Raw genomic sequence first — 141,844 nt, 5'->3', positions numbered from 1 at the left:
TTCGCCTTCCCTTAGGCCTCTTAGATAGCTAGCGTAACTATATATATCTTTACCCGACTATACTATAGCCCCTTTACCCGTAACATTTACTTACCTTATAAGGTCTTTTATTACCTCTAGGATATCCTTTAAGCTTAGGGATAGAGATCTCCCTCTTAGTAGTAATAATTATCTCTTTATAATCGAGGTACTTCCTCTATTAACTTTGTCCTTTTTAATAGTATACTTAGCTCTAGAGAGGTATAGGTATTCTCTAATTATATAGTTACTATTATAGAGATAGTAGATAACCTTACTCTAGAAACCTCTCCCGGTAAATATTACTACTCCCTTAGATAGAACCTCTAGCCTCGATTTATATTAGTCAAAAACAATATTTATATAATAGTCCTAGCTTCACTAGGATAGTATTCTTAGTTTTAAGATATACCTTAGGTAGGGCTTAAATTAGGTACTTTAGCTTCCTTATAGGCTCTCTATAGTAGGCCTCTACTAGATTAACTTTAGTAATCCTTCTAATAAGATTACTAAGATAGACCTAGGCCTATCTAATAGTTATACTATCTATTATTTTGAAGTTAATTAGTTCTTAAATAACTACTATTATATATATAGTATAAACCTTACTATACTTTACCTTTATCTTAAGCTAGATCTCTCTAGCCTATCTTATCTATAATACTTTATCTTAGTTATCTTAAAAAAGGTAGATAAAGATCTTATATCTTACCTTTATATTAGCCTTTCTCCTAGCCTAGAAGCTAAGGAGCGGAGACGTACGGTATACGCTCGTAACTATAGTAGAGAGACCGACACTCCTATAGAACGTAGCCTAGGCGGTCGAGGTACTAAATATAAAGAGCGTAATACTAGTCGCGCTAGTATACTAGACCCTTATATACGGTATCTAAGTCGATACCTTCCTAGTAGATACTAGCCCGGTAGCGATAGGAGCGGTAATCGCGAAGGATAACTAGGCTACTATCCTAGGCCTCGTTATTACCCGGGCGTACTAGATAAAGAAGCCGGAACGAATAGAGCGGAAATACTCGTCGCTTATAATTACGTTTAAGTATAACGGCTAGAGGGCCTAAGCCGTAGAGAAGGGACTAGTCCTCGCTTACTCGTACTACTACGTAGAGAAGTATAACTATACCTATATAGTAACTTAGTACTTCCGGTACTAGGGATTCGGGTATCCTATAAAATACTACCGACGGGAGACCTAGTATAGCTACTACGCGATAGCGTATAATACCCGCGACTACCCCTAACCCGAGATAAGTAAGTACGCTAACTACGGTAGAGGCTATAAGGCGTAGATATATAGGTATAGAGTAAAGAGGTAGGCGGCGGAGTAGGCGGTAGGAGCGCGCCTAGGCGTACGATAGGTAGGAGAAATAGCGACCGTACTATACCGACCGAGGGTCGATACCGACGGTTTCTAGCTAGTTATAGAAGGGGGTAAGAAGAGGCGACCGAACGGCGATAGACGCCTAGTATACGGAGTAGGTTAACTAGCGCTTACCGACCCCCGGGCTTAGGCCCCTAGATAGACGCACCTTAATACGACGATATTCCGCCCTTATAGAGGAAACGTACCCCTACTAGTAGCCCCGGTAGCGGTAGCGGCCCCGCGATAAGATAGCGAGGGCGGGGACGGCGATACCTAATTAGGAAGGTAGAACGGAGAACTATAGCTAATATAATAGTCTAACTATAAGAAATACGCTTACCTAGCTAACTATCGTATAGTATAACGCTAATAAGAGTAAGAATAAGGCCTAGAAGCCGCTACTTAGCCTCCTATACCCTAGCCGATACTACGTAGTCGCTATCTAGGAATAGTAGACGAACGGGAAGACGATACTCGGAGACCCGAGATACTACCTCGTAGTCCCTAAAGGTAACTAGCCGGTAGCGCGGGTCTACTTCTACGTAAGTAAAGAAATCGCGATAATAACGTAGACGACTTATACCTACTCTAGCGACGTAGCTTCGCTACGGCTCCGCCTTACCGACGGTAAAATAGTAGCTATCTATTACGCCTATAACTAGTACTCTATACCGGGCTCGATAGAAGACGATAGCTAGTCGGCTACCCTCTACTAGCTAAAGGAGCCCTCTAAGAGGACGCCGATATATATATCCTAGTCGGTAACCTTAACCTCTACTACCCGAGATAGGGAGGGGATAGCGTACTCTCGGCCTATAACGCCGCTAATATACTTATCGGCCTAATAGAAGTATCCGGCCTTAACCTAGTACTCCTAGTAGGTATAGTTACGTACTAATAGTAAAATACGACCTAGATACTTAACCTAACCTTCGCGACCTAATAGTTAGCCTAGCGGATAGTCTTCTATAATACGGACCTAGAACTCGATACCGGCTACCTAGACTACCTAGCTATCCGTACGACGTTTAATATAGTATACCTATAAGCGCTACTAGCCCTCGAACCGCGGCCCTAGTAGAAGTATATAGACTAGAAGGAGGTTAATAAGGCCCTAAAGGAACGAATAACGGCCCTCCTACCGCCGGTACCCCTCTACTTAGAGGCGGAACTCGACGCGGTAGTAGAGAACCTATAGTAGTATATCGCGGGAGTAATCCGGGATAGGATTCCCTAAGCCCGACCCTCTAAGTACGCGTCGCTAGCCTAGTTATAGGAATATATAGACGTAGTACGCTCTATAGTAGCGGCGAGGAGCTAGTAGAAGGAGACGAAATAGGACGCTATATACGCCTAATACCGCCTATTAGATAATAAGAAGGGTAGAATTATCCGCTACTAGGGTAATATTACGTAGCGCGACGCCGTTAGAGAAGCTATAGGAGACTAGAGTAAGGTCTAGAAGCTCGCTAAGTAGGCGCGTACGAGAAAGCCGGGGACGCCGCCGCTACTACTATAATTCCCGCCTATCTATAATAGATAAGAGATCCTCTAGGAAACCTAGTAAGGTAGAGCCGACGTATTAGTAGAAGCGTTCTTCTCTCCTCCGGTTACGGCTCGGCTTAACGATATCGAGGGCTTCGTATACCTAGTAGAGCTCGAGACTAGCTAAGAGGTAATAGAGGCGGAGGTACTAATAGTACTAAAAGTAGTACTACTAGATAAGGCCCCTAGACCGGATAAGATCCTAAACCGGTTCCTTAAATACTACCGCTAGACGCTCGCCCCGTATCTCGCGGGGCTATTTAAGATATACCTCCGGTAGTCCTACGTACCGACCCCTTTCCGGTACTCGAATATAGTCGTCCTCCGTAAGGAGGGTAAGGCTAGATACGACGTCGGGAAGGCCTACCGCCCGATAGCCCTACTAAGTACGATCGGGAAGGCGCTAGAGCGTATCGCGGCCGACCGTATCTCTAAGCTAGCCGAGGAGTACTAGTTCCTCCCGGCCGAGTAGATAGGAGCCCGGCTAGGGCGGTCTACTACGACGGCCCTAGAACTCGTTACGGAGTAGGTCTATATAATATAGGTAAATGACAAATCTATCTATCTATCTATCTATATACGTAGACGACTACCTATTCGTTACTATATCTAAGGGATAGAAAAGACCTACTTAGAGGCGTGACACGATGATAGCGATCGTAGGAAACGACTAGGAACAGGAGAGTAACGAGTGGAAGGAGGTCTGCAGGAAGGCAGAAACAATGGCAATGGCAGGAGATGGCGAGCACCCAGAAAGAGCACTTAAGGGGATGATTTTGGAGCTCCTTGGAGGGCTAAAGGCACTAAGGAGCCAAACAGGACAGATCATTAACAGGACAGTAGCAGCAGCAGCAAAGAAGAGGACACAGGAAGGCCAGAAACTAAGCCAACCAACCTGGGCAGCAGTTGCATCCCAAAACCCTCCCCCCCCCCAGAAAACAGCTATTAAGGTCTACATTTCCGACTAGCAAGAGCAGAAAGAGATTGAGGGCCTGTCAGGCAAGGAGATCATACAGAAGATTGGGATACAAGGCATCATTAGAGCCAGGGAAGAGAAGGGAGGTGTCCTTAAGCTGTTCACAGCACAGGAGTAAGACAGGAAGAGGCTAGAGACACAGAAGGAGTGGACAGTCAAACTAGGCAAGACGGCTAAGGTCTCACACCAACAAAATATGGTTATTGCCTATGGGACGACCACAAAGTTTGACATTGAAGGAGACCTTAAGAGGCTGCAGGACCAGAACCAGGCTGTATGCCCAGGGCTATAGATCACAAAAGCAGCATAGGTCAACAGAAAGACAAAGGACACAAAGAGAGAGTCTTCTCTAGTGCTCTAGATAGGCACTATAGAACAGGCAAACACCGTGCTTGACAAGGGCATCTTCTGGGAATGCGAAAGAATGGACACAGAAATCCATAGAAGCACCCACAGACTACTGCAATGCTTCAAGTGCCAACAGTATGGTCATATCTCTACTAGATGCCCAAGCCAAAAGGACACTTGTTCCCACTGTGCTGGTAGCCACAAAGTACAGAATTGCACAGCCCCAAAGAGTGAAGCCAGATGTGCATGCTGTGGAAAGAAACACCCTTCCTGGTCCCAAGACTGCACAGCTAGGATTGAGGCAAAGAGGAGGGCAAGAGAAGCCAGGATCAACACCCCTATCAGATTCCAGACAGGGACAATCACCCAAGAACCCCTAAGGACTGTCTACAACCCTCTGAAAAGAGGCAGAACAGAAGAGACCACACAGGCCCAAGGCCACCCTGCTATGGGTAGACCAAAATCAATTGTGGTTGCAGGAAGAGACCCGTCACAAAGCAGGCTCAACCTTACCACAATCCCAAATAGCAGCCAGCAGCAGGAAGCACGAGAAGACCAGCAGGAGACCAGCATGGATGAGTCATGATTAAGACACCTAATCTTACCACTATCCAGTACAACGTCAACAAAAGCCAGCACAAGGTCCAGAGAAGCTTTCTCCAAGCACTGGACCCAAAGAAACACCTAGTTATTGCAGTCCAGGAACCTTGGATCAACAGCAAATCTAACAGACCATCTACTGCTAACGACCCAAGGTATCACACACTCCTAGCCAAACAAGGCACCCCTAGAACATGCATGTACATCAGCAAAGAGATGGCAACAGACAGCTGGGAACAAATCCAACAGGAAGGGGGAGACATCACCTCAGTCAGACTCAACACCAACCAAGGCAGCATCCACATCCACAGTGTATACAACCCACCCCCCAGCTCCAGAAGCAGCACCCAGCTGGGCACCCTACAACAGCTGCCAGACATCCTGCAGAGTGACTCCCAACACATCGTGCTGGGAGACTTCAACTTGCACCATCCTACATGGGGATCAGACTTTGCACCTGCCCATCACTTCCTAGCTAACAGACTCCTCTCCACTACCCAAAGCAACAACATGCACCTAGTTACCCCAAAGGGCCTAACTACCTGGTCACAGAGAGCAAGCTCAAACACCATTGACCTGTGCTTTGCATCACATGACCTGCAGCAGAAGGTCACCAGATGCTGGGTTAACCAGGACTTGGAGTCCTCATCAGATCACCTCCCAATTCAGGTGGAGTTTGAAACACAGACACAGCAGGAAGGAGACCTAGAACCTCAGCTGGCCTGGAAGGCAGCCAACTGGGAACAGATCAGACAAGACCTGGAACAGAAGCTAGCTGGACTAGAGACCAGGAGACTGGAAACAGCCTTAGACATAGACCAAGCAGTGGCAGAACTGGTTAGAACAATGCAGGAAACTGCGGCAGCCCACACCAGAGAAAAGAAACAGTCACTGTACCAGAAGCCATTCTGGACAAAGGAATGCTCAGAGAAGGTCAAGGCAGCCAGGCAGGCCAGGAGAGCCCTTACCCAGAGCCACTCCCAGGAAGCATGGGACAGATACAACCAGGCAACCAGAGACAAGAAGGCCCAGATCAAGAGGGACAAGATGCTGGAGTGGAGGTCAACAGTTGGATCCATTACCCAGAATCCTGAGAAGATGTGGAAACTAGCAAAGTGGGCAAGACAACCCACACAGGACAGAAACATGCTGCCCCAGTTTCCAAACATTGAAGACCAGGAAGGAGTAATCCAACACACTCTCCCAGGAAAGGCACAGGCATTGGGGAAACATTTCTTTGGCACACAGGTAGAAGCTGACCTGCAGGATCTGGAGGGCAGTGTGCATCCAACACCACTAGAGCAATCCTGCACAGTGGGAGAGGGAGAGATCAAGAGCATCATTAAGACACTCTCAGGAAACAAGGCCCCGGGACCAGATGGGATTCCAAACTTGTTCATCAAGACATGCAAGGACCAGATCTCCCCTGCACTGTCAAACATCTTTTCACAGTGCATGGCCCAAGGACACTGCCCTAAACACTTCAAGGAGTCACTGACTGTGGTCTTGAGAAAACCACAGAAAGAGGACTACACAAAGCTAAAGGCATACAGACCTATTGCCTTGCTCAACACACTAGGCAAACTCCTGGAAAAGATCATAGCAGAAAGGCTGACAAACCTAGCTGAAGAACATGGAATCCTTCCTGAAGAACAGATGGGAGGCAGGAAACAAAGATCAACACTAACAGCTGTGGAACTTATCACAGAGCAGATCAAGACCCTATGGCACTTTCGGAACAACAAAGCAGCCACACTCCTCTCACTAGACATATCAGGAGCCTTTGACAATGTCTCACACCAGAAGCTGATCCACATCCTGAAACAGAAGGCTATCCCCAACTGGACAGTCCAGTTTATCCAGTCCTTCCTCCGAGGCAGAACCACAAGACTAAGACTGGGCAGATACAAATCTGACAGCATGCCTACAGAGACAGGAATCCCACAGGGATCAACAATGTCTCCAATCCTGTTTCTCCTCTTTATGGCAGACCTGCCAGCAAAGCTAAACTCCAGAAACACATCAGCCTCAGGGTTTGTAGATGACACAAACATCCTAGCCTGGTCAGACAGCACAGAAGAGAACTGCAGAATCTTGCAGAAGAAACACAAGGAATGTGAGGAATGGGCCAGGAAACATGGAGCCAGATTTGCCCCAGAGAAGTATCAACTCATCCACTTCAGTAGAGCCAGAAACAGACACAATATGCAAGCCCCAATCACTATTCAGGGACACACAACAGAACCCTCAAGTGAATTAAGGGTGCTAGGAATATGGATGGATCCAAAGCTTAGCTGGGGACCACAGGTCAAGAAAGCACAGGCAAGAGCAGACAACAACAGGCAATCAATTGACAGGCTTACAGCCTCCACATAGGGAGCCACATTTGCGAAAGCAAAGGTTATGTACAAGGCCATTGTGAAGCCAGCCATGCTATATAGAGCCCAGATCTGGTCAGCCCAAGACAAGATCCCAAAGAGAATTGCAGATCCCATCAGCAGAGCCCAAGCCTCCTGTCTGAAAAAGGTGCTTGGAGCATACAAGTCAACTCCAACAAGGGTGGTCGAAATGGAGTCTGGCTCCCCACCAGCCAAGCTCTACCTTCAAGGGTTGAGATACCAGTATGCAGGAAAGACGTCTGCATACCCAGCCCAGCTAGTAATCCAGAAGGCAGTCAACAAAATCAGGAGCCAGTGCACAAGAAGACACAGGCAAGCAAGACCCAATCCAGCCCCACAGAAGCAGCAGGACCTGCAGAAGTTCAAAGAACTAACAGAACAGCTGCACCTAGCCCAGCAGGAACAGGACAGAAGGGCTCAAGGGAGAGGATCAGCAGCCAGCCAAGGGAAGAAGTAACAGTCTCTAGCTGAAAGGATGGCAGGACTCCTCTGGAAGACTGAATGGACAAGAACCCCACAGAGGCCAGGAACCCCAAAGGCACTCCAACAGTTTGGTAGCCACAACTACCTACTGTACTCAGACCTGACCAGGTCAGAAGCAAGCATAGCAATACAAATCCGCTCTGAACACATCGGAGTCAGGGCATACCTGCATCAGAGAAAAGTCCCAGGTATCGAAGACAAGAGTTGCCCATGCGGCTACCTGTCCCAGAATGTCGAACATAGACTTCTGGTCTGCAAAGAATGGAGTACAGGGAGAGGTGAATGGAGGGCAAGGGCAAGGAACAGAAACTTCCAAGCCATGATCAGCAATAAGGGAGACCTCCAGAGAATTACAAGGTGGATCATCCACCAAGGATTTTTGGAGCAGTTCTCTCTTACTAGGGAAACAGAGAGATGGATTGAGGAGAGAAAGAAGGAGGAGGAGAGCAGGAAGAGGGGGACAACTCTAGGGTTGCAGACAAGGTAGTCAGAGGCTAACCACTATGACACTAGTGCACCCTAATGGAAGGAAAACTGAGAACTCATGGCAAGGAAGCTATTAGAGAAGGAGAGGAGGTTTTTACCTAGGAATAGGTTTCCTACCTTATGCAGTAACATATATAGACATAAACCCGCATGGGCCGGAGGGCACCACAACGGGTAAATGAATCATCTATCTATCTATCTAATACGCCATCTCTCTACTCCCTCTCTATTACCCTATTAAACAACCTTCCTCTTTCTACTACGCCTTTCTAAACCCGTAATGACGCTCTAAGACGTAATGACACCTATTATAAACCCTATCTCGTCGAAGTTATAGGTGTCCTAGTTAAGGATGCTATACTTCTCCTTTATATTACGTATAAGTAAGAACTACATCTCGATTACGTCTAGATCTTCTATTAGGGCTCGCTAACGATCGTATCTACGTGTTATATAAACCTTTAGCTCACGATGCCGCCTAATAAACCTGTCTGCCTAATTAAGACTAGCGGGCTTAAGACCCTTCTCTTATAGTAATAAATTGGCTATTACTCGTATACTAGCCTTTAATAGCGGGAAACCTCTAAGATCTAGCTCGAGTATATACTTAAGTATCACCCTCTCTTCTAGCTCTATAAGCTTCTTCGAATTAGGCTCGTAGTCACTACGAGGAGGTCGTCTATTCAATTAATACCCTAGTATAGTTCGAGACGCGTCGTATACCTTTATAGCAAGTCGATTCGTGATTGTCGCGTCGCGTTTCGTGGCCTAGATAGCTAAGGTCAGTTTGGCCTCGTTTGAAGACAATATACGCTATAATAGTGGTTATATAGCTATATCTATAGAAGTGGTACAGTTCTTAGCAAAAGTGGCCCGCTCGGTAGTATAGCCCGCTCGGTAGTAAAGCACGTTATATTACTCTACTACTCTTTGATAAATTTAACGACTTTAAGTACTAAGATTATCGTAATTCGAATGGTGTCCTAGTATCTATTACCTGACTTTACCTACCTAGCGTTACGTCCTCTGGTCGCTATAGTAATACGTTTCGTAGGATTAAGGTCAGGATGTTCCTATACGTTAACGTCTATATCACTTTTTTAGAACTACCGCCACACAAGGAAAGCGTGAACATCAAACTTGTATAACGTGTTGCTTTTTGCTATTGCTATCGACCGAAGCTTAGATCGTCGAGATCGTCTTCTCCGGATCCATTGACATCACAGGGTCATTTGGGTTAACCGAAAGCTTCCTTGACACAGCGTTCTCCTCGGCATCATTAAGCGTGTATTCCTCCTTGTCGATATGTCGGAACAAGACATAAAAGACGACAGTCAGGATAGCACCAGCAATAGCGACACCACCAAAATCCCAAGTGAGGTAAGGATCGCGAATGACTGAAGAGCAGGCCAAGCCGATGGCGTATGCGACTCCGGTGTTGAACAAGTTCATGGCCGAGACCAAGCCTCTCATGTTAGCCGGTGCGCGGGAGTACGCGATACCGTAAGCTGGGACGTTGACGAGAATCTCAGAGATACCGCCGAGGCCGTATGGTATAGCCATCCACCAAATGGTAATAGGAGCAACGCCAGTGCCGACAGTGTAGGTACGTGTCGTATAGTAGTATCTTAGTAACTACGTATAGTCTAGTATAGCGGTAATTAAGTTTCTTTAATAGGCGCTTAGTACGCTAGTTACGTATACTAAGGTGTACTAGGTCTCCGACTTCGTACCGTAGTATAATCGTTCTATACTTATTAGTATATTTAGCTTACGATGCTTATACTATTACTATAGAGTCTCGTAGCTTATGCCTAAGGTCTGTTATATGTTATACGAATACATTTATAGACTCTACGTCTAATCGCTATTTGTACGGAAGTAGTTATATAGGGAGATTGAGTTTAGTATCTATATAACGTAGGTTCTTACTAATGTTCGCTATAAAAGGACTTACGCTAGTCGTTTCGGAGACGTAGTCGTTTGTAGTAAACTCTATAAGTAGGAGCTAATCTAGCTAGTTATCCTAAGCGTAACTAGTGAACGTACGTAGGTACTATTCTATTATCTTATTAGTATTCTCGCTTTGACTATTAGTCTTAGGGTGATAGCCGGTTAAGATCTTACGCTTAATTTATAGTAACTCGTAGAGGCGTCCCTAGAAGGCTAATACCTATTAAGGACTACAATCCGACGTAATTGTCTTTAGTAGACTATGTCGGGAGAAGATATACTTTACGTAGATATATACGATATACTCCGCTATTATTTCTAATACTAGAATATAATGCCGCTCCTTACCTAAACGGTCTATAACTATAAGTACGTTCTTATAGTACTGACTATCTACCGTGTACTTAGCCCTTAGTAGTTCGATAACGAAGTCTAAGGTAACGTCGTCCTACGTATCGAATAGGACTAGTAGTAGAGCAAGTAGTCTATATTAAGGTTCGTTAATACTACGGCTATTACGGTATATACGGTATACTCGTACGAAAGATCTAATAAACCGTATTATTCGTAGCTATATATAGTAACGTAATACTAACCGGCTCGTAGTTATCTTACCGGGGTGTCCTATAGTAGGTATATCGTAGAAGGCCTTAACGATACGTATACGTACAGTATTTCCCTTATCTTTAGTAGGTAGGATAAAGAGACTTTAACCGCTATGTCTGTTCTTAATATAGATCATCCTATCGACTAGTATCGCGTACTTGTCGTTAATCTTGTTCTTTCGTAGTAATTTAATAGGTTCGCCTACTACTAACTAGGTCGTAGCTTCGATTATATCGTCCTGTTCGTATAGCTTACTAATGTCGGCTAATAGCGCTTCGTCTATTACTACTCCTTCGACTTCGGATACGCTTAGCCGTAGGATTTAGCTAGCGCTAATAGATAAGAAGTGTTCTAGTTTAAGTAGTACACGATCTCACTATACGTACCGCGGATCTGATTTGTTATATAGAATCGCGTCCTATAAACGTCTAGTAAGGCTGTCTAGTTTAGCTCCTTAAACACCTAGACGATACATAATCTTGAAGAAGAATTATAAGAGGAACTCGGCCTATCTTGCTTGTTGTCTATTTAGTTACTTAGAAGTTATAAAGTATTCGAGGTTCTTATAGTCGCTATATACTAGTACTAGGTAGCCGCTTAGATTAGTGAAGTTCTTAAAGTCTAGTTCGTCGATATTGCTAGCTATAAGTTCGGGCTTCTACTCTTTAAATGCTTTAACGATAGTAAGTAGTTCCTTGTTATAAATGTCGTAATTATACTCCTACGGGCTTATCTTCTTAGACAGGTATACGATTGGCCTTAGGATGTTGTTCTTATTGTATTACGATAGGACCGTAGCCGTAAGAAAGTTACTCGTATCCGTTTTAAGTACTATTCTACGTCCTAGGATAAACATCGCTAATATAGTGCCTTTAGTATCGGTAAAAGCTTGCTTTAGTCCGTCGAATGCCTTCTAACATTCCTTTGTCTATTACTAAGGGCAGTTCTTCTTAGTCAGCTTTACTATAGGTAATACTATCTTGCTATAGTCCTTAATAAAGCGCCGATAGAACCCGGAGAACCTATTAAACGTAAGGACATCTTTTAAATTTGCTAGTGTTCCCTATTCCCTTATAGCTTATACCTTAGCTAGGTCTATTAAGACTCCGTCCTTACCGATAATAAGGCCTAGGTATTTAGTAGATTAGGTATAAAACTTGTATTTAGTGATATCGAGTTATAGGCCGGCTTTACTATATTTACGAAGTACCTTCTTGACATACTCTATATACTCCTTAAGAGTATCGCTAAAGATGAGTATATTATCTAGGTATACCGACGCAAAGTCATTAAGGAACTCTCGTAGTATATCGTTTATATAAGACTAGAAAGTACTAGGGGCATTATATAACCCGAATGGTATTACTAGGCATTCAAACTGTCTATATCGTGTTATAAATATAGTTAGCCATTCGGAGCCCTCTACTATTCTAATACGATTGAAAGCGGTAATGACATCTAGCTTAGTAAAGTACTTCTTACTAGCAATACGATTAAGTATGTCTTATATTAAGGGTATAGGATATCTAGACTTAATCGTGCGTTCGTTAACTTGTCTATAGTTAATATAGACTCTTAATCCACCTCCTAGTTTCTTAATAATAAGTACGGGTAATGAAGTATCTGCTCTACCTTCGTATCTACGAACGCCCTTCTAGGCTAACTACTCTTAGACCTAGTACGCGATGACTTCGTCCTCCTAGTTTAATATCCGGTAGGGCCTACTAAAAGGCGGTGTAGTTCCTAGCTTTAGCTTGATCTCGTAGTTAATACTAGGCCTATATAGTAGAAGCTCCTTCGTATCTTGTTTAGAGAAGCAATATACGAATTCGTGATATATAGGGAGAAGGTGGTCCTTTAGATCGATAGTCTCCTCCTTCTTACGTATAGATTTGTCTATATCGGCTTATATATACATCTTATAGGCAGAGAGAGTCGGACTAACGCGTTACGCTACTAGTACGAACGCCGCTATATATATATCAAGTCGCTCGATAGTCTTGTTATTAGAGAGCATCCTATAGCCGGTATTAGGTAAGTATATTGCTATATTAATTAACCTCGCATAATATAAAGCAGGCCACTGCCCCTAGGACTAAGGGAGTTCTACCTTATTTAATCTAGACAGCTTAAAGCTCTCCTCACCCTGTTTCTTCAGCTCTAAACGCCGCGGAGGTGCCTAGCTACATTAGGCAACTCCTAGGTAATAGTAGCCTAGGCTACGGTACTAATGGCGCCTACGGCCCTATAGGCGAAGCCCCCCTAAGACAACTAGTAGTAACTTATAGAGGACGTAAAAAGTATAGAAACTAACGATTAGCTCCCTTACCGGTCTCTATAGGTAATGATCACTTAGCTACGTACGGCGCTTATACTGTCGTATTACCGAGGGCAATAAGAAATAAGGACGACGTCCTAGGCGATTAGTAAGGCCACCCGGAATTAACACCCCTATAGCTAGGTATCGGTCGCGGTATCGATACTAGGCCCCCGTCTAACGTACGATGTAGTTACGATCCGTATTGTAGCAAAGGAAGACTAGGCCGAAGTTACGAAGCTATCGAATAAGGAGCTCGCCTAACGAATTAACTAACTAGGGGTAGTCGTAGTGAACTAATAGTCTAACGGTACTCTATAGATCTATACTAGCTCTACTACTACTAGGAGGCACCTAGAGGCATAGCTATAGTAGGCATCTAAGGTTACGGCATTAGCGAAGGTCTTAACGAAACAATTTACGATCCTAGTCTACGACATGCCTAAGGAGTTTGACCTAACTAACTAGGGTCACCTACGCGCTCTCTAAGAGGACAACCCGGTCACTCTTAACTCTCTAATCTAGAAGGCGACTTAGCTCTATAGGAAATGGCTAGAAGGCAAGAAGGCCTCGGCGCTAATAGTATAGCTATAAGACGCGAAAGCGGCGGATCTAGCGATAGAACAAGGCCTAGTCTAGCAATATAGCCTCAAGATAGTAGAAAAGCACTCCTTATCCTTTCGTGTCCTCTAATGCTTCAAATGCTAACAGTATAGACACCAAACCTATACGTATACAAATAAGTAGGCCTGCTCGAACTATATAGGAGACTATATGTCTAGGGACTATATATCGACTACGAGACGGTACGCGAACTGTCCGGGGCACTACCTATCGTATAGTACGGAATGCCTATAGCGGAAACTAGCGAAAAACAAGGCAATCACAAACAGAACCGTCGCCCTAAGATTCTACGGCGACCGTAAGGCTAGCCTACACCGGAACTAACTAGCGGCGGTCGGGTATAAGCGCCCTAGGGCCGAGAACGATATAAAGGATGCGTAACCTAGGGCGTACGGGAGGCCACGTGCTCTACTAGCTACGGCGAGGGAATCTAACTAGGCCCGGCTCCCCTTTAGTATATAGCCGATAGGCGTAGACTAGGACGTATAGGGTAGTAGGACATAGGACGATATAGAGGAAATGATTGTCGATGCCGATAACTAGCCTCGACACGCTTAGCATTATCTAGTATAACGTTAACTATAGTAAGGATATAGTCTAGAACCATTTCCTATACGAGGCGGACCCGCGCGTCTACTACGTCCTTATAATCTAGGAGCTATAGACTAACCCGTACTATAAGAGACTAACGACCTATAAGTCACTAGGCTATACGACATGCCTACGAGGCGACGGCAGACCCCGTACGTGCTTCTATATTAGTAAGGACATACTAGAATCCGACTAGGAGGTAGTGTACTACGTAGACGAAGAAGGCGGGGGCGATATTACCTCGGTCTACGTAGGTAGCACCTAGATATACAACCTATATATACAACCGCTAGCCTCGAGGTCTAGCCGCGACCTAGGGGTCTATAGACACCTAGATAGTGCGCTTAAGAGACAAGGGTGCCACATCGTAGTAGGAGACTTCAATATATACTACCCTTCCTAGGAAAGCCTTATATAGCCGCACCCTATAGCCGACGAAGTACTCGACTTGATAGCGAGTAACGTAATTGCCCTTAATACCCCGAAGGACCTAGGCACCTAGAAGAGAGGGGGACTCTAAGGCACGATCGACCTCTCCTAGATCTTAGATAGCTACTACTACACGGTAACCTACTATAGGATCGAACATAAACTCGAGGCGTCGTTAGACCACATACTAGTCAGGACCTCTATTACGACATAGATATAACGTATACTAGCGAGAACCCCTAAGCTAAACTAGGGAAAGGCCTACTAGGCCAATATCTAGGCGTACCTTAATGACTCTAAGAGGCTAGTCTAGATCGCGTAGTAGCAATATAACAGTAAAGACGAGATAGACGAAGTAGTCTAGGGGTTGATAGACGAAATAAGAAAAGCGACCTTACTTTACGTTCCGCTTGCCTAACTAACGATATAGTCTAAACTATACTAGACGCCGGAGTGCACTACGGTAGTAAGAGAAGCAAGGAGAGCCCGCCGGGTATAGACGAGCAGCTATAGCGAGGAGGCCTAGAACGTATATAGAGAGGCATACTAATAGAAGAAAGCTATAATACGAAGGGAGAAAGTAGTCGGCTAGAGGGCTATAGTAGAAGAAATCGCCGGCAAGCTAGAGAGGATATAAAAGCTAGCGAAATAGGCCCGACAGGACCCTATATAGGGCCCCTCCTTCTCTATCCTAGCGCTACAATCGCCTAGTAGCCCGGTTAGCGACCCCGAGGCCAAGGCGCGTCTACTAGCTAGTAAGTTCTTCCCGCTCCTAGTCGAGGCTGATCTAAGCGATATAAACAGCTCTACTCCCCTAGCCCCTAGCATCGCGGTCTAATAGGAGGTGTCCGAGGGAGAAGTTACCGCTATACTAAGGAAGTTGCCGGCGAAGAAAGCCCCGGGGCCGGATAGGATCCCAAACGAGCTACTAAAGAAGTGTAGAGATCAACTAGCCCTAGTAATTATAGCGATCTTTAACGCCTGCCTATAGACCGGATACTACCCGATAGCTTTTAAATAATCGACGACAGTGGTCCTACGTAAGCCGTAGAAGGAAGACTATACGTAGGTGAAGTCGTACCGCCTAATTGCGCTCCTTAACACTCTTAGGAAGGCGCTTAAGAAGCTAGTTATAACGAGACTCTCCGAGGCGGTAGAGGAACACTCCCTACTCCCGGACACCTAGATAGGTACGCGCCTATAGCGATCGACGCTATCCGCGATAGAACTTATTACCTCTTAGGTAAAGGCTATCTAGTATAAGAATAGGGACAAGGTGGCTTCCTTACTTAGCCTAGACATATCGGGAGCCTTCGACTACGTGTTATACCCGCGGCTACTCTATATCCTAAGGTCGAAAGGACTCCCTAAGTAGCTTGTTAACTTCGTACGGTCCTACCTCTAAAACCGTAGTACGTCGATCCTAGTCGGCTAGTATAGAAGCCTATTTCAAGCAGTCTATACTAGAATCCCGTAAGGCTTAACGCTAGTACCTATTCTGTTCCTCTTCTTTATAGCGACGCTGCTCCTAGCCCTAGAATCCTAGAACACCGCTACGAGCGGCTTCGTAGACGACATAAATATCCTAGCGTAGTCTTCCTCGACTAAGGAGAACTATAGGCTACTAGAAGAGAAGCATAAGATCTACGAGGACTAGGCTAGGAGGCACGGGGCTCGGTTTGCCCTAGAAAAGTACAATCTAATACACTTTACGCGCCGGCTACGGTTCTATAATATATAAGCTTCTATCTAGATATAGGGGCACACGACTAACCCGGTAAATTAGCTTAGGATCCTCGGACTATAGGTAGACCCGGCGCTACGGTAGAGGAAGTATATATAGGTAATATTACGGAAAGCTAAATAGAATCTAGCATTATACTAGAGGCTTACTACGTCTATATAGGGGGCGGACTTCCGGTAGTTACGACTTCTATATACGGCTATTATACGGCCGGTCCTTACCTATAGTAGCCAAGTGTAGTCCTTAGGCGAGAGGGCCTGCCTATCGAAGGGACTCGTCGCGCCGCTAGCGAAGATCTAAAACTAATGCCTAAGGAAGGTCACCGGGGCATATAAGTCGATACTAACGAGGATACTTAAGTACGAGACCGCTATACCGCCGATCGACCTATATATCTAGGGACTACGGACCTCCTACTTAGGTAAGTCGGTATAGTACCTAGTATAGAAGGTCATCGCTAGTGTAGTCGTAAGGGCCCGCGAATTAGTACTAGCGTATAGGGGCATTCGACCCGGAAACGAGCCGAACTACCGGGTAAGGGACGAATAGCTAGTAATATAATAGGAAGGTAAGAAATCGTTTATAGAGCAACTATAGAAAGAGAGGTGGAACAACTAGGTTATAGGGTATAGTAGACGCCCTTAGCTAGCGGGACAACCTAAGGAATAGTTAGCTACAAAATCCGCGGTCAAGCACCCCCCGAAGCTTATCTACTACCGCCTTACGAGGGCATAGAGTAGCATAGTAACCTAACTACGAAGCGAACACATCGGCCTCTAGGGGTACCTATTATAGAGGAAGGTTCTAGGATACACGAATACTAGCTGCCCCTACGGCTATCGCTCCTAGAACGTACGGTACGTACTCCTCGTCTGTCCGAGGTGGTCGCTAGGAAGGGGGGAGTAGATAGTAAAGGCGAGGAACCGGACGATTAGGGCACTTCTTAATAACGCTAAGGACCTACGGCGTATTACGAACTAGATACTAGAGAAGGGCTGGCTAGAACAGTACCGCCTAGTAGGAGTAGTATAGGAAGAGAGGACACGACGTAGCGCGACGAGACCGGCTAGGAGCGGGGGCTAACGGGGTAGTGACATAGACTACGTACGTTTAGAGGGAAAGCTAATCTAGATAAGGAGAAGTTAGGGGCGGGAAGGGTTTTCACCTATTCGGGTTTCCCTTTATACATAACAATAGATATATACCTATATAGGCCGGATAGGGTCCTAGAACAGGGGAATGACAAATCTATCTATCTATATTGCTATATTACGTATATTACGGGCCTTATAGCGTAGGTAGTAAGTGGATCTATAGTACGTATATCGCTAGGTTACTATAGCTCGTTATTATTAAAGATGAACATTATATATACCTCTACTCCTTTCCGCCTTACTATCTTCTTAATTGCCTCCGCGCTAACTTCCTAGATGTTGACATCCGGTAGTATCGGCGTAGCTAGATTCTTTTCGAATAGTAGTTTAGCGGTTCGCGGGCGTTCCTTTATAATTATGTTAGAGGTTATAGTCTAGACAAAATCTCTATCGTCGTCTTCTTCGATAGTGGCTTAATACGCTAGTCGGGTTCTTAGGTCAGGTTCGAAGGTCTGCTTAGTAATTACCGGTTCCTACTTGTCGTTAATACTCTATACCTAGACTAGCTCGCTATCCTATAGGTAATACTCCTTATAGTGCTCCGAGTCGAGGGTTATAGTACCTAACGCAAAGTGGATACCTAGCTAGTGTTTATTATACTAGGGCCTGCCTAGTACGATATTATACTCTAGATGTGTAACCTAGAAGGTTCTGGTCTCCTTATAACTATTGCCGAGTATAAGTTCTAGGCTTATACGGTATTCTATTATTTCCGCGGCTATCGAGCCGTTTACTAACCTAAGGGCTAGTAGGTTATTAAGCTTAATCAAGGGCAGATTATGTTTTTACGTATAGGAGAAGTCGACATACTTAGAATTAGTACCGTTATTAAGGAAAGTAAATGCATTTTGCCTATTAGCTATCCCTAGTATTACGAGGTATAAGCCGATAATAGGGTTGTATTCTATTTCTACTATCCTAAGAATATATAATAATAGCTTAAGCCCTTCGGGTGGCTTTACTAGTAGTACCTCTTCGTTATGTCTTATATTCTCCTTTTTATGTCTACTAGTTATTACGCTTAAGTAGTAGACTAGGCATTTTCCGCCGGTCGTATAATAGTAGTACCGCTAGCGTTAGTACCTAGACGTACTAGTATCTCGTACTTAAACAGCTCGTAAGTACGCTACTATAGGCGGTGACCGGGCTTACGACACTTCTTATAGAGGCTCTTATATATATAGCGAGTGTTCTTAGCTTCGTCTATAGTCTTACTAAGGCTACTCTTAAATAGTTTAGGTCGGGTAGACTAAGCCTTACGGGTCGGCTTATTAGAGCCTAAACCTACTAGCTTGTCGTCCTTATTATCCTTATTACCGTCCTTCTTATCGTTCTTTAGCTTCTCGGAGCGTAGGTAGAGAGCGTCGAGGATCCTAAAGTCCTTATCTACCTAATAGAGATTATCGATTATTTCTTATAACGATTCGGGACGGAAGTTAAGATACTTATTAAGATAGCGGACAGTTAGCTTACGTTATAGGTTGTCTATCGCATCTTTACCCTTAAGGCCTAGGATGTTAGCATTCTAGCGCTACTTAGGGAAGAAGGTCTAGAAGCTGTCCTTATTGTCTATCTTAAGGTTACTTAGGCGATTACGAGCCCTACTAATTAGGTTACGGTCTCCGTATCGCTTAGTAAGTTCCTTAATAAGGTCGTTAATACCCTTATACGTCTTCTTACTACTAGTTAGGCTACCCGAGATAGTAGGGATCTTTAGTCTAACTAGTTCCTAAGCATTACCTAGTAAGGCTAGTAAGTCGTATACGAACTTAAGTACTACCTTCTTGTCGCGAAAGACCGTATAGTCGATAATAGTCTCTAACTCGGAGAAGAACTTCTCGAGGGAGGGTCTAGATAGCTTACTATCGATAGTACCGACGAACTTCTCTAGCTTATCTACACTACGCTAAGTCTTAAAGGGCTGGCTAAGGTCTAGATCGTACTTAACTAGAGACTCGAAGTCGTAGACTAGCTTCTTCTTCTTAGAAGAGCGGCGATAAGCACGAGTATCGCTATCCGACTCGGAGTCCTTCTCTAACTCCTTAGATAATAGATCGGAGTCGTTACTATTATCCTTACGTATAGACTTCTTAGCCTTCTTTCTAGTAGTACGGCGAGCTACCTTATCCTCCTCGTCCTTATTACTAGCTCTATCATCATCCTTATTATTATCCTTAGATAGGGTTCGGCCGTTCTATAGGGCACGACGCTATAATATAGCGCGAGATAGTAAGGATCGTACTTAAGAGAGGCCTCGGCGGTCTTCGAGTTACTTCTTAAGATCATCTACCTAAGTCTACTACGACTTGTTAAGATGCTTAATGTCGTTCTAGTAGGTTTAAGCTTCTGTCTTATACGTATCGAGATCGAATTCGACGGTCTTAATCTTCGAGTTATTATTAGACAACTACTAAAGTGCCTCCTTAGCTTACTTCTTTAGGGTGTCGTTCTTCGCGGTAAGTGTACTAATCTCTACGGACATTACTATATTCGATAATACCTTAGGTCGGGCCTTTAGGTTATCGAGTTCCTTAACTAGGGTATCGTATTTATTACATATCTATTAGTCTTAACTCTTCTATCTCCTAAGCTCTTACCCTACTTTACCTAACTACTCGTAGAGGATAGTCGCTATCTATATTACGTTCCTATACTCTTACTCGGCGCGTCGTAGGATAAAGTAGATAGCTACGGCGGTCTCGGGCTCTACTAGGAGCTTGACGAGCTAGTCGATATCGAGTTAAAGGAGGTCGTTCGTAGGAATTCGGAGGGTTTTTGCGACTTATTATATATCCTCGCCCTTACCTTCCTCGGTCGCGCCGTCGTCGTCGTAGTCGACTACCGCTATAGTAACGCCGTTCTCGTATTAGATCTCGTCGTCGTTTAGAAGGTCGTATAAGTTGAACTTACTAGGTAGGTTAGTAACTAGGCGCTATAAGTTCTCGAGTTTCTACTATATAGCGTCGTCGGTAGTCTACTACTACTCTTACGTTTGTCCTTAAGTCTATATATTGAATATAGACTCGCGCTATACTACTAGTCGTATAGCTAGTAGCGAGCCTCGCTATCCTTAGGGTCGTACTATATTAGGTACTACTTAGCCTATAGTAGTCTCTTAGACCAAGTCGCGCGTTTTTTTTGTCGTACGCCGTAATCTCTTATTACTGTTATTATTAATAATCTACGCTCTTATAGATCCCGTCGTAGCTCTTCTACGGATATAGAGACCTAGCTAAGTATAACGGTTTATAGTCGTATTGATATAAAGTAGCTAGGTACGTAGGAAAGAGAAGCGCGAGGTACGCCGAGGCTATATATAAGCCGAGGTGCTACGCTAGTGCGCACGGTCACGTGACCTACGTACTAGCTAGACATTCGCTAGGCCTAGGGCCGTAATAAAAACCGGGGTAACAAACTTCTAGTATATAATAAATATAGCGAACGGGATATAAGCGGCGGCGAGGATAGTAATATAGACTAGCCTACTCTAATAGTTCTAAATAGCGAATAAGATAGTAGTAAGGGCGGGAGAGTTAGCCTAGGAGGAAGAACTCTAGGAAGCCTACAAGGGCGTCCGGCCTACTAATTCGGGAAGGCGCCGACAATAGTACTAACGACCCCGCGAGAGAGTAGACTATAGCCCGCGGCGACCCCGACCGCGATAGTAGCTATAAAGGGAGGGCTAACCTAGAGCGACTAACGAGTTAGCGGTTTAGCGACTAGAGCTCCGCCTAACGGGCGACCGGCTAATAGTAGGCGAGTCGGTTAGCTACTTATACTTTCTCTTAGTACTAGGTAGATTAGTACTCCGGGGTAGCTAACCGCTTAAGAGCTTACCGCTTCTAGTATAACGGATAGACCGAGAAGTAATAGAGAGAACTTACTAACCCCCGAAGAGGGTTTTACTCCGTACGACGGTTTTCCCCTCTCCCTTCCTTAATAGCCCCTAGCCTTATAGACTATTTAGGAGCTAGATAGGCATTATAAATTGATTATTATTATTATTTTTAGATAGGCATTATTATTATTATTATTATTATTATTATTATTATTATTATTATTATTATTATTATTATTATTATTATTATTATTATTATTATTATTATTATTATTATTATTATTATTATTATTATTATTATTATTATTATTATTATTATTATTATTATTATTATTATTATTATTATTATTATTATTATTATTATTATTATTATTATTATTATTATAACGTAAAGTACTAGTAAGCTAAGAACACTAGTAAGCTAGGAAGTTTGTCTTAGTATAGCTAACTCGTATTCTTTATCAATCGTTTTCACTACTATTAAATAGAGAACTAGTGAACTTAATACTCTTATCCGATTCAGAATTGTTCTCTTTATCTCCCTAGTATATTCGTACGTTATAGCTAGTCCGACTATAGTTACTATACTACTATCTACTTAGCTAGCCCTCTTTCGTACCCTCTGACCTACGACTCTTCTTTGACTATTCTATAGTCTTTAACGAATCGACGACTACTTATAACGAGCCAACTCTATACTCTAAGACCCCGCCGTACTAGAGACGCTTTTGTTTACGAGATCGGCGCTTTATAAGAGTCTTAACTTGTCGTTTAAGCTTAGAGTTACGAGCTCTAAGAAGCGCATTCTCTTATAGTATTACTTCGCCGCCTTTTATAAGCTAAGAGAAGCTATTATAAGCTGTTTTAGAGTTACTTACTATAGCGTCGTATATAAGCTTAGATTACGATATAAACTCCTTCGAATTGCTCGGAGTTTAAGACTACTATAATGTCGTCTAAGGCGGGGGTTGTCCTAGCGGGGTCCGTAGGCGTATATTAAGGCAATTAAGTACTACTTACGTATTAATAGGAACTAACCCTATAGCCTTAAAGGCCTTCTTATAGTTTGACGCGGTAAACACGTCGAAAAACGCGTCTTTAAACGCCGGAAGTAAGGTTTCTTTATTAATATAGAAGACGCGCTAACGCGCTAAGTCCCGTACGCGTTATAAGTACTTTAGCTTTAACGGCGTAAAACAAACCACGTTAAGAGGCTATAGGATATACGACGAATACGCCGGTATATAGAGCGTAAGGACCTTATAGTCTAGATAGTAGTCCTTAAAACCCTAGTTTAAATAGCTCTTATAGCCGTCTAAAATAAACAACCTATAGCTACCTATAGAACGCGCCTCTATATACGCGTTAAAGTGCTTTAACTACTCGAGGCTAAGTACGTTGTTTATCTATCTATTCTCGGAGACCGTAAGCTTCTAATTCCGCGGTATATCTACCTCTTCGTACTATACTAAAATATAGACGCGCCCTTTATAGATAATATAGGGCGGGGTCGAGTAGCTAGCGGTATAGATACTCTAAATGACTATAACCTACTCTCTATTACTAGGCTAAGTAGCCGTAGGGCGAGAGCGTCGTTCTAAGCTAGTAACGACTTTTATAGAGCTAATTACGTCTATTTAAAAGCCCGTCTTATCGAAGTTATAGATATCCTCGTTATTTACGCTATACTTAGTAATCGTCTCTTATATAAGCTTGAACTAGGCGCTTATAACTTCTAGATCTTCCTAGAGTATTCCCTAACGGTCCTTCGCTCGGTTAAAGGCCGTTTTAAGCTCGGTAGAGCCCGAAACGAACCTCTCTACCTAGTTCTTACTTACCGGATCCGCGTCGCGTTTACCGAGTAGCTTGTCCGCTATATCTACTACCTCGCTAAGGGTAAGCGTAACTCCTTACGAATCGAAGTCGAGGATATATTAAATAATTGTCTATTCTTTAGTAAATATAAGTTTGTACTAGATAAGGCGAGTATCGACGCGAGGAGTGATTCCGTAGTACCGGCTAGTTAGCGTCGAACAAGGTACGTAATATACTATAGCTACGCGTAGGAGACTCGGAAATGAGCCCTAATAATAGGTAGAGAGGGTAAGAGTAATTCTGCCTTCTTTATTAGACGATTATATATTGTATTATTAAGACATAGTACGATAATCAAGAAGTTGGTCGTGCTAAGACAAAATTCTCAGCTCACTAATGTTCCTAGCTTACTAGTACTTTACGTTATTACTATATATTAATACTATTATAAAATCTTACGGTAATATATAGGTCTTCTAAAATAGACGGCTATATTGACACCTGCGTAAAGTAGACGTACATTACGTGTTAAGCGTACTGTAATTAAAAAAAAGAAGCGAGGTCCCCTACAGAATGTTTTAATGTTTCTATTTCGAGTTGTTGCACAGAAGTCTCTAACGGTCGTCCGTACAAAGCATCACCGCACGTCACTCATGCCGCCTCTTCTTTTGGTGCGACACTTTTCTCTTCGACATCCGCGGGCTTCCATGTGATAACTATGATCATCGCATGTTTCATATCTTGATGGCTACTATCGCCTTTACGTTGGCATTCGTTTTGAATCTCGTTCCCGGTTGAAAGCTTCTCGCTTACAACCCCGGAGTTCGCCGTCAACATGGAGTTGACACAGGCCCCCAACCCCAACAGCTGGCATGCCAAACTGGTCGTCAAGCTCGGCAAGAAAATCAGGTCCGATAAACATTACAGTGAAGCAAAGGTGCAGGAGAAGCGCCGGAAGGAGACTGCCAAACTCCAGAAGAAGAATCGCCGCCCGGCCACCACAGCAGCTCCGGAAGTCAATGAACTTGGAGAAAGGCAGTATTCAGTCTTCACCGACAGCGCAACCTTGGCATCGTTGAGGAGGAAACGTGATGATGGCGATATGCTGCATCGCTTGGCTCACCACGACTCCTTCGATTCCCTGCTCGATAGGCCGCACATGCTGGAACAACTTCGGGACCCATACTTTGACTCGACAACACAAAAACGGATTGTACGGCCGCGCTCGGATGTCCACGAAAGGCGAGTCGAGGCTGTGCCGGATGAGCTCTGGAAGCGGATTGCATCCTTTGCCAGCCCGACGGAAGCGGCCAACCTCACTCTATCCACGAAGACACTGTACAGAAAACTTGGCTTCGCACCCTTAGATGCCCTCAATCTACCAGCGAATAAGCACTACAAGAATGCTTTCCTATACCAGTTCGATAATCTGTACCCAGGCCACCTTTTATGCTTCCAATGCTGCAAGTATCACAAACGCATAAACCCCGGACAAGAACAACTCAAAATTGAGTTCGTTAAGTTTCCTGTCTTCAACTGTCCAAAAGTCAAGAGCTCAGTCCTACCTCGAATGCGAATAGCTCATGGCCGCGAGCTACCTTACTCTTTCATACAACTAGCGACCCGCCACGCACGATATCACTGGAGCTACGGCGTCAGTCACGACACTCTGTCCCGACGCTGGAAGTGCAAGGATAGCACATGGACCCACCGGACGCGGTACATGATTCACGATGGACGTTTACTGATGCGCGTTGTGTCGCAAGCGTATGCACCGCCAGCTAGGAATTTGACGGAAACCGCAGAACGCCACATTCTCTATGACCGAGAAGAATACACACCCTTCTTCTCAGTTTGCGCACACTGGAAAGATGGAGATCTTATGAAGATCTGTAAATGCATGATGTCGCATGTTCCCGCGCCACCCCAGTCGTATCGAAAGCAAATGGACGAGCGCGGTCTACACTTATCCAAAGCCCTAGCGAACCCCGAATTCATCGTCCGCGGCTGCGACGAATGTCGACCTGCACGACGATGTCCAGAATGTCCAACGGAATATCTGGTCGAGATTCGCATGATCGAAGACACGAAAGATGTGGCGTGCCCATTCAAGCATAATATCGTAGTCACTAGATGGAGCGATCTTGGTGATGGAAGTAGTCCGTTCACGAGTCCGGAGTATACTGCTATCAATGGCATTGATGTGGGGCATGAGGGTACTGGGAAGTTTGATAGTTTCAGCAACATCGGGAGGCGGGCTGTGGGAGGGATCTTTGAGAGTAATGTTAGTGGTGCTATACCGGGACGAAGATTGGTTAGTCTCAATCCGAAGAATAAGAGGTTGGGCGAGGAGGGGCATGGATGGTATTGAGCGGATGGGCATGACGTTGAATGTGTTTGCATCCTCGATTGAAGGACGGTATAGGTCAGGATATCGCTTTCTTGTACGATCATTCAATGCTTGTCGATAGGCATCTTCCTCGATGCTTATCCTGCAGCAGTGTCCACAACACAGCAGGATATCAGTCGACTTGCCAAAAGATACGGCCTCCTTTGAATGGACAACGTCGCCGACACGAATCAGGATCACGAAATCACGTTTGCAAGAACTTTTCGTCTCTTACGACATTGGCAAGCAAGGAACTGTGCCAAACTTCACAGCACCCCATCATCCATCCCATGGCGACTGTACTGGCCAAAGATTCCTGGCATACCTTACAGCCGCACATCAATGTGTGTACCGAAAGCGAAGTTCTGGCTGGTGGCAAAAAGAACAGCTGCCCCAAGCACAATGGTTATCACCATGGCCGCCCGACAGGTTTGAAGGGTTCCTTCTGTCCCTCAAGGGCCTCGCGATTTTCAGCATAAGCTTGTCTGCCCTGCCACTGCACCATTATGCCCAGAACAGCTGTTGAGGGTCCAGAGTTACGAGGCATCATATATCACCTCACCAGGCTCGTCCTATTGGCAATCGAAGGCTGAAGAATAGCAAAAAGAACAGCTACTCTGAGCACGATGGCATTGCTTGACACAAGCACCAGAACCACACGGATATGACCCGTGCAGTCTTCGCCTTCGAGTCGGAATATACCATGATGAGAACATACGCCACACCACCTCGCCATCGTGACTCAGGTAGCTGTCGTGGGATGTCGGTCCTGACAAATATATAAGACTTCTAGCAATGCTTCAAGGAGCCACATAAGTCTATCAGCAAAGCAAAAAGAACAGCTGCTCCGAGCACAAGAGCCTCACGGAGTAGCAGAACACCATGAAGACGCTATATCATCAGTCCTCTTCCGTTTCTTCACGAGGGTGATAGGGCAATCATTTGCGCCTTACCACTCCGCCATTGAGCTCAGAGCAGCTGTCGGAAGAACATCCATTGGCAATGCTCATAATGCTTCACAATCTGATCTCTACGGGGGGAAAGACGGTCCTGCAGAAATGCAAAAAGAACAACCAATCCACGCTCGATGGCCACCGCAACACCTCAGCCTTCTACTACGACGTACAGTTGTAGAGTATGCTGGCCATCTCACGGGTGATGTGCTGGGACATATTCACCTAGACCACGTCGCCATCGAGCTTAGAGCAGATGTCGAAAGGCCGTCTGCTCGCATCATATATCAGAATTACCCAGGTACAATTCACGAAAGCAGTATGTCCCGCAACAGAGCAAAAATGACAGCCGTCCTGAGCTCAATTCTTTGTGATAAGAACGAATTACCACAAAAATACGTGATAGAGGAGTCTAATGTCCATAGATATGTTGTCTAGACAGATTCTTTTAGACCACCTCGCCACTGAGTCCCGGGTACCTTTGTCAGGCGATGGGTCTTGCACAATGTATTCGACTGCTCACACTACCCTCGCAGAAAACACATGTCTCATAGCAGCGCACAAAGAACACCCACCCTGAGCTGGATGACTGTGACGAAGGTCAGAAAGACGCGATAACCATTGGTATCGTGCAGCCTTACCATATCTCAGCACATGCTCGTTCAGGCGCGTCTGCCTGGACCATTCAGCCACCTAGCCCAGGGCAGCTGTCGGAAGACCGTCCACGCAAGCGTTATATGACACTCCACGAAGCTGTACTTTCGTGAGCTTCAGTGCCTTTGTCACTATCGTCCAGTCCATGCCGTACTGCCATAGTCGGGAACAGTGGTGGTTGGGCATGCCCTTGCGCCAGCGACGATTGTTTTGCTTTTTGCCCTTAGATCTACCTTACCTTTGCACCGACTCCATCCTCTCTGGAAACGATGTGACTCCTTCCGTATGGGCCAGGTTGTGCTTCTTTCGTTTTCTTCTCACCTTTTCTTCACGCGTGACTCGACCCAAACCACGCCTTCCACACATGATACTGTGTATATATCTCAATTCAATCTTCATACCTCTCAGACAACCACCGTTGGCGCAACGGTAAGGTGGACATCATTCGTCTTTACTCAACGTTGGTCGCAGTCTGAGCATGTGAATGAACACATGCTTGAGCCTCGATGGCGGTGACGCCTTTGCGCCAGCGGCGGTTGTTTTATTTTCGTTTGCCTCTTCAAAAGACCAGGAGCGATCACGCTCATGATGATTGAGCCTGGAGATCGTGAATTCTTTTCATTGTAACAATGCAATGGATCTATTCCCTTCTTCGTATCTATCCTTGCGGACCATATCCAATGCCATCCGTCATACCGCCGATTAAGCAGCATGTATCAACTCTAATCACAGCACAGCGCTCTCAGCACCCCATTCGATATCCACTACGCCTCCCATCTCCCTGCGCCTCTGCTCCACCATCCAAACGCACATCTAACTTACGTGCTGCGGATGTCTACTCCGCCAGCACCATCCGCAGCATACTCAAGAATTGCGGATTCATCTTATGCAACTCCGTAATCTCCGGCTTGACGGGCTCGCCAGCCGTGCGTTTGAGCACATCCTGTCTTCGCTGCCGCCGTTTCCTCTCGGCAGCGATGGGGTCTGCATCATCTTCATCGTCCTCTTCTTCCGAGTCGAAGTCTTCGTCGTCTTCCATGTTGAGGTCCTGAAGATCTATAGGGTTCAAGCCGAAGTCGCCTGGCTTGAATGTCGATGCCAGCCCACCCATCACATCAGCATTCTCGTTACCTCCGGACGCCATCTTTTGCCGTGTCTTGTCGGAGTGCCAGCGTTTTCGGGCAGTCTGCCACTTGATGAGGCTGTTGATCTCTTTTAGTGCCTTGTCCTTATCGATCTGCTTTATCTCCAGCGCGCCAGCGAAGAGGGCGTTCATATCCAGCTTGCCACCCTTCGGACCGTTGCGGAGGAAGTCGAGGATCCCTTCTATCCAGGCCATGAGTTTGTCGAAAAGGCCATTGTCGTGTTTGTGCACTTCGTGGATGAACTTATACAGATCTTCTTCATGTCGTTCACATAAGTCGATAAAACTCTGGACAGTCTGGTTAGGGTCAGCGCTGACGTCCTGTCGTTGTGCTTTCTCGATAGTCTGGATGGCGTCGTCGGCGAAGCGGGCGAAGTCTGTGACGCTGTTGTAGACGTTGGCACTCTTGTAGACCCGGACGAGGGGCTCGTAGAAGATCTGGAAGAGGTCGCGGAAGAGGCGGAGGGTGTTGGATTCTTCGACCAGTTCTAACATCATTTGCTTGTCTCTTCGGCGGGTGTGCAATTTGAGAAGCTGCTTGAGGCGAGCAAAGAGCTCGGCCCCTTGTCGCATTTCTTCGTCGACGTTCTCCACGGCGTTGTCCCAGGCCACGTATGCGTTGAAGACCCTCTCGATCTGCTTTGATGATAATTGAGGCTCGATCTCGTCGCTCTGCAAAACCTTGACCAGCAGATCGACCTGCTCTTCTCTTGCTTGTGTCCGTACGTTGTCCCTCACATCCTCGATGCCTTCGATGTAGTTCTTGATCTTGTCACAGAGTGCAGGCTCGTCGATCTTCACTGTCAGTGAGTCAATGGAGCGCTGTAAGCTGCGGATTCCGTCGCCCAAAGCGAGGCCGAATATTCGTTGCAGTAATGACTTGGCACCAAGTGGTTGGGCCATGAAGAGGTCGAGCACGCTTGACATGACTGCCGCTGGGTTCGTGAAGCGAATCACCTGCTTCAGTGCCGAATAAGGCACAAGTCCGTGTATCCGCTTCGCTTGTGCAAACAGCTCTGGCGAGTTGTCTTCTGCCAGGAACAGATGATATGTCGTGGCCGCGACTTCGATTCGAAGCCACTCAGCAAACTTCCTAAACTCCGGGTTCAGGTCATCGATCTTCTCTTTCTGCTTGATCTCAGCGAACAAGTTGCGAAGACCATTGGCCTCCACGACACTGCGTCTGAACTTCTCCATGTGCACGTCAAGATCCCTGGCACGTTGTCTTGCGATCTCAAAGAACTGTCTTTGCTCTTCTAGACGCTTGCTGTCCATATGCTTCCTCTTGTCGATGTCGGCCCGCTCTTCATCGTTGAGCGTGATCGGCTGCGCTGTTAAGAAGTCGTACATTGATTTCGAGTTGGCTATCGCTTCGTTTTGTAGGAAGTTGCGTAGGAATGCTCGAAGAGAAACTCGTTGATCTTCGCGATGAAGGACAGTGTCTTGAGGACATGCTGTTCGAAGTGGTGATTGAGACGCTTTGTCTGCGCTCGAGTCCATACTAGCGCGAGGCGAGGCTGAGGGTGCCGCCAGCGACGCTTTCGACGCATTCCTACCATGTCTGGTGCTGGTACTGCCTCCGCCTGTCCAAGAGGAGAGATACGATCTGAAGCCTCCGCCGCTGCCGTTACTCTCGCTTGCTTCTGCCGTCGTTGGTGTACCAGTGCCTGTGGTTGACATGGATGAGACACTATCCGAGTCGTCGTCGTCGTCCTTGCCACTATACAATGACTGTGCTTTGTTCTTCTTCGGTAACGGCGGTAGGACCTTACCAGGGAGCTCGAGTCTCAGCTTCTTGTGCATGCGGGCAAACTCTCCAAATCGTCTCGCAACATATCTTTCTGGCTCGTCCCTGCGCTTGACTCGGAGAAGGAACTCGGCATGTTTATGCTGCCTGACATGGCGCTTGACACTGACAAGCCTGACTCCAGCAACATTGATGTCCCAGCCATTGATCTCATGCCCTTCTGGCACATTGACCACCAGACCCTCCTCGTTCGGCCCACTCTCGACCACTTCCATCTCGGAAAAGCGGATCCTCTCTTCATAGCCAGATGCAGTCGGTATGCCGGACACCATCATCAGTTCTACCAGCTTGTTCGCCTTCTGCGCCAGCTTTGCTCTTTTGGTCTGCTCCAAGCGATCCTCAGCAGAACTTATGTGCTTGTTCGCGAAGCTTTCCAAGAAGGCCTGCAGCTTATCCTGCCAAAACTCCTTCTCCTTCGCCTGGTTGAGGAAGGGGAAGTTGCGTACATGGTGGACGAAGATGTATCGTAGAAGTGGCAGCTCCGAGTGCTCTGGCGCGACCTCTCCTCGGTCTGAGCGAAAAGGCGCACCGAAGCGCTGGAGGGCGGTGGGATGTGATAGCTCGCTGACTTCCCATTGTGTCTGGGCGGAGATGAGTTCGCGCTTGAGGTAGTGCTCTTGCTTGCCCGTCAAGAGGGAGCCTGGCGGGGGCACTGAGGCGGTCGAGGTCATGGTGCCTTGTGTGGGTGAGCGCAGTAGCCTTGTCCGTCGTGCTTGCGCCGCTGCTGCTTGCTCGTCCTGTGTCTCAGGCGCATCGACGAATGCCTGGCTCTCTACCGTCTTCGACCTCGTGACAAAGGGCGTCGGGGCGACTGGGGCCGTGGCTTCCTCCTTGGGCCCGCCGTTGAGCTGTGTGGCCATTGGCAGGAGAAGGTGCTCGACAGTCATGATGCAGGAACGAACGTCCTGTACAGGTGCAGTCACGGAGGAGCGGAGTGGGAAGAGCGAGGACAAGGGCCGAAGGCGAAGTCGTGCGTTGATGTGACAACAAACACATTTCTACCAAACAACGCGCGGCTTTGGCCTTTGCCATCACGTCTGCTGCACAGCTCCTCCGGAACTTGACAAGCTGGAGTCCTCATGCACGCGCTTGTCTCATCCACCACCCAACGCAGGCCACGCAGCTGCCACTGGGTGACGTAGCGCTGGCTCTGCGTCGTTTAGTAGCGCCAACAACCAGTGAAACTGATCGTCTTGTGAGCGACGAGCTCCATCTCACCCACCGTCACCAGCCCACCATCGGGCCCGACCGCGGAAAGCTTGAACCACCGCCCTGCCAAGCATATGGCACCAACAGACATCGTCATGTGACGTTCTTATCCGAGCACACCGCCGGCTTGGCGCTCAGCTTTGTATTTAGAGTTTTCTCAGGTAGCTTTTCTGTATCTCAGATTCACACTCGCTAAGGTTCTTATATCTAGTAGCTTCCCTTCCTTTTAGCCTTTCTATTAGGTTAAATCAGCCTATAAGTGAATCTCCTAAGCTATAAGTCTCTAACTTACGCCTCAGTCGGACCTTAGTACTAAAGCTAAGCGAGGTAACCTTACTAACCTTATCTTAGCTCCTATAAACGGGGCGGGCTACTTAAACCTTTAGTATAGAGGACACTAACTAACACCCTAATTAAGGCGGTTATTACCTACTAGATCAGTAAGGTTTCGCTACTTATCTAGTCGGAGAGGGCCTAGCCTATAGTCGCGCCCTAGGCAATAACTACGCGGCTTAGCCTACTAGCCTAAACAATACCTTTAGGGCCACTTAGGCTATACCCCTAGCTACTCGGTCGTACCGCCGCCCTAACCGCGATAGCGACGCGGAGATAGATAGGGCGGACTACCTAGACGAAGATAACTTCGGCCTATATAACGAGCTAGCTAGTAGAGGTAAGGCGCCTAGGATAGGGGATCCCTCTATTCTAAAGTCTAACGCCTAGAACAACAAGTACCTTAACTAGATATCGTCTATTAGAGCCTAGATTAGCCTAAATAAGAAATAGATTGTCAAACGATGCCTTTCCGACTTAGAGAAACTAGAGCTTATTAGTAGCTTTATCGGTAGCAACTTTAACTAGTTATAGTTTAAAGCTATTAAAGAAACGCGCCTAAAGCCCCCTCCTAGGCACGGCGATTTCGACGATATAATCACGTAGATCTCTAACTTTATAGTCGACCTAGACTATTAGGAGCAGATCTAGCGTAAGTAGGAGACTACCCGTTAAACTAGGAGTATTAGGACCTTTATTAGGTCGCTTAGGCTAACTAGGAGCGGTATAACTCCCCTACTAGATAACTTTACCTACCTACGCAAGTTTTTAGCCGGCCTAAAGCCTAATATACTAGCTGAACTAGACAATCGTAACTTCCGAGCAACTAATACGAATATCCGCGTCTACTTCTAGTAGGCTATTATAGCCGACTAGCGACTCTATCTTAGCCGCGGAAGAGACTAGAAGCTAGCCGTAATAATATTAGCCGTCGAGAAGTTCGTAGACGGGGACACTAAAGCTTTTATAGCTCTCTAGAGCGACTTAGGTAGCTCGGCGCGTAGTAGAGGCCGCGGTAGAGGGCGCGGCGGACGTAGACGCGGGCGGGGCAATTATAGAGGCCCCTCCGGGCGCTTAGACAAATACTATAACTATAGTAAGACAGGCCACTTTACGCGCGACTACTCTAAGCTAAAAAAAATAGAGCCTAAGACGTCTTAATTAAGGTAGACGTACTTAGGATTATTAGACGCCTCTATACCCCTACCTAGAGAATCCTACTAGGATAGGACGACCCTAGCTACTAAGGGTAAGGCTTAGTAGATATAAGTAGAAGAGGATAGAGTATTATCTTTATCTAAAGAACCCGAGTCGGAGACTAAAGAGGAGGTCGACTATACGATAGAGAGGCTAATAGCGATAGGCGGAGGGCTCTTTACTATCGATACCCGCCTAGGACCTAATTAGGTTCGGGCTAAGGTTACCCTAGACTACGTAGCCTCTAAAGTATACCTCTTAGCCTAAGAATCGAAGTAACTCCCTCGATCGCTTTTTAGGGACTTGCCGCTAGTAAGGATCGTCCTCCTAAACGGTAAGGAGATCATTTCTACTTAGGGTGTTCTTCTACTATATTAGATTAGTACCTAGTAGGACATAGTCCCCGCTAGAGTTATCGATATAGAAGGATTTGACCTTATCCTAGGCCTTAAGTAGTTCTAGGAAGTCAACCCTAACGTAAACTAGTAGTCTAGCTCTACTAGACTACGGGACCGGCGTAGCCGGTACTATACGATTAGGTCGTACTCTAAGGTGTTCGACCTAAAGGACGATAAAGGCGAGCTAGAAATGTTTAACTCTATATATTTAGTAGACTTCGCTATACGATACGAAGGACCCTAGCTCTTCTACTCGCTTAGGTAACTCCCCGACGATGCCCTAGTTAATATTAACTTCGAGGAACACAGCTTAGATAAGGTATACGAACGCCTTATAGCTATAGTAGGGGACCTAGACGATAAGTCTTAGCTACCGTAGGTAGGTAACTAGGTCTTCTAGACGTTAGTTAATCTCTTCCTAGAGATCTAGAGAGCTTAGCTCCCGGCTAGACTCCTACGGAAGAGAGCTTTCGACTATACTATCCCTACTAGTAACGCTCGACCTATTAACTAGCCCGTATACTATCTAAACCCTAGTTAGCTTTAAGAATAGGCTCGCTAGATCTAGATACTCCTTAATCGCGGACTAATTAAGGTCTTGTCCTTACCCTAGGGATCCCTAGTCCTCTTTATCCCTAAGCTAGACGGCTAGTAGCGTGTATATATCGACTATCGCGGCCTAAACGCCGTAACTACTAAAAACGGCTTCCCCCTCCTACGTATCTAGGAGTGCCTAGACACGGTCGCGAAGGCTAAATACTTAAGTAAACTAGACCTAGTCTTAGGGTACTAGTAGCTACTAATCGACTTAGCCGATACGTATAAGACTACGTTTAATACTAGGGATAGGAAGTACGAGTTCCTCGTTATGCCCTTTAGGCTAACAAACGCCCTAGCCTCGTTTTAGTCTATAATAAACGAGATCCTAAGAGATCTACTTTAGAAGAAGGTCGTCGTATACCTCGACGACATCCTAGTCTTCTTAGACTCTAAGGAATAGCACGAAAAAGACCTAAAGGAGGTCTTCGACCGCCTAAAAAAAGCTAAACTATTCTACTCCCCTAAGAAGTACGACATTAGAGTCAAGTTAGTTACCTTCTACGGGTATTAGATCAAAAAGAATTCGATTAGGCTACTATAAGACAAGATCGACGCGATTAATAGTTAGCCTACGCCTACTAATATATAGTAGATTAGGTAGTTCCTTAGCCTCGTAGGCTACTACCGCCGCTTTATTAAGGGCTTCGCGAAACTCGTAGTACCCCTCTTAGATCTTCTTAAGGAAAGCGACGAGTCCCTTAGGCGGAAAAAGCGTCGCCTAGTACGATAGAACGCCTAGTACGTATACGCTTTTAAGAGCCTAAAGCTCGCGCTAACCTTAGGGCCTATACTAATCCCGCCTAACCCTAAGAAGCCCTTTACGATCAAGACTAATATATCTAAATAGGCTATAGGCGCTACTCTCTATCAAATAGGAGCTAATAACTAGCTACACCCTAGAGCCTTCTCTAGAAGGAAGCTTTAGGGAGCCGAGCTAAATTACCTAGTTTACGAAAAGGAGGGCCTAGTAATTAAGGAAGCCCTCCGAACCTAGGATAACTACGTAGAAAATAGCTATACGGTTACGATCCTAACCGATTACTAGTCGCTTAGGTACCTTAATAGTACTAAGGGCTAGAGTAAGAGGATCGTACGATAGGCTAAAGAGTTTTAGTAATATAACTTAGATATTAAATATCGTAAGGGAGAAGAGGCGATCGTTCCCGATACGCTCTCCCGTCGGCCTAACTTTATCGGAGAAGGACCTACTAACCTAGCTTAGCCGGTTAAGCAACTCGTAGCTATAAGATTTAAAGCTAACAAGACCGACTTGTTCCCTAAACTAATAAGGTAGTTCAAGTTAACGGAATAGATACTAACTTACGGTCCCTACCTCGAGAGCTTAATTAAGGTACGAGAAGAGGAATTCGAGCTACTCCTACCGATCGACGAGTCTAAGGAACCTAGATTAGGCTTTATTCTTCTAGACGATAAGGGAATAGCGCCTTTCCTCGTACTAACCTAGCGTCTTAATCTAGTAAACTACGTATACTAGCGATACGGACACTTTACGGCGCCCGGGCTAATAGGTTAGCTCGAGATAAGAGCCTAGTAGCCTAGTATAAGAAAGGACGTACGAGAGTCTATCGAATCCTACCCTAGATACTAGCTAACGTAGAAAAAGAAGCCTAATAAGCCTAAAATACGCGAGCCGCGGTTTCACTAGGTTAATAATAAGCTTAGGCCCTTTAAGAGATAGGCAATTAATATCGTAGGGCCTTTACCGAAGAGTCTACTAGGAAACGAGTATATTATTACGGCGATAGATTACGCTACGGGTTAGCTAGTCGCTTAGGCCGTTCCGCGTACGGATACTAAAGCGACTATAGTATTCCTATACGAGAGAATCTATTAGGACTACGGGCTACCCCGTAAGCTCCTCTTAGACAATAGTAAGAACTTCCTAAGTAGGGTTATAAGCTACCTAATAAAGTAGTTTAAGGCTAATTATCGTCTAGTATCCCTATATTATCCTATAACGAATAGGAAGGTAGAAAACCTAAACGGTATACTAGGATCAATACTAACGAAGCTATATATTAGTAACGATATTAGGCTATAGGATACCTTCCTACCTAAAGCGATCTACTATACTAGATACCGCTAGTATATAATAACCTACCTTAGCCCCTTCTACCTTATATATAGCTAACACCTACGAATCCTAGAACACGAGAACGAGCTACGAGCTAAGAATGTTTTAGTTAACGACTATAGGAAGCGTATCGTCCGCGTCCGCTATACGCGTTAGCTCGTAAATAAAAGACTACTTTCTTAAGCTTAGACTAGGAACCTAATAAGTCTAAAGTTGCTTCCGCCGGAGGTATAGCTAAGACGTAAAGTCGGAGAATAGGTCTTACTAATAAACCTAGATCCGTATAAGCTAGAACCTAAGTACTTTAGACTCTATAAGATCCGTAAAGCGAGCTTCCTAGGGACGTATACACTTTAGACCCCTACGGGTAGGATTCTAAGGCATCTCGTCTATAGGAACAGGCTTGTATTAGCCGTATATAAGGATCTAGCTAAATGCTAGGATCGGTATCTAGCTAGGAGACTTCTAGATAGGTCCGGTATTTTAGAAGATAAGCTAGAACTTAAGGAAGTTCTAGGTACTAAATAAGACACAAGTCTTGATCTAAAGGACCTTTTAACTATACCGGAGGCTAAGTAGTTAAAGAAATAAGTTAAACTCTAGACTACGAAAGAACGTAGCTAACCTTACGTAGGAGCGCGAGGGTTCTTAGTAGGAGAGGAAGGTTAAAGAAGAGAAGCTGACTTACTAGAGTAAGTTTAGCGAGACCTAAGAGTTACTAAGAATGCTTAGAGGAAAAGAAGCGAGTAAAAGACTTTAGCTAAAGTACTTAGGTCTTAAAGGCGATCTGATTAGATTAAGTTAAGAAGAGTAGGCGAGGAGTAAGATTAGGTATATCCCTACTACTTAAGAAGGACACTTAGGAAGATCGTTAGCCTCTATAACAAGAAAGTCCTTAGGAAGCTATCCCTACCCTAGCTAAACCCGCTAAGGTCCCGTAGGAGATGCCGGTTAGGGAGATTAAAGTGTTTAGCTCGACGCTCTATTCCTAGGCCGACAAAAAAGAGTTAGCCCTACCTTAGGGAACATTACTTAGATTAAGCGTAGCGGACGAAGTTATAGCTAAACCTATTAAATAGGTACGAGTTACGTAGTAGTAGAAGACGGCGGATTACACGAAAGACAAAGAAGGACCTAATAGGATAGCGTGTATCTATATATAGTATTGCCGGTATTAGTGTAGGTAGATACTAGGTGTCCGGATGTTTGCTAGCCTATAGGCTAGTAAACCCTAGTCACGTGATCTAGTTATATAACACACCTACACCTACATACTTGTCCTATAGCCTATATGTTCTTAATACTCCTACTTAGGCTACATAGTCTCCTACAATCCCTTTACGTAAGCTAGAGCTGCCTTATAAAGTTTTAGAACTACTAGCTATTAAGGGGCTTTATTAACCTATTAGTAGCTATGTCCTTTATATAGTAGTAGTTCACTACAATCTTCTTCTACTACTAGAGATGTCTAACATAGTTATATATAACATTAATATGCTTTGACCTTTTATATATATAGGCATCTTTAATAAGTGTTAAAGCGGCTTAGTTATCACCTATAAGCTTGACTAGCCTTAGCTCGTCAACAGTGCCCTTACTTACCCTTATACTCGGCTAGAAAGAGCTCTTTCCTACTAGTTCTAGGCAGCCCATTTCCCTAAGGATAGCAGCAAGAAATTATGACTGCTTTACGGCTACGTTTATAGCTATAAACTCAGCTTCTATTATTAATGTTATAATAGACTTCTACTTTCTACTTATCTAGGACATATGTGATCTATAAAGGAACTATACGTATCCTAGAATTGAGACTCTATCCACTTTGTCTATAGCGTAGTTAGAGTCCGAGTATCCCTAGAGATTGCCCCCTCCCTTTCTATATATAAGACCTAGGTCTAGGTACGACCGTAGGTATCGGGAGAGCTTCTTTAAAGCCTTTATATACTACTATAAGGGATCAGTAACATAGAAGCTAATTCTTCTAAGGGGGAATGCTAAGTCTAGCCTTGTTATTGTTATTAGCTATATCTAGGTACTATTATAGCTCTAGTAATCCTGTTTGTTACACCTCTTATCTATAGGTGCCGTAGGCACTAAATGCTCGTAGCTCTCTATAGGTAAGTAGGTTAGCGTAGCCTTCTCTCTAGCTATGTTTATCTTAGCTAAGTTAGCGTAGACATAGTGTCCTTAATTAAGCTTTAAAGTGCCTTAGGACCTGTCTCTTATAATCCTTATTCTAAGGATCTTCGTAGGTTTACTAAGATCTTTACTCTTAAACACTTTTCTAAGCTTAGCCTTAAACTACTAAACATCTAATAGCTCCGGAGCTACAATAGGTATGTCATCTATATAGGTAAGGACTATAAGGTCTCTATCCGTATAGATAAGTAGGTATAGATCTACCTAGGACTAGGTAAATCTAATCTTCTCTAGCTTCGTAACATAGAGCTTGTTCTAGTCTCTAGCTACTTGCTTAAGCCTATAAAGGCTTCGTAGGACCTTAAACACTATATTTAGAGGTGCTTTAACTCCTAGGGGTAGGATTATATAGATGTCTTTAAGGAGGCTGCTTTAGGTAAAAGCATTATTCATATCTACTAGGTGCATCTCGAGATCTCTCTTATACACTACTACTATAAATACTCGGAGAGTATTATATCTAATAGTAGGTGTAAAGGTCTCTTCGAAGTCAACCCTATATTTCTATAAAAGCCCTCTTATAACTAGTCTTGCCTTGAACTTCTTAATAGCTCTACTAATTATTCTTTTTATATTAAAGACCTACCTAGAAGTAATTAGATTCATACTCTTTAGCGGTACAACTACTTCCTAGGTGTTGTTACTTACTAAGGCAATAAGTTCGTTCTCGATTACCTCTCTTTATATATATCCCTATTCGGGATCTCCTACGGCTACCTTATAGGACTTTGGGATTAGTACTTCCTGCTAATAGGCTATAGCCTACCTAATAGTAGCAAATATATATTCTTCTACGTCGTTTAGAATCTCCTCTACCTAGCTTATTGTAGGGTCTAGATAGAACATCTAGGCGATAAGAGCCTTATAGTATTTAGCCTTATACTCTTTAGAGTTATTATCTCCGTCCCCCCTTAACCTCTTGTTACCTATAACCTAAGGTGGCGCTAGGTGTTTAGATAGGTCGAACTTAACGACATCTTCTTTTTCTTTTATTAGAGTACCCTAATCTCTAAACTTCTAGTATTCCCTAATGTCCTTTAGGGGAGGGGGATGTTATATAGATAGCGGTTGCTATAGTATTAATGACTCGGGTAGGTTCTATATAGATCCACCGTTATCGGCCTTCGACAGTGTTAAAACCGCCTTAATATTTTCTCCTAGCCTTCGTAACGGTGTCTCTAATAATCCCCTATCGGGAAATTTCGCCCTAAAGGGCTTCCTCCTAATAGGATTACGCTATAGCGCTCGACTCGGCTAGTTAGTAAAGGTGATACCAAGATCTATATCTCCCCCCTTCTTATTCTTAAACTAGTCGACGTGACTATACGCTTTTATAGCTTTTATAACGGGATCCTAGAACAGCTATTGTTTTGTAGTGTTTTCTAAGTAGCCTATAAACACGGCTTCTTTTCCTCGGTTTATTAACTTGTCTCTCCTTAAGCCTTGAGGTTAGGCTCTTAGGTCTATATAGACTATAGCTTTACATCCCTAGACGTAGAAATGGTCGACTAATGGTACTTAGCTAGTAAAGGCTTCTTCTAGTAAAAGAGCAATACTATTAATAATCGGACTATTAGGCAGTCTATTTCTAATTACAGTCTGTGCTTATAAAGCTTCTAGCTAGAACTTAACTAGCATACTAGAGTCTTTAAGTATAGCCCGGACTATATTCTTAGAGGCTTAAATTAACCTTTCTACAGGTCTATTCTAAAGAGAGTTATAGGCATCAGTTGTGTCTATCTAAGTGCTAAACTCCTTCTCTTACTCTTTTAGTAAGGCGAGAATTTCCTTTATACTATTACTACGGATCGTAGATAGAAAGCACCTTAACTACCGTTCTACCTAGACCTTCTAATCCCGTAGGGCTGTAGGAGCGTCGCTCCTAGCCTTCAAAGGGATTACCTACTTCTTCCTAGAGAAGTTGTCTATAATCTCAAGCCAATATTTGTATCCTAGCCTAGAGACTACGCCCTGAAAAGGCCTATAGATGTTAATAGAGATGAGGGCCAGCCTCTCCCCTTTCCTCTCTATAGTAGGTCCTTTAAACTTCCTTATATTTACAAGGGAGCAGACCTTATAATTCTGGTATTTAGAAGGAATAGGAATAGGATCTTTCTTATTAGTGACTCTATATAGGTTTCTTAGTAGTCCCTTGCTAAGGTGTATATATCTTCTATACTATAGCTCCTACTGATCTTCGGACTTAGTATTAGCTATAGCGGTACCGTCACGTTCTTAAGAGAGTATACTAGTATACTATAGCTTAAGAATTTCCGAGATCGAGTAGATAAACGGTACTCCTCCTCGAAGTTTAGTCTAGACAACGGGTTTACTAGATAAGGATTTTAGAGTGAAACTAGGTAGTTAGACAGCAAACTATTAGCTAAACTAATTCCACAAAACAAGACTAACTCTAAGGCTAGGAACAAACAGGACATTTTCTAAGACAATTTGCTTTCTAGAAGGACTACCTATTACTACACTTCCTATATATGTAGCTTATAGATAGCCACCCCTAACCTCTAACCTTGATCTACTTCCTCTTTTAAAGAGGCTTTAGTGTCCTAAATAGTGAATCTTGGTCAGTTATATATAATGATACACAAGAGTTAAGTAACTACTCGGACGAGGGGTACTTGCCTTTAGCTTCTATAGTAGAATAGGCAACCTCATTAACATCATTATCTTCTAATAGTATCTTAGAGTCTAATGCGTCTTCCTAGGTTATATAGGCCCTTATAGGCTTCTTACTAGAGGAGGCCTTTAGCTTACGGCTCTCCTTTATCTGCTTTATAAGGTCCGTTATTACCTTAAGGTGATTACGAAGGTTTAGTAATAATGACCTCCTACGAGGTAGTAACGGTTATCTCTTAGTAGGGTAGGTAACCCTAGCTAGTTTGTCCTTGTTCCTAATAGCCAACTAAGCTATAGAAAGGTGTAGGCACTTGCTTATAAAATAGTTACTACCGTAGAGATAGTACGTAAGCTTGCTCTAGAAACCCTTCTTAGCGAACATAGCTATCCCTTAATAAATTATTGATTCTTGCTTCTCCCTAAGAATTGTAAGAATGTCTTATAGTAAGAGATTCACCTAGGCATTAATTGTATCGCGAATTGAGCTAAATAAGTCTAGTAGAGCTACTAAGAGTTGCTAGATCTTTCTGTCCTTAGTCTTGATGTCTTAGAACTAAGGCGAGATTGAAATAGCCCTCCTTATAATTGAGCTAAGCTCCTACTAGGCGTCATCTATTGACTGGTCCTCTATTATTACGAAATTGGTATATTACTAAAGCAAACTTCTTCTAGTAGCGAGAAGTCTTCTCTTATATTTAGCTTTAGCCTATTCCTATAACTCCTTCGTATACCGGATCTCGTATATTATCTCTTAGTTATCTATCGACAGACAGATATACATCTTATATAGGGCCGTTATATTGTGCCGTCTATACGATGCCTTCCTTATCGCTTAATCTAAAGGAAGGGATGACTCCGATAATAGTGTCGCTATAGATAGGGTTGTAGCGGGAATGTCCGTAATAGTGTCTTCGAGGACCTAGTCAACCTACTTTAATACTAGGTATATTCTTATTAGCTTGAACTATGTTTCGTAGTTCTCTCTTATTAGAAGAGGTACTACTCTCTTTCTTATAAACCTAGTCTCGTTCTCTATTTTTTGTAAGTTAAGGGACAGGTTGGCTACCCTTAGGTAAAAGGATGTATTCGGTCGTACGCGATCGGATCGAAATAGGATAAACCGAACGCGAGGTTAATAGCGGAGAGGATAGCTATCCGCCGGGAAGAGGAGGAAAGTCGGTCGGTAAGGATTATGTTAGTACTAAGACACTATAGCGTAACTCTCTTAGTAGAGGGGGTTTCTAAGACACTACGGCTCTCTTAGAATAAACAGTTAGTCGATACGAACACGATGTCCGGAGAGCGACTCTTCTTAGTAAGCTCGCCTACTTGTCTAAGGTATTAGTATAGGCTCCCTAACTCGGAGTCTAATAGTACCTTACTAGGCTCTTTTACGTCTTATATACACCTATAGTACGGCTATAGCTTTCTATATAAGGCGGGTACGGCCTCTAGTCTACCTTCCTTTTGTTCTAAAGAGGAATAACTCTAATACGACTTTATCGAGGGTGAAATACCGAGTTGCTAACCCGGGCTTATAACCTATTAAATAGGTACGAGTTACGTAGTAGTAGAAGACGGCGGATTATACGAAAGACGAAGAAGGACCTAATAGGATAGCGTGTATCTATATATAGTATCGCCGGTATTAGTATAGGTAGATACTAGATGTCCGGATATTTGCTAGCCTATAGGCTAGTAAACCCTAGTCACGTAATCTAGTTACATAACACACCTATACCTATATACTTGTCCTACGGCCTATATATTCTTGATAGAACCTAAAGCGACTAATAGCCTTTTAGATATAGATATACCGGACTTAGTAGACCCGGAGGTTAGATAAGCTAACCTATCGTAGTAGCTACTTTAAGAAGCCGAGGTAGTAGCTAAGACCGCTCGCCTAAAGGGACTAAGGTAGCGGATAATAAAGAAGAAACTATAGGAGTAAGCCTAGTTACCGAAGCGGCGCTAAGGGAGTTAGGTCGTAAGAATTATTAATTAGGGTTATTAGTCTATAGTACTCTTAAGTTAGGTTACTCGGCTACCTATCGCTCGTATAAAACAAGAATGTTAAGATGTAGCATCTTAAAGGGAGTTAATAATTAGGAAGTGATCTAGTAGCCTAAGGTATCTACGATAACTTAGCTTATAGGGAGATACCTTCTCTCCCCTTTAGCTTAGATAGACATCTAATATAATTTACACATTAGTTCCTAATATATTGCTATATACTCGTACTATTAGTTAGTTAAAGATTGATCTCTTACTCTACTCCGCTACTATCTACCCGTACCTATTTAATAAAGAACGTAGTACTAAATTATAAAGTAGCCTCGGGCTTATTATTATCTAGGCTCTTAGAGCCTTACTTCTAACCTAGGAACCGGAAATTACTAGGTACTACCTCTAGATACTCTCTATTATTATCCTCTATTATTAGTATAGGCGAACGAGCTAAGGAGCTAGATAGAACTATAGCCCCTCTCGGCCTCTCGGTAATCGAGCCGAATCGTAAAGTACGTCTAGTCGCGATTAACCGCCTAAACCGCTTAGCTACTAGAAGAATAGGAGGACTAGCTATACGACCGTAGACCGTAGGCGAGGTTACGTCCGCCTCGCCTTTACCCTTAGAGTCTTCTAGGAGAGGCGTCTATACCGGAATCTCGCGGAGCTACCTAACGTAGTCGGAGATATCGCTTAGACCCTCCTACGGCTCGTTACGGTCTAGGGTATAGCGCGGCGATATCTACCGAGGGCTACGCCGAGTCCTAGGAGCCGACTTCTTTTTAGCTAAGGCCGCGGGCTTCTTACTAGCTAAAGATATAGGCTTCTTACTAGGAGGCTTCCTAGGTACCTTAGGTATACTAGCGGACTTACTAGGCTTAGTTAGTAATACGAATAAGCCGTCGTCCTCCTTATCTAAGGTGTTCTCCTCCTAGCTAGGTCTATTCGTATTAGTCTCGGCGTTCTCGTAAATAAAGGCGCGGACGTAAGCTAAGTTAGCCTTTAACGCGGCCTTTAGGCAGCTAGCGGCGTCGCGGGTAGTATAAGGCTTACAACTAACCTAGAAGACTAGACTATATATAGCTAGGGTCGGGGCGTTAATCTAAGCTAGATTACGATACTTAAACTTAGTATTCTAGAACTAAGTAGACTCCGTGACCTAAGTAATATCGTAGGCCTAGGAAAGATTAGAGAAGTTAGCTACCTTACTAGGGGTGACTAGGCGCTTAGAGTCCTTTAACCGGGAAGACCGCTTAGTATAGCTAAACTTAGTACGAGACCGGCTACGGTCGTAGGTAGAGTACTTACTAGTCTAGAAACAATTAGTATAGCCGCCGCGCTTGATAAAGGTAAAGTCGCCTATAGTATTAGGCTTAGGATCCTCCTAGTCGTATTTCTCTAGCTTACTACTCGGTAGGCTAAGTTACTAGTACTTAGTAAAGGTTCCTAGCGGACGCTCGGTATCGCCCTTAGAACGGTAGCTTTGTACGTATCGCGTAGATCTAGAGCGGCCGCTATAGTAGCTAAAGACGATCGCCGCTAGCCTAGTTTATATAGTATATAGTCTAAAAGCGATAGGCTACCTTAGAATACCGCCCTTAGGGACCTCTTCGAAGACGTCGAAGTCGGAGTCTAACGCGGCTACTAGCTTTAGAACGCCGCTAAACTAGAAGCGGCTATAGCGCGAAGGGAGTATATAAATTATCTTAAAGAATCTAGATCCTCCGTCGATCCTTAGATACTAGCGCGCAAAACGGGCTAACTATAGCGCGATCTAATTATCTAGCTTAATAACGTCGCGAGAGAACTAGACTTTAAACTAGAAGGCGTAGAGCCGAGTCTACTAACCGGCTAACTATCCGGTAGGTATACCCGGAAGGCGCGTCTTAGTACAAACGGGAAGCCGCGGGAAGTTATTAGATACGGCCGAAGTATAGGTAACGGTAAGGGCGTCTATCTAAGCTATTAACTCCTTGCCTTAAGGAGAGCGCGGGACAGGAGCTATAGTAAGCTATAAGGAAGAAAGGAGTCTAAAACACGTTAGTATTACTACGTTAACGCCGATACCGCGGCGCGGCTTATATACCTTAATCTAATTAAGAATAAGTTAGCTAAGGCTAAAGAAGGTTAAGGAAGAAGCTACCGAAGGGCGAAGAGGTTGTTAAAGACTTAGTAAGCTTAAAGGTTAATATTTGTAGTCAGATTGATTTTGAATAAGAGCGTACTTTTATACTTACGTTCTATACGAGCTACCTAATACTACGAGCTTCTAACGATATAGGAAGGCGCGAATACGCGTAAGAAGCTCGCGGCGAGGTCATCTAACGGGGTTAGTAAGCTCGTAGTAAGCTTAGGTAGTAGAGTTAAGCCTCGTAAGGCAGTTATATATACGGAGTAAAGTAAGCTAAAGGGTCGTAGGCTAGGAAGCTACGACGAAGGAAGCTAAAGCTTTAGGATCTCTTTTGTTATCGATTCAAGTATATAGGCGATCAGGCTGGCCGCCTCAGGCTGACACAGGTGTGTCAGGGTCTAGTAGGGGAGGATGTGACGTTCTTATCCGAACACACCGCCGGCTTGGCGCTCAGCTTTGTATTTAGAGTTTTCTCAGGTAGCTTTTCTGTATCTCAGATTCACACTCGCCAAGGTTCTCACAGTCACTCATGCCACAGACATCAACATGCCCGCCGAGGAAGTCACCAAGCTTCTCCAGGACAGCATTCATCGACAAATTCGTCAGTGCAATGTGACCCCGGCACGGCAGGAAGCCTTATGCTTAAAAGTGTCTTGGACATTGTCTACTCTGCGCCCTCGCCCAAACAGCGTTTCCACCGCTACCTTGACCATCTGGACCAACAGATAGGGCTTTCATGTTGAGCGCCATCCCTGTTTGGCTACTACTGCCGACTGCATACCAAACAATCCTTCAGCGCCGTCGTTCATGTCCGGATAGCATGGATTTTGACCATTTGAACTTATAGTATGACGAATGCTTGATAGATCAAATGTCCGTTACCCGGCACGTCCGAGTGTACAGATTGCACATGCAGAGCCATCATGACAGTGAACGTGTGCTGTTGTGTTGGAGTGCTAGAGCATTCACTTACCAAGTCACGAACTTAGCTCCGTCAGCAGACATCTCGACACTTGTTGAACCATGCACATCCATCCTTCGACTCGACCATCAACCACTGACCTCTCGACTCTTCCATCTGTTAGCAAACACGAGCAACCTCAACGTGCGCCATGGCCAGCCCCAAGGTCCAAGTTCCTGCAGAGCCGACTCGGGAGCAGCAGTACGTACGATCCCTGATAGCGCAGCTATCACAACCAGACACGGAGGATATGATCACCGAGTTACTCGAGACGAGCGCGTTGAGCAATGACATCCATCCCATCTTCGCTCGCTCGCAGTGGGATGATCTGTCGCATCTCGACTTGCTGCGTATCGCGCCAGCGCTTGTTCTCGCATCCCGGATGTTGACGAGCTTCCGCGCTGTTCACTTCTGGCATGCACTCCTACGTGGTCCCAGGCGAACCGTTAGCTACGGAGGTGGTGAGATTCGACAGCGTTTCGACCTGATGCATGACCCCGCGACATCACTACCCCCAAGTGAAGCAGACTTGGTCCTCGAGATGCTGGCCGGCATGGCTCGCAAGATCAGGATGTCGTTCAAGGAGCAGAAAAGCTCGCACGGATATTGCACTCTGCTTAAGCGCTTGTGGTCGCCAAACGATAAGCCAATGCTAGGCATCGTCGTGGCCCTTGAACAGCTGAAGCTTCTAGAGCTTGCCGATAAACCATGGTTCTTCCTGCTGGCGCGATGGATACATCTCGCGATTACTCTAGTTCATGAGGTTGCCCATGCTGTCAGTGCGGAGTACTACGGATGGAGGGGAGAGGGGTACTTCGGTGACAACAAGTTCATCGAGATGGGCGAAGCCTTCGTAGAGTGGCTTATCGGCGGTGATCTCGAGGCTGATGATGAGGCCCAGGTTACATCCATGGCGATGACGGAAGTCGGCACAAGTGGACGCTCCAGAGGATACAAGAGTTGCGGCACATCAGCTTCGCATGTCGAAAGAATGCCACCAAGCATACACCACTGGCTTGTTGGAGCAGCTTACGCCTGGAAACTGTTCCTGCAGAAGTTTTGGCTGGAAGAAATGCCATCATCAGCGGGTATGGCTTTGCAGCCTGCGAGGTTTGGCTGTGGTTGTGCTCGATGCCCAGAGGTCACGGACGATCAGCTATGGAGGTGGCACAGAGAGGAAAGAGCCTGCGTCGTCGCCACATGGCCTTTATGTCCCGAGATAGATCAGGTTTGTGTGAGGAGATAGCAGGTACGCAGATGTCGGAGGCGATGTCGTTGACGATGGTGGGCTGCGCTCGATGATCGAACCCATGTTGCCAAGTGTGTATCTCGACGTAGATACGGCGTTATCAATCGGGGCTGGAGATGGAGCGGAGAATGTTCTTTGTCTTATAGAGCAAGGTGATGTCGGGAAGAGATGGAAGATTTTAGAGTTTCATGCAAGTCAACGCGTGTTCCTGTTTCCTGCTTTCTTGGTTCCACAAAGCATGCACCCACATGTACACTATGCCGTCATATCGACACCTGTCTTTAAGCCTCATGAGCATGGCAAGGAGAGGTGTGAACAGCGTCTGTGGCGTGTACGTGCTGGAACCTGAGTGAGGGCGACGACAGACAGTCTTGGGAACCCAGGATCATCAAAAACACATGACGAATCGACATCACTCGCCGGAGACCAGTTAGCAGTAGGCATTGTGCCCGAACTTACCTCTCACTGTGGACCGCTAGCACGATCCACCACTGCAATGCCTCCCAAGGAGGCAGGACCTCCAAGCCGAGCCGAGCTCTTGCAAGCAGTGGCAGCATCGCAAAAAGTCGCACAAGCCCAGGAGTACGCAACGAGCCTGCGAGAGAAGGCAGCAACGCTTTCCAACCCGTCAGAAAGAGAGCGACTGGTGGAAGAGGCGTACGCACGCGAGGTCGAAGCACATGGCGAACGGAGCAAGATCGCAAGACGACTGCAAAGCGGTACATGGCAAGGAGGAGCGGCTGGAGGAGGCATAGGGCTGGGCACCGGTCTTGGATTGGGAACTCTTGTAGGGACGCTCCTCTCCGGCGTCTTGTCGATACCAACCGCCGGCCTGGGCATCTTAATTGGAGCCGGAGTTGGAGCGATTCATGGCCCATGGATCAAAGTCGGTGGGAAGGACAAGAAATGGCAAGACGCAACGCCAGAAGAGGTCGTTGCCTACTATGAGGAGCAGAATGCACAGAACCAGAGCACCGCGGAACAGGCTCTGACATATGAGCAGCCCATCGGACCGGTGATGAAGAAGAAGCCTCGAAAGCTGGAAGTGAGATCGCAAGCGAATGCCGCCGTGGGCGCCCCAGTAGATGCTGAAGATACGATTTCGACCGGTACGCCACGCAGGCCGAAGAAGTTGCAACTCCGGTCTCAGTCGCAGGTCGATTCGCTGGCAGCAATGCAGCGGGAAATGGGCAAAGAGAATGTCGATGCCGTGCAGGAGCCGAAAGACGGCTGAGCACTTTCTGATGCCGAATCATGCAATCCGAACAACCGACTTGGCTCACGCTGGTTCGCAAATGTGAATGCTCACCTGCTGCATCAAGATCAAGTGAAGTGTTGTCACTTGGAGGTCGCGCCCTGCAACTCGCAGGTCAGAACCTACAACACCAACCTGAAAGCCGTCAGATCGCCGGTCGTGTGACTACAGCACGTTCATCGACTGGGACGAGCCTGAGCCTCAAACACCACCTGAGCCACGATGGTAGATTCTCCAAGCAAGCTGGGGCTGCCGGGCGGCCAGGCTGCTGCGAGTTGGAAGCCTGTAGAGAGCGTCTGCGCAAATCTGACATAATTTGCACCCTCAGCCATGCGACCGGCGTTAAGGTGTGCTGCATCTGCACGCCTGCATGCCGCTATAGGGCAGCCTGATATGCGACTTTTCAAAATTGCTCGATACCATCGTCTTTGCCACAGAGGGCGCTTTGCTTCCGCTTGGTGCTGTCCCAAGACCAGCCAGCGGTACACGCCCAACTGTTCCACACATTTAACGCTTCGAATCTTGAGAGAATCCAACGAACCAGTGATGTTATACTGGATTTCCACAACTCACGTGCTTACTGATACAATGCAGGGTACATGTATCTATTTACAGTCCGGCTCTCCACCCTTCAGCTTCGGCACCGACACCCCGACCACAACCACGAACTCTTCTCACGACTCTTCATCACTCACAACTCACACGCGTCAGCTTGTCCGTTGTCCGAAAGGTAAGACGTCACGTCCAGCCTCATTGACCTCACAACGTCCTGAATCGAAACATGGTTGATGCATATTGGACCTCTGAATAGATGGCTGGTGTCTGGGTAGGTCAGCAAGTATCTGCAATGACCACTGAGGTACATTCTTGACGGTTTGTGAATCTGTTTCTGTTCTTTCCAACGCTCTCATCTCACTGGTCTTGCCTTTCCTCTTCGACATTATCGACACCAGTCTTCGACGCAGCATCAACAACAGCGGCAAGAGGCATTAATTGCCACACGATCAATTGCCTGAACAGCTGGCGACCTGCGCAGCATGCCAGCCCTCAAGACTGGGCTCGCGCTTCTGGCACTAGCGACATCAACATATGCACAGTACTTCGGAGGATACACAAGCGGCAGCGACAATCCCTATTCGAGCAGCAGCAGCAGCAGCGACACCAATGGCGATGGGAGCAGCACTTTTGGCGGACAATCGAGCGGTAGCTTTGGTGGCTTTGGAGGGTTTGGCCAGTACAACAAGACTGTCACAGCACATGCTGTTCTGGCAGCGCTTGCATTCGGTAAGCGATCACGTCTGGAATTCGAGCTGGCACAATGCTGATCATGGCAAAGGTTTCTTCTTTCCAGTAGGCGGCATCGTAATCCGCCTCGCCTCCTTCCGCGGTCTCTGGCTCGTCCATGGCCTCTTCCAGATCTTCGCATACCTCCTCTACATTGCTGGAGCAGGCATTGGATTATGGGTAAGAAAGCATTCCACCTTCGATCTTCCACCTCTAATCACTTCGAACCAGATGATCTCAGCCCGCCGCCAGCTCCTCCACGACCCCCACCCCATAATCGGCATTATACTCCTCGTCCTGATCTTCTTCCAACCATTCCTCGGCTTCCTTCACCACTTCATGTTCAAGAAACACTCCCGCCGCGTAGTCTGGTCATACGGACACATCTGGCTCGGTCGGATCATCATCACATTAGGCATCATTAACGGCGGTCTTGGGCTAAGGCTAGCAAGACGAGCGCCCGTTGCGCCACCGAGTAGAGGGGCGATCATTGGGTATAGTGTTGTGGCGGGGTTGATTTGGTTGGTCTATGTTGTTTCTGCGATTGTTGGGGAGAGGAAGAGGGGCAGGGTGGTGATGGTCAGGGAGACGGAGGGGCATGGGAAGGAGTATGAGAGTAGTCGCAGTCGGGAGCATAGTAGGGAGCAGTATGCGTAGGTGAGGAGGGAGGGCGTGTATGATAGCATGCTAGAAGATCAAGGCACACGCTAAGGTGGCACAGGACATAGAATGGATGCTAATGTAACGCTACTGTACCGGATCAGATGCGAGGCGGGAGCAGAATCATGCGCCAAGGGTTCTCTTCTGTGCCACACAATCACGTTGACTGCAGCACCAACGATGGTCTTACAATACGGCAATGCCGTTGTTCTCGTTCAAGGCAATCTTCCCGTTCCTGCCAGCTTCGGCAGTCTCGGCAAGTGTGGGGCTCGAAGCTCAACTTGCACGGTGCACCAACCTCTCCATGTCTTCGACAATACGATGCACAAGACACTATTGTCAATGTGAAGATGCGAATATGGCACAATAGGTCGGCGCCATTGAGATGCGAGCTATTGTTGTACTTCTAGATATCTTCCTTCGCTCTTGCTGCAACTTCTGGTCCACTCTTGCCATCTCATACCACCTTGCTTCCACCACAACCATCGACAGCATACGACGTTGAAAAGAAGACAAAATGGCATCAAACACCACTCAGACAGCTGCTGGCAGCACCTTGACGGTGGAAATCAAACAGATGATTGCAGACGGCCTTGACGACATTGGAAATGGTGAGTTCATGTCAACAACTTCTGATCAACGAACCATCTACTGACAGCATGCAGGATACAACAGTCTTGAAGAGCGCTTCCATGCCCTTGAGAAGAGAACCGGTCGCCCAGACGTTCCACAAACCATCTGCCAACGCTTGATCACACTTGAATCACGAATGTTGTCATACGAGAGACAAGCCCGGGATGCCGTCGACCAGTTCAAGGACGATGTTAATCAGATCACATCCATCAAGGATCGCATCAAGACGGCGCAGACAGATATCAGCGACCATACGTCCAGTATTGCCAACCTCTCCAAGAGCTTCCACGATGCCAATGCTCAGAACAGGAAATCGGCAGCTGAGACCAACACAACACTGGAGAGACTCATCAACCGCGTCAACGAGCTTGAACGCAAGAATCAATATTCAGCAAATGAGGCCGGTATCCCACCCTTCACGTCGGGTCAGGATCTAGCTGAGGCGCTACTTACGCGTCTGAGAGGTGGTGATGTCCTGGAGCCCGACACGATGGCTCAGCTCAAGACAGCCATCGGTAGCAGCAAGACTCGCGACGCGCCACCGACCCGCCTGCCAGACACGCCTCCCACCGATCTAGAACCCCCTGCGCAGATCAAGAAGCCTTCCGCGAAGCGCAAGCGCCCTGCCGAGCAAGAAGCGTCTCCGCCAGCGAAGCGCGCCAAGACTCCTGCGAAAGACGTCGCAGCCGTACCATCGAGCAGCACCCCAGCCAAGAGGAGCCAGCCTGATCCACCTCAGTCAGCGAAGCGCTCCAAATCACCCGCAAAGGAAGTCGCTGCCGTACCATCGAGCAGCGCGCCCGTCAAGAAAAGCCAGCCTGCTCCAGCTCGTCAGCCGAGAGCATCGCCACGCCGCCAGAAGACGCTTTCCGCTTCCGCTCCAGCTTCCGCCACTACTTCCTTCGTAGTGGATGGGCAGCCAGACTCTCCACAGCCACGCCGCACATCTCGAGCGGTCAAGGCAACGAAGCGAGGCGATGGCTACATGACATGGCTCCAAGTGAAAGAAGCACGCAGCAGCCAGAACAACTGATATTGCTGGCACGACATATGTGTGCCTTAGCGACGGCGTTCAGGCGTCCATGATACCACTTTACATGTACATACTACGCCACTGGCACGACCTGTGGATTGGACACACTGCTGCCACCATCCACTACGAGGTTGGTGCCGGTAACATAGCTTGAGAATCCACTAGCGAGAAATCCCACTGCTCTTGCCACTTCATTTGGCACGCCAGCCCTTTCCAGTTCATTTGTCTCCTTGCTATGCTCATCCTGAAAATGCACACCAACGTCAATCTGTCCAGCCGAAACACAATTGATCCTCACTCCCGTTCCCTTCAACGCCGCAACGCCAGATTTGACGAGACCCAGTGCGGCATGTGAGGACATTGTAAAGGCCGGACCCCAGCAACTTCCCAATGTCGACGCCACTGACGAGACTACGATGATGCTACCATAGGCGCGGTCTTTGGGTTGTGCGTTGGGATATGTACCCTTTGGAGATGTCTTGGCCATAGCTGCGGGAGCATATTTGAGTGCGAGGAAGGGCATTAGAGCGTTTGCTTCGAAGAGTTTGAGGAGGTCGGATGGGGTAGTGTCTGTTATCGACGAGGGGCCGAGGAGGGAGGAGGATGTTACGAAGATGTCTAACCTGTAAGATAGCAGCATCAGCATTCTTTCGTGGTTCCTCAAACGTTCTGAACAGGACAAGCTTACCTTCCCCAGCTATTCAACACATCATCAATCAACATCAAGGTATCCTCCTCGTTCGCCAGGTGAAACGGATATCCTATCACCTTCGTGTTCGGAGACTCTTTGTTGACTTCGGCTTCCAAGCTATTGAAGTCTTCCCTCGGCGACGAGGAGCAGGCGTAGACACATGCTGCTCCGTGGGCTGCAAGCTCAGTGACGATTGCGCGGCCGATGGGGTGGGTTGCGCCCGTTACTATGCAGACGAAGCCGTAGAGCTTGCCGTCTGAGCGGTAGGGGGAGAGGAAGTTGTCGGTGGCGGTGGTCATGGTGGGTGAAATGGGGATGCTTGGGCATGAAATGTCGAAGCTGGGCAGGATGAGGAACGCATGGCTACAACGTGGCAGACTGCTGTGGATGGGTCTAGGCAATGATATCTCGTCGTTGCTTTCTTACATGCTTGTTGGGATCATGGGAGCAGCTCCGAGGAGAACGGTGGTTGCTGATAAGGATCTTCTTCTTATCGTGCAGGTGGCTGAATATGTAACTTCCCAATCATGAGCTTCCCTTCAATCAGCATGCCACGTGTCGATGGAACCTCCGACAATCGATACCTGGAGCTGTCGTTGATGATGAACGTGATGTCGAACAAAAGGGAAGCGTGGGAAGACAGAAGTCATCGTGCCTCGGCGCCTTCGACGCGCTACAGACACGCGATCATGCTTCGATCGCCTTTGTCGATTGTGGCTGTCAGTGGTGCACATGCGAAACTCATCACTCACTGCAGGCCCAAGAGGCCCCGTGTTGTGGCCATCGACCCCATTGTACCTGTACATGTACCTGAACAGAATGCCCATCGGCCCTGGCATCCGATCGAGCAGATAGATCTACAGGACGCCAGGAGCGAGCCGCGTGGCGTCACAGTGCTCGTTCTCCCTGATAACCATGGTAGGTGATTTCGATTGTCGCGCATACCAACTACATGTAGTGTTCCACATGGGAGCGATGGCGATGGATGCTTCCTGCTGGAGAAGGAAGCCAGTGTTTGTGCCTCTACTGGTCTTGGCTCTCATCGTCGTTCTTTACTCCGGCAGAAGCAGCATCGAAACAGCAGCCGCGGCCTTCAAGACTCCTCACAACCCCAAGCATGAACCCACCCTACCATCTACTGGGACTGGCTTCGACCAAGACGACGAATACGACTCCCTAACCGATCGCCAATGCGCCGAAGTCTTCCCCGACCTCTACCACGAAGTCGATCGAGCGGTCGAGTACTGGAAGAAGAAGAAGCGCCACACAGTCTCTGCAGACGACGTCGAAGTCTCATGGCGCAAGTGGGACGAGGAGCCGATGGGCGACGGCAGTGGAGGCGCCATGAGGATCCTCATCGTTGAGAACGAGCTGCGCATCCTGGAAAGCGAGGGCATGATGGGACACTGGGGACATCGTGGGAGGGCTATGGGCTTCCTGTATCTGCTGCAGCGCTCACTACACAGCGCTCAGGCGGCGGGTGAAAAGCTGCCAACGATAGAAGCTGCGCTCATTGCCGAGGATATCGTCAATCCTCCAGATGGCACAAAGGGTACACACTCATTCTGGACATGGACGAATCATATTGGCGATGAGACGCATGAGAGGCACTGGATGATTCCCCAACTATGATCCTTGGTATGGCTCTATCCGATGGGCTCTTTTCGCGAAGCGCGCTATCGAGCAATGGAGCGAGACTCGGCTTTCAAGGACAAGATACCAAAGGCTGTTTGGCGAGGCAGCGGCTTCTTGAACCCCGGCATTCGCGAGAAGTTATTCGACATCTTTAAAGACAAAGACTGGTCCGATGTTTGGTTCGCCGATTATGGTGGCATGGACAGCGACCACTTCTTGACCGTCGAACATATGTGCAAGTACATGTTCGCGATACATACAGAGGGTGTCAGCTACTCCGGGCGACTGTCCTACATTCAAAACTGCGGCAACCTGCCCATAATCCACGATCTCGAATGGGACACGTACACGACTCATCTACTGCGAGACTCGGGACCTGACCAAAACTATGTGAGAGTCAAGCGGGACTGGACAGATCTGGAGGAGAAGATCAAGCATTACATCGCACACCCAGAGGAAGCGGAGAAGATCATCGACAAATCACTAAAGACCTTCCGACACCGATACCTAACGCGACCCGCCTTGTCTTGCTATGTGAGGAACCTCATCCGAGGCTACAGCACAGTCTCGTTCAAGCCGGAAGTCTACAGGCCCAAGAAGAAAGGTAGCACAGCACGATATCGAAGAGGAATCTCTTTCGAGCGCTTCCTGGACAGCCCCATGGACGGCAAGTTTGAAGAGGACACCTGGTTCTGATTGACTGTCTGGAGAGTGCTGTCTTGAATTACCGGTGCCAAACGCCCACAACGACAATCCTCACGCCTAAGCAGCCGCACTACCACCAACCTCTGGAATAACGTTGAAATCGCTAGTCCTCTCATAGTATCCATAAGGCTGCCGGGTGACATTGCCATACCACCAAGTCACAACGCCATTTCTGCAATAATCGATCAGCATCAACGCAATGGCACCGTATCTCTCTGACGACTTACCCATCATTCGCTGTCACCTTGACTGAAAAAACAGTATCATCCGGAGCTCTCGGCGTAAGGCTCAGGGACGCCTCGACTTTCTCAACTCGTCTTGGTCCAGACTGTCTCTTCATATTACCCGACTGCTCTCCATCAAGTTGGCACTTGCGGTACGTGCTATCGCGACGCATAGTACGAGCAGTGCATTGTGCGCTGAACTTGGGAATGTCGACGTATTCGAGCGACGAGACGTCGAAGAGGTAGGAGCATTGGCCATCTTGGCAGCCGGCGTCGAGGTTGGAGACCTGCCAGGAGTAGGGTGCTGCGAATGAGAGGGCGGTCGTGGAGGTCGTGAGTGAGAGGAGAGATACGGCTGCGGTGGTGAGGAAGTGCATTGTGGTGGGGGACTGTGATGTTGCTGAGGGTCGATCGGTTGTTCTGTTGCTCGGGTTGATCAGGATTGGTGGTTGGTTATGCTCCTTCCTGTGATTGGCAGTGCTAAGCCTTTGTGAACTCGCGGCTCAAGTCTATACGACCATGCGAGCCAGAGCGCACCTTTCCGAATTCTGGAAGTGTTCTTCTCGAATCTTGAGACATTGTTGCTCGAAATAGGCACTTGGCGGTATGGAGTATCTTGGTTGCTGTAATCTTAAGTTTGAGATGGCCTGTTCATGACCACGCCAAGACGTCGCAACCTTCGCGAGAAGGAACGACATACGGAGTAGCTGACATCACAGAACTTCTAATGATGCTCTGGGCCTTGTGTGTCACGACGCTTGATGCTGCTGGCCCATGATGATCGCACGGCGGCAGAGCGGCGCAGTGTAGCGATTCCACTGTCACATCCTGGACCGCGGCTCCGTATGGAATGCGTCGAGCTCTTGGCTGCACGAGATCATGGCTTTGGAGACAAGAACTCTGATCTTGTCAGTATCAGTGTAGTGCAGCGGAAGTACATCATGGGGACATGGGCACAGGAACGCACGTGGAGTCCCTAGGGTCAAGGTTGCGATTCGCAACGTTGGGCACGTCGCTTCTCACAATACATGAGATCGAGGGCTTGGCTATACCAGAAAGAGTATGTGTGCACCAGGTATCGGGCGAGGCTCGATTGCAGCAGTCCGGGCAGCAGTCATGGTTGATGACGGTGAAGGTAGATACAGGCTTTCCGATGCCAGTATGAATTTCGACATGGGTATACGTTGCTCTGTTCCGCACAAGACTTCTTGTCATCTGGCTACCATTCCGTTCAACACATTTTGTATATCACTCGAGTGCTGTACACCCCGTGTACCGCCTCTCGTTACCATCACGCACACGACGTGCCATCTCGATCATCTCCACATCTCCTAAGTCTTCGATGTCCAGATAGCCAAGCGACAACATCCACTCTTCCATCTCCACTCGTTCCCCACCGAGGTCTTCTGCCCGGGTCGCATTATGTCTCACCTCACCAGCTCTGGGAGATGGATCTCGCACACCCACACGAACATTGGCTTTAGGGCGCGCGACTGGTTGAGAGGTCAGGTCTGCAGACTCTTGCATCACTGCGAGAGCCGCACAGCGGTCGCACGTGCAGGCTCTCACGGGCGGCGCAAGCAGTCTGCAACCACTAGCAGGCACGTCTATCTCCCAAGTCCTTCGTAGATGCATTGCTCTGACGAAGTCGTCGCTAATCACGCCCATCAGCTCACTCCTGGATGTCAGTGATTCCAGAAGTGGGAATGGCCTAGGTTCCTCTCGGTACTTCTTTACCATGTAAGGATCCGGGATTGGCTGTATGGCCATAATTTCCTCGCCAGTCTTGAGTCGGCGGATAGAGGGATCGCCGTCGAATAACCACTTGGTGATCGCAAAGCCCATCTCGCGAAATGTCTGGTCCCCGAAGAAAGCCTCCGGCATGTCGCCGCGTATAGCGCATGATGCAGCGTGGGCAATTTCGTGAACGAATGTGACAGCCATGTTGAACCAATCTCGCAGCGAGGCGTCCACATTGCCCAGGGGCATTGCTATGCGGTTCTTCAAGCGGTCAAGAGCCTTGGTGGCTATAGTGGTGGTGCTCCGTCTTCGGTGACGTGGAGCATCTGAAAACTCTGGGATTTGACGCAAGCTGGCGCCGCAGAAACACTCGCCTTGAGGTTCATGGTCAACTCGCTCGCCGAAATGCAGCCTCACTGCGAGCGACAGCTCGTTTAAAAACTCCAGGGCTCTACCTTTTTCGAAGGCGGGCAGAGGAATACTGGTATCGTGCACTGGGTTGATCTGAACTCGTTGTAACATAACGTTGTCAGCCCTAGGCTCGTGATTGCCCCAAGATACCGCATGCCAGAAGTGCACACTGCGGTCGCAGGTGAGTAGGTTTGATGCTAAGACGAGTGCTGGTGAGATGGCGAGGAAGTCTCTTTCCGACAGGTCGTCCCATCGATCGCGCGCGAGAATGGGTTGCACTGTCGACGTACTGCAGGCTTCGAGAATCTGACAGACCTTTGGGATCGTCCCGCCTGTCACTAGGCTTTCTAGCAATGCTTGTACATCCGGCGGTTCTGCTAGCATTGTGGTGACGGGTGAGGTGGCAGCCTGATGGTCACACCTGAAAGGTTGGAATAGCGGATGTGCGCGAGGACGACGGAGTGTGGTATTTTCGGCGATATACAGCGAAGAGAAAGAAGCTTGGAGATAAATCAGCATTCATAGTGGCCTCGTGCGTTTGGAGCACAACAAGTCCATTGAACTTGCAGTCCAAACCATTCACCTTCCCATCTGCATGTTCACATGCCACTCCATTCACTTCGCTTGGTCTCTTGGCATTCTCCCACAGCACTCACCACAGTAACAACGACGCTCAAGAGATGTTGATGCCGTGAGAGACAAATTGACGAACCCCGAGGGATGAGATACCCGCCATTTGTGTCATGTTGGCGTGTTACCGATTTTCGCGAGGAGTGTGCTGTTGAACATGCTACCACTAACGTAGTGCATAGTTCAGAGTTCAGAGCTCAGAGCTGAAGATCTCGAGACTATTCAAGCGTGTTCGAGCGGCACGCATCGTCGCACTACCAAAAGTTGACAGCCCTGAAGTGAGCCCTAGTCGCGTCAACAAATTTGTCTCGCAACTCCCCGGCAGGCATGGTGAGAAGCTGAAGTAGGCTCAATCCTAGCATCCATTGTATATTTTCCTCTTTCCGCCCACCAATCTCTGGAGTATCGGGATGATTGAGGCAATGGCAAGTCGTGGTACAAATAGAGCGGTGTCGTATTGGCTGGCCTGCGTCAATGCTCGTCATAGCTGGCTGCTCCTCTTTCGTGCTTCGACCACATTTTGAGCACCCACATCGCGTCGTTGGTGGCCGCAGACTCGGACTACCAACCATCGGCATCACCTGGGTCCACGTAGTGGTCAGGAACATTTTTTTGACCCATGTGTCGTCAACCTTGCTGACGAGATTGTTATCGGAGGGGATAGGTGACAGAAGTGGAAATAAACCGTGCTGTCGATAGGCCCTGACGAGGTGCGAGTTAGGTATCTTGGTAATACCCATGGCCTCTTCGTGGCTGTGGATGAGAGGAAAGATGATCAGTTCGCCCCCAAAGAGCCATTTTGTCACCGCCACACCCAATTCGCAGAATGTATCGTCAGCGAACAGGGGTTCCATGTTGCCGTGCATGGCTGCCCAGATGGCATGTGCAACTTCGTGCACTAAGCAAATCGCCAGGCATAGCCAGCGCCTGAGGAGCGGAAGCCCATGCATACATGCTGGCTGGAGCATCTCAATACATATTGGCGAGATCGTTATTGTGCTTGGACGACCCCGAAAGATTGAGCCAGCAAAGAAGGGAACACTTTGCATCGAAAGCACACCCGCTTGGCCTTGGCAGGTGGCATAGGTGCCGTTGAGCTCGCCCTCGATATTGGCTGGATGGAGTTTTACAGCTAGCGACATTTCATCCAGTATTTGGAGCACTTTTGCTTTATCCCAAGGATGCAGCGGCACTTGAGTCGAGTAGGCTGGATGCATCCTCTTGCGGGTAACGCGATGCTTGTCAGTCTCCATCAGGGTCCAGCCAAACAAGATGGTGTGCCAGAAGTGTGATGCTCGTTCTGAGACCAAGAGGTTTGATGCCAGTAAAAGCGCTGGTGCGATCCGCACGAGATCGAGGTCAGAGATACCGTACCAGCGCTCGCGCGCGAAGATCGGATGGAGTGGTGAGTTGCTGCACTCAGCTAGTAGCCGTGTGATGTCTGCATCTGTTGTGCTCGAGATAAGCTGCCCGACGAGATTTTGGAGATATCTCTCGTCCGTGGACATTGCGAATGTTGGCCAACGTGGGAAGACACTTCGATTAGTCTGGCTGAGGTTGCTCGGCCAAGTAGAAGGGATCTTACAATGCCTTTCTTCAAGTCTTGTGCGCTGGCTCGACTTCGACCACATTCACTTGATCCTACGCCACTCACGTGTCCCCGAAAGATCGCGAGACGCCGTGCTCAGCTTGCATGGCAATCGACGGAGCCAGCCAGATCACGTCTCCGAATAAGCCGGCAACTCCTCCATATCCTCAAACTCCCGCATCGAGATCTCATACCCCAAATGCCTCTTCAACAACTCATGCGTGACAAACCTCTCCGGAAAGTTCCCCACTGCATCCACAAAGCTAACATGATGGTTCACATCACTGATACGCTGCAGTTCATTTGCATGTCGATGATGATGCGGACATCCATCCACACCGATCAGGAAGATCGTGACATGTGCCCAACTCAGACCGAGGAGATCCAGCTCGAATTCATCCATATCTGAGGCTTCGCCGTCGAGAAGGAGTAGGAGGCGGAGCATTGGCGTCTCGGGCCCAGCCTGCCAGCCAAAGATGGGGTGGTGCGTAGCTGAGGCGGGAGTGCTTTTGGAAATGGAGTTCTTTAACTTGTTGCCAGCCTGTCATGACTCTTGTTCTCCCACCTAGGTGGACTTGCTTCCACATCTGCTGGAAATTCTGATGGTTGATGGTGCCGATGTACTCAGCATGATTGGCGAAGGTGACAAGATCGTAGCCCTTGAACTGATGATCGTGGTTCTCCATGGCGGCTGTGAAGCGGCGGATGATGGCTTTTGCGACGTCTTTGTTCTTGGGCTGGGTAGATTTGTTCCAGCCTGTGATGAGGTATTGATCGTAGACGGGGCGGACAGGGTCGAAGTCCATTGAGCCAGAGACATCGAGGAGGATCATGGTGTGGTCGGTGGGTGTCTCGGGACGATCGAAGGCATGTAGTGGTGCGGGCATGACTTGCTTTGAGTAGCCATCAGACTTATGTTGGACGTGGCACTGATCGGCTATGTCGCAGTAGTCGGGTGGTGGCTCGAATGCTTTTGCCATTCTGTCTCGCGCCATGTTCATCTCGGAAATCTGGTCGGGCTTCATTCGCATGCCGACACTGCCTTCACGATGGTTCAAGACCCAGTAGAGTCGCTCCTCAGCGGTGTCTTCGTATCCTCGCCAAGCTGGAGTGATGCCGCGCCATCCTGCTTGGGCTTCAATGCTGAACTTGAGTGGGTTGGAGACCTGATTCGCCCAGGCTACCGGGATTGGCTCGAAATAGCCTGCGCGAAGGAGATGTAGATACCGAATGGGACAACTCGCGCGTAGATCTGCGATTTTGCTGGTCATACCCATGTGGTCCTGGTACGATGCTACAAGCCCTCTCGTTTCAGGATCTGGCTAGCGTCCGCGTTCTTCGGCTAGGATTGATGTCTGTAGCTCGATGCTTGAGCCCACGGCTTTCTCAGCATTGATACTTGCTTTCTCCTCCGTAGTCTTGAAGCCGATCGACTTTCGGAAAGAAGACATGCGAGAAGTTTTCGGTTTCGTAGTAGGCAGAGATGCGGCGTTGGAAGCGTTTACACTTTGTCTCTTCTCGTCGCTGATCTTCAGCTTCTCCATGCCATTGTTGATGGCTTCCACTCCTGGCTGCTCGTCCCAAACGGAGTGCTTTGGCTCGATGGCCTGAATCTTAGCCTGAGCTTTGAGGTTGAGCTCGTTGTTCAGACTGATGGTCTGATGCACACTTCCTGCGTGATAACTCGCCACAGTTGGCTAATTACCCTGAACATGTTGCTATTGTAGTACCCATACGGGCTGACAACGCGGAAAGCGTAGGGATCACCACCCCACAAGGTCCGTGGTAGGAGTACGCTGCCACTCATCGTCGTAGCGCTGACGAAAGTGTTGTCATCGTAATACTTCTCGCCAGGGTACATGACGGCTTTGCCCCACCGTCTCTGGACTCCAGAGCGACACTGCTTATGTCGTTGATATTGGTGAACCGGGCAGTTGCAGTAGTATTCAGTCTCGTGCTCAGGTCCGATATCGCTGTTGTAGATGCCGTATCTATATTGCATGTCCTGAAGTCTGATCTGCATGTCATTCTCGTCCCGTGCGCGAAGCTTTGCAGCTTCGATAACCTGGTTCGTGTGAGGACGAAGGACTGCTGCCGAGTATGATGCGTCCTTGATTCGCTCCATGTCTTGCTTGGACAGCGGCATGGTTGCAGTGTGGTCTTTACTGTCCATTTTTGGAAGAGATTTTGAGTCGAGAGTGTTCATGACACTGCGGACCTCTTGAACGCTCGGCATGTTCATGATTCCTGTCTCAATGGTTTCGATCCGCTCCGAGTGGCGGTACTGCAAAAGATGCTGGCCAGTAGTTGCGCAATGTGATGTTTGCTTCTTCCAAGGTGCCCAAGATTGTGCGCGGCCCTGGAATGGGGTTCAAATTTTCAGTGCTTGAAGTTGTCAGTGTCGAGAGCTACGAACCTTTGCGATCGGCTGCACTCAGGCATATAGTGACATTCGGCCACCTGATTGAGTGATATACTGCCTCGCGATGTACATTTGGTCGTTTTTAGGATCAAAGGTGGCACTGCGAATGCCGTACATCCGTTTCCGCGCCATCATCCCGCTGTGGTAGTAGCTGCGAAAGATGGACTAGGCTAGATGTGATATGGCTTGGCACGTGATGGATGAATGCAAGCCAACGACATGGGTGGTAAGGAGAGTAGATGGAGGAAATCTTGAGTGAACCTTGGCTCGGAAAAACAATCTCTGTCGTCCCCGGTTGTTTTGAACACAATCAGAGCTGCCGGCGGGCATGGCTTGGAGTTCAATACGATCGTCCCTGGAAGCATGGCTCTGGTATCGCGGGCGATGAACCATCAGCACTGGATGCAGCGTTCGGGCAGCATGATCTCGATGTATGGCCACAACCGTGTGCAGTATTGCCATGACGCTGGTCCGAGATGCCACCAACCTGCTTCGCCTTGTCCATTGCCTGAGGTTCCGTCATGATCCTGAGCTGAGGTCCGCTGGCTCGCGACCTTCATCTTACTGTTGCTGTTACACATGCCTTATGCTCATCATCCAAAGCTGTTATCCCTCTGTCGTCGTCCAGAGCCCGAATATTCACATGTTTCGAAGCATCTCCGCCGTTCGATGAGGCGGTGAGGTCGTGTGAGTCGTGACGACCAGGAATGGACGCGTCGCACCGAGGACATTGCCGGGGGGAGAGCTTCGTTTGGATTGCCAGTAGGAGCGTCGTTGGTTTCTGCAGCGACACGCGACGCGACAATGAATGATCCACGTCTTATTACATATGTAGTAACGAGGTGAATGGTGTTGATGATGGTACAAATGGTTGGAAAAGGTTGGCAGATGTAACCGTTTCTATTTCGAGTGGCAGGGCTGAGCCAGCCTGCCAGGCCCTCCCCATTTCTGCCACGCCTCAGGTTGCGCGTCACGAGGCTAACATCCAACACATGTAGTAGCATGCTCAATCTTCAACTTCACGTTCATTCCTTGACATTGACATACACTCGCTGCAATTATGGCGCCTCTCGACGACACTCATTTCGCGACATTCGCGCCAGCGACAATGGATCACCACATATCGAAACGCAACCTAAATGTCAACCAGACCCAAGCCGTGACTTTAGGTGTGATCGCAATCTATGCAGTGGCAATCGCCATATTATGGAACGTACCCTACGTCCGCATGATTCTATGGCCATTCAAAGTAAACCCACCTCCTCCTCTGCCTCAAACAGCCTCGCTAACACCACACCCAGATGCTCACCATCGCCTTCCACGAATTCGGCCACGCCTTCGCCGCCATCCTAACCGGCGGCAAAGTCGAATCCATCTCCCTCGACCCTGACGAAGGCGGCGTCACTCACATGCGCGGCGGCCGACAAGCCATCACGCTCCCAGCGGGGTATTTGGGCTCCTCCATCATCGGCGCCCTCCTCACCTTCTGCGGCTTCAACATCGTCGCGAGCAAGGTCGCCAGTATCGTCCTGGGCGTCTGCTTCCTGCTGACTCTCTGGTGGGCGAGGAAGGACTGGCTCACGATTGGGACGGTTCTGGCGGCGGTGGGGTTGCTTGTGGCGTGTTGGTTTATTGCGCATGCGGAGGCGTTGAGGTTTGTGGTTTTGTTTATTGGGGTTATGAGTAGTCTTTATTCCGTCTGGGATATCTGCGATGATTTAGTTTTGAGGAAGGTGAATAGCTCGGATGCGAGTGTGTTCGCGAAGCGGTACGGAGGAAGTTCCAGGTGCTGGGGGCTTATTTGCAGCGTTATATCGGTGTGCTTCATGGCGGCGGGGATTGTTGCTGGTATTGCGGCTTTTCGACAGGATTGGGATCAGCAGGAGAAGGATTCGAAGGGGTTTATACCTACGAGGTAGTCTTGTGTGTATCGATTGATGTAGCAGCTCAGAGGGGTGGTCGTCAGTTTGTCCGTGACTTCAGGTTCTCATTTGTGTCTCGTGCCCATGCTACAGCTTCGAACACAGGGCACCACCCCACATCGATCACGCATACATATCATCATACTCCTCCTCCTCGTCTTCCACCTTCTTCACAACCGGCTCCTTCCTCTTCCTAAAGTCCTGCCGACACAACGGACACGTCCCCTTCGTCTTCAACCATGGCTGAATGCACTCCAGATCATAAACATGTCTCCCGCCACACGGCAGCCGCACCACGAGCGGATAATCGTCATCAAGAAATGCATTCAAGCAAATGTTGCAATCATCCGTCTTCTTCAAGCTCTTCTTCGGGATCCGCTCCAATTGTTCAACGAATTCATCACTGACGCCCTCAACCTCCGTTGGCGGATGCTCGGCCGAGTCGCGCAGTTCACGGATCAAGCGGTCGAGGAGTCGGTCGTTGTTGTCGCCGTCGGTGGGAGCGTCGGAGTCGCCGCGCATCATGGCGAAGGCGTTGGCGAGTTCTCGTAGTGCGGCGGAGACGTCGGAGGGGAGAGGGACCGAGTTGGCATTTTGCGGTTGGCGGTTGCCTGTGGTGTCGATTTGGCCGAGTTGGGTGAAGAAGGTTGAAAGATCTGGGCGGCGGCGAGGTTGGGGCTGTTGTTGGTCTTGGGGGACGTTGTGCTCGACTGCGGACATTGATGGTTAGTGACATGCTTTGGAGTGTAATGTGTGATGTGTGATGTCTGTGGTTCAATGCACCTTCGTAGCTTGACATTTTGGGTTGTTGCTGCAGCGCGTAGCTGGAGAGGGAGTGAGTTGTTACATCTTGCTCTGTTCGTGAAGAGTCTCGGTCATTGGGTGGATGGTGTATGCTCTCTGTAGCCTGCCGACTTGGATGAAGTAAGACTTAGTGGCAGCCCATCAATGCTTCCACCACACACTCAGCCTACGATATCGCCGCTGCTGCTGGCTCTGGCATTGTTGCCCACGTCACCACCACAGCAATGGGCAAGTCTTCCAAGGACAAGCGAGACGCCTACTACCGCCTTGCGAAAGAGCAAGGATGGCGTGCACGCTCGGCCTTCAAGCTGCTGCAGCTCGACGAGGAATTCAATCTCTTCGACGGCGTGACTCGCGTCGTCGATCTTTGCGCCGCGCCGGGGAGTTGGTCGCAAGTGCTGTCGCGTATACTGATCAAAGGGGAACGCATCGGCAGAGCAGCATGGGAGGATCAGCGCTTCAAGGAATTGTTCAGACTGCAAGAAGAGCAGCCGCTGGACAGTCAGCTTCAGCATCTTGCCCTTGAAGCACCGGCAGCAGAAGCGCGGAAGGATGTCAAGATTGTGGCCATCGATCTCCAGCCTATGTCGCCGTTGGAGGGTATCACTTGCCTGAAAGCTGATATTACCCACCCATCGACAATACCGCTGCTGCTCAAGGCTCTGGATCCGACCTACGAGCGGGACTCTTCGTCCATCGAGGCCTCACATCCCGTCGATCTGGTCATCTCAGATGGTGCCCCTGACGTTACTGGCCTCCACGACCTCGACATCTACGTCCAGTCTCAACTTCTCTGGGCGGCACTCAACCTGGCTCTCTGCGTTCTCAACCCAGGTGGCAGATTCGTCGCCAAGATCTTCCGTGGCAAAGACGTCGACCTGCTCTACGCACAACTCAAAGTTGTCTTCGAAGGAGTGACCGTTGCCAAACCTAGAAGTAGCAGAGCCAGTAGTGTCGAAGCATTCATTGTTTGCACCAACTTCCGACCACCTGCAGCCTTCAGAGCCAGCCTGGACAATCCCCTTGGTACGATTCGACAGCTCGAGGCAGACAAAGAACAGCTCAAAGCCGGCATCAAGTCTGGTCGCATTGTTCGTAAGGATGGGATCACTGAACTGACGCTGGACACGGAATTGGGTAATGTGGACCATGACAGATGGATCGCTCCTTTCCTGGCTTGTGGTGATCTGAGCTCGTACGATGCTGATGCGAGCCACAAGTTGCCAGAAGGACATATTAGCTTGGATCCGGTGCAGCCGCCGACTGCTCCTCCTTATCGCGCGGCGTTGGAGGAGAGGAAGAAGATGGGTGGTGCTTATGGCAAGACCAAGCTGCGCGCTGGGGCATAATGGAGGCGAGACCGGTATCTGGTTCCATTGAACGAAGTCGCTGTCTATGGGAATGAATCCGGAACAGGGACTAGTGATTGGTGCGACGAGGTGGCACGGACTCAACGGCACCATCCCGAGCTCGCGAGATGAATGTCAAAATGGCTGCGCATCCTGCCGCGATCTCAACAAACCTCTCCATCCTCGACCGCGTACTCGAGCGACCTCGACTACTTCCATCGCTATCACTCTCACCCGACATCCTCGTGAGTTTGGCAGCCCTGCCTTGACATGGATTTCCTTCTGGAATACCTCCTCCTCACAGAGGTCAGGGACCCCGACATCGCGCGCATTTTGAGGGACAGTAGCACATCAACAATCCACCCTGTCTTCCAACAACGTCGCTGGGATGGGCTTTCTGACGACGGTTTCATCTTCTGTCGTCCTGCGCTCGTGCTGGCTTCTTACCTCTTGACTTGCCCTCGTGGCCTACACTTCTTCCACGCGTTCCTCTTTGGCGAGCACACTATACATCGCGACCGGCACGGCATGACACGCACTCGATTCGATCCCGTGTACGACACGCAGAGGCCGCTACCACCCGAGGAGGAGAAGCGAGTATTGGCCGCACTCGAAGAGATCTCTAATTTGATCAGGGTTCGATTCGCAGATACAGGTAGAGATGATGGTCGGTGCCAACCTGGAGATACAGTGTGGACGGACAGGTTTCAGTGCATTACTTCACCACTCGCAACTCGGAGTACCATCTCGATCTCACAAAGAACGCTCGACAGGATCCAGGGTCAGCACCTATCGGGTCCAGCACCTCTTCGATGTTGGTTCAGCTTGGCGGTCACACTAGTACACGAATTTGGGCACGCCATATGGTACGCCGCAGCTGAGCCTGAGACAGAAGGGATCTTTGCGAATCAAGACTTCTGCGAGATGGGCTACGCCGTCACCAGTTGGATCGTTCATGGTCGTCCAGAAATCTCACAATTGCGTCACAACGGAGAAGAGGTCCTCGCCTTGCGACACATTCCGAACCTCAGCATGGTTGAGATCTATCGCGAGTCTGGCCTCTTTCCTCTCTTCCGCGACCTTGGGCCAGACAACGAAATGATCGGCATTGTCGACGATGCATGGCTGAAAGAACTCTTCATGGGGATAACGTCGAACAAAAAATTTGTTGCCGACAATGGCGAGGGGCTCAGACCGACGGTTACATATTGTCAGTGTGAAGACTGCCGTGTAATCACTGACACAGGAAGCTACCCAACGCACTCAATCGACAGCGTGGACTCGGCGGACTATGCTACTCGACCTGGATGCGTTGCACATGCCATAACTCGCCCAGATCTGGACGGTGGAGCGGCTTCGGAAAACATCCAGTGGATGTTGTCGTTGAGTCAAGAAGGAGTCGAAGCTTTGCGTGATCCAGTCTTCAGAACATGCGTTCTCGCGCTGCGCGAGAAATATCCTTTTCATAATAGGGACTAGTCACAAGAGAAGTCCACTACCAACGCGTGGCGGTGTTGTCTATGGACACTCAAGGGCTCGTATCACGCCACGCCATCGCCCTACCAGCATTCCGGACTGAATTACTACAGCATCTTACGAAGGCGAAGCACTGCTTTGGCACACAGCGTTTTTCACTGTCTGGAGCTCTGACAATACCACGATGCCAGAATCCCACGGTCCTGACAGCCAAAGACCACGCTTGCTCGTTGCAAGTGGTCGCCTCGTGCTGTGGCAGGAGAGCATCCTGTTGCAACCTGACTTGGTGTATGAGCGGGCTTCTTTGAGTGGATAACAAAATGGCATTCGCAAGTGAATGCGTGTGTCACATGCTTCGACACAACACCCCCTCGATGGGACAATGCAAGTTCTCGTCTCGAGCTCCTGCTCGTTGACAACACATGCCCACCTGAAGCAAGGCGGGCCCAAGCATCGATCCCATCGATCTATTGTCAACGCCTAGGTCGCGACTCCGGACGCTGTCGTGTGCAATGTCGACGAGTCAGCAACTTGTTCCGTACCTACTCACACAAATCACATCGCTCAACACCGACTCGGATGTCATCCGCATCATCCAAGAATACAGCGATTCGGAAGTTCACCCAATATTTACGCGCGAACAGTGGATAAACATCACGGATAGCGAGTTTTTAGCTCTCGGTCCTGCGCTTTCACTGGCCTCTAGGCTCCTGACTTGCGATCGTGCTCTTCACTTCTGGCATGCTCTATTCCATGGCGCTCGCGAGTACTTCTCGGACAAACATGGCCTGCAACATTACCGATTTCTGCCGATTCATGATACGGGCAATGTACTTCCTGCAGAAGAACGAGACAGAACACTCCGGTCCCTGTCGGAGATGGCACTTGCTGTGAAGCTCAAGTTCGAAGACATGTCTGGCGCTCGCGGACGTTGCCACGCAGCAGGCCCGTTGCAAGAGATCCCATACTTTTCCGACAGCCACAGATGGAGCTGGTCAAGCACCGTCATAATACGGACGAAAGATGTCGACGACTTGCTCTCCGCCCTGAAGTCTGCCTCGGCAACATCGCCCCTCGGACGCTGGCTCCAATTAACATGTACACTTGTGCACGAGGTATCGCATTCAGCATCCATGATCATCAATGGCCCTGGATACGAGGACTTTTTCGGATCACAGACGTTTAGTAAAATGGGTCACGCCATCATCACATGACTATTTGACTGCCGGCCCTTCATCACACAACGAGAGTCCACGAAAGAGGAAGTTGTGGCTATGCACCAGCTGCCTTCGATAAGCCACGTCAAGGCTTATCGGAAGCACGGGTTGTACCCACTCTTGACTACGTTCACATCGGCATCCGAGACTGTTGGAGTCATTGACAGCGCGTAGATTAGATCCATCCACTCTCGGAAGACGTGGGAGCATGACATACCCGCCACCAGTGGCGCGTTGCTTGCACCCTTGGCGATATTTTGCTCTTGCATCAAGTGCAGTCCTCACATCGATGTCTCCCAGCGACAGTATCCTGCTGTCGCCGACGACGCACACTTTCTGGTGGCTGCACATCATTGTGCGCTCACACAGACGAGTTGTCAATGCGTCTCGCATGCGTATTGCTTCAATGACGAAGTTGGAGGAGGTAAAGATGAGAAAATTCAGTGGATGCTATCGTTGACGTGGGACCAAGGGTACGCCATCCAGGACCAGGGGGTGCTTTCAAGTGTCACGGAGACACGCCAGCGATATTTTTACAGAAACACGCGACAGTTGGACTGGTGGAAGCATGTACGATAGAGCAAGTGAATGGCACCGGGACAACTGCGAGTCTTGTACGTGATGAACTATGTCAGTTCACTCATGCACCACGTGAATACTGTCGACGAAACCCAAAAGCACACAACACACGGCGTTGCCCATCCTGTTTGTCACACTACCGCCATCCGCCTCCATTGCATGATCTGTCGCAGGAACCAATAATGTACCCTCGCACTCGTCCACTAATCCCTTCGACGTTCGACTACTAAGCCTCCCTCAATCCCTTCCGATAACCGCCACAATGTCGGCAGAACGAAACTATGTGCAGACGCTCTTGGAACAGCTTGCTACAGACATCATCGATGCAGAAGTTCTCCGAATGATAGAAGAATGTGACAGCAGGATCATTCATCCTATCTTCCGCCGTGATAGATGGGACATAGAAGACATCGACTACCTCCGCATCGGGCCAGCACTTGTACTCGTATCACATCTTCTTACTTGCGATGGCGCTTCTCACTTTTGGCATGCCTTTTGGTTTGGGCGGTATATTCCCGTCCTGGGCAAGCATGGAGTACAGCGTGTTCAGTTCCACCCCATCCATGATACGACTGCGCCTCTACCGCCTGTGGAGAAGGCGAAGGTCTTGAGATTGCTCGAGGAGATGTCATTAGCTATACGACTTCGATTTGAAGATATTGGCAGGGAACTCGGGGGTCGATGCTGCATGGACCGTCCCCTGCAAGAGATCCCATTCTTCGTGCATTTGGGGTCCGTTTCACCAAAGCACTATCGAGTTGTCGATACAAAAGCTCGGGGCGCTTAAGGACAAGAAGATTCTCTCTTCAAAGGCACATTGCCAAAGACATTGGCTCATTATGGCATGTACTCTCATCCACGAAGTCGCCCATTCCGTCTCATTTGCACTGCGCGGCCGCGGCAGGGAAGGGTACTTCAGCGATCAGATCTTCCCTGAGATGGGCTGCGCCCCTGAGAAGTGGCTGTTCGATGGGAAGCTCTACTTTGCCTGGAATGGATACGGCGAGGAAGTGATCATGGTAACGCAGATGCCATCTTGGTGGGTGATCAATGCATACCGCGTGGATGGCTCGTTTCCGCCAGTCTGATCAACAAGCAAGTCATTCTCCAAGGTTTGCAATCAAGCCTTGTCACAAGCAAGCAAGTTGGAAGCCTATAGCTTAGTCAGTATTTTCAAACGATCAAGCGGTGTTTTCTCCTTCGTTTGCAAGCCTTGTGAGCATATCTGTGTCGTTTTACAAGGTGTTGTTAATGATATTCAAGGTCATGTCGATCTAAGAAGGTAGAATTCTAGGAAGTGCGGACCTATCTCTAAGCTAATCGGATCACGTACCGACAGTCACGTGCTTTCCCGCTTCAGTTTTCCCGACTTCTCAATTCCGACGCGTCTATCTCAACCTCTAAGCATCAACTTCACGACCTCACTATACTATAACATAGACTCGTAGCAAGTTAAAACTAGTAGTATACTTTTAACCGTACTAGATACTAAAGATCTGTTCGCGCCGACTATCGAGATAGACGCCGTAAGTAACAAAGCCGACATATCTAAGGTACTAGGGAAGAGAAAGTACGACTTGCTTAACTAGCTAGATTAGACGCGACTAAAGGCCTATTACCGTACCTTATAAGACCGTAACTACTTATTATTTATTTAGAACTACGGCTAGCCTATTAAGGACAAAGATAGGCTCGAATACTAGCTCTATAAGCTATACTATAGCGCTAGTAGAAAAGAGAAGGGCATCTATAAGACTAACGTCTCTACGACTAGTGCTTCGAACTATATAAAGACGAAGTACTATATCGATAGTAACAGTATTATTTAACTAAAAGAGAAGAAGAGGAAGGGCTTAGATCAATATTATAGTAGGTAGTAGATTAATAACGAGCGTACTATCGAATTCGATAAGGACGAGTTTCTCGTACTACTTTATAGCTAGATTATTAAAGATAATATCCCCTATCGTAAGGTCTAGACAGTACGCTTTAGACGACTACTTGTCTACCTTTAAGGACGCTATAAGTCCTATATACCGTATGAAGTCACTACTAGCTTAATAATTAATAGAATCTACGATAAGATACTAGGCTATATTACGGGAGAATTGGCCTTATTATTAAGTAAGATTAGCTATAGCTTCGACTTATAGACTTCGAAGAATAAGCTCGTACTACTTAGGCTCGTTACTTACTTTATTAAAAAGGACGGTAAAGCTACGGAGATACTACTCGTATTACTACGATAGCGAGGTCGTTATTCTAGATATAACATCTTCGAGACTATTAGTAATACGCTTATCTACTACGGCGTAGAGTATAAGATCGGTTACTTTATTACTAATAACGCTAGTAATAACTCGAAGGTAATAGGCTTTATATCTACCGAGTATAGACTCGATAAGAAGTAGTACTAGCTTCGCTATACTAGTTATACCTTCAACCTTACTATATAAGCTACGCTCTTCGGTAAGTACGTAGGCGATATTACGTAGGGCTTCGAAGACGAGCTTATCGCTATTAAATCGGTTAAAGAGGCCAATCTACTACTATAGCGAAAGCGAGGGCCTATCGGTAAGCTTTACTACGTACTATATTTTATTAACTCGTTATCTTAGCGCCTATAGCTATTAGATTAACTATAACTTGACCTTATTACTCTAACGAAGCCGGATAGCGCTTAAGATATATACGGTATTATCTACGCTATAGAGATACGCTAGAATAGCTATGTCGATAGTACCGAGAGAGCCGCGTACCTAATACTAGCTATCGACGAGTTTATACGCCGAGAAGTCGATAGCTAGTATAACTACCTAGGCCGCTATATAGAGCGCGGTATAGAGCCTAGTCGTAAACCTCCTTCGATCGTACGCGATACCCTTACCGCTAACGATTAGACTATTATTAAGCGATATATTAAGATCCTTCGGCCGTTAAAGGACGTAACGATAACTCTATAAGGTAATACCGGCGGTAACTTCGGTATAATCTAGTAGGTACTACCTACTTTCGCTCGCGTAATATAATACTTCGAAGAGTAGCGAGAGAGGTATCTACTTTAGCTACTACGGCGTATACTACCGCGGTCTTAAATAACGACTAATATAATACTTAAACGAGTATCGGTTAAGGAGCTCTAACTACCCTTAACCGTAGAGGGTTACTTCTCTATAGTAATTAACCTTACTTAGTAGAAGATAAGTGAATACTTTATACAATTAGACGACATACCTATATACGTAGTAGTAGTCGTATTATACCTAAGAATAAAGTAGCGTTAGCTTAAGTATAACAAAAGCGATAGCCGCTTCCGTCCTACTAATACGTAGATTATAGGCCGTAAGAAAGAGGTAACAAAGCTCTAGCTAACCTATAAGCTAGTCACAATTAAGAAGAAGTAGCCGTAATAGTCCTTATACCTTGCCGTCGATAAGGGCTTCGTCGAAGATTACGAGAGCGACGAAGATTACGCTTAACGAGGCCTCGATAAGATAGAGTAGTATATACGCCTACCGCGGTACCCTAAAGCTAAGCTTGCTATTACTAATTCACCTATCAAGTATTAGGTTGATAAGCTACCGCAATGGCCTAATCTAGTACGAATAGCGATCGATATCTCCTACTGCCCTATAATAAGTAATAAGCCGGAGCGACAGTTTAGTTAAGTAGGTAATATTCTTATACCGAAGCGAAGGCACATAGTAGCAAGCACTATCAACAACCCAATGACCTTGAAAAGCTGGTGCAAGCAAGGGGTGATAACGATTGAGAAAGAGCTGTTCAATAGGGTGAGAACTCCGGCAACAACACCTCCGACAGCAACACTAGTAACGACGACGATATAGGTCTTGGCACGTCACAAGTTGAGCAACCAAGGCAAGTCAGATGCTGTGTATTCACTTGCAAGGCAAGTCACGAGCTAGCAGGGTACAAACAATCAAGTCATTCACCTCATTTTTGACTCGTTTGTTTGTTGATCAGTCTGGTTTCCGCTGTTAGGCACTCCCGGTGCCGATGCGGAAGTCGTTGGAACGGTCCATCACCCGTGGATTGATACCATGTTCGCCGAAAATACCTGGCTCAATGTCATCCCACGTACGAACGGCAGTGTGCTTGCGCCTCCTGCCACAAGGTGCTTTTGCAGGCACTGTTCGCCAGGCAAAGATACCCGGGACGCCTACATGGCAGATGCGGACCTACCGCAAACACATTGGATAGATGAGGAGAACGATAACTTCGCTCGCGAGGACGACGACTCAGAAACTGGCTTTCTCGTCTTACAGCACAGAGTGACCCGTGCTAGTGGGATCTGCTAAGATCGAGCCGAGTATGCTGCATGGCCTTCCTTCGCGCCTAGGCAACTGCGCTAGATTGAAACCTTGTACCGTCGCGGAAGCGGGCGCGGGCGAGACGGATACTCAAGGGAAATCATCATCAAAGAACATATAATAGAGTACAGCGACGAAATTGTGCCATGTAAGAACCATGGCGAGTGTGAATCTAAGATATAGAAAAGCTACCTAAGAAAACTCTAAATACAAAGCTGAGCGCCAAGCCGGCGGTGTGTTCGGATAAGAACGTCACATCCTCCCCTACTAGACCCTAATACACCTGTGTCAGCCTGAGGCGGCTAGCCTGATCGCCTATATACTTAAATCGATAACAAAAGAGATCCTAAAGCTTTAGCTTCCTTCGTCGTAGCTTCCTAGCCTACGACCCTTTAGCTTACTTTACTCCGTATATACAACTGCCTTACGCGGCTTAACTCTACTGCCTAAGCTCACTACGAGCTTACTAACCCCGTTAGATGACCTCACCGCGAGCTTCTTACCCGTATTCGCGCCTTCCCGTATCGTTAGAAGCTCGTAGTATTAGGTAGCTTATATAGAACGTAAGTATAAAAGCACGCTCTTATTCTAAATTAATCTAACTATAAATATTAATCTTTAAGCTTACTAAGTCTTTAATAACCTCTTTACCCTTCGGTAGCTTCTTCCTTAACCTTCTTTAGCCTTAGCTAACTTATTCTTAATTAGATTAAGGTATATAAGCCGCGCCGCGGTATCGGCGTTAACGTAGTAATACTAACGTGTTTTAGACTCCTTTCTTCCTTATAGCTTACTATAGCTCCTGTCCCGTACTCTCCTTAGGGCGAGGAGTTAATAGCTTAGATAGACGCCCTTACCGTTACCTATACTTCGGCTATATCTAATAACTTCCCGCGGCTCCCCGTTTATACTAAGACGCGCCTTCCGGATATACCTACGGGATAGTTAGCCGGTTAGTAGACTCGGCTCTACACCTTCTAGTTCAAAGTCTAGTTCTCTCGCGACGTTATTAAGCTAGACAATTAGATCGCGCTATAGTTAGCCCGTATCTCGCGCTAGTATCTAAGGATCGACGGAGGATCTAGATTCTTTAAGATAATTTATATACTCCCTTCGTACTATAGCCGCTTCTAGTTTAGCGGCGTTCTGAAGCTAGTAGCCGCGTTAGACTCCGACTTTAACGTCTTCGAAGAGGTCCCTAAGGGCGGTATTCTAAGGTAGCCTATCGCTTTTAATCGCGACTAGACGTACTTTACGATTCGGCTCGATTACTAAGAGGCTAAGAGGGGCTATAGTTCTACCTAGCTCCTTAGCTCGTTCGCCTATACCAATAATAGAGGATAATAATAGAGAGGATCTAGAGGTAGTACCTAGTAATCCCTAGTTCCTAGGTTAGAAGTAAGGCTCTAAGAGCCTAGATAATAATAAGCCCGAGGCTACTTTATAATTTAGTACTACGTTCTTATTTTATACGAGCGATAGGTAGCCGAGTAGCCTAACCTAAAAGTACTATAGACTAATAACCCTAATTAATAATTCTTACGACCTAACTCCCTTAGCGCCGCTTCGGTAACTAGGCTTACTCCTATAGTTTCTTCTTTATTATCCGCTACCTTAGTCCCTTTAGGCGAGCGGTCTTAGCTACTACCTCGGCTTCTTAAAGTAGCTACTACGATAGGTTAGCTTATCTAACCTCCGGGTCTACTAAGTCCGGTATATCTATATCTAAAAGGCTATTAGCCGCTTTAGGTTCGGCTATAACTTAGTCCGCTACGCTTGATCTAAGTAATATTCTCTAAGGTAGGGCTAACTCTTTTTTGTCGGCCTAGGGATAGAGCGTCGAGCTAAATATTTTAATCTCTCTAACCGGTATATCCTACGGGACCTTAGCGGGTTTAGCTAGGGTAGGGATAGCTTCCTAAGGACTTTTTTATTATAGAGGCTAACGATCTTCCTAAGTGTCCTTCTCGAGTAGTAGGGAATATACCTAATCTTGCTCCTCGCCTACTCTTCTTAACTTAATCTAATAAGATCGCCTTTAAGACCTAAGTACTTTAGCTAAAGTCTTTTACTCGCTTCTTTTACTCTAAGTATTCTTTATAACTCTTAGGTCTCGCTAAACTTACTCTAGTATATTACGGCCGCTCCGTAAGTAAAGGATCCGAGCTTAGTCGAATCCGATCACGTGACCCGGATGACTAAGCTCGGCCCGATACCGACGCCCGACACCTCGGCCTTTAAGTATAGGCCTCGTTCTTAGACTCTCTTCTCTCTTTAGCTATCGACTTCGTTAATACTATATACTTATACTCTCGTACTATAGTCTCGTAACACTTCGATAGCTTATATTAAGGACGCTACTATATTTAGCGCCGCTTAAGACTCTAGAAATCGTAATATTACGACTCCTCGAAATCCCCGCCTCGTACTAGCGTAAAAGTAGCGTAGTACTCTCTCTTTCTCTCTAGATCAAGACGCTAAGAAGGCGTATTACTATATTATAGCTAGGCTATAGAGTACCGGTTACCCTAGCGGCGGCGGCGGCGCGAATACTTAACGTATCGAGCGCCGCGCGCGACTAACTTAAAACTTAGAACTTTTTACGCGATCCGATTAGTATACCTAGTCCGACGACACCGTCCTACTAGATCCCTTTACTAAGTACGCTAATAAGGAACGCGCGGTTCTCGATAGGCTCCTAGAAGAGGAGGAAGGAGAGGATACCTAACCCGAAATAATAGACACTTTTAACCTCGTAGTATTACTCTACGAGGGCGATATTATAGACCACCTCGATAAGAATAGGTCAACCGATAATACTCGTAAGGACTTTACGATTAACTATATAGACGACCGCGGTCGTACCGGGATATACCGTAGCCTACTCGACTAACTACGGTTACTTAACGCGACTTAGTTTTACGACTACGTCTAGAACTAACTAGAGGCAATTGCCTACGCCCTTCGTAAACTCGAGGCTAATCACCGCTAAGCTATCCTAGATAGGGCGGCGCTATATTAAGCTAACGAGCTAAATTAGAAGAAGTTCGAGGAAGTATATACCGAACTATAATATATAGAAAAGTATAAGTAGGAATATAAGTAGGACCTAGAACAAGCTAATAAGGACCTTATAAAGGCTAACGAGGGCGTTACTAAGTATAGGAAGTAGGCTAATAACTAGTATAGCTCTACTAAGAGAGCCGAAAAGGAGGTCGATATATTTAAAGTTAAAGTCGCTAAACTAGAAATACTCGTACTAGACGACTCCGTCCCTACGGCTACCGACGTAGTAGGGCTATAGTAGACTATCGCTACGCTTAAATAGGATCTCGAGGAAGCTAAGCGTAGCCGTACTACCGAGAAACCTAAGGAGCGTAGCGCCCGCTCCCTCTCCGAGTTACGACGTCGACGCGGTAATAGACTAGCTAAAAAGTACGCTAAATAACCCGCTACGAAGCCTACGCGGAAGTAATGTAAGGAGCGATTCGCTAATAACTCCTCCGACCCCGATTCCTCCGACTCGTCCTTAGACTCTAATTCCGATTTTAAAGAGCGTCCGCGCCGTAAGAGTAAGGGTAAGGATAAGAGATCGAGAAAGAGATAAGAGACCGTTATCGTCGACGACGACGACTTCAAGATTATAGATAGTAGCGTAGATATCGTATACTATAACCGAACTATAGTAGAAGACTTTAAGACGAGTTCCCGTATCGAAGTACCTAAGCCTAAATTCTTAGGAGAGAATATAGGTAGTAAAGACTCGCCGATACTTAATAAGTAGACTACTTAACTCGGTAATAAGCTTGCCGCTTCTATCTTTAAGGACGTACTATCCGCCCTACGTTTCGTATAAGAAACGACTATAGGGTTAGTATACTCTATACTCCGTAACTATATTCCCTAGAAGATCGTCTTCTCTAAGGTTCCCTCCGCGAGCCGGCTATTTAAGAGCGTAAAGAAATGCCTACGTTTCCTAGATAAGAACTTCGGCGACTATAATCCCGAGGGCACCGCGCGTAATAATATAGATACGCTTAAGATAGTAGAGAATAACAAGTTCTCCGAGTTCTATACTAAGTTCTAACGTAAGCGCGCCTAGCTCCTATAAGGCGCGAGCCGTAAGCACGAGGTTATCGAGCTTAAGAAGAAGCTAAGCTTTAAGTACCGTAATCGACTAGTCGTACTACCTAACGCGAAGTCGGTTAAGGAGCTTACTCGGTAATACTACCGCCTAAAGAGCGAGCTAGCTCAACTTAAACACGACCTACTACGTACTAAGAACGACGAGAAGAAGGATAAGAAGACGACTATACCTAAGGGTAACGGTACGGTATTAGTACCTCCTATAGTAGGGTAGATTATACTACCGATACTCCCTTTAGATAATAGTATACCTCTCGGCCGCTCTCCTTATACTAATTAGCCGCTCCTTCCGTAGAAGGACCGCCCTAATTAGTATAAGAACTATTAAATAGGTACGGGTAGATAGTAGCGGAGTGGAGTAAGAGATCAATCTTCAACTAACTAATAGTACGAGTATATAGCAATATATTAGGAACTAATATATTGATTGTGTTAGATGTCTATCTAAGCTAAAGGGGAGAGAAGGTATCTCCCTACAAGCTAAGTCATCGTAGATGCCTTAGGCTACTAGATCACTTCCTAATTGTTGACTCCCTTTGAGATACTACATCTTAATAAGAACCTTATATAACTTACTTAAGATTAGCGTACTTAGATTATCGCTAGCGGTAGCTACCTACGCTACCGGAGTACCGGCTACGTCTTAGGCGCCGCCGGCTACCTACTTAACCTATACGAGCGTCCTAAGAAGAAGGCTAATAATAACGGCCTTACGGTTACTAAAGTACCGGCGGGAAATGCCTAAGCTATTATTTAAGCGTAACGCCTTTACTATATCCGGACCCGGATACTATCGCTAAATCGATCTATTATAGCCCTAAAACACGATATATTCGAAAGCTCTTATTAAGGCTATTCTAACGATCTATAAAGCAGGCCACTGCCCCTAGAATTAAGGGAGTTCTACCTTATTTAATCTAGATAGCTTAAAGTTCTCTTCACCCTATTTCTTTAGCTCTAAACGCGGCGGAGGTACCTAGCTATATTAGGCAACTCCTAGGTAATAGTAGCCTAGGCTACGGTACTAACGGCGCCTACGGCTCTATAGGCGAAGCTCCCCTAAGACAACTAGTAGCAACTTATAGAGGACGTAAAAAGTATAGAAACTAACAATTAGCTCCTATACTGGTCTCTATAGGTAATGATTACTTAGCTACGTACGGTGCTTATACTATCGTATTACCGAGGGTAATAAGAAATAAGGACGACGTCTTAGGCGATTAGTAAGGCCACCCGGAATTAATACTCCTATAGCTAGGTATTGATCGCGGTATCGACACTAGGCCCCCGCCTAACGTACGATATAGTTACGATCCGTATTATAGTAAAGGAAGACTAGGCCGAAGTTATAAAGCTATTGAATAAGGAGCTCGCCTAACGAATAAATTAACTAGGGGTAGTCGTAGTGAACTAATAGTCTAACGGTACTCTATAGATCTATACTAGCTCTACTACTACTAGGAGGTACCTAGAAGTATAGCTATAGTAGGTATCTAAGGTTACGGTATTAGCGAAGGTCTTTACGAAGTAATTTACGATCCTAGTCTATAATATACCTAAGGAGTTCGACCTAACTAACTAAGGTTACCTACGTACTCTCTAAGAGGACAACCCGGTCACTCTTAACTCTCTAATCTAGAAGGCGACTTGGCTCTATAGGAAATAGCTAGAAGGTAGGAAGGCCTCGGCGCTAATTATATAGCTATAAGACGCGAAAGCGGCGGATCTAGCGATAGAATAAGGCCTAATCTATTAATATAGCCTTAAGATAGTAGGAAAGCACTCCTTATCCTTTCGTGTCCTCTAATACTTTAAATACTAATAGTATAGACACTAAACCTATACGTATATAAACAAGTAGGCCTACTCGAACTATATAGGAGACTATATATCTAGGGACTATATATTGGGTATAAGACGGTACGCGAACTATCCGGAGTACTACCTATCGTATAGCGCGGAATGCCTATAGCGGAAACTAGCGAAAAACAAGGCAATTATAAACAGAACCGTCGCCCTAAGATTCTACGGCGACCGTAAGGCTAGTCTATACCGGAACTAGCTAGCGGCGGTCGGGTATAAGCGCCCTAGGGCCGAGAATAAAATAAAGGATACGTAACCTAGGATATACGGGAGGCTACGTACTCTACTAGCTATAGCGAGGGAATCTGACTAGGCCCGGCTCCCCTTTAGTATTTAGCCGATAGGCGTAGACTAGGATATATAAGGTAGTAGATATTAGGGCAAGAGCCTAGCCTATAAGATATAAGGGTAAAAGCGAGAATGTAGGTACGAAGTATAGATATAAAAGGGTATAGTATAATTGCTATATAAAACGAAAGACGAAGAAAGTAAGAGAGGCCTAGGGAAGGCCAGATATTTATACGCGACCCTCGCGAGTGCGTGTCCCCGTATTAATAAGGCTAACCCGTACGAAGCCGCGCTTAGTAGCTTTGCTTAGAACCTTATTCTAACCTACCCTACGTTCCGAGTCTTCTACGAGCTTCTTCTAGGGTCTAGCGTAGTCGCGGGTACTCGCGGGAGTGCCGTAAGTCATATAGTTACGAGCCGAAGTGAATCTATTAAGGTTTAGTAGAGTAGTAAATTTAGAGGGCTAGGTCCCGTAGTAAGTATTACGGGGTATATAATTCTTAGCGCTTACGTACTAAGCTAGACTTTCACTTCTTAACGACTTCTAAGCACTCTAAGGCTCTTCTGTCCCTACCTTCTATACACTCTATAGGGAGACTATAATAGTAGAATATAGGATATTATAGAGGAAATAATTGTCGATAACGATAACTAGCCTCGATACGCTTAGTATTATCTAGTATAACGTTAACTATAGTAAGGATATAGTCTAGAACTATTTCCTATACGAGGCGGACCCGTAAGTCTACTACGTCCTAGTAATCTAGGAGCTATAGATTAACCCGTACTATAAGAGACTAACGACCTATAAGTTACTAGGCTATACGACATACCTACGAGGCGACGGTAGACCCCGTATATACTTCTATATTAGTAAGGACATACTAGAATCCGACTAGGAGGTAGTATACTACGTAGATAAAGAAGGCGGGGGCGATATTACCTCCCTCTACGTAGGTAGTACCAAGATATATAACTTATATATATACCCGCTAGCCTCGAGGTCTAGCCGCGACCTTAGGGCCTATAGACACCTAGATAGTACGCTTAAGAGATAAGGGTACTATATCGTAGTAGGAGACTTTAATATATACTACCCTTCCTAGGAAAGCCTTATATAGCCGTACCCTATAGCCGACGAAGTACTCGACTTAATAGCGAGTAACGTAATTGCCCTTAATACCCTAAGGGACCTAGGTACCTAGAAGAGAGGGGGACTCTAAGGTACGATCGACCTCTCCTAGATCTTAGATAGCTACTACTATATAGTAACCTACTATAGGATCGAACATAAACTCGAGGCGTCGTTAGACTATATACTAGTTAGGACCTCTATTACGATATAGATATTACGTATACTAGCGAGAACCCCTAAGCTAAACTAGGGAAAGGCCTACTAGGCTAATATCTAGGCGTACCTCGATAACTCTAAGAGGCTAGTCTAGATCGCGTAGTAGTAATATAATAGTAAAGACGAGATAGACGAGGTAGTCTAAGTATTAATAGACGAAATAAGAAAAGCGACCTTACTTTACGTTCCGCTTACCTAACTAACGATATAGTCTAAACTATACTAGACGCTAAAGTATACTACGGTAGTAAGAGAAGTAAGGAGAGCCCGCCGGGTAGAGACGAGTAGCTATAGCGAGGATGCCTAGAACGTATATAGGGAGGTATACTAATAGAAGAAAGCTATAATACGGAGGGAGAAAGCAGTCGGCTAGAGAGCTATAGTAGAAGAAATCGCCGGTAAGCTAGCGAGGATATAGAAGCTAGCGAAAAAGGCCCGATAGGACTCTATATAGGGCCCCTCCTTCTCTATCCTAGCGCTATAATCGCCTAGTAGCCCGGTTAGCGACCCCGAGGCTAAGGCGCGTCTACTAGCTAGTAAGTTCTTCCCGCTCCTAGTCGAGGCTAATCTAAGCGATATAAATAGCTCTACTCCCCTAGCCCCTAGTATCGCGGTCTAATAGGAGGTGTCCGAGGGAGAAGTTACCGCTATACTTAGGAAGTTACCGGCGAAGAAAGCCCCGGGGCCGGATAGGATCCTAAACGAGCTACTTAAGAAGTATAGAGATTAACTAGCCCTAGTAGTTATAGCGAACTTTAACGCCTGCCTATAGACCGGATACTACCCGATAGTATTTAAATAATTAACGATAGTAGTCCTACGTAAGCCGTAAAAGGAAGACTATACGTAGGTAAAGTCGTACCGCCTAATTGCGCTCCTTAATACTCTTAGGGAGGCGCTTAAGAAGCTAGTTATAACGAGACTCTCCGAGGCGGTAGAGGAATACTCCCTACTCCCGGACACCTAGATAGGTACGCGTCTATAACGATCGACGCTATCCGCGATAGAACTTATTACCTCTTAGGTAAAGGCTATCTAGTATAAGAATAGGGACAAGGTAGTATCCTTACTTAGTCTAGACATATCGGGAGCCTTCGACTACGTATTATACCCGCGGCTACTCTATATCCTAAGGTCGAAAGGACTCCCTAAGTAGCTTATTAACTTCGTACGGTCCTACCTCTAAAACCGTAGTACGTCGATCCTAGTCGGCTAGTATAGAAGCCTATTTCAAGTAGTCTATACTAGAATCCCGTAAGGCTTAACGCTAGTACCTATTCTGTTCCTCTTCTTTATAGCGACGCTACTCCTAGCCCTAGAATCCTAGAACACCGCTACGAGCGGCTTCGTAGACGATATAAACATCCTAGCGTAGTCTTCCTCGACTAAGGAGAACTATAGGCTACTAGAAGAGAAGTACAAGATCTACGAGGACTAGGCTAGGAGGCACGGGGCTCGGTTTACCCTAGAAAAGTACAATCTAATACACTTTATGCGCCGGCCACGGTTCTATAATATATAAGCTTCTATCTAGATATAGAGGTATACGACTAACCCGGTAAATTAGCTTAGGATCCTCGGACTATAGGTAGACCCGGCGCTACGGTAGAGGAAGTACGTATAGGTAATAATACGGAAAGCTAAACAGAATATAGTATTATACTAGAGGCTTACTACGTCTATATAGGGGGCGGACTTCCGGTAGTTACGACTTCTATATACGGCTATTATACGGCTAGTCCTTACCTATAGTAGCTAAGTATAGTCCTTAGGTAAGACGGCCTACCTATCGAAGGGACTCGTCGCGCCGCTAGCGAAGATCTAAAACTAATGCCTAAGGAAGGTTACCGGGGTATATAAGTCGATACTAATAAGGATACTTAAGTACGAGACCGCTATACCGTAGATCGACCTATATATCTAGGGACTACGCACCTCCTACTTAGGTAAGTCGGTATAGTACCTAGTATAGAAGGTTATCGCTAGTATAGTTATAAGGGCCCGCGAATAAGTACTAGCGTATAAGGGTATGTAATCCGGAAACGAGCCGAACGACCGGGTAAGGGACGAATAGCTAGTACTATAATAAGAGGGTAAGAAATCGTTTATAGAGTAACTATAGAAAGAGAGGTAGAACAACTAGGGTGTAGGGTAAAGTAGACGCCCTTAGCTAGCGGGACAACCTAAGGAATAGTTAGCTATAAAATCCGCGGTTAAGTGCCCCCTAAAGCTTATCTACTACCGCCTTACGAGGGTATAGAGTAGTATAGTAACCTAACTACAAAGCGAACACATCAGCCTCTAGGGGTACCTATTATAGAGGAAGGCTCTAGGATACACGAATACTAGCTGCCCCTACGGCTATCGCTCCTAGAACGTACGGTACGTACTCCTCGTCTATCCGAGGTAGTCGCTAGGAAGGGGGGAGTAGATAGTAAAGGCGAGGAACCGGACGATTAGGGCACTTCTTAATAACGCTAAGGACCTACGGCGTATTACGAACTAGATACTAGAGAAGGGCTAGCTAGAATAGTACCGCCTAGTAGGAGTAGTATAGGAAGAGAGGACACGACGTAGCGCGACGAGACCGGCTAGGAGCGGGGGCTAACGGGGTAGTGATATAGACTACGTACATTTAGAGGGAAAGCTAAACTAGATAAGGAGTAGTCGGGGGCGGGAAGGGTTTTCACCTATTCGGGTTTCCCTTTGTATATAACAATAGATATATACCTATATAGGCCGGATAGGGTCCTAGAATAGGGGAATGACAAATCTATCTATCTATATAGATATACGCTATCCTATTAGGTCCTTCTTCGTCTTTCGTGTGATCCGCCGTCTTCTACTACTACGTAACTCGTACCTATTTAATATAGTAGCCTAATTAAATTCTTCTCGATCTAATACCCGTAGAAGGTAACTAACTTAACTCTAATGTCGTACTTCTTAGGGGAGTAGAATAGTTTAGCTTTCTTTAGGCGGTCGAAGACCTCTATTAGGTCTTTCTCGTACTATTCCTTAGAGTCTAAGAAGACTAGGATATCGTCGAGGTATATAACGACCTTCTTCTAAAGTAGATCTCTTAGGATCTCGTTTATTATAGACTAAAACGAGGCTAGGGCGTTTGTTAGCCTAAAGGGTATAATAAGGAACTCGTGCTTCCTATCCCTAGTATTAAACGTAGTCTTATACGTATCAGCTAAGTCGATTAGTAGCTACTAGTACCCTAAGACTAGGTCTAGTTTACTAAAGTATTTAGCCTTCGCGACCGTGTCTAGGCATTCCTAGATACGTAGGAGGGGGAAGCCGTTTTTAGTAGTTACGGCGTTAAGGGCGCGATAGTTAATATATATACGCTACTAGCCGTCTAGCTTAGGGACAAAGAAGACTAGGGATCCCTAGGGTAAGGACAAGACCTTAATTAGTCCGCGATTAAGGAGTATCTAGATCTAGCGAGCCTATTCTCGAAGTTAACTAGGGTTTAGACGGTATACGGGCTAGTTAATAGGTCGAGCGTTACTAGTAGGGATAGTATAGTCGAAAGCTCTCTTCCGTAGGAGTCTAGCCGGGAGCTAAGCTCTCTAGATCTCTAGGAAGAGATTAACTAACGTCTAGAAGACCCGGTTACCTACCTACGGTACCTAAGACTTATTGTCTAGGTCCCCTACTATAGCTATAAGGCGTTCGTATATCTTATCTAAGCCGTATTCCTCGAAGTCGATATTAACTAGGGTATCGTCGGGGAGTCGACTAAGCGAGTAGAAGAGCTAGGGTCCTTTATATCGTATAGTAAAGTCTACTAAATATATAGAGTTGAATATTTCTAGCTCGCCTTCGTCGTACTTTAGGTCGAACACCTTAGAGTACGACCTAATCGTATAGTACCGGCTACGCCGGTCCCGTAGTCTAGTAGAGCTAGACTACTAGTTTACGTTAGGGTTGACTTCCTAGAACTACTTAAGGCCTAGGATAAGGTCAAATCCTTCTATATCGATAACTCTAGCGGGGACTATGTCCTACTAGGTACTAATCTAATATAGTAGAAGGACACCCTAAGTAGAAATGATCTCCTTACCGTTTAGGAGGACGATCCTTACTAGTAGTAAGTCCCTAAAAAGCGATCGAGGGAGTTACTTCGATTTTCGGGCTAAGAGGTATACTTTAGAGGCTACGTAGTCTAGAGTAACCTTAGCCCGAACCTAATTGAGTCCTAGGCGGGTATTAATAGTAAAGAGCCCTCCGCCTATCACTATTAGCCTCTCTATCGTATAGTCGACCTCCTCTTTAGTCTCCGACTCGGGTTCTTTAGATAAAGATAATACTCTATCCTCTTCTACTTATATCTACTAAGCCTTACCCTTAGTAGCTAGGGTCGTCCTATCCTAGTAGGATTCTCTAGGTAGGGGTATAGAGGCGTCTAATAATCCTAAGTACGTCTACCTCGATTAAGACGTCTTAGGCTCTATTTTTTTTAGCTTAGAGTAGTCGCGCGCGAAGTGGCCTGTCTTACTATAGTTATAGTATTTGTCTAAGGGCCCGGAGGGGCCTCTACGATTGCCTTGCCTACGTCTACGTCCGCCGCGGCCTCTACCGCGTCCTCTACCGCGCGCCGAGCTACCTAAGTCGCTCCGGAGAGCTATAAAGGCTTTAGTGTCTCCGTCTATAAACTTCTCGACGGCTAATATCATTACGGCTAGCTTCTAGTCTCTTCCGCGGCTAAGATAGAGTCGCTAGTCGGCTATAATAGCCTACTAGAAGTAGACGCGGATATTCGTATTAGTCGCTCGGAAGTTACGATTGTCTAGTTTAGCTAGTATATCGGGCTTTAGGCCGGCTCGAAACTTACGTAGGTAGGTAAAGTTATCTAGTAGAGGAGTTATACGGCTCCTAGTTAGCCTAAGCGACCTAATAAAGGTTATAATACTCCTAGTTTAACGGGTTGTCTCCTAATTACGCTAGATCTACTCCTAATAGTCTAGGTCGACTATAAAGTTAGAGATCTACGTAATTATGTCGTCGAAATCGCCGTACCTAAGATAAGGGGGCTTTAGGCGCGTTTCTTCGATAGCTTTAAACTATAACTAGTTAAAGTCGTTACCGACGAAGCTACTAACAAGCTCTAGTTTCTCTAGGTCGGTAAGGCGTCTTTTAATAATCTATTTCTTATTTAGGCTAATCTAGGCTCTAATAGACGGTATCTAGTTAAGGTACTCGTCGTTCTAAGCGTTAGACTTTAGAATAGGGGGATCCCCTATCCTAGGCGCCTTGCCTCTACTAGCTAGCTCGTTATATAGGCCAAAGTTATCTTCGTCTAGGTAGTCCGCCCTATCTATCTCCGCGTCGCTATCGCGGTTAGGGCGGCGGTACGACCGAGTAGCTAGGGGTATAGCCTAAGTAGCCCTAAAGGTATCGTTTAGGCTAGTAGGCTAAGCCGCGTAGTTATTACCTAGGGCGCGACTATAGGCTAGGCCCTCTCCGACTAGATAAGTAGCGAAACCTTACTAATCCGGTAGGTAATTACCGCCTTAATTAGGGTATTAGTTAGTGTCCTCTATACTAAAGGTTTGAGTAGCCCGCCCCGTTCGTAGAAGCTAAGATAAGGTTAGTAAGGTTACCTCGCTTAGCTTTAGTACTAAGGTCCGACTGAGGCGTAAGTTAGAGACTTATAGCTTAGGAGATTTACTTATAGGCTGATTCAACCTAATAGAAAGGCTGAAAGGAAGGGAAGCTACTAGATGTAAGAACCTTAGCGAGTGTGAATCTGAGATACAGAAAAGCTACCTGAGAAAACTCTAAAAACAAAGCTGAGCGCCAAGCCGGCGGTGTGTTCGGATAAGAACGTCACAGCCATGAGCATCGAAGTGAGCGTGACACCTTGCCAATGCTGAATGCAGGGATGCTAGCGGCGTTCGTGATGGTTGGGAGTGCTGATTGATCGGCACTTACTTATCATGTCCCTTTGGGTGTCAACAGAATGCTTGGGGCAATGATCTGGTGTATTGATCGTTATGAGCAGTCGCCGGCGCCTGTATGTCCGACATTAGCGGTACTAGATGCACAGTCTCGTTGGACATTGCGGCCGTCCGACATGATGATGACTCAGCAAGGTTCTTTCGGCCGCGGTCAATTGGCCTGGATGCCGAGCTGCATCTTGTTGCGTTCCAAGTCCCCAGTGGTGCGAAGAGACTTCGCCTGGCTGCCGGACGATCCATACCGGGTAATGAGAAGGCAGTGAATGTCATGGGAGACCGATCGGTTTCAGCGTCTCGCCTCTTGAAGACAAAGGGGGAACTGAGTCCGTATACAGTCCTGGGCATAGATTTTACAACCCCTGTTCTTCCACCTTTCCTCATTAGGAAGGATGTATCCACTGCTTGGCGTAGCTCACCACCTGGTGTGTCCTCCATTGTTGGCTATTACTGCCTCGCAGCGTTCTCGCATACTCTCGCATATTCGTTGTATGTCCTCAGGTGTGAGCTTGGCCCATTCTTGATAGTGAGATTGAAGGTAGCAACACCTTCTGAGATGGACATGGATAGCCGGAAGGGGTTAGCGTAAATACAGGGGTTGTAAAAACTATGCCCAGGACTGTAACGAGAGGATGGCAGAAGAACACGAGCGATAGACGGGGGTTCCGAACACCAGGATGAGGCGCGGACGGTCTTGCAAGTGTCTCACCGGTATGTGGCACAGTTCCCCGTCTTATCCGATGCCACGGATCGAGCTTGCCTTAGCGTCGAAGGATTGTGGGCAGTGCATGTCACCTTGGCCAACACCAGCACTTGCTCTCCTTCCTTGAAGTCACAATAAACCACACAAAGCAGTCTGATACATAATCCGACATTCAACACGAAGGGTTTGCTCTTGGAAACAGCACTGCGATGACACTCCAGGATATGGGCGACCTCGAGAAGAACATCGGCTCGCGTGCCGAAGCTGACGACAGCTCTTCGGACACTTCTACACTTCTCAACAAGCCAGAAACAGAGGTAGCAGCCTCTGACCCTGCCACAGACAGCATCGCTCTGCCAGCTGAAGAAGCGTCTGCACCCGAAGTCCGCCGCTACATCACAGAAGTCCTCACCATCAACCATGAACTCGATGTCCACGACGCACAGAACATTGCGTCCAAGTGGACCATAGGCTCCGGCCGTGACTTGCGCAAGTTCACTCCTTGTATCTACCGCGATATCTTTGGATCCGCCACCGCGTGGATTCTTTATCGAGAAGTCAAGGTCGTGGCTGCGCAAGAAAATTTCAAGAAGTCGCCGCCTATGAAGTGGCCAGCTCGCCTCGGCATTGCCGGCACGCTCGTTGCGTTCGAGGCACTTTTTTCATTCGTCCTTACACACTTCGGTGGTATGGTGCTCCTTTGGGTGATGGCTCCGTTTTATTTCTTTGGGCTCTGCGGTTGCGTTGCTGTGCTTGCGGATGGGGCGGATAAGCTTGGCGATGATAAGAAGGCTCGCGAGAAGACTCTCGAAAAGGTCGAGAACGAGTTGATAAAGTACTGGGGTATCGATGGCAATGGGACCAAGTCCTCGGGATGAGAGTCGCTCCAGGTCCTGGGAGATCGGTGATGCTATCAAGCCACAGTGGATCAGCCTTTGGTTGACAGAGCGCAGATTAGTACTATGGAGATAATGTCAGAGGCGGGGTCCATACAACAGCTAGCTACACGCGGAGCATGCAGAAGACCAATCCCGTCTGATAGAGCGTCATGCTCCAATCGTTGCCAGCATCAGGAGTGCTCCCATCTCTGTCGATGACACGGCATAAGTTGCGCCATACTGGCAGACGTCAGCATACCTCCTGTGAGAACATGCTGGCCTCCACGGCTCGCCAAAAGAGAGCGCATCGCCCGACGACTATACCCCGACCACAATCATCATCCCGCCAGCTTGAGCGACTTGATGTCACCGCCCGCAAGGTAGCATTCCTCACTGACGGTCTGTCCAGTCTCGTTGCTGCAATCGTCATTGAAGCAGAAGTTGACACGGTGAAGGATGACGCTTCCTCGTCCTGCGCTATGTCCACGCATTGATTCTTCTTCAGCGTGCCGCCACCCAATGCTTCCCAGTTGCATGTGTTGCCTGAGTATGCTTCGTATTGGACTGCGGTGACGGCGTGTGGGGCGGTCATCAAGATGGCGATGGAGACGGATCTGAAACTCATTGCTGAGGGTTACGTTTGGTGGACAACGAGGTTTCGAGGCGAGAGACGGGGTGTTCGACGCACATTTGCCGTCACCTTGACACGATAGAAAGTCGCCTCCATACCACATTCTCTCCGCAGGTGTTCGCTATGCCATCATTCCTCCTGTTCGTGTTAACGCTTGGCTCGGCCGACAGCATTACGTTCTCGCCACACACTGGACTTGTTCAGAATCGCAAGTGCTGTGCATCAAACTTCCGAAAAGAATAGGGGCTTAGCAGCTATACCGTTCCGACGATGCGCCGCGGAATTGGTGAGAAGCGTGATCGTATACGACGTCCTACACGAATATACCGGTCCGCCTTGTTAGGCTCTGGAGTGCTGGACGCGCGTTGCGATTCAACTATTGATCGCATAGACCAATCCATCAGTCCGCTGTCCTAACGCAACACTACATTCAATCAACACTTGAACCTTCACTATCAGTCCTATCAGATGTACACTAGCACCGTAATTCTTGCCTTCAGCCATGACACGCTCCTACCTAAGTAAAGGAGCCAGCATTTGGGTGCTCGCTAGTTAGCTTGCCTTCTTCAACCAATGGGTCTTCACAAGCAACAGAGCATTCTACCTGCCGAGCTACTGGCAGCTTCTACCCATACTGTATAGTATTGTCGAGCCACTCGCTACAAAGCTTCTCCTGCACGGTCTTGTGCAATGGAACGGATCCGCGACGGGTTGCCTTGCCGTGTGGTCTGTTGCACACGAATGAATACTTTCCACAATAGCACTTATCTTCTGCGCTATTGATGAGAAAGCTACAATTCAGTCAGCTCCATCGCCACGCACACTTGGAGGGTCGCCGACGGAAGCAACGAAAGGCGTGCATGATCTGGATCACGATGCCGGACTTGCAACGCACGATGACCGAAGACCTCGCTTCCTCCTACTGGGGCTCGCAGCTGCTATAACGGCTGTCACCAATTCCCTAAACCTGCTCGCCGCGGATAACCAAACGGCTGGCACTACATTAGAGCTATAGAAAGTACTGCTCTGTCGTCCTTTCGAGAGCGCCTTCACGCGGCGGACGACGTAAGTACCTTCTTACGAAGGGAAACTAAGTCTCTCGAACCGTAGGGCTAGAAGGGTCGTCGATCCTCTTCTCCTACTCTCTCTCGGATTCGTACTTCTATATACGACGAAGTAATTACAGCGACACCTACTCCTACGACCTATGACGACGCGACGATAACCCCGAGAATATAAAGATATAAACGAGGTATGTACGAAATCTATATTAAGAGCTCCGGAACTACGAGAAAGTAAGAGTAAGAAAGAGGCGATCTTTTTTACTCGAATAACGACGGCGTCTTTTATAGTTTAAACTACGTTAACGGCAAGGCTAGAACTAAGAAAGGCTTTTACGGAAGTAAACCGCGTGAACTACGAGGCTAGAACTAAGAGAGGTACTCTAGGGCCTAGGTAGAGAAAGATTCGAGAGAGGTCGGTTCTCTCTCGTTTATCTCTCTTACTAGAGCTATATAATATAGGAAGCTACGACTTATACTAGCAACGCCGAAGAAGAGATAGAGGGGACGGGCATTCTAGGATTTCGCTCGGTTATAATTTATATACAACGGGGCTACCCGGCGTAGTAGAGTAGACTAGGAAATATAGGCGTAATTTTTACTTCCTAGGGTAAAAGGTAACGTAAACTACGATACGATAACTCGATAACTAGGATATAATACGGCGTAAAAGGAGTACGAGTTATACGCCGGGACTCGTAGAGCGAGAAGGCCTTAGTAATATCGTAAAGAACGAACTCTTTCTTTACTTTTAAGAGGGTTTCTAGCCGGAGGGCTTTTCCTCTCGTCTCGACTATTAGTCTTATTAGAAGACCCGTATTATATAGTCTAGGACTTAAATAATACGTTAATAGAATAATTGATTAAAGTACTACTCTACTTCTTATTTATACTTGCCTCTCGATTTAGCGACTTAGGACTCTATTACGCTATAGTATTAAAAGCTTTTATTAGTCTAGGATAGTTTAGAAATAGATACTAGTAACTCGTTAGCCTTATAATCCTGATAGTACTCCGAGCTATAGTTAGAGTTACTATTATATTAATATCTACCTATTCTTAGGATTTGTAATAAGCTATAAGTTAGGCTTATTATAAAATATTGTTAAACAGGTTCGGATTGATAGTAGCGGAGTGGAGTAAGAGATCAATCTTTAACTGACTAATAGCACGAGTATATAGCAATATATTAGGAACTAATGTGTTGATTGTATTGGATGTCTATCTAAGCTAAAGGGGGGAGAAGGTATCTCCCTATAAGCTAAGTCATCGTAGATGCCTTAGGCTACTAGATCACTTCCTAATTGTTGACTCCCTTTAAGATGCTACATCTTAACACTCCTACTTATCTCGTATAGGAGGTTATAGTCTGCTCACTTCCTGTCAATAGTACTTAGACCTTTTTATGACAGGTTAAGCTAGCTTATAAACCTCTAGAAGTGTAGACTAGTCTTTGGTTTTATAAACCCGTCTGTAACTATCTTAGAGGTTGGGGTGTACTCAATAGCAATAAGCCTCCTCTACTAAAGTTTCCTAATAGCGTTATAGGCAATGTTAATTTGCTTCGACTTGTTATGAACATGTGCATCTTTTACTAGGGTGAGGGCAGCTTAATTGTCACCTCTTAATTGGACTGGTCTCAAATTTGATACAGTCTCCTGGTTTCTAGTGATTCTTAGTTGATAGGAACAGTCTCCTACTAACTCTAGACAATCCATTTGTCTTAGCAGTAAAGCTAGGAATTAGGACTGCTTCGTACATACATTTATGGCCATATATTCAGCCTCTATTGTGGATATTGCTACAGACTTTTACTTCTTACTTATCTAAGAAACTGGTGCCCTATAGAGGAAGAAGACATACCTAAGGATTGAGACTCTGTCTGCTTTGTCTATTGCATAATCAGAATCACAGTATCTAATAAGGTGTCCTTTTCTAGACTTTGAGAACTGAAGTCCTAGATCAGGGTATGATCTTAGGTACCTAGTGATCTTCTTCAAAGCCTTTATGTGGTGGGTGGATAGATTACTCACAAATGAGCTCATCCTTCCTAGGGCAAAAGCAATGTCTGGCCTTGTAATTGTTGCTGGCCACATCCAAGTACTATTAATACTCTGGTACTCTGCCTTATCACACCTCTCATATATATGGCTTGAAAGTTTGAGGGCCTCATAGCTGTCTATAGGTGAGTGTGTAGGTGCTACCTTCTTATAGTTCATTCCTATCTTGGCTAGGCTGTCCCTAACAAAGTGTCCTTAGTCAAGTTTCAGGATTCCTCTCTTCCTGTCCCTTATAACTCTTATGCCAAGGATCTTTTCAGGTTCACCTAGATCTTTGATCTTGAAGATCTTGCCAAGTTCTCTTTTGAACTAGAGAACATCTGTTAACTTTGGTGCAGCAATTGGAATGTCATCCACATGTATAAGGATTATAATCTCCCTCTTCTTATAGATAAGTAGGCATAGATCCACTTCTGACTGTGTGAATCTAATCTCTCTGAGCTTTGACACACAGAGTTGATTCCAATCTCTAGCTGCTTGCTTAAGTCTATACAAGCTTTTGAGGATTTTGTACACCATGTTTGCTAGAAGCTCAACTCCTGGTAGTGGTAACATGAAGATGTCTTCATAGAGGGTGCTTTCTGTGAATGCATTGTTCACATTCACTTGGTAAAGATGAAGATCCTTCTTACACACAATAGCTATAAACACCCTAAGGGTGTCACCTCGTCAACAGCCGACAGACATACGCCGGGACCACGGCTTTCTTTACACAAATCGAAGCGCATTCACGAGGAGACAAACGCAGCGAACCTACAGCTACGCGCCCGCGCGATCGCGCGCGCAATCGCCCTCGAAAGAGACCTAGAAACACGACGGTCAAAGAAAGGGGAAGACCCTGAAATTTGCGGCGACCTTCCCCTTTAGGAAGGAAGCAATTCCAATAGACATCGACACTACCCCGTCCTCCCCGGACCTACTCTCGCAACAACCAAGGACCCCGACACAACTACAGCGTAACAAACGCCCGATTATACATAGCAACACACCCGTCCGCCCAAGTCCATTCGTATTCTTGTATACACAAGAAGAAAAAAAGTCCGAAATTGAAAGAAAAATCCTCGATACAAGAGATCTTATCCTAGGAGCATCCGTCCTAGTATAAGGTACCCCGGAACAGAACGACCTTCTTGACCTACTTAAGATCTTCCGTGAGTATACAGAAAAAAAGAAGGTCCGTCAAACGTCGTCAATCCTCGTAAAACAAATCAATAACCTCGAAAAAGCGACAAAAAAAATCGAGACTATAGAGAAGTAGCCTCGAACCTACGTAGCGGTTACGGGATCGAAAGTATCAAACACTACGAACAATTCCTAGTGGTCTACTGTCTAAAAGAAGAAACCGACGCTAAAAGAGACAATTCTTAAAAAGAGAATTATTATAACTCTTACAAACCTAGATAACAAAGTAGACCCGAAACGAACCCGCGACGAAATAAATAAGGCACTCGGTACGACCGCCGTAGTAGCCGTAGTTAGGACAAGGAATAATAACGTCGTACTTACGATAACCGGGAAGGTCTTAATAAATACTCTACTAGAATAGAAAGAAAAGTAGAGTAACGCCCTTCTAAAGCAAGCTTAGGAGGCAAGAAAAGACGAAGAATAGTACCGAGTAGCTATTTATAGAATCCCGATCGCCGTAGTCCCGGACCTTACTACCCTTAGCGAAGAGATAGGGAAATATAACGAAGACCTTACTCTCGAAATCCGCGGTAAGCTACTCTAGCTAATAACGAATAAAAAGAGACAAACATAACGATATAGCTCCGTAGTAGTCGTATTTAAGACAAAGCAATAGGCCGAGAAGGCTATTCGATTTCGTCTCTACGCGCTCGGACTATCTCTAAAGGTAGAGAAATATATCGTAATCCTAAGAACAATATAATACCCGAACTACCTCGGTTTTAGACACCTACTAGAGAAATGCCGTAGATAACCGAGATGTAAATACTACGTTAAAAGCTACGCTACGAGGGAATACTCCTACCTTAAATACGGTAAACGTACTAACTACGAACACGAAGCGGTAAAGTACGTAAACTACGGAAAAGGATACCTAGCTACGGCTAAGGAATACGAGATCTTCCGGTTATTACTACGCCCGAGGACGTAATGCCGGAAAACAACTCGATTGACGGAAGGGAACTACGAATACTTTAAAATAACCTAAACAGATCGATCGCGGCTACGGAGAGTATCCTAGACCTTATAATTAAACTTAACGTCCGTATTATCTTCGCGTAAGGACCGTAGTTCTTAAGGGAGAGATGTCATGGTCTCCCCACAGAGTGTACAGAAGGTGGGGACAGAAGAGTCTCAGAGCGCTCAGAAGTCGTCAAGAAGTGACAGTCCAGCTTGGTGTGTGAACGCCAAGAATCACATGCCCCGCAACATTCACTACGGGACCCAGCCCTCCAGATTCACCCCTCTACCAAACCTTGAAGCACGTGGAAGACTCGGATCGTAGGGCAGGTTGGAATGAGGTTTTGAGCAAAGCTGCTGAGCGCGGCTTCGCACGGGTTAGCCCTGTTGATGCGGGGACACGCACTCGCGAGGGTCGCGTATAAATATCTGGCCTTCCCCAGGCCTCTCTTGCTTTCTTCGTCTTTTGTTTTGTGTAGCAATCATACCATGCCCTTTTGCATCTGCACTTCGCACCTGCATTCTCGCTTTCACCCTTACATCTCACAGGCCAGGCTCTCGCCCTGACATCACAAAAGACCAACAAACCGTCAACCACTCGAGTCATCCTCATGGGTGACCACGCCACCGATAGAGGTGTCAACCTCGACAACCAAGACACTCCATTCCACTTCAGTGAGTGGACTGACATCCCCTTCTCGAACGCCGCTGCCTTCGGTGCCTGGGCAAACGCCAACCCCGACACCGCCTACGCTCTCATCAACCGCACCGTCTCCTCTTTCCGCGAGACCGCCCAGCAGGTCGAGCAAGCAAACAACCAAGCAACATACCTTCAAGGTATTGTGAACACCTTCCAGAACCTCGCCCCGCACGCCGACGACAACCGCCGCCAGCACTTCTCCAAGAAGGTCAACGACCCAGACGAGTTCGACGGCAACAAGAGCAAGTTTGAGGCATTTGAGACACAGCTCACCATCAAGCTGTTGGCTAATGCCGACCACTTTCCGCAAGAGAAGGACAAAGTCACGTACGTCTTCTCCCTCCTTCGGGGAGACGCCGCGGCTCAGGTACAACACTACATCGACAACGCCACGCAGACTATCGGCTGCCCGGACGTCCTCACCTTGATGCAGGACCTCCGTGCTGCCTTTGGTGATCCAGACCGTAGAGCCACCGCCCAGAACGCCATCCACAACCTCCTCCAGAAGAACAAGAGCTTCGCCGAGTACCTCGCGGCCTTCAACCGCGACATCGGGTTCACCGGCTACAACGAAGAGACCAAGAAGAGCACTCTCCGCCGTGGTTTGTCAGCAGAGCTTCTTCGAGCCCTCGAGGACAAGGACGTCGGTGCTATGAGCTTCCGTGAGCTCGTCGAGACCTGCCAGCGCCTCGACTCCAACATGAAACACACCGCCTCTCTCCTCGCTTCCCGTTCTCAAGGTCGTCAGCCTCGTGGTCCCGGAAGCCACTTCGCTGCTCCACTAGGCGCCGCCGCTCCTACGGCTCTCCCTCCCGTCTCTGTAGGTGACGCTATGGATCTCAGCGCTGGTGCCGCCGTCCCTCGAGTCCAGGGCCTCGTCAACGGTAAGCTCACTCCCGAAGAGAAGCTTCGCCGTCGCCAGGCCGGACTCTGCACCTACTGCGGCGGTCCAGGCCACATCGCAGCCAACTGTCCGCAGCTCGCTGCCCGTAACGCCCGCAACCCGGTTCGCGGCGCTGTCGGCGCTATCGAGCCTGCTCCTGCTGCTCCCGCTGAGCAGGAAAAAGCCTAGGTCTTCCTCATCGACGCGATGAAGACCAAGAACAACGTTTACCGAAAGTGAAGAGAGGAAAGAAGTTGAGGATCAATACAGCACAGCTAGACCTGTACGACGAGACGGGCAAGGACCACGCTTGCAAACCGTTCGTCACGAATGTAAATATCGGCTCAAAGAAACTCTCTTCTTCCAATCTCACTCTCATGGACACTGGCGCACTAGGCGAGTCTTTTATGGACTATAAACTCGCGACCTCTCTCAACCTCGAACCCCAGGAACTGAAGTACCCTCGCACCCTTGAACTCTTTGACGGCACGGAGACTACCACTGGTAAGATTACTCATGTTGTACACACGTCAATCACCCTCGGAGGCAAGCGTATGTCGATCACCAGCTTCCTTACGTCCCTACCGCATCAGAAGTTTATCCTCGGCCTCCCCTGGTTCAGACGACACCGACCTATCATCGACTGGACTTCCCTTACTGTCAGCTTCCCTCCAGAAGTTCCTCCGGCACCTCCGCCTTCTCCGCCGCCTCAGCGCGGTCCTGAGTATACCAAGATCTTCCAGGTGAACGCCGCTGCCTTCACCACTGCTGCTAAGCAGCCCAAAGCTCAAGTCTTCGCCGCCTCTCTCCGCGATATCGACATCGCCCTCGAGAAGCTCGACAAGAAGCGTACACCTACCGACCCTGCTACGAAGGTCCCTCCTTGGGCACACCACATCCTCCACGTATTCGATGCTAAAGCCGCAGACGAGCTGCCTCCTCATCGCCCTCACGACCACAAGATTGAGCTAGAAGAAGGTGCAGAGACACCGTTCGGACCGTTATATTCCATGTCCCGAGAAGAGCTTATCGTCCTCAAGAGATACCTCGAAGAGAACCTAAAGAAGGGGTTCATTCGAGCGAGCCGTTCCAGCGCTGGCAGTCCCGTCATGTTCGTCAAGAAGCCCGGCGGTGGTCTACGCTTCTGCGTAGACTACCGAGGCTTGAACGCTGTTACAAAGAAGAACCGCTACCCAATACCGTTGATTCAGGAGACGCTCGAGCGCCTCTCTAAGGCCAAGTACTTCACCAAGCTCGATGTCATCGCTGCGTTCAACAAGTTACGAATGGCAGAAGGACACGAGTATCTCACAGCCTTCCGTACTCGCTACGGGCTGTTCGAGTCGCTCGTTATGCCCTTCGGCGTTTGTAACGGGCCTAGTACCTTCCAGAACTTCATTAACGACATCCTTCAGGAGTTCCTCGATCAGTTCTGCACTGCCTACATCGACGACATCCTAGTCTACAGCGAGACCAAGGAGGAGCACCGCGAGCACGTCTGTAAGGTCCTTCAGAAGCTCGCAGACGCCGGCTTGCAGCTCGACATCGACAAGTGCGAGTTTGAGAAGACCGAAGTCAAGTTCCTTGGTTTGATCATTACCGCAGACGGCATCAAGATGGACCAAGAGAAGATCGACGCTATCGTCGAATGGGATGCTCCTACGAACGTCAAAGAGGTCCAGGGTTTCCTAGGCTTTGCCAACTTCTACCGCCGCTTCATCCACGCATTTTCGGGCGTGGTACGCCCTTTGACGAAGCTCACGCGCAAGGGTGAGAAGTTCGCCTGGACCGACGAATGCCAGGAGGCTTTTGACTTGCTCAAAGCGAAGTTTGTTGAGAACCCGCTTCTACAGCACTTCCATTTCGAACTGGAGACCCGTGTAGAGACCGACGCATCCGACGGCGTGGTGGGCGGTGTCCTGCTACAACGCCGCTCGCCTGAATCCCCCTGGTTACCTGTCGCCTTCCTCTCCAAGAAGATGACCGCCACGGAGTGTAACTACGAGATCTACGACAAGGAGCTTCTCGCCATCGTCAAAGCTTTCGAAGAGTGGCGCCCCGAGCTCGAAGGCTCTGCTATGCCCGTCCAAGTAAGCTCCGACCATAAGAACCTCGTCTACTTTATGAAGAGCAAGCTGCTCAATCGTCGCCAGGCCCGCTGGAGCGAGTTCCTCTCCCGGTTCAACTTCGTGATCTCGTACACGCCCGGCAAGGCCAACTCGATGGCCGACGCCCTTACCCGCCGCCCTGGTGACTCTCCAGTTGATCGAAGAGGGGGCCGGCAAATCGCAGGGCAACAAGTCATCAAAGAGCACAACCTCTCTTCCGAGCTTCGAGAGTACCTATCGAACGGCCAGCCTACGCTCGCCGCTTCCTTTGCTACTCTCGTGCTCGCTCCTGCCTACCTTGACGAGAGTGACGATGAATCCGAGCCTGAAGAATACGCCTCGGACGCTGAGGACTTGAACGACGATGAAGAGGGCTCAGTAACGACCGACGGCTCATCCGAATCAGACTTTGAGGGGTTTGATAATGAGGAGCAGCCCGAAGGCATCATGGCACGAGTACGAACAGCGTACGATGCCGACATAGACGCCCAAGAGTTAGTTCAGGCCCTTGAATCTGGCGCGAGGACATTCCCGGGCTTCTCGCTGTCCGAGTGCGAGCTCCAGGGAGGTGTCGTCTACTTCCGTAAGAAGCTTTACGTACCGCAGCCCGAAGGCTCTAATATCCGAGCTGAGATTCTTCAAATCATCCACGACTCCGCCTCTGGGGGTCACCCAGGCGTAGCCAAGACCCACAAGCTCCTCGCTAGGTATTACTGGTGGCCGCATTCCTGGAAGGACGTCCGCCGCTACGTGCTGAACTGCGCTGCTTGCCGAAGAGCCAAAGCTAACCGCCACCGTCCCCACGGTCTCTTGCACCCTCTCCCGGCTCCTGATCGTCCGTGGAAGCACATCACTATGGACTTTATCACCGATCTTCCTCACGGCAAGACCTTCAGCGGCGTGAAAGCAAAGGCCCTTCTAGTGATCGTGGACCGTCACTCCAAGGACCGGTACATGATCCCGTGCTGGAGCATGACCGCAAAGGAGACTGCTCGCTTGTTCTACGAATTCGTCTGGCGCTTTCAAGGCCTCCCGGATAGCATCACCTCTGACAGAGGCACCCAGTTCATCTCGCACTTCTGGAAGCGTCTGTGTGCTATCCTAGGCATCAAGCATAACCTCTCGACCAGTTTTCAGCCACAGACCGACGGCCAGACCGAAATTACGAACGCTATCCTCGAGCAGGTCCTTCGTTGCTTCGTCGACTACCACCAGAAGGATTGGCCTCAGCATATCCCTGCGGTGGAGTTCGCTACTCGTAACTGGGACTCGGAGACTACTGGCTACTCTCCCTTCTATACTACGAGAGGTTACCACCCTCGTACAGGCATGGAACCAGAAGAACCTCTCCCGCCTACCGAAGACGCAAACGAGCAAGCAGCAGACGAGTTCGCTACTATGCTCTCACAGATCTATGAAGAAGTTCACGACGAGATGGTGTACGCACAAGCAATCTACGAGGATCAAGCCAATCGTCGTCGCCAGCCAGCTCCCGACTACCAAGTAGGCGATATGGTCTACCTCAACTCCAAGAACATCAAGACAGACCGCCCCTCCAAGAAGCTGAACTGGAAGAACCTAGGTCCTTTTGAGATCACCGAGCGTATCAGTTCACACGCCTACCGTCTAGCTCTTCCTGCGAACATAAAGATCCACGACGTCTTCCATCCCGTACGCCTTCGGCCGTCGGCTGAGGACCCATTTCCGAACCAAAACCAAGACATGCCAGGTCCTCCCGATGAAGTAGAAGTCGACGAGCCTGTTAACCTACCTTCTGACGACTATGCCGTCCGCAAGATCCGGGGAATCCGCGTAGAGCCCAACGACGTTGAAGGACTACCGCCGATCAAGTATGAAGTCGAATGGCAAGGTTGCCCTGAGTGGGATACCTCATGGGAACCTATCCAACATATCATCTTCAATCGTCAAGCAATCGAAGAATACCACGCCCGCGCAGACGGCCCAGAAGTCAACATCGGCAGGCTCTTCGAATCTGAGCTCTTCGACGGGGCTTACCAATGGTGTATCGACCATGACATCAGGCCTAGGCCTGGTACTGAAGCTGAACATCCTCGATATGTGGAACTACTACGGCTTCGTAGGAACTCAGCTTTGTTCGGGGGGGCTACTGTCATGGTCTCCCCACAGAGAGTACAGAAGGTGGGGACAGAAGAGCCTCAGAGTGCTCAGAAGTCGTCAAGAAGTGACAGTCCAGCTTGGTGTGTGAGCGCCAAGAATCACATACCCCGCAACATTCACTACGGGACCCAGCCCTCCAAATTCACCCCTCTACCAAACCTTGACAGATTCACTTCGGCTCGTGACTGTGTGACTCACGGCACTCCCGCGAGCACCCGCGACTGCGCTGGACCCTGGAAGAAGCACGTGGAAGACTCGGAACGTAGGGCAGGTTGGAATGAGGTTTTGAGCAAAGCTGCTGAGCGCGGCTTCGCACGGGTTAGCCCTGTTGATGCGGGGACACGCACTCGCGAGGGTCGCGTATAAATATCTGGCCTTCCCCAGGCCTCTCTTGCTTCCTTCGTCTTTTGTTTTGTGTAGCAATCATACCATACCCTTTTGCATCTGCACTTCGCACCTGCATTCTCGCTTTCACCCTTGCATCTCACAGGCCAGGCTCTCGCCCTGACACTCAGCTAAGATAAATATAGCTAGAGAGAAGGCTACGCTAACCTACTCACCTATAGAGAGCTACGAGCATTTAGTACCTACGGCTCCTATAGATAAGAGGTGTAACAAACAGGATTACCAGAGCTATAATAGTACCTAGATGTAGCTAATAACAATAACAAGGCTAGACTTAGCATTCCCCCTTAGAAGAATTAGGTTATATATTGCTAATCCCTCGTAGTAGTATATAAAGGCTTTAAAGAAGCTCTCCCGATACCTACGGTCGTACCTAGACCTAGGTCCTATATATAGAAAGGGAGGGGGCAATCTCTAGGGATACTCGGACTCTAACTACGCTATAGACAAAGTGGATAGAGTCTCAACTCTAGGATACGTATAGTTTCTTTATAGATCACCTATGTCCTAGATAAGTAGGAAGTAGAAGTCTATTATAACATTAATAATAGAAGCTAAGTTTATAGCTATAAACGTAGCCGCAAAGTAGTTACAATTTCTTGCTACTGTCCTTAGGGAAATAGGGTGCCTAGAACTAGTAGGAAAGAGCTCTTTCTAGCCGAGTATAAGGGTAAGTAAGGGCACTGTTGACGAGCTAAGGCTAGTTAAGCTTATAGGTAATAACTAAGCCGCTTTAACACTTATTAAAGATGCCTATATATATAAAAGGTCAAAGCATATTGATGTTATATATAACTATATTAGACATCTCTAGTAGTAGAAGAAGATTATAGTAGACTACTACTATATAAAGGACATAGCTATTAATAGGTTAATAAAGCCCCTTGATAGCCAGTAGTTCTAAAACTTTATAAGGTAGCTCTAGCTTACGTAAAGGGATTATAGGAGACTATATAGCCTAAGTAGGAGTATTGAGAATATATAGGCCGTAGGTCAAGTATATAGGTATAGGTATGTTATATAACTAGATTACGTAACTAGGGTTTACTAGCCTATAGGCTAGTAAACATCTAGACACCTAGTATCTACCTATACTAACACTAGCGATACTATATATAGATATACGCTATCCTATTAGGTCCTTCTTCGTCTTTCGTATAACCTACCGTCTTCTACTACTACGTAACTCGTACCTATTTAACAATTCCCCTTAAGATGCTATATCTTAATAGTTATATAGCTATATCTATAGAAGTAGTATAGTTCTTAGTAAAAGTAGCCCGCTTAGTAGTATAGTCCGCCCGGTAGTAAAGTATATTATATATATTACTATACTCGAGCCAGATCTTAGAGGTTTCCCGCTATTAAAGGCTAGTATACGAGCAATAGCCGATTTATTACTATAAGAGAAAGGTCTTAAGCCCGCTAGTCTCAATTGGATAGACAGGTTTATTAGGCGGTATCGTAAGCTAAAGGTTCGTATAATACGTAGATACGATCGTTAGCGAGCCCTAATAGAAGATCTAGACGTTATTAAGAGGTAGTTCTTACTTATACGTAATATAAAGGAGAAATATAGTATCCTTAACTAGGACACCTATAACTTCGACGAGATAGGGTTTATAATAGGTGTCATTACGTCTTAGACCGTGGTTACGGGTTCAGAAAGGCGTAGTAGAAAGAAGAAGGTCGTTTAATAGGGTAATAGAGAGGGAGTAGAGAGATAGCGTATTAGATAGCTCTTATATAAAGCGAGATTAGTAAGCTACGTAAGTCTAACGAGGCCCTTATATAGCGGAAAGTACGAAAGCGTAAGTACATTTAGTCTAGAGGCTCTCTAACCTTCGATAAGGCGTCGTAATTGATACCTCTAGAGGATACTAGGAGGTAGGAAGTGAGTAGAGAGTCGCTAGATAGTATTCGGCTAGTACTAAGGCTATAACGCTATAAGCGATATAGCGAGTCGGGGCATAACGTACGTACCTATTAAGTAGATTCGCTAGATAGCGAAGAATCTAAAGAGGAATTGTCCTCCTAGTAACGATTCTATAGGATGTCGTCGTGTTAAGATACCGTCGCAATCAAAGTGGAAGTGGTACAGTTCTTGGCAAAAGTGCCCCGCTCGGTGGTGTGGCCCGCTCGGTGGTGAAGCACGTTAAGCGCTTCGTTATTGCCTAATATACTGTTTTGTTTGAAACGTCGCGGTTGAACGCGACGATCGAGGAAGCCGAGTGCACTAGGTGTTTATGCTAGCGTTCTAAGACAGATTCCACTCCTGCTTCTTGACTTCTCACAGCAACACCACACTCTATTTGAACACACACCACCTCACAAAGCACCCGACACCCACTCTAGCCATGGCGCATCGCAAGCGCAAGCATTCTGAGATATCACAAATCACCACACAAGATCCCAAGACCATCACTTCACCACCAACACGGTCATTTCGACTACTCGATCTCGCCGCTGAGCTGCGCAACAACATCTACGAGAAGGTCTTCCAAGGAGAGGTCATCAAGCTCCGCAGAAGTCCTAGACTTGAAAGATCATCGCGACTGCTTGCCAAGCAAGTCAGGTCTGCCACGACATGGCAGCAGTACTTGACGTTGCCCAAAAAGCTATCGTCGCTAGCACTGGTCAACAAGCAAGTGCACCAGGAGGTCACACACCTCGCGCTCACGATGCTGGACATCCACACCAAAGTGCAGAATTTCGACTTCGCCCACATCGTCACCTTCCTCAACAAGCTCGACCAGCATGAGCTTGATGTGTTGGCCTCAAATACTAGCACCCAGCTGATGCAGATCCACATCGTATACGGAATTCCTGAGCGCAATCGCCTCACGCGTTGGATCAACCGGAAGAAGGCTACCACTAAGAAAGGCAGCAACATCGACTTCAACTACCATCCAGCGGTACCAGCTCATGAGTATTACTGGGAAGAACAGCAGCGTAAAGCACGTCGAATGGACATGATTGCCCTGGCGAAAGAGGTGCTCAAGGAGAAGCCAGACGATCAGCACTACCAACAGGAGGGCAGGAGGATCCTGCAAGCACTGGAGCAAGGTTGAGCTTATCCAAAGAGCTTTCCAGAATATGCCGAGTCGGGTGACTGTCTCTGAACAGGGACGGCACCCACACTCAGCATCCACGCTCACAATCACCACAGTCACTACTGGTAAAAGTCTGTCTGTGATGTCCTTTACTCGTCCGAACGACACAAATGAACCTGACATCAGCAAGCAGGGGACTCGAAATTTGTGGCACCCACTCCACCGACAGTCGATACTCGTCCACCCGTCGCCGTGCTCTGCACTCGGAGGGTATCTAGCACGAACCTCAGCAAGCTTCTCTCTTCTCCGAGTCCACGCCGCTCGTGAACTCAGTCCATCGTAAAGTCTCGTTGTGGAACGGGTATGGCAGACAGTACCGATCGCACTCGTCTACACGGGACGTGAGAATGTCACCAACCTGCAAATATCAGGAGCGATGGCTAGAATCAGTACAATCTGAGCGTAGACTGGCCGGATATGAGAAACGTCAATGAATGGGACATAGATTCAACAGTTCTTCTTTCCGTTACCTATGAGCATCGTACTGTGTCATCTAATTCTCAATTCAATCCGTCTTCTCCAACAAATGAGAGTGGGGATATCATTCTTCAGCCTCGTAGTAGCTTACTTGCCAAGAACCATGTCCATCCAACGCCTTGCCATAACCATCACAACACAGCACAATCACCTCCTCACAGAGTCCAGCTCTTCGATGAACTTGTATATCCCCTCGAATCCCTGGTACTCGAGCGGGCTGTGCTTATCACTGCCGTAGATACTGCCCGAGCCAACGGATTGGTATCCTGACGGACTTGACAGCCAGGGGTTCTGCATCTGTTCCCCATCAAGCATGTCCTCGAAACCAGTGTCGGACTGGGTGGAGTAGGCTGGCGATTGCGTGCACGAGAGCATGTCGTCGAGACTTATGACGTGTCGTTGTGTAGCCATCAAGGGCTTGGCTTTCTCGAAGAGGTCGGCTTCGTAACACGATTCTTCCATGATAGACCCGCCGTTGCTCGGAGCAAAGGGGAAGAGGAGAGCGACCTCAGTGCCGGCAAAGGCATCGAAGTCCTCGTCCTGGACTACTGTTCCTCGCTGGACGTTCAGCTCCTCGCACAACTGCTCGACCGACTCTGCATCGCAGCCCGAGAAGTGTATCCGTAGATTAGAGCCTTCGTATGTGATGGGTAGATCGCCAAGCACCGACAAGCGCTTCAGATCGTTAAGCACTGCTGCGAGATCCTTAAGCGCACGCGAGAAGTCGACAGACAGAACGTCAAGAAGCCCATCCGTGTTCAGGTGGTTAGCCTGAACATTCTCGCTGGAAAAGCCAGCCACGGAGCTGAGCGAGGTCAATGCCGTAATGGTCGGGTTGACAGATAAGTCAATCCACGAGCCAGGTGTAGCCCTTGGTAGATCACGCATCTTGCGACCCGTCTCTTCCTGCAGTGCTGAGACTGCCTTGAACCTCTTCTCGCCGTGTTGTGTCACTCCATCGAATTGCGCCTTCTGACCGGAGATGAAGAACGCCCTGACTGCCTGCGACACATTCTGCACGACTTGAGCTTGAGCTGCCGGCGAGTGGGACAAGTATCTTGCTCCTCCAGCTCCGCCTGAAGAGTATCCTCCTGCTGTCCTGCCGAGTGCACCGCCGGTCAAGTTTGGTCGGAGGGTCGAAGCGAAGGGTGCTCGTCTGGACGATGATCGAACGAAACTGCCGATGTTGCTCTTCGGGAAGGAGGCGCGGTCGTACTTGACGCCGGACTTGCCGGCGGCGGAGGTAGTGAAGTTGCGGAAAGTGCTATCGATCGACTTGCGGGTGGTCGAGTACCATCGGGATTGGCTTTGGCGGATGCGGGCAAGTGGGTGGAGGGGTTGCTTGGGGGTGTTGCGTACAAGGACAGGCTCGAGCGCTGCCTTTGATGTCTGAGTAGCCTGTGTGATGTGGGCGTCAACAGTCTTGAGGCCCTTCTTCAAGGCCGCACTATTGCAACCGAGTCAGATGTGATGTCTATAGCAGCGGAGGGTGGTGATGCTGACCTCAAGGCCTTGACATTTGCCAGCCGGGCCAAATGGCTGTACAAATGCATCATGCCCTGTATGGGCGGCATGATGCTGTGAGCTTAGTTCACCCTAAGCACGATACTGCAATGGTGGTCCTTGTCGTCGAGGTTGATGTTGTGTTCAAGAGATGACGGCGGGATGCGGAGTCGTGCCTGCCTCAGCCACAGTCGCCACGATAGACCCTGGCCGGATCTAGCCGAGACCTGCCGATCGCTTGGCATCAAAGTCTCGGTCTCTATCACAAACATCAACCACAAACAACCCAATCACAAGCCATCGAGCTCAGCTCACAAGCCATCGTCCAGGATGACTTCGCTGAAGCGCTCATATGCGTCTACCTCGTCGACGACAACGCTGAGCAGCAAGACGTATCTGCGAACACTGAAATCGGGCAAAGTACAGAAAGTTGTACGCGAGCTATACCTCCGACAGGACATCCCGTGCTCAAGCCAGCTCTGCTCAGCATGTATCGACATCGCCCCGACCGGCTTTCACGGAAAGACGGAGCCTTTCGTTCTCTCGCTTACCCCAGCTGGCACGAAGGACTTTCCGCAAGGCCACTATTTGATTCCTGATACAAATGCCTTTCTTACGGCAATGGATCTCTTCGAGGCGGACGACACAGTCAGAGATGTCATTGTCTTGCAGACTGTTCTGGAAGAGGTTAAGAACAGGTCTTTGCCACTTTATCACCGCCTCATCGCGTTGACCAAGAACGACGGCAAGAGATTCTATGTCTTCTTCAACGACTTCCGGCTTGAGACGTATGTCACGAGAGAGGCTGGCGAGTCCATCAATGACCGAAACGATCGTGCTGTCCGCAAGGCATGTGCCTGGTACGCAAAGCATCTCGAGCTAGCCGTGAAGGCAAGAAAGAGTGCACGATGCCCAGCTATCGTCATGCTCACCGATGACAAGGAGAATACCCGAAAGTCAAAAGCAGAAGGCATTGTTGCTGCAAACCTGCATGACTACGTCTCTTCCTTGCCAGACGCAGATCGACTGCTCGACATGGTGGCGTCAAGTCGTGACCAGCGGGCGAGTCGAGATGCAAGAGCAGAATTGCTGTACCCGGACTACATGTCTATGTCAGCAATGCTTACTGGCATCAAAGCCGGCAACTTGCATCAAGGCATCTTCAATGTTTCGCCATATAACTATCTGGAGGGCACAGTACATGTTCCAGCTTTCGACAAGTCACTGATTATACAGGGCCGCGAGAACAGCAATCGAGCCGTTTCTGGCGATATCGTTGTGCTGGAGGTATTACCGAAGGATCAATGGAAAGCCCCCTCTACAAAGGTCATCGAGGAAGAAGATGTCGGCAAGAATGAGAACGCTGACAATGATGAAGAGTCTGCGGAAGGCATCGTCACCGAGAAGGAGCGCAAAGCTTTGCGGGAAGAAGTCAAGCGTGCACACGGCAAGGTCGCAGAAGGCAAACCTCAGCCGACTGCTCGTGTGGTTGGTGCTGTGAAGCGCAACTGGCGGCAGTATGTGGGTCACATCGATAAAGACTCTGTCAGATCGGGTGCCAAGCAGAGTCGAGCACAGCAGACCGTCTTCCTAATCCCGATGGACAAACGCATACCAAAGATCAGAGTGCGCACTCGACAAGCCGGCGACTTGCTTGGAAAGCGTGTGCTAGTGACAATCGATTCATGGGACCGCGAGTCAAGGTATCCTGTTGGGCACTTCATTCGCAGTCTCGGTGACCTCGAGACGAAGGGCGCAGAGACGGAAGCTCTGCTGCTGGAGTGGGACGTACAGTACAGACCGTTTCCCAAGTCCGTTCTTGACTGTCTGCCGTCCGAAGGTCACGACTGGAAAGTGCCCGCAGACACATCAGATCCAGGATGGCGAGGTAGACGGGATCTCAGGGATCAGCTCATCTGCTCCATTGACCCGCCTGGCTGTGTCGATATCGATGACGCCCTTCACGCGAAGCAGCTACCTAATGGTAACTTTGAGGTGGGTGTCCACATTGCCGATGTATCGCACTTCGTCAAGCCGAACAATGCTATGGACAAAGAAGCATCACTACGTGGCACGACAGTCTACCTTGTGGACAAGCGCATAGACATGCTGCCGATGTTGCTAGGAACAGACCTCTGCTCACTCAAGCCATACGTCGAGAGGTATGCTTTCAGTGTGCTGTGGGAACTTGATCAGAATGCCGACATTGTCAACGCTTCCTTCACAAAGAGCGTCATCAAGAGTCGCGAAGCATTCAGCTATGAACAAGCACAACTTCGCATTGACGACAAGTCACAACATGACGATTTGACCAAAGGCATGCGGCATCTCATGATGCTGTCGAAGAAGCTCCGTGCGAAGCGTATGGCTGCCGGCGCTCTCAACCTTGCCAGTCCAGAAGTCCGAGTCGAGACCGAAAGCGAGACATCCGACCCGGTCGACGTAAAGACCAAACAACTACTCGAAACAAACCAGCTCGTCGAAGAGTTCATGTTACTCGCCAACATCTCAGTCGCCGGCAAGAACTACGCCGCATTCCCTCAAACAGCACTCCTCCGACGCCACGCCGCGCCACCAAAGAACAACTTCGAAGAACTCAGCAACCAGCTCAAAGTCAAGAAGAACCTCGAGCTCCGCACAGACTCTTCGAAAGCCCTCGCAGACAGTCTCGATACCTGCACGGACGCAGAAGATCCTTTCTTCAACACCCTCGTCCGCATCCTCGCCACGCGATGTATGATGAGCGCCGAGTACTTCTGCAGCGGTACGCAAGCGTACCCCGATTTCCGTCATTACGGTCTCGCGTCAGAGATCTACACGCATTTCACCAGTCCCATCAGACGATATGCAGACCTTGAAGCACACAGACAGCTCGCGGCAGCAATCGAATACGAACCCCTCGACCCCAGTCTCCAATCACGAAGCAAGCTCGAGGGAGTATGTAAGAACATCAACGTTCGGCACCGCAACGCACAAATGGCCGGTCGCGCTAGCGTAGAGTACTACGTCGGCCAGGCGCTGAAGGGAAGGGTCATGGAGGAGGACGGCTTTATCATGAGGATTTTCAGCAATGGCTTCGTGGTGTTTGTGCCACGATTTGGGATTGAGGGTCTCATTAGGCTGAAAGACTTGGCAAGCGAGGGCGAGAAAGAGCCAGAGGGTTTCTTTGATGGTGAGGATTACTCGCTGGATATCACAACTGAGAAGGGGAACAGGAAGGTCGAGCTGTTCGAGAAGGTCAAGGTCCGCATCAGTGACGAGGCGGAGGAGAGTACAGGGAAGAGGAAGATCAAGCTCAACTTGGTGTGAGAGCATCGCTGTGTGAATCGACACTTCAAAACAGACGTCAGAATGCAACGGGCAAGATGCGTGTAAGGCTGTGTTGAAGATGCACCATGACCAGCTTCCTAGTCAACAAACTCGGCCGCTATCGTACAGAACGTCGTCAATCATAACCCCCGGTGGAGCAATTGCACAATGGTTGCTAGCACATGATCGTCCCAAATACGTGAAAATATCATCGGCTCTTGATACATGCCATAAGATTCGTGTTGTTGCGCGATCATCTCTTTCGCTAGGCATCTAGCACTGACCTTCGAGTTGCCCTGAAACAGTTCCCGGTACGCATGGTCGATTGTCCCGTCACCAGAAGTCTGCGTCTCTGGGAATGCCCATCTCGAGGTCAACAGCAGTGAGATCCAGCGTCATCGGGATCGTGATGTCTGGTGTAAGTCTCGGCGGCTGGTAGAGCACAGTGAAACGGTCCATGAAGGCGTCATGAGCGCAAGCTCCGCCGATGCCAAAGATGACAGACGAGCTTCGTGACGGGACGCTCAGGACTTGCGACGAAGTCATGCTCTGGCCGGTGGAGTCTGAAGGATTAACAAGCATGGAGTTTGGAGACATCATACCAGAGTCCATCGGCGTATGGTATGCCGTGTATGCGTCTTGCTCGATGTTGTTGCCACGGCAGGTGCAGCGACGCTGTCTGGCCAGCGCACGTATGATGGTCCTGCAAGAAACAGGTCCAAGGTCCCCAGCCTCGATCATGTGTTCATCTCCCTCTTGCCCATTGATGTGGTCGTCGCCGAGCTCGGATGCGGCGTAGTGAGATCCTTCGTGGCCACTGCAGATGGAGTCGATAGCGGACTGGACTCCCTGGTTGTGGCCGTCGCCATCATCGTCGGTGGAGGAGCAGAGGCAGCCACAGTTACAGTGACAGCCTGTGTTGCCAAGATTAAGCTGAGGTGGTCTGGTTGGGTCGCTATCGGTAGCTGTCTGGTTCATAGTCTGATCATGATGCTCCTGGTCATCGTGGCTGTCGTTGTTGTCGTATAAGTTGTACATGTCGGTCGGGTCGTTACGCTGGTGAGCCATTCGAGGTACCTGTGGCGTGTCAGACATATGACATTGAAGTGTGGTAGCTGTGAGACATACCGTAAATGATAATGGTACTCAAGCTGTAGAAGCAATACACCTCCCAGGCGCCGCGCTGAAATCCAGGACTAAACAGGTGAGTAGGTGCTCTGGCACTTGCGAAAGATATGTCGATAATGGAATGTTTGGAGTGGTAAAGAAGCGGGAGAACAGAAACATCTGCTGCCGGCAAAGAAGCGCCTACTTATCGTCGCGCGTTGCACGTTGAGACGTGTCAAGCCCAGACAGCTCTAGGACTGTTTGCATCATACGGCAGGGATGAGCTCGGAAAACACATGTGGACACCGACCGGTAACAGAGAGGCTGAGCGTCTGCAATTGCGTTTCCGTGTTCCGTAAGATGTCAGCAAAGAGCATAGCAAGTCGTGAGCACACGACTTGATTGACTGGTGTGTGAAGCGTTCGCGCTGCTGCGGACATGCTGCACAGTTGGCGGGGTACAGATCGTAGCGCCTACTTGCGGAGCTCTAAGTTATTCTGTGCGCCAGACCTGGAGGCTAGTGGTGGAGAGGAGATGGGCCATTGGTCGCCTTATGCTGCAGTAGCTGGCAATCCGAGGTGACAGAAGTCAGAAAGGTGGATGGCAAGACCGGGCGGCGCTGCCACAGCATCGTCCTGCAGTGGCCGGGCGTACTGTCAGTCGGAAAAGGATGCCATCTCGCCGTAGTGCGTCGGCAGAGGAGCCCGGGAGCCATCAGATTCGCCGCGTGCTTGCTGGTTGGTTGTCATCATCTTCTGCACGTCAGCACAGCCTGTCGCCTGTCAATGGGCCGCAATGGCTGCAGGTTGTGGTCACGCTCACATCTTACTGCTGCCGATATCGCAACGAGATCACACACGTCCATACCAGAGAGATCGGCTTAGCTGGCCCCAGACCGTGGCTATGCGCATGATGTTGTGAAAGGTGGAGGCGACGAGGTGAGGTTTGCCTTGCGAACTGCGAGCCTGAGGCAGCAACACATCTTGACATCACAAACGAGTCTCCGCAGATCGCCGAACGCCGCTCGACCTCGATTGATTCTTTAGAACGAAATTTCTCTTCAGTGGCCACCTTACGGAGGTGGATTATCCTTATTAGCCACCCCATCTTCGATAGCCACTTCCGCCTCCTTCCGAAGTAGTTTGTTTGTTTGTTCCATTTCCGTGCTATATGAAAGTCAGAACACGGCACTACTAGGTAGTGTCTATCTAGTATGTCTCGTTAGGGTGTCCCCTTTCCGAGGTTTAGACGTAAACGAAACTTCGAGGTTTTGTGTACTTTAAGCCCTATAGGCTAGTTTTCCTCCTCTTCCTCTTCTCCCGCCTCGTCCGCTCTATCCTCCCCTTCTTCTTCTCCTCTCCCTCCCTCGAGGTACGCCTTCCGGGTCGCTATCCCTATATCCCTAAGAAAGGGAAGGGAAAAGGTTGTCCCTACTTCCGTATATATATATATATATTGTTTATTATACTGTTATAGAGCCTATGAGCCTATATAGCTATACTACCTACTTCTAGTTATAAAGGGGAAACTTGTATTATAGAGTTAAAACCCCTCTCCTCTCCTATTCGTTCTTAACCTTGCCTTCTTTCGTGTTTTCCTTATTAAGAGTATACTAGTGTTATAGGCCTACTCTAATAACTACCCTATCTATATACCCTTAACCTCCCGCCTCTTCTCTATCTACTCCTCCGTCTTACTAGCTAGCGCGAACTATTTAAGAAAGCCCTACTATAGTATCTACTATACTATCCGTCTAACGTCTCGCTTATCCGTTACGATTAACTAGTAGTCGCGTCTTACTACCTTAGCTCTCTACTAGCCTCGTCCTTCTACCTATTACGGGTACCGTAGTATTATATATTCCGGATTCTATAATAGGTAGTTATACTAGTATACTAGGCTATACACGTCCGGGACTTTCCTTCTATATAGGTAGGCTCTTAACCTAATATATTCGGACCTAATCTATATTACGATACTTACTTTAGCCCTTATTAGGTTACGGTAGAGTAGGTAGTTATGTCTCTAGAAGGGGCGTAAGGCTAGGGGTCCTCGATTTAGTAGGGGATTTTCTTTCTATTCCTATTCCTAAAGGTAGCCCGCTACCTACTCTACGAGGCTTTACGTCTTTACCTTATTACCCTTTTTCCTCCGTATCTTTTGCTCCTCCTCCTTCCTCTCTAGCTACTCCTAGGTTCGCTTAACGACTTTAAACGTATATAGGTCGTCTTACTTTTAGCTTTAACGTACCCTAAGGCTAGGTAGTCGGTCGTACCTTCTAGCGATCTTCTCTATAGAGTCCTAAATAGCTTATTATACTAGATAATCCGCCGTCTTCCTAGCGTGTTAGATCCTTATTCCCTTAATATAATGTTTGATTAGGGGGGACCCTATCTCTACCTCCGCTACTCTCGTTAGCGTTGTCTTATAGGCTCCTAGTATCCGTCTAAGGTTTGCGGCCTACGTTCGGTTTAGGGGTCCCTCTATCCGCTTCGGGATCGGTTTACCTACTCCTCCTATCCCCTATATCTAGGCCCTATAGAGTATTACTAGTTTTACAATCGTCTTATATATAATCCTTACTTTATTAAACGTAGCTCCCTATATTAACGTTATAAGTCTAGTTATTATAGCCTCGTTAAACTAGGCTCTATTCTAGGCTTTCCTAATCTAGAGGTTCTAGCTAAGCTTAGGGTCTAGCTAGATTCCTAGGACTCGTAATTCGGGGGAGGGCTTTGTTACGTAACCCTAGATAGTTACCGTTACTTATATATTATAGTAGAATCTTACCTTACTAAAGTAGATAAGCTAGTACTTTTCCGGGGCGAAACGGGCGCCGTATTAACGTACCTATTCCTCGTATACCTCGTGTCTTTCTATAAGTAGCCGGTAGTTTTCTTCGGTCGTCGGTTATATATCTAGATAGGTCCTTAACTCGTTATTAGGGCGAGAGCCTAGCCTATAAGATATAAGGGTAAAAGCGAGAATATAGGTACGAAGTATAGATATAAAAGGGTATAGTATAATTGCTATACAAAACGAAAGACGAAGAAAGTAAGAGAGGCCTAGGGAAGGCTAGATATTTATACGCGACCCTCGCGAGTACGTGTCCCCGTATTAATAGGGCTAACCCGTACGAAGCCGCGCTTAGTAGCTTTGCTCAAAACCTTATTCTAACCTGCCCTACGTTCCGAGTCTTCTACGTGCTTCTTCTAGGGTCTAGCGTAGTCGCGGGTACTCGCGAGAGTACCGTAAGTTATATAGTTACGAGCCGAAGTGAATCTGTTAAGGTTTAGTAGAGGGGTGAATTTAGAGGGCTAGGTCCCGTAGTAGATGTTACGGGGTATATAATTCTTAGCGCTTATATACTAAGCTAGACTATTACTTCTTAACGACTTCTAAGCACTCTAAGGCTCTTATATCCCTACCTTCTATATACTCTATAGGGACACTATAATAGTAGCCCCCCTAAATAAAGCTAAGTTCCTACGAAGCCGTAGTAGTTCTATATATCGAGGATGTTTAGCTTTAGTACTAGGCCTAGGCCTAATGTTATAGTCGATATACTATTAGTAAGCCCCGTCAAAGAGCTTAGATTCGAAGAGCCTACCGATATTAACTTCTAGGCCGTCTACGCGGGCGTAGTATTCTTCGATTGCTTAACGATTAAAGATGATATATTAGATAGGTTCCTATAAGATATCCTACTTAGGGTAACCTTGCTATTCGACTTTATACTTAATCGGCGGTAGTCTTTTAACGTCGTTAGGCTCTACGCGGATTCCCCGGATCTTACGGACGGTATAGTCGTTAGAAGGTAGGTTAATAGGCTCGTCGACTTCTACTTTATCGGGAGGACCTAGTATGTCTTAGTTTTAGTTCGGGAATAGGTCCTTAGCCGACGGCTAAAGGCGTACGGGATAGAAGACGTCGTAGATCTTTATATTCGTAGGAAGAGCTAGACGGTAGGCGTATAAACTAATACGCTCGGTAATCTTAAAAGGACCTAGGTTCTTCTAGTTCAGCTTCTTAGAGAGGCGGTCCGTCTTAATGTTCTTAGAGTTAAGGTAGACTATATCGCCTACTTAGTAGTCGGGAGCTAGCTAGCGACGACGATTAGCTTGATCCTCGTAGATTGCTTATACGTATACTATCTCGTCGTGAACTTCTTTATAGATCTATAAGAGTATAGTAGCGAACTCGTCTACTACTTACTCGTTTACGTCTTCGGTAGGCGGGAGAGGTTCTTCTAGTTCTATACCTATACGAGGGTAGTAACCTCTCGTAGTATAGAAGGGAGAGTAGCTAGTAGTCTCCGAGTCCTAGTTACGAGTAGCGAACTCTACCGTAGGGATATACTAAGGCCAATCCTTCTAGTAGTAGTTAATAAAGTAACGAAGGCCCTACTCGAGGATAGCGTTCGTAATTTCGGTCTAGCCGTCGGTCTATAGCTAAAAACTGGTCGAGAGGTTATACTTAATACCTAGGATAGTATATAGACGCTTCTAGAAGTACGAGATGAACTAGGTGCCTCTATTAGAGGTGATGCTATCCGGGAGGCCTTAAAAGCGCTAGACGAATTCGTAGAATAAGTAAGTAGTCTCCTTTACGGTTATACTCTAGTACGGGATTATATACCGGTCCTTAGAGTAACGGTCTACGATTACTAGAAGGGCCTTTACTTTTACGCCGCTAAAGGTCTTACCGTAAGGAAGATCGGTAATAAAGTCTATAGTAATATACTTCTACGGACGATTAGGAGCCGGGAGAGGGTATAAGAGACCGTAGGGACGGTAGCGGTTAGCTTTAGCTCTTCGGTAAGTAGCGTAGTTTAGTACGTAGCGGCGGACGTCCTTCTAGGAATACGGCTACTAGTAATACCTAGCGAGGAGCTTATAGGTCTTAGCTACGCCTAGGTGACCCCTAGAGGCGGAGTCGTAGATAATTTAAAGAATCTTAGCTCGGATATTAGAGCCTTCGGGCTACGGTACGTAAAGCTTCTTACGGAAGTAGACGACACCTTCCTAGAGCTCGTACTCGGATAGCGAGAAGCCCGGGAATGTCCTCGCGCTAGATTTAAGGGCCTAAACTAACTCTTAGGCGTCTATATCGGTATCGTATACTATTCGTACTCGTACTATAATGCCTTCGGGCTACTCCTTATTATTAAACCCCTTAAAGTCTAATTCGGATAAGCCGTCGGTTATTACTAAGCCCTCTTTATCGTCGTTTAAGTCCTTAGCGTCCGAGGCGTATTCTTTAGGCTCGGATTCATCGTCACTCTCGTTAAGGTAGGTAGGAGCGAGCACGAGAGTAGTAAAGGAAGCGGCGAGCGTAGGCTAGCCGTTCGATAGGTACTCTCGAAGCTCGGAAGAGAGGTTATACTCTTTAATAACTTATTACTCTATAATTTGCCGGCCCCCTCTTCGATCAACTAGAGAGTTACTAGGGCGGCGGGTAAGGGCGTCGGCTATCGAGTTAGCCTTACCGGGCGTATACGAGATTGTAAAGTTGAACCGGGAGAGGAACTTACTCTAGCGGGCCTAGCGACGATTAAGTAGCTTGCTCTTTATAAAGTAGACGAGGTTCTTATAGTCGGAGCTTACTTAGACGGGTATAGTAGAGCCTTCGAGCTCGGGGCGCTATTCTTTAAAAGCTTTAACGATAGCGAGAAGCTCCTTATCGTAGATCTCGTAGTTATACTCCGTAGCGGTCATCTTCTTAGAGAGGAAGGCGATAGGTAACTAGGGTGATTTAGGTAAGCGGCGTTATAGTAGGATACCGCCTACTACGCCGTCGGATACGTCGGTCTCTATACGGGTCTCTAGTTCGAAATCGAAGTGCTATAGAAGCGGGTTCTTAATAAACTTCGCTTTAAGTAAGTCAAAAGCCTCCTAGTATTCGTCGGTCTAGGCGAACTTCTTACCCTTACGCGTAAGCTTTGTTAAAGGGCGTACTACGCCCGAAAATACGTAGATAAAGCGGCGGTAGAAGTTAGTAAAGCCTAGGAAACCCTAGACCTCTTTAACGTTCGTAGGAGCATCCTATTTAACGATAGCGTCGATCTTCTCTTAGTCTATCTTAATACCGTCTACGGTAATAATTAAACTAAGGAACTTGACTTCGGTCTTCTTAAACTCGTACTTATTAATATCGAGCTATAAGCCGGCGTCTACGAGCTTCTAAAGGACCTTATAGACGTACTCGCGGTGCTCCTCCTTAGTCTCGCTATAGACTAGGATGTCGTCGATATAGGCAGTATAGAACTAATCGAGGAACTCCTAAAGGATGTCGTTAATAAAGTTCTAGAAGGTACTAGGCCCGTTCTAAACGCCGAAGGGCATAACGAGCGACTCGAATAGCCCGTAGCGAGTACGGAAGGCTATAAGATACTCGTGTCCTTCTACTATTCGTAACTTGTTAAACGTAGCGATAACATCGAGCTTAGTAAAGTACTTGGCCTTAGAGAGGCGCTCGAGCGTCTCCTAAATCAACGGTATTAGGTAGCGGTTCTTCTTTATAATAGCGTTTAAGCCTCGGTAGTCTACGTAGAAGCGTAGACTACCGCCGGGCTTCTTAACGAATATAACGGGACTACTAGCGCTAGAACGGCTCGCTCGAATAAACCCCTTCTTTAGGTTCTCTTCGAGGTATCTCTTAAGGACGATAAGCTCTTCTCGGGATATAGAATATAGCGGTCCGAACGGTATCTCTATACCTTCTTCTAGCTTAATCTTATAGTCGTAAGGGCGATAAGGAGGCAGCTCGTCTACGGCTTTAGTATCGAATACGTAGAGGATATAGTATACCTAAGGAGGGACCTTCGTAGTAGGGTCGGTAGGTATACGCTTCTTATCGAGCTTCTCGAGGGCGATGTCGATATCGCGGAGAGAGGCGGTAAAGACTTAAGCTTTAGGCTACTTAGTAGTAGTAGTAAAGGTAGCGGCGTTTACCTAGAAGATCTTAGTATACTTAGGACCGCGCTAAGGCGGCGGAGAAGGCGGAGTTACCGGAGGAACTTCTAGAGGGAAGCTAATAGTTAGGGAAGTCTAGTCGATAATAGGTCGGTATAGTCTAAACTAGGGGAGGCCGAGGATAAACTTCTAATACGGTAGGGACGTAAGTAAGCTAGTAATCGATATACGCTTGCCTCCGAGGGTAATTAACGTGTATATAACATAAGTAATCTTACTAGTAGTAGTCTCCGTACCGTTAAAGAGTTTAAGGGTACGAGGGTACTTTAGTTCCTAAGGTTCGAGGTTAAGAGAGGTCGCGAGTTTATAGTCTATAAAAGACTCGTCTAGTACGCTAGTGTCTATAAGAGTAAGATTAGAAGAAGAGAGTTTCTTTAAGCCGATATTTATATTCGTAACGAACGGTTTATAAGCGTAGTCCTTACCCGTCTCGTCGTATAGGTCTAGCTATACTATATTGATCCTTAACTTCTTTCCTCTCTTTACTTTCGGTAAACGTTATTCTTAGTCTTTATCGCGTCGATAAGGAAGACTTAGGCTTTTTCCTACTTAGCGGGAGTAGTAGAAGTAGGCTCGATAGCGCCGATAGCGCTACGAACCGGGTTACGGGCGTTATAGGTAGCGAGCTACGGATAGTTAGCTACGATATAGCCTAGACCGCCGTAGTAGGTATAGCGCCCGGCCTAGCGACGGCGAAGCTTCTCTTCGGGAGTAAGCTTACCGTTAACGAGGCTCTAGACTCTAGGGACGGCGGCACTAGCGCTAAGATCTATAGCGTTACCTATAGAGACGGGAGGGAGAGCCGTAGGAGCGGCGGCGCCTAGTAGAGTAGCGAAGTGGCTTCCGGGACTACGAGGCTAACGACCTTAAGAACGGGAAGCGAGGAGAGAGGCGGTATATTTTATATTAGAGTCGAGGCGCTAGTAGGTCTCGACGAGCTTACGGAAGCTTATAGTACCGACGTCCTTGTCCTAGAGGGCTCGAAGAAGCTCTACTAATAAACTACGGCGGAGAGTACTCTTCTTAGTCTCTTCGTTATAGCCGGTAAACCCGATATCGCGGTTAAAGGCCGCGAGGTACTCGGCGAAGCTCTTGTTCTTCTAGAGGAGGTTATAGATAGCGTTCTAGGCGGTAGCTCTACGGTCTAGATTACTAAAGGTAGTACGGAGGTCCTATATTAAGGTGAGGACGTCCGGGTAGCCGATAGTCTACGCGGCGTTATCGATATAGTGCTATACCTAAGCCGCGGCGTCTCCCCGAAGGAGGGAGAAGACGTACGGGACTTTGTCCCTCTCTTACGGAAAGTAGTCGGTATTAGCTAATAGCTTAATAGTAAGCTATGTCTTAAATTCCTTAAACTTACTCTTATTACCGTCGAACTCGTCTAGGTCGTTAACCTTCTTAGAGAAGTACTAGCGGCGGTTATTATCGGCGTACGGGGCGAGGTTCTAGAAGGTGTTTATAATACCTTAAAGGTATATTACTTAGTTATTTGCTTACTCGACCTACTAGGCGGTCTCGCGGAAAGAGGAGACGGTACGGTTAATAAGAGCGTAGGCGGTATCGGGGTCGGCGTTTACCTAGGTACCGAAGGTAGCGGCGTTCGAGAAGGGGATATTAGTCTACTTACTAAAGTGGAATAGAGTGTCTTAGTAGTCGAGGTTGACACCTCTATCGGTAGCGTAGTTACCTATAAGGATAACTCGAGTAGTTAACGGTTTATTAGTCTTTCGTAATATTAGGGCGAGAGCCTAGCCTATAAGATATAAGGGTAAAAGCGAAAATATAGGTACGAAGTATAGATATAAAAGGGTATAGTATAATTGCTATACAAAACGAAAGACGAAGAAAGTAAGAGAGGCCTAGGGAAGGCTAGATATTTATACGCGACCCTCGCGAGTACGTGTCCCCGTATTAATAGGGCTAACCCGTACGAAGCCGCGCTTAGTAGCTTTGCTCAAAACCTTATTCTAACCTGCCCTACGTTCCGAGTCTTCTACGTGCTTCTTCTAGGGTCTAGCGTAGTCGCGGGTACTCGCGAGAGTACCGTAAGTTATATAGTTACGAGCCGAAGTGAATCTGTTAAGGTTTAGTAGAGGGGTGAATTTAGAGGGCTAGGTCCCGTAGTAGATGTTACGGGGTATATAATTCTTAGCGCTTATATACTAAGCTAGACTATTACTTCTTAACGACTTCTAAGTACTCTAAGGCTCTTATTTCCCTACCTTCTATATACTCTATAGGGAGACTATAACACTCGTAGTGATTTAGATAGTCGTAATGTCTCCTTAACTCCCTTCCGGGTACGAGATTACCTTCTAGGCGTCCGTACGTAATACCTTACTAACGTATATATATATCCTTAGGGTATAGCGTATACCTCCCTTAATAGCTATATAGTACCGTAGTTCGGTATAGGTAGTAGGTCTTCGAGTATATAGGTTTATCTATAGCTCTTATATTGCTATAATATAATGTCTTTAGTCGTCGAGTTCCTAGAGGAAGTAGAGCTAAACCTTATCCTTACTTTTGTTAACGTTATACTATATAATAGTAAGGTTAGCTTATGTTAGTATTACGGACTAGCTAGGATAAGGTCTATTAGGGTACTCGTTAGCTATATAGCTCCTTTGTTTATCGCGCTATCCTATTAGGTTAGTTAGCGTTCGGTTATTAGGGGGTGCCCGAAGATTTATATCTATCTAGCTTTATTTACCGCCCTCTATAGCCCCCTTAGGCGTCCTAGCGGCGGGTGAGTACTCTACTATATATTTTGTATCGCTTTGTCTATCCTTTTCCTCTTTACGGCCTCGAATCCTCTATACTAGGAATTACCGAGCGTTAGTATCGGGTACCTCGCCGGGGTTATTATCCTAGCCTAGCGGGCCTTTTCTTACGCTACTATCCTTATAGGGCATTAGTTCGAGTATACCGGGTGTTTACGGCCGTAGTACGCGTACCTCGATTCCTCCCGTAGGCATTATTTCCCCTAATACGGTCCTACGTAGTATAGGTACTTAGGGGTCTTTTCGGTATACTTTAGCGCGATATAGCCGTATTATTAGTAGTTAAAGCATTAGAGTACTCTATGTCTACTCTTATATATCGCCGTATTAAGGCGTTCGTATTACTAGAATAGTCCTCCTTCTAGGACCTAGTTCGCTTATTCCGCGGTAGCTATCTAGATAATTAGAGAGGAGTACGTTTTAGTAGCTTCGACGTTCTTATTTAGCTACGCTACTTTAGTAAAGCGTACTCCCGGTAAGGTGTTCTAGTTCTATATCTAGAAAAGGGCGAGGTAGTTCTCTACCCTAAAGGTCCTTAGTATCCTATAGGCTATTACCGTAAACTACTAGTAAGAGACCTTTACTAACCTCGCTACCTTAACTATCTAGTCCTTAAGGGTCTCGAGCTTTTATCGGTCTGTCTCCTATACTATAAAGAGGCGTATTACTCCTCTAGGCTCGATTTTAGCTCCTACTATCTCCTTCTAGCCAATCCTATCTACTAGCTCCTTACTTATTAGGCCCTCTAGCTCTCGCTCCTCCTTAGGGTCCGTAACGTATACCCTAATAGTATTGTTTGTCCTTTAGGTCTATAGGTTAGGGGAGTAAGCTACTACGTTTGCCTATATAAGAGTGTACTAGGTAGTAGCTTTCTATATTATCTACTAGATTACTCTCGGGATCTAGTGTTCGAGTACCTTAAGGGCTCCGAGGAGTTAGGCGATCGTGTTCTTATATACCCTAGCTAGGCGCTTATCTACTTCGAGTATCTCTTAAGCCTCTTTATAGAGGTCCTTCTATATAGATAGATAGATGATTCATTTACCCGTTATAGTGCCCTCCGGCCTATACGGGTTTATGTCTATATATATTACTATATAAGGTAGGAAACCTGTTCCTAGGTAAAAACCTCCTCTCCTTCTCTAATAGCTTCCTTGCTATAAGTTCTTAGTTTTCCTTCTATTAGGGTGCACTAGTGTTATAGTGGTTAGCCTCTGACTACCTTGTCTATAACCCTAGAGTTGTCCCCCTCTTCCTGCTCTCCTCCTCCTTCTTTCTCTCCTCAATCTATCTCTCTGTTTCCCTAGTAAGAGAGAACTGCTCTAAAAATCCTTAGTAGTTAATCTACCTTATAATTCTCTAGAGGTCTCCCTTATTGCTAATTATAGCTTAGAAGTTTCTGATCCTTGCCCTTGCCCTCCATTCACCTCTCCCTATACTCTATTCTTTGCAAACTAGAAGTCTATATTCGACATTCTGGGACAGGTAGCCGTATAGGCAACTCTTGTCTTCGATACCTAGGACTTTTCTCTAATGTAGGTATGCCCTAACTCCGATATGTTCAGAGCGGATTTGTATTGCTATGCTTACTTCTGACCTAGTTAGGTCTGAGTACAGTAGGTAGTTATAGCTACTAAACTATTAGAGTGCCTTTAGGGTTCCTAGCCTCTATAGGGTTCTTGTCCATTTAGTCTTCTAGAGGAGTCCTGCTATCCTTTCAGCTAGAGACTATTGCTTCTTCCCTTAGCTAGCTACTAATCCTCTCCCTTAAGCCCTTCTGTCCTGTTCCTACTAGGCTAGGTGTAGCTCTTCTGTTAGTTCTTTAAACTTCTGTAGGTCCTGCTACTTCTATAGGGCTGGATTAGGTCTTACTTGTCTGTGCCTTCTTATGTACTAGCTCCTGATTTTGTTGACTACCTTCTAGATTACTAGCTAGGCTAGGTATGTAGACGTCTTTCCTATATACTAGTATCTTAACCCTTGAAGGTAGAGCTTAGCTAGTAGGGAGCTAGACTCCATTTCGACCACCCTTGTTAGAGTTGACTTATATACTCTAAGCACCTTTTTTAGACAGGAGGCTTAGGCTCTACTAATAGGATCTACAATTCTCTTTAGGATCTTGTCTTAGGCTGACTAGATCTGGGCTCTATATAGCATAGCTAGCTTCATAATAGTCTTGTACATAACCTTTACTTTCGTAAATGTGGCTCCCTATATAGAGGCTATAAGCCTGTCAATTGATTGCCTATTGTTATCTACTCTTGTATATGCTTTCTTGACCTATAGTCCCTAGCTAAGCTTTAGATCCAGCTATATTCCTAGCACCCTTAATTCACTTAAGGGTTCTGTTATGTGTGCCTAAATAGTGATTAGGGCTTGTATATTGTGTCTGTTTCTAGCTCTACTGAAGTAGATGAGTTAATACTTCTCTAGGGCAAATCTAGCTCTATATTTCCTAGCCCATTCCTTACATTCCTTGTGTTTCTTCTACAAGATTCTGCAGTTCTCTTCTGTGCTATCTGACTAGGCTAGGATGTTTGTGTTATCTATAAACCCTAAGGCTAATATGTTTCTAGAGTTTAGCTTTGCTAGCAGGTCTGCTATAAAGAGGAGAAACAGGATTAGAGACATTATTGATCCCTATAGGATCCCTGTCTCTATAGGCATACTATTAGATTTGTATCTGCCTAGTCTTAGTCTTGTGGTTCTGCCTCTAAGGAAGGACTAGATGAACTGGACTGTCTAGTTAGGGATAGCCTTCTGTTTTAGGATATAGATCAGCCTCTAGTATAAGACATTATCAAAGGCTCCTGATATGTCTAGTAAGAGGAGTGTGGCTGCTTTGTTGTTCCTAAAGTGCTATAGGGTCTTGATCTGCTCTGTAATAAGTTCTATAGCTGTTAGTATTGATCTTTGTTTCCTACCTCCTATCTGTTCTTTAGGAAGGATTCTATGTTCTTTAGCTAGGTTTATTAGCCTTTTTGCTATGATCTTTTCTAGGAGTTTACCTAGTGTATTAAGCAAGGCAATAGGTCTGTATGCCTTTAGCTTTCTATAGTCCTCTTTCTATAGTTTTCTTAAGACTATAGTCAGTGACTCCTTAAAGTGTTTAGGGCAGTGTCCTTAGGCTATATACTGTGAAAAGATATTTGATAGTATAGGGGAGATCTAGTCCTTATATGTCTTAATAAACAAGTTTAGAATCCTATCTAGTCCTAGGGCCTTATTTCCTAAGAGTCTCTTAATAATGCTCTTAATCTCTCCCTCTCCTACTATATAGGATTGCTCTAGTAGTGTTAGTTATATACTACCCTCTAGATCCTATAGGTTAGCTTCTACCTATATACTAAAGAAATGTTTCCCTAATGCCTATGCCTTTCCTAGGAGAGTATGTTAGGTTACTCCTTCCTAGTCTTTAATATTTAGAAACTGGGGCAGTATGTTTCTATCCTATATAGGTTGTCTTGCCTACTTTACTAGTTTCCGTATCTTCTTAGGATTCTAAGGTCCTTCTATATAGAGGTTTAGTTAACCCGGAGGGGTGGCTTACTCTATATTTATAGTCGCGGTTACTATAGTTATTACTAGTTTAGCTATTATTACTAGCTATACTGTTACTAGCTTAGTAGTAGTGTACTTTATGTCTATTTTTAGTAGGCGTAGGTTTCCCTTATAAGTTGCTTAATACTCGCTAGCTAGGCTTCTAGTCTAGAGTCTATGTCTCTAGTTCGCCTTCTCCTTTTCGAGAGCAATATTAGACGGCCGTTTAGGTTATAGCGTAAGGTCTTATAAGTGTTCTATATATTTCGCGAGCTATATACGTTCTACTTCCGTATATAGTAGTAGCTAGAAAGTTAGGTTATTTAGTCTAAGATTTTTTTATAGGTCCTGCCTTTGTTTTTTATATATCTTATAGTTAAGCAATAGGTGTTCTAGAGTCTCTCTTTATACGTAGCGGTATAGGTCGGTCTCTATAGGGCCGATTCTATATAAGTAACTCTAGATATAGCCGTGTCTAATTTTTAGTTAGAAGAAGGTACTTATTATTACTCTTTTCGCCTCTATCTTACCGATCTTATTTAGTAGCGATAGAGCCGTTCGTATCTCGAATGTAGTAGTATATATTAAGGGCTTTTATCGCTTCGTAGCTTCGTACAATTTTTTTTCCGTATATTATTCGATTGTTTTTTCGATTTCTTTCTTACTCTTTCGAATTCCCTCGGCTTTATATTCCGAGAGGGTTTAGTTAAACGGGGTGTTATCCTACGGTCGTAGAAGGTATTCTTTTTTTTCTATCTTATCTTTGTCGACGTACGTAACTAGCGCGCTAATCGATTTTTCGAGGAGGGTTTCCTATTTTCTTCCGGTTAGTCGCTATAGTTTAAGTAAGACCGGGTAGTTTCTTCGAAGGCTCCTTATTCGTACGGCGTAAAGGAGCGCTAATTTTTCTAGGCGTAGTTCCGGGGGAAGTAAAGCGCTTTCGACTTTATAGGCTTACGTAGGGGCCGTTTTAAACAATTCGAGAATTTCTTGGTTACGGCGTTCTATAGTCCTTATAGTAGTTTCGTTTTCCCTTTCGAGTTCTTACTATTTGTCTAAACTAGTAATCCGTAGTTAGCTATACTAACTACGTACTATAAATAGGTGTTTATAGCGGAAGCTAGCCTTAGGATATTCGTAGATAGTCGTAATGAGTCGAGTATAATAGTCGAGGTTATAGTAGTTAAGAGTAGTAGACTTGCTTTGCTTACTTATCGTATCTAGAGGGCTAATTCTACTCTTATTTATATTCGATTATAGACTCCTAGAACCTTCTATACTACGTAATCTATTACGTAGTATATTTATAATAAAAGGTATTAAGGACCGATTTTCGCCTTATATCGCTAAATACGACATATTCGAAAGCTCTTATTAAGGCTATTCTAACGATCTATAAAGTAGGCCACTGCCCCTAGAATTAAGGGAGTTCTACCTTATTTAATTTAGATAGCTTAAAGTTCTCTTTACCCTATTTCTTTAGCTCTAAACGCCGCGGAGGTGCCTAGCTATATAAGGTAACTCCTAGGTAATAGTAGCCTAGGCTACGGTACTACCGGCGCCTACGGCTCTATAGGCGAAGCTCTCCTAAGACAACTAGTAGCAACTTATAGAGGACGTAAAAAGTATAGAAACTAACGATTAGCTCCTATACCGGTCTCTATAGGTAATGATCACTTAGCTACGTACGGCGCTTATACTATCGTATTACCGAGGGTAATAAGAAATAAGGACGACGTCTTAGGCGATTAGTAAGGCCACCCGGAATTAATACTCCTATAGCTAGGTATTGGTCGCGGTATCGACACTAGGCCCCCGCCTAACGTACGATATAGTTACGATCCGTATTATAGTAAAGGAAGACTAGGCCGAAGTTACGAAGCTATCGAATAAGGAGCTCGCCTAACGAATAAATTAACTAGGGGTAGTCGTAGTGAACTAATAGTCTAACGGTACTCTATAGATCTATACTAGCTCTACTACTACTAGGAGGTACCTAGAAGTATAGCTATAGTAGGTATCTAAGGTTACGGTATTAGCGAAGGTCTTTACGAAGTAATTTACGATCCTAGTCTACGATATACCTAAGGAGTTCGACCTAACTAACTAAGGTTACCTACGTACTCTCTAAGAGGACAACCCGGTCACTCTTAACTCTCTAATCTAGAAGGCGACTTGGCTCTATAGGAAATAGCTAGAAGGTAGGAAGGCCTCGGCGCTAATTATATAGCTATAAGACGCGAAAGCGGCGGATCTAGCGATAGAATAAGGCCTAATCTATTAATATAGCCTTAAGATAGTAGGAAAGTACTCCTTATCCTTTCGTGTCCTCTAATACTTTAAATACTAATAGTATAGACACCAAACCTATACGTATATAAACAAGTAGGCCTACTCGAACTATATAGGAGACTATATATCTAGGGACTATATATCGGGTATAAGACGGTACGCGAACTATCCGGGGTACTACCTATCGTATAGCGCGGAATGCCTATAGCGGAAACTAGCGAAAAACAAGGCAATTATAAACAGAACCGTCGCCCTAAGATTCTACGGCGACCGTAAGGCTAGCCTATACCGGAAATAGCTAGCGGCGGTCGGGTATAAGCGCCCTAGGGCCGAGAATAAAATAAAGGATACGTAACCTAGGATATACGGGAGGCTACGTACTCTACTAGCTATAGCGAGGGAATCTGACTAGGCCCGGCTCCCCTTTAGTATTTAGCCGATAGGCGTAGACTAGGATATATAAGGTAGTAGATATTAGGGCAAGAGCCTAGCCTATAAGATATAAGGGTAAAAGCGAGAATATAGGTACGAAGTATAGATATAAAAGGGTATAGTATAATTGCTATATAAAACGAAAGACGAAGAAAGTAAGAGAGGCCTAGGGAAGGCTAGATATTTATACGCGACCCTCGCGAGTGCGTGTCCCCGTATTAATAAGGCTAACCCGTACGAAGCCGCGCTTAGTAGCTTTGCTTAGAACCTTATTCTAACCTACCCTACGTTCCGAGTCTTCTACGAGCTTCTTCTAGGGTCTAGCGTAGTCGCGGGTACTCGCGGGAGTACCGTAAGTTATATAGTTACGAGCCGAAGTGAATCTATTAAGGTTTAGTAGAGTAGTAAATTTAGAGGGCTAGGTCCCGTAGTAAATATTACGGGGTATATAATTCTTAGCGCTTACGTACTAAGCTAGACTTTCACTTCTTAACGACTTCTAAGCACTCTAAGGCTCTTCTGTCCCTACCTTCTATACACTCTATAGGGAGACTATAATAGTAGAATATAGGATATTATAGAGGAAATAATTGTCGATAACGATAACTAGCCTCGATACGCTTAGTATTATCTAGTATAACGTTAACTATAGTAAGGATATAGTCTAGAACTATTTCCTATACGAGGCGGACCCGTAAGTCTACTACGTCCTAGTAATCTAGGAGCTATAGATTAACCCGTACTATAAGAGACTAACGACCTATAAGTTACTAGGCTATACGACATACCTACGAGGCGACGGTAGACCCCGTACATACTTCTATATTAGTAAGGATATACTAGAATCCGACTAGGAGGTAGTATACTACGTAGATAAAGAAGGCGGGGGCGATATTACCTCCCTCTACGTAGGTAGTACTAAGATATATAACTTATATATATACCCGCTAGCCTCGAGGTCTAGCCGCGACCTTAGGGCCTATAGACACCTAGATAGTACGCTTAAGAGATAAGGGTACTATATCGTAGTAGGAGACTTTAATATATACTACCCTTCCTAGGAAAGCCTTATATAGCCGTACCCTATAGCCGACAAAGTACTCGACTTAATAGCGAGTAACGTAATTGCCCTTAATACCCTAAGGGACCTAGGTACCTAGAAGAGAGGGGGACTCTAAGGTACGATCGACCTCTCCTAGATCTTAGATAGCTACTACTATATAGTAACCTACTATAGGATCGAACATAAACTCGAGGCGTCGTTAGACTATATACTAGTTAGGACCTCTATTACGATATAGATATCACGTATACTAGCGAGAACCCCTAAGCTAAACTAGGGAAAGGCCTACTAGCTAATATCTAGGCGTACCTCGATAACTCCGAGAGGCTAGTCTAGATCGCGTAGTAGTAATATAATAGTAAAGACGAGATAGTCGAGGTAATCTAAGGGTTAATAGACGAAATAAGAAAAGCGACCTTACTTTACGTTCCGCTTACCTAATTAACAATATAGTCTAAACTATACTAGACGCTAAAGTATACTACGGTAGTAAGAGAAGTAAGGAGAGCCCGCCGGGTAGAGACGAGTAGCTATAGCGAGGAGGCCTAGAACGTATATAGGGAGGTATACTAATAGAAGAAAGCTATAATACGGAGGGAGAAAGTAGTCGGCTAGAGAGCTATAGTAGAAGAAATCGCCGGTAAGCTAGCGAGAATATAGAAGCTAGCAAAATAGGCCCGATAGGACCCTATATAGGGCCTCTCCTTCTCTATCCTAGCGCTATAATCGCCTAGTAGCCCGGTTAGCGACCCCGAGGCTAAGGCGCGTCTACTAGCTAGTAAGTTCTTCCCGCCCCTAGTCGAGGCTAATCTAAGCGATATAAATAGCTCTACTCCTCTAGCCCCTAGTATTACGGTCTAATAGGAGGTGTCCGAGGGAGAAGTTACCGCTATACTTAGGAAGTTACCGGCGAAGAAAGCCCCGGGGCCGGATAGGATCCTAAACGAGCTACTTAAGAAGTATAGAGATTGCCTAGCCCTAGTAGTTATAGCGAACTTTAACGCCTGCCTATAGACCGGATACTACCCGATAGTATTTAAATAATTAACGATAGTAGTTATACGTAAGCCGTAAAAGGAAGACTATACGTAGGTAAAGTCGTACCGCCTAATTACGCTCCTTAATACTCTTAGGAAGGCGCTTAAGAAGCTAGTTATAACGAGACTCTCCGAGGCGGTATAGGAATACTCCCTACTCCCGGATACCTAGATAGGTACGCGCCTATAGCGATCAACGCTATCCGCGATAGAACTTATTACCTCTTAGGCAAAGGCTATCTAGTATAGGAATAGGGACAAGGTAGTATCCTTACTTAGTCTAGATATATTCGGAGCCTTCGACTACGTATTATACCCGCGGCTACTCTATATCCTAAGGTCTAAAGGACTCTCTAAGTAGCTTATTAACTTCGTACGGTCCTACCTCTAAAACCGTAGTACGTCGATCCTAGTTAGTTAGTATAAAAGCCTATTTTAAGTAGTCTATACTAGAATCCCGTAAGGCTTAACGCTAGTACCTATCCTATTCCTCTTCTTTATAGCGACGCTACTCCTAGCCCTAGAATCCTAGAATACCGCTACGAGCGGCTTCGTAGACGATACGAACATCCTAGCGTAGTCTTCCTCGACTAAGGAGAACTCTAGGCTACTAGAAGAGAAGTATAAGATCTACGAGGGCTAGTATTAACGAGCTAAGGGCCCCTTTAGACCCTAAAATTTGCGCGTCGAATCTCGTTAACCTTTAACGGTTAATTACGTAGTAGGGGTATATAGGGGTACTACTAAGATATATATAGTTAGGAGGCGACCTTAGTAGGAAAAAAGGATTTATAAGGAATCTCTCTATAAGGCGAAGATACGGAAATCTAAATTTTTTAGATTTATTATCTTTTTTTTAAGATCGCTATATATACTTTATAGCCCGTAGACCGGTAAGTATAAACACCTACGCGTAAGCTATCTTAAGGTTACTAGACGCGCCCTTACTTACTAGGGTAGTTAGTCGTTCATACTTTAGTAGTTAATAAAGGGGGGGGTTTTAAGTATATACCCGGTAGTATTATTAGTACATTTTAGCAAAATTAAGGTTAAGGTCGACTCGAAGTCTAAATCTTAAGGTATTAAGGCACCTAAGGTCAAGGTTCTTAGTATTAAGTAAAGTAAGTATAACATTACGAGTAAGGTTACGGTTACGAACAAGGTTATAAGTTTTAGTTATATTTTTATCTAGGTTCGAGTCGTTTACTAGTATTAGAGCTAGCTAAGAGTTACTAGAAAGTCTAACGAAGGCCTATAGGCCTTATAGGGAGGCCATAATCCTAGAAGGAATAGAAGACTCGGATAGCGATAAAGACAACACCCCGGAGGCTTTAGGCTCTAATAAGGGTAAGGAAAGAGTACGACGAAATGACTAAGAAGAGGATGACTTAAATAAGGGTACTATAACGTTAGGAATACCCTATAGTCCAGATGCGATAGCAGCCTTATTTAGCCGTCTTACTATTACTATAGAAAATGTAGGACCTCGCTTCCCTACTCTAGGGAGTCCGGAAAACCCCCTCTTTACTAGTAGGAACGCTACTAAATTCTAGGAGAGGTTTAATAATCTTATAGACTAGTATCTACTAAGCCTATTAATTAAGAAAGACAACTTCTAGGGTCGTTTCGAGCGTAACTACGAGACTACTATCCGACGTTTAGTAATAAGGTTAGAGGGATAGTAAGTAAGGCGGAGTACCTTTAGGAGGTTCTTCTTAGCTAAATTTTCGAGATTCGATACCTATTCGATATTAGGAAGTCGAGAATATCTAGAAGAGATAGTCCGGGCCAAGTAAGGGAAAAGCCCTAGGGAATAGGATATAAAGGAGTTTATCCGTCTCTTCGTAGCCTCTAGTAACCTAATTTATCCCGAAGACCTCGATAATAGCTCCCGTAGCCGTCTTCTACTTTAGGGGCTCCTAGAGTTAGTTACTAAGGCAGTTTATAAGAAACGTAGGCTCTATCTAAAGTAGCCTAAGAAGTTTCGGCGCTTTGAATATTAGTTTATAAGCTTTATATAGCTACTTAGCGAGATATACTATTATAAAGCGGTAGAATATCAAATCCGATAGATTCTAATAACCCGTAAGCTCCTAGTATCGCTAGGATCGTACGGAAATACTTGTCTAGGCCGTAATAGGCTAGCGCCGGACTACCGGCTTATAATAACTTTAGAACTAACTATGTTCTAATTATATTAAAATCTAGAACGCTCTAGGTAGTCTAGAAGACAAGCTATAGAATTTAATAGAATCTATAAGATATAACTTCTTCCAAATTCGCTTCTTATTATAAATTTACTACGTAATAGATTACGTAGTATAGAAGGTTCTAGGAGTCTATAATCGAATATAAATAAGAGTAGAATAAGCCCTCTAGATAGGACAAGTAACAAAGCAAGTCTACTACTCTTAACTACTATAACCTCGACTATTATACTCGACTTATTACGACTATCTACGAATATCCTAAGGCTAGCTTCCGCTACGAACACCTTTTGATAGGTTATAAGCCCGGATCAGCTCTTAGCCTACGGAACCTAGTCGCCCCTACCGATTAGGAACGATAACTACGCCCTATATATACAACAAGCGGCGTAGCGACCGAAGAAACCCGAGGATATATCCGAGAAACGGCAAAAATCGCGCGAATCTACTAGAAGGTCCAACACGGACAGGGATTCCCCGCGTTATAAATAAGCGGGCTATACTAAAAAAGGAAACACCCCGGATATCCTAACATCCCAGCGAAAAATCAGCGCTAGTCTCGGCAAACCTTCCGTTTATAGAAGTACCCCGCATTTCGAAGCTACGAGGATTACGACTTACTATAATTATTACAACTTCGTAAATTCGATAACTCGACAACCCTACGACCTCAAAATTCAAACCAACCTGTTTCTAGATCGGGAATATACGACGAATCTAACTATAGAGAGCCTGTGGCGTTACAAAGTCCTTTCGGAGCGCTATCCTAAGTAATTAGGAATTTTAGCGTTACTAGTAGTATAAAATCCTTACGAGGAACCTACTAGCAATCCGTATACTAATACGCTAGGACAAAAATAGCGAAATCTGAGGGCGGGAGCCTACGAAAGTAGCTAAAGTATTGTGCCTATCTCTCTATAAAGGGAAAGGGCGATTTTTAAATAAAGCTCTTTACTTTCTAAAGGTCGCTTTTTTCAAGATGTCTTTAAACGATAAGACATTTAATATCACGCGTCTAAGGGGCCAATCTAATTATAAATTTTGGGCGCTAAGGATAAAAGCGTACCTTACAAAAGAAGGCCTAAATAAGGCTATAGAGGAACCTATTACGGACGACAAAGAAATTAAAAACAAAGCGCTCGCCGTTATTAGGTTATCTATCGAGGACGGGCCTCTTCTACAAATTCAAAATAAGAATACGGCCCTAGAAGCGTGGAATTCCTTAGAGGACTTATATAGTCCTAAAGGATTTAATTCCTCGTTCTTACTTTTAAGAGAGCTATTTAATACTACGCTCTCTAAGAGTAATAACTCGGTAGAAAAATATACGACTACGATTCGCCGTCTATACGACGACCTTAAATCTCAAGGCGTCGAGTTGCCTAAGACCGCTATAATAGCGTGGACTTTAAATAATCTCACGGACGAATACGAGTCGTTTGTTACCTCTATTAGTCAAAGCCTAAGAGCTAATATAGAGGCTTATTCTCTCGAGGAATTGTTTAGTAATTTACTAGACGAATCGCGAAGATATAGCGCTAAAGATAAGGAAGATTGCGCTTTATTCGTCGGCAACTCTTCTAAAGAAAAGCCTAAGAGATACGGGCCTAAACGGCCGGGAAATAAAGGTCCTAAACACGCTGATTCAAAAAAAGTATGTTTCTATTGCGATAAAAAGGGACATATCGAATCTACGTGTTTTAAAAAGAATCCTAATCTAAGAAATATGACTTTTAAGAAAAAGGATAAGGATTCTAAGGAGGATAGCGACGCGCTATTTGCTAACTCTAACGAAGTTAGCGAACTCGAAGTACTATTCTCTAATATAGAGGACTTGGGCGGCGAAGAATTAAATAATACCGCCGTTTTAAGCGTAAATAGCGATAATAGTCGCGATAAAAGCGCTAAAAGTACCGAGTTTATTCTAGATTCGGGCGCTTCCCGGCATATTATAGCAAATAGAGACTATTTCACTATACCCTAGGATACTACTACCGTATTACGGTGGGGTAACGCCGGGAGAATAGTCTCCTACGGGCAAGGAGATATAAAAATGCGCTTTAAAGACACTAATAAGGTAGTTCTTCTTAAAGATTACCTTTATACACCCGGGTTTGGCGTAAATCTTATAAGTCTAGCGCAATTAGACGCTCGTAATTGCTATGCCCGTCTTAAGAACGGCGTTATAGATTTGTATAGCGAAAATAATGCCCTTATAACACGGGCTAATAAAGACAAATCGCTATATAAGTTAGCCGTGTATTTTCCGAATAATAGCCTACCTAAAGACTCGAAAGACGAAGAGGGTACGTTCTATACCCTATCTAATAGCGAGAATAATTTGCTAATTTGGTATAAAAGACTAGGACATATAAATCCTAACGCCTTAGAAAAATTAGGCGTAAAGGAAGACAAAAACGATCCTAGGCTCGTAAATTGCGACGTTTGCCTTAGGGCAAAATCTACGCGCAAAATTAATAAAATAAGTAATACGAGCACGAAAGCTAAAGCCTTCCTAGATAAAGTTAGTTTCGATATCTGTGGTCCTATAGAGCCTAGGACTAATCGCGGACTTCGTTATTTTATTAGCTTTATCGATAATTACTCTAGGTTTCTAGAGGCGGATATAATCAAGTCTAAGTCCGAAGCTTTTCGTTCTTTTTATACCTATAAATTACGTACCGAGAATTCTTCGTCTAATAGCGTAGCCGATAATAAAAGGCCTAAGCTTAAGATCCTGAAATTGGATAATGCTCTCGAATTTCTAACTAAAGAATTCGAAGAACTAGTATAGAATAGCAGTATTATACGCGAGCTAATCGCGCCGTATTGTCCGGAGCAAAACGCTAAAATAGAAAGGCCTAATCGTACTGCAATGTCTAAAGTACGAGCTATGTTATACGAGTCTAGGCTACCTAAATATTTTTGGGGAGAAGCCGTTTTAGCGGCGATTTTTATCTATAATTGTACGCCGCATTCTAGCTTATGCTTTAAATCCCCGTACGAAGTTAGGTACGGGACTAAACCCGACCTTAATAATATTAAAATCTTCGGATCTATCGCCTATTATCGTAATCCGAGTCCTAAAAAACTCGAAACTAGGGCGAAAAAGGCTATTCTATTAGGTTATACCGACTACGGTAACTACAAACTATTAGATCTAGACTCTAGAAAAGTAGTCTTTGCTAGAGACGTAAGAGTCTTAGAAGGAACCTTTTTAGATAGTCCTTAATCCGAAGAACCCGCTATAGTTAGCGAATTCGAGGTAAACGATAATTTAAAAATTAGCGAGGATATTAAAGCTTCTAGCGAACAAAATAAATTAGCTACGAAGCAAAACGAGCCGAGTAATAAGAGACTACGCTTAGATACGTCTAGGAAAAAAACTTCCGGAAGCGTAGAGGCTCTTAGTCCCGCTATCAACCTCGATAATAGCGATTTTAGCGCTACTTCTTCTATAAATTCGCAAAATAGGGCTGATACTACTCGTTCTAGTCCTCTAGAAAATATAAACGACGACGTAGACCCTATATCTATAGAGGCGAATAAGGAATTAGACGGCCCGTCGACTTCTAATCACCCGTTAATTTCTAATAATCCGTTAGAATCTAATAGTTCTAAGACTTTAGAAGACGACGGATTAGAAGACGAGCTAGCGCTACTCGCTAATTATAGCGGGCAGACCGCCGATCCTATTACTTATAAAGACGCGATTACTAGTCCTAATAAAGTCAAATGGCTAGAGTCTATAAAATCCGAAATAGGCGACTTAAATAAGCTAAAAACTTGAGACTTAGTTAACCTTCCTAAGGATCGCGTAGCCCTTAAAGGACGGTAGGTTTATAAGACTAAAACCGACGCTAAAGGCAATATAATTAAATATAAGAGTCGGTGGGTCGTAAAGGGCTTTAAACAAATATTCGGAGTAGATTACGACGAGACATTTAGTAATACTTGTCGACCCGAAAATTGGCGTTCGTTACTCTATTTTGCGGCTTATAATAATTTGGAAATAAAGCAATAGGACGTTAAATTAGCTTTCCCTAATAGCACTATAGATAAAGAATTGTATATCGAACAGCCCTTAGGTTTCGAGGATAATACTCCGAGAGTTTACCGTCTAAATACGGCGTTATACGGCCTAAAACAAGCCTCTAGACAATAGTACTTATACCTTAAGTCTATACTTCAAAAGCTAGGCTTCGTTCCACTTAAGAAAGACGAGGTAGCGTTTAAAATCGCTAATACGGGCATTATAATAACGTGCTACGTAGACGATATGCTTATACTTAGTCCTAACGAAGGACTAGTTAGGGAACTTAAGAATAACCTCTCTAAGTCGCTAGAACTAAGTGATTTAGGCGACGTAAACTACTATCTAGGGATCGAAGTAACGCGTAATCGCGAAAATAAGTCTATTACTGTAAGTCAAAAAGGGTATTTAGATAAGATCCTTACTAGATTTAATAAGAGAGGTCTTAATCCGGTTAGTAGCCCTATAGAAAATAGCCTACGTCTAGAAAAGAATAAGGAACAAGCTAGTTTAGAGGATACTCGGCTATTTTAAGCCGAAGTAGGGTCCTTAATTTATCTAGCTACTAAAACAAGGCTAGATATAGGCTACGCCGTAGGGCAAGTAGCTAAATTTGCCTCTAATCCCGATAACTCACATTTTAAAGCCCTAAATAGATAGATAGATAGACATTTCATTAAGCTGTTATAGTGCCCTTTGGAGTAGCTAAATTTGCCTCTAATCCCGATAGCTCACATTTTAAAGCCCTAAATAGGATTTGGAAATACTTGAACAATCCTAAGGCTTACGAGCAAAAACTAGTACATAAAGCGCAATTGTCGCCCCTATTATTAGGCTATAGCGATGCCGATTAGGGGGGTGATTTTACGCCTAGAAAAAGTACTACGAGATATATTTTTACTATAGGACCTAAAGCGCCTATAAGTTGGCGTAGTATCCTACAAAAAACGGTCGCGCTATCGAGTTACGAAGCCGAATATATGGCCCTAAAAGAGACTATAAAAGAGTTCTTATTCCTAAGAGATATATATCTCGAGATAGAAATTAGTACGGGCCTTAATACTATTCTTACGGATTTTAAGTCCGCAATAGAACTAGCTTATAATCCCGAACACTACGCCAAGACAAAGCACATCGATATACAATATCACTTAGTTCGAGAGTACGTTCAAGAAAAAAAATAAGTCTAGAGTATATCCCTACAAAAGAAGAAATAGCGGATATTTTAACTAAAGCTCTAGACTCGCCGAATTTTAAGAGGCTACGGGACCTTATTTACGGCTAGTTCTTATATCATACTAGTACTCTTTTATCTTATTTAGGTTGTGATCCCTATGTAGGTTTTTAACGAGACTAGTTAGTTTAGAAAACCTTCGTACTCTTCTTCCTTTATTAAAGGTTTTTTAACGAGACGAAGTACTTAATAAGTCGTTAATCGGGGGAAAACGGCCCTTAATTATAGAGCTATGTATAGGCCTTAATCCTAGGACTCGGTTAGGGGTAATAGTAGTTAGTTGGTACTTTTATTGTTTTTCTTTCAAGGGACGTCTTTAGAGAAAGACATAATTTTCGAATTTTAGAAATTCGATTATAAAATAACGGCTAATCCTACTACTATCAACCGAGATTTAGGATACTTTACTTAAGTATACCTAAAAGGTTTTGTAGTTTATTAGCGTAAAGAGCTGTTATTAACCCCCGAGTAAGCCGTTTTTAACGTATTACTTTTATAAAGTAATATAAAGAGGCAATCCGAGCTAAAGTTCTATTATATACTTAAGAGCTTAGAATTGTCTAGAAATAGCGAAGTACGTTATTAGTTTATAAGCTTTATATAGCTACTTAGCAAGATATACTATTATAAAGCCGTAGACTATTCAATCCGATAGATTCTAATAACCCGTAAGCTCCTAGTATCGCTAGGATCGTACGGAAATGCTTGTCTAGGCCGTAAAAGGCTAGCGCCGGACTACCGGCCTATAACATCTTTAGAACTAGCTAAGTTCTAACTATATAAAAGTCTAGAAGGCTATAGGTGGTCTAAAAGACAAGCTTTAGAATTTAATAGAATCTACGGGATATAACTTCTTATAAATCCCGCTTCTTATTATAAATAGAGATAGATAGATTTGTTATTCCCCTATTCTAGGACCCTATTCCGCCTATATAGATATATATCTATTGTTATAAATAAAGGGAAACCCGAATAAGTGATAACCCTTCTAGCCCCCGACTCCTCCTTACCTAAATTAGCTATCCCTCTAAACGTACGTAGTCTATATTACTACCCCGTTAGCCCCCGCTCCTAGCCGGTCTCGTCGCGCTACGCCGTGTCCTCTCTTTCTATACTACTCCTACTAGGCGGTACTATTCTAGCTAGCCCTTCTCTAGTATCTAGTTCGTAATACGCCGTAGGTCCTTAACGTTATTAAGAAGTACCCTAACCGTCCGGTTCCTCGCCTTTACTATCTACTCCCCTCTTCCTAGCGACTACCTCGGATAGACGAGGAGTACCTACCGTACGTTCTAGGAGTAATAGCCGTAGGGGTAGCTATTATTTGTATATTCTAGAACCTTCCTCTATAATAGGTACCCCTAGAGGCCGATATATTCGCTTTGTAGTTAGGTTACTATACTACTCTATACCCTCGTAAGGCGGTAGTAGATAAGCTTCGGGGGGTACTTAACCGCGGATTTCGTAACTAACTATTCCTTAGGTTATCCCGCTAGCTAAGGGCGTCTACTATACCCTACACCCTAGTTGTTCTACCTCTCTTTCTATAGTTGCTCTATAAACGACTTCTTACCTTCCTATCGTATTACTAGCTATTCGTCCCTTACCCGGTAGTTCGGCTCGTTTCCGGGTCGAATGCCCTTATACGCTAGTACTAATTCGCGGGCCCTTACGACTATACTAGCGATAACCTTCTATACTAGGTACTATACCGACTTGCCTAAGTAGAAGGTCCGTAGTCCCTAGATATATAGGTCGATCTACGGTATAGCGGTCTCGTACTTAAGTATCCTTATTAGTATCGACTTATATACTACGGTAACCTTCCTTAGGTATTAGTTTTAGATCTTCGCTAGCGGCGCGACGAGTCCCTTCGATAGGTAGGCCGTCTCGCCTAAGGACTATACTTAGCTACTATAGGTAAGGACTAGCCGTATAATAGCTATATATAGAAGTCGTAACTACCGGAAGTCCGTCCCCTATATAGACGTAGTAAGCCTCTAGTATAATACTATATTCTGTTTAGCTTTCCGTAATATTACCTATACGTACTTCCTCTACCGTAGCGCCGGGTCTACCTATAGTCCGAGGATCCTAAGCTAATTTGCCGGGTTAGTCGTATACCCCTATATCTAGATAGAAGATTATATATTATAGAACCGCGTAGCCGGCGCGTAAAATGTATTAGATTGTACTTTTCTAGGGTAAACCGAGCCCTATACCTCCTAGCTAAGTATAGACGACTAACTACCCTAGTAAGTAAGGGCGCGCCTAGTAACCTTAAGATAGCTTACGCGTAGGTGTTTATACTTACCGGTCTACGGGCTATAAAGTATATATAGTAATCTTAAAAAAAAGATAATAAATCTGAAATTTTTAGATTTCTATATCTTCGCCTTATAGAGAGATTCCTTATAAATCCTTTTTTTCCTACTAAGATCGCCTTCTAGCTATATATATCTTAGTAGTACCCCTATATACCCCTACTACGTAATTAACCGTTAAAGGTTAACGAGATTCGACGCGCAAGTTTTAGGGTCTAAAGGGGCCCTTAGCTCGTTAATATATCCTCCCCTATTCCGAAACTGTCCCTAGTTACACCTCCGCTACGCTAATATAAACTAAGAAACTATACCTATAAGTTATACGTAAAGAAGGCGGATCCGGCGTCTAGTTAAGTAGTTAGTCTAGAGATATTAAGGAGATCGTAAGTTTATTCTATAAGGGGCTAAGGAGGCTAAGTCAAAGTCTAATCTTCGTAGTAAGCCTACTCTTAAGTCAAGGATATAGCCTAGAAATCAGTCAAGCACGCTAGAAACTAGGTACTAGAACTAGAAGCTAGTTAAACTAAGGTTAGAAACTAGAACTACTAAGTGAACTCCTTACGCCTAAAAAAGAAACAATAAAATCCTGTCCCTCCTTTGACCTATAGTCTCGTCGGCTTAGATTCTAGTTCCGGAAGTGTAGTAGCTCTATTAATGCCTATTAGAAGTATATCGTTATCCTCTTCGTCGTTAGATTCGGACGTAGTAGGTCTGTTCTTATTTAGAAGATCGCTTTTTTCGATATTAACCCTATTCTCTAGCGCTATAATATCTTTAGCTTTAGGAAGATCAAGCTCCGGGTCCGGTCTTAACTATAGGATTGGCTTTAGGTTCTCTCGGGCTTATATACCCTTTAACCTCGTACTATTAAGCTCCCTAAGGACGTATATACTAAACCCCGAGTATACCTTAGCTATACGATATAGCCTAAGCTAGCGGTAACTAATCTTTCTAGATAGGTTATCCTTATACGGCTTGTTAAACTTGACTATAAGATCTCCGACCTAGAACCCCTAGAAGTTAATACTACGTTTAGTATTAAAGTATTCCTTACTTAGGGTACAAAGCCTTACTCTTTATAACTATAACTCCTAAAGACTTATATCCCGTATCTATAACTAACGCGCCCGAATAGCTAATAGCTCCTCCGTTAATCTAATAGATCCCTATTTATAGTTTGCCTATATTAGGTATTCTACCTTAATCGGGAGAATAGTACGATAGCTATATAGAACCTCCGCCGGCGTTATACCCGTAATTCTAGATACCGTAGTTCTATTAGCCTAAAGTACCGTAGTAATCCATTGTTCCTAGGACTTATAGGTGTTCTTAGTAAGCTTAGCTAATATAGCTAGAACAGGTCGATGTCCTACTTCTATAGTTATATTTAACTACGGATAGTAGAGTAAGATCCGGATATACTTAATACCTATACTAATAAGTATCCTCTCTACCTCCCCTTTATTAATACTAGCGTTATTAAGCACAATCTTATAGTAGTATCTATACCGGCCAAATACTATCTCGTATAGGAACTTAGTAATCGCCCGCGAATTTAGAGGCTTCCGTACGACCTTTGCCTTAATCTACCTACTTAGAGCTTCTCGGGCGATAAGTAAGTACCCGTTTCTATATACGTAGACGGGATCGTAGTACTACCTCTCTCCTATAACCTACTAAGTCGATAAGTATATTTCTCCTACTCTCTAGTTACCTTCGCAAAAGTTATAAGGAGTATAAGTCCTTACCTAATTTGATATGTCGGAGAAGTAGCCCTCCTAGTAATACCGGCTAGTAATATAAGATTATATACTAGCTCTATACTCTAGTGACTATACTTTTCGTAATAGTATATTACGATCTCTTTCTAAGTATTATTATCGTCTACTACTAGCTATATCGGTATACCCCTTCGCCGCTAATAAAATAAGAGCTTGTCTCTTAACTAGTACTAAGGACTCTTCTTAACGAGGTTTCGATACTTAGCCCGGGTGACCCCTTCCGGTCGTGTTCGATATACTAGAATATAAGCTATAAGCTCGGAATTGTTACTATACTAGGGTTCGAGGAGTAGTTTACGCTCTAGAACAACGGAGAAAGTGTTAACTAGCTCGGCGTAATAGAAGAATTTGTCGTTAAATATCTTATTAATATTACCGTTAGGTTCCGTAAGCTCCTTAGCTATAGGTAGTTTACGAGACAGTATATCCGGTCCGGAGTACTTCTTCCTATCGATATACCTTACTTTAAAGGTAAATAGCCGGATCTAAGTAACCTACCTTACTATTATAGAGTTTAGAATATCGGATGCTAGCCGATTTAACTACTATAGTAGCGTTTTAGTATTAACTTCGAGGATAAAGTCTACTCCTACGAGGTAGCGCTATACCTTCTTAAGGCCCTTTAGTACTCCGAGGCACTCCCGCTTTCCTATATTATACTTAGCCTCGTTTACGTTCTAGGTACCGCTCTTATACCTTACCGGGTATCTTCGTTAAGTATTATCTAGTAATTCCTACGATATTATATAACCCTACCTAATACTACTCGTATTAATAGAAACGAAGATCCTACTAGCTCCTAGGGCGTAGGAGATAGTCACTAACGCTAGTACTATTACTAAGAATCTTACTAGGTTCTCTTTCGAGAACTACTTATTCTTAGTCTAGACAAACTCGACGTCCTTCCTTAAAAGCTTATATATTAGCCGAGCGACGATTACGAACTAGGGGACCTAAATCCGGAAGTAAATATAGATCCTAATATAAACTCGAACTTCCTTTACGTACTTTAGGGTTAGCTAGTTCAAGATCTTAGCTACTACCTTAGGATCTAAAAAGCGGCCGCTCGGGCTAGTAATATAGCCTACGACCTTTAGGGTCTTATAAAGCTACTACGACTTCTCCTCTACGACTACCGCTCCGGCCCTCTCTAGGTCCGTAAGAATAAGATTAAGGAATATAATATATTCTGCGACCTATCGTCGAAGGCTAGGCTCTACCTTAGCGTTACTATAGTCCTTAGTAGGACCTTTTACGCCGATATCGTTAAGGAATAGTTTTGCTCGGTAAGAAATATAGTCTATTAACACCTTAGTTACTACCCGTATAAACTAAGTAACTAAGTTCGTCGTACCCTATAGTAACGTTATATACCGTATAAGCCTAAGAGGCGTTATAAAGGCTATTAAGTCTCGGCTACTTTCGTTAAGCGTAATCTAGTCGTACCCC

General features: G+C 46.3%; 25 protein-coding genes across 25 annotated transcripts; 15 read left to right on the top strand and 10 right to left on the bottom strand.

The window, feature by feature from the left end:
- Positions 1-9,415: 9,415 nt before the first annotated feature.
- On the bottom strand, positions 9,416-9,706 carry CLAFUR5_00219 (uncharacterized protein; the record flags this gene model as incomplete). Its single annotated transcript, XM_047899367.1, has 1 exon — positions 9,416-9,706. One exon carries the CDS (start codon positions 9,704-9,706, stop codon positions 9,416-9,418), a length of 291 nt encoding a protein of 96 aa, XP_047756045.1.
- Positions 9,707-24,139: 14,433 nt separating this feature from the next.
- Positions 24,140-25,675, top strand: CLAFUR5_00218 (uncharacterized protein; the record flags this gene model as incomplete). Its single annotated transcript, XM_047899366.1, has 1 exon — positions 24,140-25,675. One exon carries the CDS (start codon positions 24,140-24,142, stop codon positions 25,673-25,675), a length of 1,536 nt encoding a protein of 511 aa, XP_047756046.1.
- A 2,460-nt stretch (positions 25,676-28,135) lies between these two features.
- On the bottom strand, positions 28,136-31,138 carry CLAFUR5_00217 (PX domain-containing protein; the record flags this gene model as incomplete). Its single annotated transcript, XM_047899365.1, has 1 exon — positions 28,136-31,138. One exon carries the CDS (start codon positions 31,136-31,138, stop codon positions 28,136-28,138), a length of 3,003 nt encoding a protein of 1,000 aa, XP_047756174.1.
- A 15,028-nt stretch (positions 31,139-46,166) lies between these two features.
- CLAFUR5_00216 (uncharacterized protein) lies at positions 46,167-47,261 on the top strand (the record flags this gene model as incomplete). The annotated part of the gene is made up of 1 exon (XM_047899364.1): positions 46,167-47,261. One exon carries the CDS (start codon positions 46,167-46,169, stop codon positions 47,259-47,261), a length of 1,095 nt encoding a protein of 364 aa, XP_047756175.1.
- Positions 47,262-47,760: 499 nt separating this feature from the next.
- CLAFUR5_00215 (uncharacterized protein) lies at positions 47,761-48,498 on the top strand (the record flags this gene model as incomplete). Its single annotated transcript, XM_047899363.1, has 1 exon — positions 47,761-48,498. The coding sequence occupies one exon, from the start codon at positions 47,761-47,763 to the stop codon at positions 48,496-48,498; it is 738 nt and encodes a 245-aa protein (XP_047756176.1).
- A 1,058-nt stretch (positions 48,499-49,556) lies between these two features.
- On the top strand, positions 49,557-50,460 carry CLAFUR5_00214 (uncharacterized protein; the record flags this gene model as incomplete). Its single annotated transcript, XM_047899362.1, has 3 exons — positions 49,557-49,803; positions 49,856-49,983; positions 50,035-50,460. 3 exons carry the CDS (start codon positions 49,557-49,559, stop codon positions 50,458-50,460), a joined length of 801 nt encoding a protein of 266 aa, XP_047756177.1.
- A 520-nt stretch (positions 50,461-50,980) lies between these two features.
- On the top strand, positions 50,981-52,129 carry CLAFUR5_00213 (uncharacterized protein; the record flags this gene model as incomplete). Its single annotated transcript, XM_047899361.1, has 2 exons — positions 50,981-51,074; positions 51,129-52,129. 2 exons carry the CDS (start codon positions 50,981-50,983, stop codon positions 52,127-52,129), a joined length of 1,095 nt encoding a protein of 364 aa, XP_047756178.1.
- A 73-nt stretch (positions 52,130-52,202) lies between these two features.
- CLAFUR5_00212 (uncharacterized protein) lies at positions 52,203-53,119 on the bottom strand (the record flags this gene model as incomplete). Its single annotated transcript, XM_047899360.1, has 2 exons — positions 52,203-52,752; positions 52,818-53,119. 2 exons carry the CDS (start codon positions 53,117-53,119, stop codon positions 52,203-52,205), a joined length of 852 nt encoding a protein of 283 aa, XP_047756179.1.
- Positions 53,120-53,795: 676 nt separating this feature from the next.
- Positions 53,796-55,151, top strand: CLAFUR5_00211 (uncharacterized protein; the record flags this gene model as incomplete). The annotated part of the gene is made up of 2 exons (XM_047899359.1): positions 53,796-54,372; positions 54,493-55,151. The coding sequence occupies 2 exons, from the start codon at positions 53,796-53,798 to the stop codon at positions 55,149-55,151; spliced, it is 1,236 nt and encodes a 411-aa protein (XP_047756053.1).
- Positions 55,152-55,217: 66 nt separating this feature from the next.
- Positions 55,218-55,761, bottom strand: CLAFUR5_00210 (uncharacterized protein; the record flags this gene model as incomplete). The annotated part of the gene is made up of 2 exons (XM_047899358.1): positions 55,218-55,332; positions 55,388-55,761. 2 exons carry the CDS (start codon positions 55,759-55,761, stop codon positions 55,218-55,220), a joined length of 489 nt encoding a protein of 162 aa, XP_047756181.1.
- An 871-nt stretch (positions 55,762-56,632) lies between these two features.
- CLAFUR5_00209 (uncharacterized protein) lies at positions 56,633-57,919 on the bottom strand (the record flags this gene model as incomplete). The annotated part of the gene is made up of 1 exon (XM_047899357.1): positions 56,633-57,919. The coding sequence occupies one exon, from the start codon at positions 57,917-57,919 to the stop codon at positions 56,633-56,635; it is 1,287 nt and encodes a 428-aa protein (XP_047757278.1).
- Positions 57,920-60,148: 2,229 nt separating this feature from the next.
- On the bottom strand, positions 60,149-61,030 carry CLAFUR5_00208 (uncharacterized protein; the record flags this gene model as incomplete). Its single annotated transcript, XM_047899356.1, has 1 exon — positions 60,149-61,030. The coding sequence occupies one exon, from the start codon at positions 61,028-61,030 to the stop codon at positions 60,149-60,151; it is 882 nt and encodes a 293-aa protein (XP_047757277.1).
- A 45-nt stretch (positions 61,031-61,075) lies between these two features.
- Positions 61,076-61,995, bottom strand: CLAFUR5_00207 (uncharacterized protein; the record flags this gene model as incomplete). Its single annotated transcript, XM_047899355.1, has 2 exons — positions 61,076-61,411; positions 61,459-61,995. The coding sequence occupies 2 exons, from the start codon at positions 61,993-61,995 to the stop codon at positions 61,076-61,078; spliced, it is 873 nt and encodes a 290-aa protein (XP_047757288.1).
- Positions 61,996-63,235: 1,240 nt separating this feature from the next.
- Positions 63,236-64,094, top strand: CLAFUR5_00206 (uncharacterized protein; the record flags this gene model as incomplete). The annotated part of the gene is made up of 2 exons (XM_047899354.1): positions 63,236-63,424; positions 63,477-64,094. The coding sequence occupies 2 exons, from the start codon at positions 63,236-63,238 to the stop codon at positions 64,092-64,094; spliced, it is 807 nt and encodes a 268-aa protein (XP_047757287.1).
- A 126-nt stretch (positions 64,095-64,220) lies between these two features.
- Positions 64,221-64,896, bottom strand: CLAFUR5_00205 (uncharacterized protein; the record flags this gene model as incomplete). The annotated part of the gene is made up of 2 exons (XM_047899353.1): positions 64,221-64,807; positions 64,881-64,896. 2 exons carry the CDS (start codon positions 64,894-64,896, stop codon positions 64,221-64,223), a joined length of 603 nt encoding a protein of 200 aa, XP_047757286.1.
- A 229-nt stretch (positions 64,897-65,125) lies between these two features.
- CLAFUR5_00204 (Putative tRNA (cytidine(32)/guanosine(34)-2'-O)-methyltransferase) lies at positions 65,126-66,250 on the top strand (the record flags this gene model as incomplete). Its single annotated transcript, XM_047899352.1, has 1 exon — positions 65,126-66,250. One exon carries the CDS (start codon positions 65,126-65,128, stop codon positions 66,248-66,250), a length of 1,125 nt encoding a protein of 374 aa, XP_047757285.1.
- Positions 66,251-66,520: 270 nt separating this feature from the next.
- On the top strand, positions 66,521-67,729 carry CLAFUR5_00203 (uncharacterized protein; the record flags this gene model as incomplete). The annotated part of the gene is made up of 1 exon (XM_047899351.1): positions 66,521-67,729. The coding sequence occupies one exon, from the start codon at positions 66,521-66,523 to the stop codon at positions 67,727-67,729; it is 1,209 nt and encodes a 402-aa protein (XP_047757284.1).
- A 509-nt stretch (positions 67,730-68,238) lies between these two features.
- Positions 68,239-68,940, top strand: CLAFUR5_00202 (uncharacterized protein; the record flags this gene model as incomplete). The annotated part of the gene is made up of 1 exon (XM_047899350.1): positions 68,239-68,940. One exon carries the CDS (start codon positions 68,239-68,241, stop codon positions 68,938-68,940), a length of 702 nt encoding a protein of 233 aa, XP_047756416.1.
- Positions 68,941-69,784: 844 nt separating this feature from the next.
- On the top strand, positions 69,785-70,309 carry CLAFUR5_00201 (uncharacterized protein; the record flags this gene model as incomplete). The annotated part of the gene is made up of 1 exon (XM_047899349.1): positions 69,785-70,309. One exon carries the CDS (start codon positions 69,785-69,787, stop codon positions 70,307-70,309), a length of 525 nt encoding a protein of 174 aa, XP_047756415.1.
- A 3,274-nt stretch (positions 70,310-73,583) lies between these two features.
- CLAFUR5_00200 (uncharacterized protein) lies at positions 73,584-73,841 on the top strand (the record flags this gene model as incomplete). The annotated part of the gene is given in 2 exon segments (XM_047899348.1): positions 73,584-73,657; positions 73,670-73,841. 2 exon segments carry the CDS (start codon positions 73,584-73,586, stop codon positions 73,839-73,841), a joined length of 246 nt encoding a protein of 81 aa, XP_047756414.1.
- Positions 73,842-88,382: 14,541 nt separating this feature from the next.
- On the top strand, positions 88,383-89,051 carry CLAFUR5_00199 (uncharacterized protein; the record flags this gene model as incomplete). The annotated part of the gene is made up of 1 exon (XM_047899347.1): positions 88,383-89,051. The coding sequence occupies one exon, from the start codon at positions 88,383-88,385 to the stop codon at positions 89,049-89,051; it is 669 nt and encodes a 222-aa protein (XP_047756330.1).
- A 14,813-nt stretch (positions 89,052-103,864) lies between these two features.
- CLAFUR5_00198 (uncharacterized protein) lies at positions 103,865-104,254 on the top strand (the record flags this gene model as incomplete). Its single annotated transcript, XM_047899346.1, has 1 exon — positions 103,865-104,254. One exon carries the CDS (start codon positions 103,865-103,867, stop codon positions 104,252-104,254), a length of 390 nt encoding a protein of 129 aa, XP_047756329.1.
- Positions 104,255-104,920: 666 nt separating this feature from the next.
- Positions 104,921-106,347, bottom strand: CLAFUR5_00197 (uncharacterized protein; the record flags this gene model as incomplete). Its single annotated transcript, XM_047899345.1, has 2 exons — positions 104,921-106,220; positions 106,277-106,347. 2 exons carry the CDS (start codon positions 106,345-106,347, stop codon positions 104,921-104,923), a joined length of 1,371 nt encoding a protein of 456 aa, XP_047755620.1.
- Positions 106,348-106,606: 259 nt separating this feature from the next.
- Positions 106,607-109,585, top strand: CLAFUR5_00196 (Exosome complex exonuclease dis3; the record flags this gene model as incomplete). Its single annotated transcript, XM_047899344.1, has 1 exon — positions 106,607-109,585. One exon carries the CDS (start codon positions 106,607-106,609, stop codon positions 109,583-109,585), a length of 2,979 nt encoding a protein of 992 aa, XP_047755619.1.
- Positions 109,586-109,918: 333 nt separating this feature from the next.
- On the bottom strand, positions 109,919-110,653 carry CLAFUR5_20117 (uncharacterized protein; the record flags this gene model as incomplete). Its single annotated transcript, XM_059462954.1, has 1 exon — positions 109,919-110,653. The coding sequence occupies one exon, from the start codon at positions 110,651-110,653 to the stop codon at positions 109,919-109,921; it is 735 nt and encodes a 244-aa protein (XP_059318847.1).
- Between the last annotated feature and the right edge of the window lie 31,191 nt (positions 110,654-141,844).

Source organism: Fulvia fulva, chromosome 1 (assembly GCF_020509005.1).
Source record: "Fulvia fulva chromosome 1, complete sequence".
Classification (NCBI taxonomy): Eukaryota; Fungi; Ascomycota; class Dothideomycetes; order Mycosphaerellales; family Mycosphaerellaceae; genus Fulvia; species Fulvia fulva.
This window is presented reverse-complemented; position numbering and strand designations above follow the sequence as displayed.